We start from the raw sequence: 144179 nt of genomic DNA, 5'->3' as shown, positions 1-144179 counted from the left end.
TAGCTTTACACTAAAATCGTGTGTAGGGTTTGGGCCGGGTCCTTCCCGTGAAACGCGAAAGTATTTTGGGCATTAAGTGATAAAAACGTAAATTATGGTTTATAAATGTAAAACCCTTTTTCTGTATTGCTGTTATGTTTGCTTGGTTGGTGTCTTGTTTTGTTTTCGCAGAAAACCCTAGATATGATTTTGGTTAGTTATGGTGGATTTATATAGTAGATTTTATTTTATTTTTCGATATTTTTGGAGTTTATTTGGGTTTAGATCAGATTGTTTAATGTAGGAATTGAAATTTGTGGATCAGTTCACTATTTTAGGATGAAATTGGCAAAATCCTTATTTCTCTCTACTTTTCTTTTTCCGCTAATTGTAGTTGAAATGAAATGTATTTTTGAGTATTTATTATTTTCATCCAGTTAATGTGGTATGAATTTTAGGAGTTTTGATTCGATTTTAGATTTTGGGTGTATGGGTGTGTTTAATTATTGTCATTCTTTATTTTACAACTGAAAAGAATATGAATTTCTATCATTCGAAAAAAAATATGAATTTCTTGGCAGGACAATTTGTTTGAAATTTTTTGTTCTGAGATTTGTCGTGAATCTGGCTGTAATTTATTATCTTTGTAAAATTTGCATAGCCCTATGTAAAAAAAATGTTGCTCTTATGTTAACCATGGATGTGTTTGAATTGAAAATGTAAGCATGCTATATATCTGTGTTTTTTTTTCTATTTTATTGAAAACACTAGGAATTCGTGCATTTCTTCAGTTGGGTATGGATGGACTTGATTAAGAGCTTTAAGGAGTTCTTTAGAATAATTAAGAACATGATTTTTGATATTTTGCAAATTTTCGTATGGTAATTATCATTGTTCTGTGATCTGCCCGGGCCAACCAGAAATGTACCCGACCCAACCGAACTGGTTTGAGTAAATTGGGTTGGTCAGGTTGAGTTATTTTGACCCGGATCAAGTTCGGGTTGAACCTCGGGTCTGGCTAGGCATCAAGAATTGCTCCCTCAGGCTGGGCTAGGGTTGACCTCAACCGGACCCAAAATGGCCTGAGTTGCACCCCTATGTGCAAAGCGGATAGGGCACGTTGAAAATATTTTGCCACTGCTTAGTCTGAAAGTGGTGTGTTTCTCTTTGATGTTCGTTTTGCCATCTCCGATAAGTATTTTCCTTTTTTTCCTTCGTTTTGCCATCTCCAATTAATGCTTTCTTTTTATCTCGGCCTTTTTCTTCATTTGTTTTGAATGAAGCTTGCTCCAATTTAAAAAATGCTCCCCTTTTACATACAAGGAGGATTTTCTCATTTCTGATAGGGTTAGTTTAGATGGGGCTTTGTGATTTTTTTTGAAGTGTTCTTTTCCCTCAAAGGAAGAGCTCGTTTTTATTTGATAAATTCATCCATCTTTGACATTCGTTAATTTGATTCTGAGGTGATGTGGTGGTGGTTTTTTGTGTGTTTGCTTTTTTTTTTTTTTATTGTTGGTTTGATTCTGATGTGATGTGGGGATGATTTTTGTTTGTTTGCTTCTTCTTTTTTTCTGTTTTGTTTTCGTAGATTATTGTTGAAGGTTTGCATCGCTGACTGAACGAAAATGGTTGGGCTTAAAAATTCACTCTCCTTCTCAGATAAGGTGGAGGACACACTGATGGATAATGATGACTACATGGGGGCCGAGGAATCTGAGGTATCTGAATCTGAAGAAGAAGAAGACGGAGAATTAATGGTGAATGAGCCTTCTAAGAACCCTGTGTACAACAAGGAGGGTATTCTTGAGAAGCTTGAAGACATAAGGTGGCCCGAGAATTTGGATTGGATCCACAAACTGTCTATTGATTATGATGAAGACCAGAAGGTTGACGTTAATGATGACCTGGCTCGTGAGCTGGCATTCTACACTCAGGCATTGGAGGGCACCAGACAGGCCTTTGCGAAGCTGCAATCGATGGGTTTACCCTTTCTTAGGCCACCCGACTACTATGCGGAGATGGTGAAAACAGATGTTCATATGATGAAGGTGAAAGGTAGGCTTTTGGTGGAGAAGAAACGGATCGAAGAGTCTGAAGAGAGGAGGAAGGCGAGGGAATCCAAAAGAATTTCTAAGGAGGTCCAGGCACAGAAACTCAAAGAGAGGGCCAAGCAGAAAAAGGAGGAGATTGAATCTGTAAAGAAATGGAGGAAGCAACGGCAACAAACTGGGTACCCCAGCGGAGGAGGTAAAGGTAAAGGTGATGAGAATGAGATGATGATGGGTTTGAATTTTGATGATGGCAAGGCTTATGAGAGGTCAAAGAAGAGGAGGCCCGGGGTCGCCCCATGGGATAGAACTGGAGGGAAGGGTGGGAGAGGTGGTATTGGCGGAAAGGGGAAGAAAGGTGGTATGGATAAAAAGAGGAAAAGTCGGGAGCACAAAGATTCCAAATTTGGTTTTGGAGGTAGGAAAGGTTTGAAGAAGCAAAACACAGCTGAGACAACTAATGAGTTTAGTACATTTAATAAAGGAGGCGATTCCCGTGGAAATATGAAAAGGAAAAGGTGAGGATCTAATTTTCTCTCGTCTTTATGTTTCTCATAATTTATTCATGAGCATGCTAGAACAAGCCAGCTTTTCATGCATGTAACCAATTCCTTCTTCCTTGTTTTGTTTTAGAATTTGCATTTTGACAACATTATATAGCTATGTTTTTTTTTCATCAATAAAATGTAAGGTGCTGGCAAAAAAAAAAAAAAATTCCATAGGCTTGAAAAAAAAAATTGTATTGGATTCAATAACAGTGTTGTAGCCATTGATTGAGAAATTTCTTCTCCCATCATTGTAAGGAGAGGGAAGTTGTTTACCAATTTACAAATTCCATCTTGGGTTACATCTTACAGAAATACACTTCTTATAGCTATGCAATTAAAAGTGAAACAACGTTGATAGGTTTTGATTGGGAAATTCAGTAAACTTGTTTTCGTCATTGTGTAATCTATCACAGTGTCATATATAACTTTTTAAATCTGGTATAGGAGGTTCTGAATTCTGATAAAAAAATTGTATTGGATTCAACCTGATCAGAATCTCAACTAATGAACCTAAAACTACTCTTAAGGCCGTGTTTCGATTACAAATTCTATCTTACAGAAATACACTTCTTATAGTTATGCAATTAAAAGTGAAACAACGTTGAAAGGTTTTGATTGGGAAATTCAGTAAACTTGTTTTCGTCATTGTGTAATCTATCAGTGTCATATATAACTTTTTAAATCTGGTATAGGAGGTTCTGAATTCTGATAAAAAAATTGTATTGGATTCAACCTGATCAGAATCTCAACTAATGAACCTAAAACTACTCTTAAGGCCGTGTTTCGATTGCAGGAAAAATATTTTTGGGGCGTACAGATTTAGAAGGATGTGTATTTTTGGCAGTTTTTTTTTTTTTTTTTTTTAATTTATGATTATGGCTTATTTAGAGTGATACCATTTGAAAAAAATTGGCAGAAAATTTTTCTTGGAGTTAAATAACATAACTATATATGCCACACGAACAAATTGTGTTATTGAATGTCATGGAGATCCATGAAAGTATATTAGTACAATTAAGGATTCAGTGTGAAATGTAAGGAATCCATTGTAGTGTGAAATATAAGGATCCATTGTGAAAATATGTGCTGCGTCCACTCTAATCATTGTATTGAGATGTCGTAGAACTGACAACAGAGTCAAATCTGGCAAAAAAAAGTGTAGTAGTAATTTGAAAAGTTGAACCTTGTTGATGCCTGTAGTAAATGTAGTATTAGCTTAACTGTTTCTAAAGAAAATGTAGTAGTAACTTTTAATAGAAGCCCACAGAAATTTGCAATGGCTACACGAACCTTTATAAGACAATAAAACAAGTGACTTTATAATATGACCGTGGTTAGGAGGCCTAGAAGGAATGATTAGGTAGTTTGCTTTGTTCCTTTTCTGAGCCTTTCGTTTGGCCCATTGTATTTTTCTAATCTTTATTTAATAAATTTCTGGGCCTGAACTGGGGCGGTCCTCTGCAAAATTTTAGGTTAAAAAAAAATAAAACACCAGATCACCTTTCTCATCTATCATAAATTATTTACTTTAGTTTGACAAAAATCGCCTTAGCTATTAAACAACAAAACCTAAAAATTGAGCAAAAATTGCTCGATCTAGGGATTTAACAGAGAGGGAAGATAAAGGAAGGGTTTAACTTCATGGTAGCTTCTATTCCACCGTTGAAAGTTGAAACTTCCGTAGATCATCTCTCGTTTATTTTTTTGAATGGTTACAATAGATCATCTCTTTCCAAAGTAAAACAATGTCACTGATCACCTCAAGTGAAAAGATTATTCAATCAATGCTCTCTCCTCTCATCATTCCTTTCATATTGATCTATGGATTCACAACCATGAAAACAGAGAGGATTTCTTCCTCTTGACCCCTCTTTCCTATTGATATTGAAGCATAGTAAAAGAAGACAACGACTAAGAGCCCTTCTTACCTTTTAGAGTGTGTATTTGTTGTGTCTATTGGATGCAACAACTCATGTCTTCTTCATCGCTTTGACAGCCGATGAGACTCCCAAATATGTATCCTGGCTAATAATTGCATGTTTGGTGATGTGTCACCCTTGTCGCCTCCCTATAATATATCCAGCCTCGCAAAAACCCACAAAAGGTGGAATGTTGCTTGGATTTCTTGTGAATGACTCTCTCTCTCTCTCTCTCTCTCTCTCTCTCTCTCTCTCTCTTTCTATATATATATATATATATATATATATATATATATATATATATATATTGGTGATGACACCCCTTATCACTACTCTAGGAGGATGAGAACCAAACACTACTTACCACTCTTCTCCAAGGTAAGTTCCAGTCAAATCCAATGCTTGTCTCCTCCCTGTTGACTACTTATTCCACTACTCTTCGAGCCTATTTGTCTCTGCGTTTCAACTTATAGATACTTGGGCAGTGTCTTTGAGAGCACCCACTGTGGTTGTTGTCTTGATTGTGGCTTAGGGGCAAATTCTGGGAAGGAAGCTCAGCCTTTGTGTGTACCGTACAGACAATTTATCCATTATTTGCATGTTTCCTGCAATCCATCATGTTCTTTACAGTAGTATCTTGATACCCAATACAATTTTTTGGTCAGTAATCTGTGATTGAACCCATAGCGAATTGGGAGAACTTGATAACACCTTTGATGATACAAACCAGGTTTGTCCGTAGAATCCAAACTTTAGAGGTAAGAGTAGCTATGAAAAAGATGAAATTAGTTAAGGCTATGGGGCCTGACGGTATTCCGATCGAGACTTGGAGATTCTTGGGTGATGTGGGTTTGGTTTGGTTAACTAGATTATTTAAATAATATTTTGAAGACTAAGAAGATGCCTGATGAATGGAGGAAGAGTATATTAGTACCTATTTATAAGAATAAAGGGGATATCCAAAGTTGCACCAATTATCGAGGAATTAAGCTAATGAGCCACACCATGAAGCTTTGGGAGAGGGTAATTAAGCATGGACTAAGAAAAGAGACTAAGGTGTCAGAGAATCAGTTTGGCTTCATGCCCGGACGATCGACTATGGAAGCTATCTTCTTGATTAGGCGGTTAATTGAGATTTAGAGAAAATAAAAAAGGACCTTCATATGGTTTTCATTGACTTGGAGAAAGCGTATGATAGGGTTCCCAGGAGTGTTATGTGGTGGGTTCTTCAAAGGAAAAAAGTGCCTACTAAATATGTTGGTATGATTAAGGATATGTACGATGGAGCAGTAACTAGTGCCAGAACTACAGATGACAAGTCTAGTGAGTTTCCAATTACAATAGGGACTGCACCAAGGATCAGCTCTAAGCTATTGTCTTTTTACTCTAGTTATGGATGAACTTACGGAGGATATCCAGGACGAGGTGCTGTGGTGTATGTTATTTGCAGATGACATAGTATTAGTTGACGAAACCAAAGCAGGAGTTAATGCTAAGTTAGAGCTATGGAGAACTACTTTGGAATGCAAAGGATTTAGACTGAGCAGGACTAAGACAGAGTATATGGAGTGCACATTTAGTAATGTAAGGAGGCGAGGCGAGGATGTAGTAAATATGACTGGACAGGAGGTACATAAGAGGGATATCTTTCGCTATCGTGGTTCAATCCTACATAAGGAGGGAGAGATTGAAGAGGATGTTAACCACAAAATAAGAGCAGGTTGGTTGAAGTGGAAGCATGCTTCAGGAGTTCTGTGCGATCGTAAAATACCTACCAAGTTAAAGGGAAAGTTTTACAAGACAACTGTGAGGCCAGCCATGTTGTACAGCTCAGAATGTTGGGCCACCAAGAAACAGCGTGTACATAAGATGAGTGTAGCGGAGATGCGAATGTTTAGATGGATGTGCAGCCACACAAGGTTAGATCGAATTAAAAATGAAGACATCTGTAAAAAGATATGGGTGGCACCAATTGGGGAGAAGATGAGAGAGCACCGCTTAAGATGGTTTCGGCATATCCAACTTAGGCCTTTGGATGCTCCAGGGAGATAGAAGTGACTTGTGCCGAGTTGATGGAGTAAAAAGAGGTAGGGGCAGACCGAAAACAACTTGGGTAGGAACAATGAGGAAAGACTTGAGGGCTAGGAATATAACAGAGAACATGACCTTGGATGGGATAGAATGGAAGAAAATGATCCATGTAGACGAACCCAACTAGTGTCAGGATTAGACTTAGTCAATTTGAGCCGGGTAGATCCTTTCACCTTCATGAAAATTTTCTAACGGATTCATTAGCCGACCCCAACTAGTTTGGGACAAAGGCTTAGTTGAGTTGAGTTGAGTAATCTGTGATTGAACATACGACCTCAAGGTTGAGGTACAAAGCCTCCACCAATTGAGCTACATGCCCAACCACATTGCCCAAAACATGTTAAAACTGAGGAATACAAAGAAAATATTACCCTTTGATCAGTAACTGTGGTTTCAGGACTTATTACCATATAATACCAGAGAAATTCATTTCTCAGGTGGGGTGAATTTCTGCAATCCAAACAGGTTAGTGGTTATAAATTTGTTTGATGTACTCAAACATAAGTGCATCGTACATGCATCCTGTCCATATCTATATTGAGTTTGGTTTGTACTTGCTTTTTCATAGCTTGTGACTTTGATTGATACTTTCTTTCATAAACAGGAAATGAAGTGAATGGGAATAAATTGCTCTACAACTGAAGAGGAGGAAGAGCTTGTCTCTGAATTGGAGTGAATGAGAATGGATTGCTGTACCACTTAAGGAGAGGTTCATCCAAGGCCAACTTAAAACTCTCTTTTTTTTCGGTTTTTCTAATTATCTGTGCTTTTACATCTCTCTCAAAAACCCAGTTGAAAGCTTTTGATAACTCTTTGAAGAGTTAAAACCATTAAACATCTTTGTTTGTATGTCTTGCTTTCTGCGGATTTGAATCTGAAGCACTCATGCTCTCTTGGTTCAAGGTTATATGTAGTAGTAATGTTTTGTAGGACTGAATGACAAAAGAAAAAAAATTGGAAATATCTGCACACCCTTGTTTGATAATGGCACAAATCTCCTTATTTAATACTTCTCTAATTAGGCATTTGAATTGTGTTAGGATTCCTAAAAAGCTATTAACGACCAAGCAGGAAATTTTGATATAGTAATAATTTGTTGTGGATCACTTTTAAACGAGTGAAAAATTTACCCAATGGCTTGCTTTTAGATGCCTCAGAAAAGTTATGGGCAGCTGTAGCAAAAGTGTCAGTTCCCTTAGCTTGTGACCTGTGAAGTGGATTATACAGAGTATGTGTTCACTACTTGTTTCTGTGCATGTCTGGGGGAATGTGGGTATGGCTTACGCACGTGTAGTCCTCAGGCCTTGCCTAATCTGATGGTTAGGATCATCTAATCAGAACTCTCTGTTTTTTTAAATTTTTGAGCAACTGAAAATCCTCAATGGGCCCATGTGCAGCTCAAAAATACAGTGGAGCCCATGTTGTTTGGGGGATTTAATAAACCATTCATTTGTTGGGCCCCAACATAGTTACTGTACGGGAAATCTTCTCCATAGGATGATCCTAAAACTTATTCGTTGATGTGGCTGCAAAGGTGGCTAGCAAATCTTCTCCATAGGATGATCCTAAAATTTATTAGCACGTCACACCAGCCATGAATGGAGGCTAAGGGTGTCAATTTTGGCTCGGGCTCGGAAGCTCGCTCGAGCTCGGCTCGAATTCTTAACGAGCTGAGCCGGCTCTCCAGGCTTGTTAAGCTTAACGAGCCGAGCCCGGCTTGTTAATGCTTGTTAAGAATTTAATATATATATTATGAGGAAAAGGATTGTACGCTCGAGCGTACCAAGCTTATGGTACACTCGAGTGCCCAATCACATGGGTCCCACATTTTTTGTGGTGATCCAAAGCATTCATTTGCAAGGCCCTATCATAGATAGGGTGTGTACCAAAAATCAGCTCCATTGAATCATCCTAGCCCCTCCAAAAGTGGAGGGCAAAAATGGGCATATTTGTAGACAAACAGTGTCTGTCCATTTTGACCTCCACAAATGGATGGGTTAGGATGATCCTATGGAGCTGATTTTTGGTACACACCCCATCTATGTAAGGGCCTTTCAAATGAATGCTTTGGATCATCCTAACAAAGTGGGCCCACATGTGATTGGGCACTTGAGCGTACCATAAGCTTGGTACACTCGAGCGTACAATCATTTTCCTCATATATTATATATTAATATATACACTAAAAGGGTTGTCCATGGAGTGAACGGGGGAGGCAAAATATATCACTTCATTTTTGGAACCCCATTTGTTACTTGGACCACCCCCCATAGTGTAAAAAAAGTAGTCAAATTACACTAGATAGGGCTATCCAGGGAAGATGAGGGGTGTGAACTGAATATAACCCGAGCTCGGTAAGGCTCTCGAGCCTGACCGAGCCAAGCCGAGCCCGAGCCTGGTTCGAGCCTGAGCCGAGCTTTTGAGCTTAACGAGCCGAGCCGAGCCGAGCCGAGTCTGGCCAGGCTCGTCTCGGCTCGTTTACACCCCTAATGGAGGCAAAAGTTGTTGTTGTCTTCATTCAATGGGATTTGCTAGGGTCCATCGCAAAAGGCTTTTCGCGATGGACATATCTTATGGGATTAGCGCTGGTCCCACTATGTATCTATTCAGTATTCTAGTCCAATTAAGCCACCTCGTGAATGGAGACTGACATATCTTTATTATTGATTCATACATTTTCGAACATTACATGTATTTTGCAAATATTTTCCCTTTATTGTAGGGAAGTGGTATCAGCTCTTTAAATACTTAAAAGACAAGATGAGTTAGTGAAAATATCAAAACATGCCAAATATTTTCCATTTATTACAGTTCCCAAAAAGCTCTCACAAGCCCATTAAAATAGAAAAGACAAGCTGGGTTTGTGCAATTATTAAAACATAGCTGTGTTGATAGCATTCCCCTTGTTATAATCCTAGATTTGTCTATTCTCTCTTTTGAACTAATGGTTTTTAGAAGATATATTACCTTTAGCTGCACTCATTTTATAGGATTAGCAGATTCAAGAATTTTTTTTTCTTGAATGGCAAGTCCTTTGCTGATTCAAGATTTTATTCCTTCAATTTAATCGTATTAGATTTATTAGTTAGGAATACCCATAAGTATGTTAGATTTATCTTACTAACAATTAAATTTTTTTATTTTTTTGTTATTCTCAATTAGTCTTGAATCTTATTTGTTTTAATTGATTGATGAATTGTATTTTGCTTGATAAATGACAACGGCCCATTAAATGAACGATCTCAATCATCAAGAACACATGCCTCATGTGCGCGGAGTCATGGTCGTTTATTTATCAAAAATGAGCTTGCCAATAGTCATTTATAATATTTTTGGGAAATGTTATCAGCACTACTGTATTTTGATGAGGGCACTCCTCACTTTATTAAAAGTACGTTATGGCCGGCACCATAGGATGATCCAAACCGTCCATTAGATGTGCCACAGCCTACATAGGTTGTGCCCCAAAAATCATTTCCATAGGTTGATGATAACCCTCCGATCTGAATGTTAGAGGGTTGATCCTAACCTCAGTAGATCGGAGGGTTAGGATCAACCTATGGAAATGATTTTTGGGGCACAACCTATTTAGGCTGTGGCCCATCTAATGGACGGTTTGGACCATCCTATGGTAAGGGCCATACCGTACTTTTAATAAAGTGAGGAGTGCCCTCATCAAAATAATAACATTTCCTTTTTTTTTTTTTTCATAAAAATAATATAGTACGTAAATATGCTCAATTAATACAATTTTTGTATGACACATGTGCAAGTGTTTTTAAAAGGGTCTTGCAAGTGCCTTTAATTAAGGTGCCATAAAAGGTAATTTTACACTGTTTTTGACTTTTGAGAATGTTTTTGAGAATTTTACAAGTTTGAAATTACATTTGCTTCTAAAATCAAATGTAAAATTACATTTTATAGCACCTTAACAGGGCACTAGTTATCCCTTTTTAAAAATGATGGGGCCCACATGGTTTTTCGATGATCTAAACCATTCATTTGTTGGATCCCGACTAATATAAGTTGTATCCCAAAAATCATCTCCATAAGATGTTCCCAACTGATTAGTTGATAGGTTGAGAGTGGTCATATTATTCAAAACTCTACAAATCGGACGGTTAGGATCATCCTATGTGGATGGCTTTTGGTTCGCGGCCTATCTAGATCAGAGCCCAACAAGTGAATGGTTTGGATAATGGAAACCAAGTGGGTCCCACTGTTTTCAAAACAAGGGGGGGGGGGATGACATATTGGCCCCCTTTTTATACTTGGGACAGCCCCCTCTATTATATTTATGACTGCTCTTTTACACTAGAGGGGGCTATCCCCAAAAAAAAAAAGAAAAAAAAAGTACCTGCACCTACCTTCAGACACCACACAACAACTTATTAATATTGGGATTAGGGTTGCTTCCAACGGTCAAATTTTGAACTTTTTTATATAATTTTGAATACTTCCCAAAAAAAGAAAAGTACTTGCACCTACCTTGAGACATCATATAAAAACTCATATTAAAATTGGGATTAGGGTTGCTTCCAACGGTCAAATTTTGAACTTTTTTATATAATTTTGAATACTTCCCAAAATAAAGAAAAGTACTTGCACCTACCTTGAGACATCATATAAAAACTCATATTAAAATTGGGATTAGGGTTGCTTCCAACGGTCAAATTTTGAACTCTATTTTATAATTTTGAACCAGGTTCGTCAGATCATCATTGTTTTTTTAACTTGCCCATAGAATCACAACTAGCCAGAACGATCTTTTTTTATTCCATTACTCGTTTACTACCTTATTAAAGCGTAAATCCTTAACTTTTTTCTGCCCTACTTTTTCACTTTAATTCCCACTACAAGTCTACAAATGTCCAAAAACGAACACCAGCTGTTGCCTTTAATTTATGGAAAAATTATCAATGGGGGATATCAAAATACGAGAATTGCCAACAGGGGACAGAATGGGGGTTATCAAGTCTATGAAAGGGGCTTATCAAGTCTGTAAATGGGGTTATCAAACTCTCAAAAGGGGGTTATCAACCCTTCTTAACAATTTTTCAAAAGTGTGTCCCCCGGTTGGACAGAAAGGGGGAAATGACTGTTTTACCCTCGTCTTCCCCCAACTGAAATTAGGGTTTTCATACTTTAAAAGTGAAAATTAAAGTTTAATTCAAACCCTTGTTTATTTATCAACATAAACCCTCGATTTAGGAGTTTTATTTGTCTTTATTCACATCATTATCATGATTTGCACATAAACCCTAATATTTTAGGAATTTTTTTTGTTTTTATCAATGTTTTTTTTTCTTGAAATGTGGGTATGATGTAGCCATGGGGTGGGGTTTCATTGTCTGTGGTGGAGGTGACGGCGGTGGCTGGAGATGGCGACGGCGGCGGTGGGAAATGGCGTAACCCTAATCCCTTTGCAAATAGCTTAAAACCAGTGATGAAGGGTATTTTTGTCCTCAAAATATTAACCATGGTTAGTTTTAGTCATTCCGTCAGGTTAAACTAACGGACCATCAACGGAGGGGGTCTACTTTAAAATGTCAGAAAGTTGAGGGGGTGTCGTTGGTAACTTCCAAACCCAGGATTTTAAGCGGAAAATGGCCAAACCACAGGGGTGTATATGTAATTTTTCCTTTTATAAATGGATACAAGCATTTAATGAAGAAAGGCCCAGGTATGTGAGAGCCTTTTGGCCGATACTTGTTAGTGTAGTGTGCATGTGCACTTATTTTTTTCCCTCTCTGCGGATGTAAAGGAAGTTGTTTGTGTAAATGAACTGCTCGTTCATTTTTACTAGTATTACCTAAAACTAAATGCAAAAAAGGAAGAATAAAGGAAGTCTTTCTATATTAGCTTACACAAGAAGTTCTCTAAAGGGCGCCCTTGCATCTATCATTCCTCAAATTTAATAAACATCCACAAAAATCTCATTCTAAAGAAAATCAAATTTTAAGGAAATCTGTTTCATTATTGGTATAGGATCTTTTACAAATTGAAATAGATTTTGGGAAATGATATCACCACTACAGTATTTTGATGATCTCACTCCTCACTTCATTAAAAAGTACGGTATGGCCCGCACCATAGGATGATCCAAACCGTCCATTGGATGGGCCACAACCTAAACAGGTTGTGCCCCAAAACTGATTTCCATAGGTTGATTATACCCCTCCAATCTATAGAGGGTTAGGATCAACCCTCTAATATTTAGTCTCTCTGTAGATCAGAGGGTTAGGATCAACCTATGGAAATCATTTTTGGGGCACAACCTATTTAGGCTGTGGCCCATCTAATGGACGGTTTGGATCATCCTACGGTGCGGGCCATACTGTACTTTTTAATAAAGTGAGGAGTGAGATGATCAAAATATGGTAGTGGCAATATCATTTCCATAGATTTTTCAGGATATTGGTGATATCATTTCCAATTTTCCATAGATTTTTCATCTTAATGGACACTTACGTCATTTCACAAAAGAACCACCAACTAAAAGGAGTTTTCTTGCCTAAATTAGAATAGAGACAATGCCCAACACACGATTGAGAAGAAAGTTGTTCTAGACGTGGGCCGTGCACACGTTGCGCACCTGCGCAACATACTAAAACACACTAATAGCAGGCGGCAATTCCTTGGTATGATATTTCCACACCCCTTGTTTGATATTTCCACACCCCCTGTTTCCTCTTGATTTGAAAAAAAAGAAAAAGAAAAAGTGTTTTTTGGTTCTGGAGAAAGAATAGTCATAAATAGACTAGAGGGGTACAATTACGTCATTTCACAAAAAAAGGATTTTACTTGCCTAACATTAGGATGAAGACAATGGCCCACGTGCTCACGATGGGGAAGAGAGTTGTTCCACATGTGGGCCCCACATTGGTTGAGGGAAATAATAAATTTACCCCTTTCTTTTATTTTTGTTATTTTCAACCCCTCCCGAATCTCATTTTTTCAATTAATTAATTGTATTTATCAAAGACGAGATTACTATTAGTCCTTTAGGCTCCGTTCCTTTCGAAGTAAAATTTGTTTAATGTTGAACATAAAACAAATTTTATGTGTCGAATGCTCTGTTTGGATGCCGGGTTTTTTTTTGTCTTGGGATTTATGTGGGTAAAGGTAGGAGACAAAAGAGGGGACAAGCATTAATTAGAGAAAGATATTATGATGAGTGGAGAGAGAGGGTAGAGAGAGAAAGAGAGAACACCCTTTTCAAGACAAGATTTTGCTGATGTGAGCAAGAAAAAGCTGATGTGACCACTAAATCTTTACCCACATAAATCCTGGGAACAAAAAACACCCAGCAACCAAACAGAGCAGAAAGGAACGAAAGCCTTATATATTTTTTGGGAGACGATAGTCACCCTACAAAGGGTGTGAATTTATCATCACCCTATTCTTTTTTTTTCTTAAAATTAATATAGTAAATAAATATGCTCAATCAATACAATTTTTTATACGACATGTGTGCAAGTATATTTAAAAATAGTGGGCCCATCTATGGTATATTCACTTTTTGTTTACTTGGGGCAGCCCCCTGTAGAGTAAAAGAGTAGTCATAAATACAGTAGAGGGGGATGTCCCAATTAAAAAAGTGGAACATATCATCACTACCCAAGCACCTACCTTCAGACACAGTATAAAAAAGTCATTAATATTGGGATTAGGGTTGCTTCCAACGGTCAAATTTTGAACTTTATTTTATAACTTTGAACCATATCGTTTGAAAACTTCGCCAATTTTCTCACGACCAGCTAGAACCATCTTTTTTATTCCATAAAAAACAAGTCTGGGACCCACATGATAAGTGTGCATTAGAACTACTAGGGGGGGCGGCGAGCAGGCACCCTTTTGGATCTATGCTAATTATCAATTGTGGGTCCCACACATGGACTTAGATATCTAATCGAGACCGTCGATGTTGTAGACCATCATGAGGTCACCCACGTGATCATGGTCTCACGCCGAAAGCACATCCATGTGTAAAACAAAAATTAAAAAAAAAAGGGGGGAGGGGGGGATTTACTAGATCAAGGGTTAGAATCATCCGATCAAGGTGGGTGATCTCAATCTCAATTGGCTATTTCCACGAAAAATTGATTTGTGGAAATCTATTTCATGAGAAAATTTTTTCTTCATCAATGGTTAAAGGACAATTACGTCATTTCACAAACTACCAACTGAAACAATTCAACAGGTTTTCTTACCCACGTTCCCACGATAGGAGAGAAAGTTTGTTCTACAGGTGGGTCCCACAGTTAATGTGTTAAGGGAAATGATATATTTCTCTCCCCTTCTTTTACCTGGAACAGCCCCCTCTTGTACAAAATACTACTAGTCAGGAGAGGGGGCTGTCCCATATAAAAAACAAGGGGTGAATATATCACTTCCCGTTAAAGCCTTCATCGATCAATGTTTAGAGCCAAAAAAGCCACTCTTCCTCTGCTCTTCTTCCAAGCTCGAAATCCAAAGAGCCATAGATAGAGAGAGAGAGCTAGGGTTTCTTCCTTTCGTAAGATTTCTTCCCTTCTTGTTCTCCTAATTGATTTTTTAGACTTCTTTTTTCTTATCATTCTCTATCTCTAGCTTTGTAGCTTTCTATACATGTTTTTTTTTCGTGATTTAAGCTAGGATGTGATGAATGCTGATGCTTTTTCTAGGTTTTTTTTTATCATTAAGGAGTGACATTCGTGTTTTTTTTTTTTTTTTTTCAAGTTTAATCTGTTGAATGAGTGTTTTTGTTTTGTTTTTAAGAGCATCAATGTTGGATTTTCCTCTGGTTTTCTTTTTAGGTTTATAAAATGTGGATCCTTTGCTTTATTAAGTGTTCTGAGATTTTTTAGCTCTGTAGATCATGAAATGTTCGTTTATTTCTAACTCCCTGTGAGTGATGAAGTTTTGGTTTTAATTTTTCTATAGTTTTTCTTTCCCTTTTGTTGTTGAATTTACTTTTGTAATTTCATTCGACTTTAGCTTTCTAGATATTGGTGTTTTAAATTCGTGTTTAGTTATAACAACTTGCACATGTTGAAAATGTGTGTTTTGGGGGTTCTAGTCCTCTTTTTCACATACTCTATAGCTGTGGGTCTTGCTGATTTCTCGCTGCTTTGAAGGTGTTAAAGGCCTGATTTCTAGCAATGGAGTTAGATGGTTTGGTTAGAGGGAAACCCAGACCACTTAAAAGAAACAATTCTGTTGAAAATATGCCTGCCTTTTTCATTTATTCAAAATGTATCTTTAAATATAAGGAAACAAACACATATCCTATTTATTTTTAAATGCTCTACCATGAAGACTCACACAAAGATAACTCTCACACAAAGATGACTCCTTAAGTGACTCTTTAAACTTACCTACCTCTGGACATTTAACTACTTTATTAGCTAAATATCAAAGATGACTTCCTTCTACTAACGCAAGCAAATAACCATAGGCGTGTTGTATCAGAATCTTTGAGGTTCATGTGCGTATTTGTAGATATTACAGATACGGTATTATTGTAGCCATTTTTAGTTTTTTTTTTTAATTTTATTTCTTACCCAGTATCACCTCTCATTATCTCCATCTGTCTATGCTCTTCAGTTTGTATCTTTCTTTTTTTGGATTTTGAGACTTACATATTGTTTCAGATTTAATGTTGCATTTTCTGTTTCAGATTTAATTGCTTTCTTCTTCTTTTTTTTTTTCTTTTTTTTTTTTTCAATTCAGTTTTTCTTGTGTTTATGCGTCTAGTTATACTCTGTCTCTGAAAGTTCTTTTAGTTCTAGTTCCTAAAGGCCGAGCATGCATATCTGTCTGTCTTTGGTTTTACCTGTTGGCTGTTGCTTCTGATTTTTATCAGTTTTAACTCTACGGGTTTTAGATATGAGGCTTTTAACTGTCACTGTTCTTTCTTTCTTTTTTTATGATATGCTCAAATTTGTCCAACAAATTTTATGTATCAGAAAACGAAAAAATGGTGTTTCATCTTTTGAGCCTTTTGATTCGTCTAACAAATTGCATTCTCATGAATAATTGCTTTTAATTTTTTATCAACTCATAGCCAGGTTATCCGAATTCTTTGAATACCTTGTTATTTAAGATTTGGTAATTCTATTACTTGTGCAATTCTTCCCACGATTTGATTCTTCTTACTCACCTGTTTCTCATATTTTGTCACCTGCCAAATCGTGTATTTAGGCTGGTAATTTTTATCAACTCTTCAAGTATTTAGGCTGAAACCCAAATTGTGTCTTCATTGGGTTTTTTTTTTTTTTTTCTTCATCTTTTGTAATGAAATCTTTCAAAGAACCTTTCTGGTTTTTCCTCACCTGGCTCTGCAAGCTGAGTCCATTTATTTTATTTCTTGGGGTCAGAGACAAATTAGGGGAAGTTGTGACCTGTGAGACAGATTGAAGATGGCAAGACTTAGAGCCCCTTTATTGGCTCTTCTATTCCTGTGTTGCTGGGAGTCACTTGTAGAAGCCAGTTATACGAAGTACAAAGACCCTAAACAGCCACTTCCTGTTCGAATTAAAGATCTTCTTAGCCGGATGACTCTAGAAGAAAAGATTGGTCAAATGACACAAATCGAACGATCAGTTGCATCTGCTGAGATCATGAACAAGTACTTCATTGGTAAACATTTACACTACTCTTGACTTGGACTTCTTTCTTACCAATGCAATTCCTCTACTTAATTTAATAAGATAATTTTCAGGGAGCTTATTGAGTGGTGGAGGGAGTGTGCCTGCTCCAAAGGCTTCCGCAGAGAGTTGGATCAATATGGTGAATGACTTCCAAAAGGGTTGTCTCTCTACACGTCTGGGGATTCCAATGATCTATGGAATTGATGCTGTTCATGGTCATAACAATGTCTACAATGCAACAATATTCCCTCACAATGTGGGACTTGGAGCTACCAGGCAAGTTCTATTTGAGTTCAGAATTTAAATATAATTGCTTGATGCTGCTATGAAAATTTTCAGGAGAATCAGCTTTTTATTGAGTGAATGATATAAGCTGTAACGGAGTAATCGCTGCTCTGGTATTAGTGTAGTCTTTAAACAAAATATATGAGCCAATGATCAAAAACTTAATTATTCTCAATTCCAGTCATTTACAATTCCTATGACGCTTTCGATAGCCAATCAGAGAAGTGATTAATGATGGAATTCCATTATAAAAAAATGTAGTGCTGATATCATTTCCCAAAGGTTCTTATCTTTGTTCTTTAATCTTTTGTTTGTATGTATGATTAAGGCATTGATGACCGCCCCATTGGGAACTGGGTCCTACTTAATGGCCCAATTTTTTTGTCTTTCCTGGCTTTTTTATGAACTTGTCATTGTCTACTAGGGATCCTGAACTTGTGAAGAGGATCGGTTCTGCAACTGCTCTTGAAGTTAGAGCAACAGGCATTCCTTATGCTTTTGCTCCATGTATTGCGGTAAAGAACTAATTCAACCAAAGCTTCCAGCTAATTGCTGTATTTTTTAGATACTTTCACCAAATACTAAGTAGTATGGGTTCAAATTAAAGGCTCACAGCTTTGACTGTTTTTTCTATTTCCAATCTTATCATACAGGTATGTAGAGATCCTAGATGGGGTCGATGCTACGAGAGTTACAGTGAAGATCCCAAGGTTGTCCAAGCAATGACAGAGATCATCCCCGGTTTGCAGGGAGAGATTCCCTCGAATTCTCAAAAGGGCATTCCTTATGTTGCTGGAAAGTAAGAGCATTTGCAAACTATGGTTTCTCCAAATAAAAATTCAATATTTTTAGACTGAGTGTAATAAGTGGTTGTGCAAATTTTTAGTATAGTTTAGCTAATGATCCCTCTAGACCCTCTTATTTGAACATTTTTCATTGTAGTCGATTACTGTAATGTACAAATTCTCATCTGCTGGAGTTAATTCCATGCAAATCAATTTTGCTATTACATGATAGACCTTGGATTTTCTGTCGGCTGATGCCTGAGGGGTTTTGGCTCATGTTCCCCCGATTACAAAGCATAATCACATAAGCATAGTTCCCTTGTAAAAGATCTATCCATTATTTATAGCATCACCTTCTATAATAATGAAAGCACATTCCAATATTTTGACTCGACGATCGAACAAACAAGGAATGGATGATATTTTTTATTTTATTTTTCATTCAGTCTCAATATTTTGACTCGACACTCGAACAAACAAGGACTGGATGATAGTTATTTTTATTTTTTTTTGGGTCTAGGGCTTTATTTTGATGTTTTCATAAAAGAGGCTGCATGAGGGAGATAGCTTTTGCCTCTTGACTTCTGAATGCCAATTATTAACATTGCCTGCATCCATCTGAGTATGAAAATGACCCAAATGACTTAATTTTTTGTGTAGAAACAAAGTTGCTGCATGTGCCAAGCATTTCGTCGGCGATGGTGGCACCCAAAAGGGCATCGACGAGAACAACACCATCATCGATTCCCACGGATTGTTCAGCATCCACATGCCTGCGTACTACAATTCGATCAGTAAAGGTGTCTCAACTATCATGGTTTCTTATTCGAGTTGGAATGGGGATAAGATGCATGCTAACCGCTATCTTGTCACTGATTTCCTCAAGAACAAGCTCCATTTCAGGGTATAATTTTTATGAACATTTCCCTTCTCTTTATTAAGCAATGAGGGTGCCTGTGGGGTTGCTAAAAAATGGTACCAACTGCCTCTGATTGATATATCTTATAAACGGATCTTTTCAGGGTTTTGTCATCTCGGACTGGCAGGGTATCGACAGGATCACATCTCCACCTGATACAAATTACTCGTATTCTATCCATGCTGGAGTTCATGCCGGCATTGACATGGTCAGTGTAAACTTGGGGGTTTTAATGTTCTGTATTATGAATTTTATGAAGAAATAGAAAGCTGTACTTAATCACTGTTTTAAGATTAACTCAAGAATATTTTTAAAAGTTCAGTGCATGTAAGGTAAAGGTAAGACTATTTTTAAAATCTCAGTGTATAGGTGGGAGATAATTTGAGCTTTTGTACCATCTTAATTGCATAAAGAACCAATCTAGTTCTTCAGAGAATTGTTCACCCTTGATTCAATCAGGGCTCAGGCCAAGTTAAGATTGATAATTAATAATATCCAAGAAAACTGGTCGACTAATGTTCGTAACTTGGAAGGAAACTCAATGAGTACTTGATAAGTTTTATGCCAACTCAAGCATGATTGAGTTCCAGTAGAATTTCATCTATGTTTAAGCTGCACAAAATTGTAAAAAAAAAATCTCTATTTATGAATAATATTAACAATATTTCTTTTACCATCTCTTCTTTGGGAGTATTGCAGGTTATGGTTCCTTACAAATATACTGAATTCATCGATGATCTAACCTACCAAGTCAACAACAAGGTCATCCCTATGAGCCGAATTGATGATGCAGTTACAAGGATTTTGAGAGTCAAATTCACAATGGGTCTGTTTGAGAACCCCTTGGCCGATCTTAGCCTCGTAGACCAGCTTGGAAGCCAGGTTAGTAAGTCAGTCCTCTATATTTCAAAAACTCTGCTTTGCTTGAAACAAAATATTGGTGTTCGTGTTCAGTCACGCAGAAAAATTCCAGATGTTGGTACCCTGAATTACTTCCAATCAGAAAGTCTTCGAATTATTTGATAATGGAGCAACGCAAAATCTTCCTAAAATACTCCCTACTTTTTTAGCAATAAATATCCTCTAATTGCAAAACTTTTTGATGCACATATATTAATCTTTTAGGTCTACAAGGCATGTTGTGAAATGTAATATCTAACTTTTCCAATTTTTCCCGGATCCCCTATTCCCCTCAATTCATTTCTCCTTGACCCAAAACTTTTGAAACTGAAATTTATCTTTCAAGAGTTGAAAATGAAGCCTGATTAGTTAGTCTTATGATGGATCTAAGGGTGTATGGAATATCATGTTATCCTGTAACTCCTTTGTTTCTTCAAAACATATTCCCACCTCAAGCAACTGATTTCTGCCTCCCCAAGTTGCACGTTCATTAACATTTTCTATCATCCCATGGTTTGTTTGTTCTTAGGTCATAAATTTTCCATTTTTCTCTAATAGCCCCAGATTCCAAAACCGTTACTTAATTTACTCTCTGTTGAGTCATGATCTTTAAAATTCTGGGTTTTTTCTGTAATCTTTTGAGAATGCCAAAAATGGTCTTTATATTGACAATAATGCTCTTGCTGTTTGGATTAAATCCATTTTGAACAGGAGCATAGAGAATTGGCAAGGGAAGCTGTAAGGAAATCACTTGTGCTGTTGAAAAATGGAAAATCTGCCAATGAGCCATTACTGCCACTGCCCAAGAAGGCACCAAAGATCCTCGTTGCTGGAAGCCATGCGGACAACTTGGGCTACCAATGTGGTGGGTGGACGATTGAGTGGCAAGGTCTTAGCGGAAATGGCCTCACCATTGGTACATCTCTCTCAATGCTCCTTGTTATTTTCTTCTCTTAGATTATGCCTTGTTTTCCATATTCACACACCATCCTATTTATTTCATACTGTTTTCATTGGCTGGTACAATTCCCAACCAGCTATCAACAGCCAGTCCAAGAAGTTGGATAAAACAGAGGGAGTGCCAAAATCAAATCAAGATAGTTAAACACACATGTATTTTATACCATATACCCGACTGTAATGTACTAACATGATCCGCCCTAAACAATTCAACTCGACTAGCAAATTTGTTGTATATACCTAGACTAGTATTCTGGCCCCATGCTTTGCATGGGTGTAAAACGATAAGCCTCACAGCATCAAAACATGAGGTTTGGATAGAATTGGTGGACCCACATCATAAATAACATTAGGGATAAAATGTTGGGCTCCATCCTATGCATAGATTCGGGTAGAGATGGTGGGGCCCACCCGCCAAAACAGGAGGTGTAAAACGTTGGCACCATGTAAAATGGTAGGCCCCACCCCTATGCATGGGTTTGGGTGGAGATAGTGGGCCACCTACCACATCAGCCTACCACATGGTGTAGAATGGTGGGCCACCCATACTAGGCATGGTTTATAAAATGCTGGGCCCCCACCCATTTATAGCATGAGGTGTAAAATAGTGGCCCTCACCCATGCTATGCTTGGGCCTAAGCCCCCCACCCTATTGAAACAAAACATGAGGCTTAAAGAAAGGCTTTCCAGTAAAAAAATTATTGGAAAGAAAGAGAATGACTATGGAAAGAAACATGCTTAGTATATATTATAGATTATAGATAGATGTTAGTCTGAAATGCACCAAACAAAATCCAAATTTCTGATATGAACTACATTAGTTCTCAAACACATGGTTCTTTTATTCTCTTTATTAATTGATTTAGATTACCTTCTCCCAAACAGGAACTACAGTCCTTGACGCTGTCAAAGCTACTGTGGACTCATCCACCAACGTCATCTACAACGAGAACCCCGATCCCAACTTTGTCAAATCCAATGACTTCTCCTATGCCATTGTCGTGGTAGGAGAGCCCCCCTACGCTGAATTTGGCGGTGACAGCCTCAACTTGACACTCCCCGACCCCGGCTCAAGCACAATTGAGAATGTGTGTGATTCTGTTAAGTGTGTAGTCATTGTGATCTCTGGCCGACCCATTGTGATTGAGCCTTATGTTTCTAAAATGGATGCTCTAGTGGCTGCTTGGCTTCCCGGCACCGAAGGCCAAGGCATTACCGACGCCCTATTTGGTGATTATGGATTCTCCGGGAAGCTCCCCCGCACTTGGTTCAAGTCTGTTGACCAGCTCCCGATGAACGTTGGTGACTCACACTATGACCCACTCTTCCCATTCGGTTTCGGGCTCACGACAAACTCGACAAACTCAACATCGGTGAGGTAGTGATCATCATTGCCTGTCAAGTGGTTTCTGAGGTTTCTGATCATTGTCCATCGATTTCCTTTTCCATGAGTTTCGTAGAATTTCCATTAAATTTTACCTGTTTTTTTTTGGCAAAATTTGCCGAAATTTAGGTTGTTTGATGAGAAAATGTCCTTGATTTATTGCTTATTTCTGGGCTTAATGTCATTATTATTTCTAGGTTTACTTCAGCCGGTGTTGTGAGCAAAGGAGGAATTTATAGCATGGGGTCTCTTTTCATGACTTTCTCTTGTACTTGTGTTTTGGCATTTATTTAAGCTCTCTAAACCTTTCTTTTTTGTATGAAGAGGCAAATCTTGGAACGATTTGAGTGTGGCTTTTGCCCCCACATTATTTTTAATATAATATTCAGCTCTACTACTATAATTTTCTTTTGATAAATGATATTTGCACTCATTTTTTTGTTGTTATATTGGCTCTCCTCTCCTTGTTCTAAATCTCTGTTTTAACAAGCATCCTTTTTGTATGGAACAAGTTCATTGGATGATCTTAGACCCTGGATCAAGTGGGATAAAGCAGTCATTGTTTATGGGGTCTTTAAACCATTGATTCTTTGCACGCCTCAATCTTGTGAATGGAAGATCTTCAATCTTATGAATGAGATTGTCTTTGTTTTGGACCTTCTTATTTTAGGGTTAAATATTTTAACAAAGGGATATGATATCACCACAACCATATTTTGATATTTGCACTAACCTGTCTTGTCATTTATCATTTAAAGAGCTGTGAAAGGTTATCACAATTCCCAAAAAACTCACATGCCAATTAAAAAAGGAAAGACAAGCTAGGTTCGTGCAATTATTAAGACATCCGACGAAAAGGCAAGGAGAGTTTAAATGATGAGAAATTCGAGACTGAAGGGAGCCTTTGCAAAAAAGAGGTGAAAGAGCTCTCCTATTGGCACACATCACCCTAATAACGGCTGAAAATTCAAACATGATGGTGTGATGTGCAGCCAATGGGGGAGCCCTTTCACCGCTTTTTTGCAAGGGCTCCCTTCAGTTTAGACTTCCTCTTAAATGATAAAAGGTGGCCGCTATTTTAAGGTTTGATGATCAATTAAATCTAATTCTTGTTTGTCCGGAGGTTGATAAAGAGGCGACTTTGTTATTTAAGGGTGCACCTGAACCCGGGTTAAGGCCAACTATAGCCCAACCCAAGATAGCAATCCTTCAACCCCATCTTATTAGTCTCTGCACCCATTTTTAAATAAAATTTTAGCTATTCAAAAAAGTGAGTCTAATGTAGCTGTTTTCTCATGCAACAGCCATTCCGAAATGCATTATGAGAAAGGGAAATATTGCAGGAAATTTATGAAAAAGTTGGGAAAGGGAAATATTTAGAGCAGTGATGAATTCACCCCTTTAAAAGAAGAATACACCCCCCTTTAACAGCTCGCGTTAACTCCAAAGCATTAAAACTTAATGGTTTCTGTTTAAAGGGGGCGTATTCTTCTTTTAAGGGGGTGAATCTATCACTGCCTAATATTTATAAAGTCTTACCATTTTCCTTAGAAAAAAGATAATTTGAACCAACCGTAATCAATTTTTACTCAGAATGACCTTCAATTTATTATAATATTCCACAAAATTAATCATAATCATAACATTTCCCTCTATACCATAGAAAAAATTCCCAAGAAAAAGTTTTCCATCAGAAATGTTTTTCTTGCAATTCAAACAAGGCCTCCTTCTCTTTCTTTCGGCATAAAACAAAATTTACGCTAGTTTTCCACTTAAAAAACCGGCATAAGACCAATTTTACGTAGAAAGAAACAGAGTCTTGATGAAATCCACAAAGGATAGAGGGAAGTTGAAGTGATTTGGCCAAACTGATGCCACGTCCAATTTTAATGTAATGTATATCAACCATTTCAAACTTAACATACAACCAAAAAAACCCCACCACATTGGGGAGACATTCCTGTCCTTGAATTGAGTGTTAAGGTGAGGTCCTTTTCACTTTATAACTACCAAGAAAGAACTGAAAAACTACCAACTTGAAGCTCAAATTATTCATCCAAAATCTCCAAATATACATAATTTACATTAATCTACAAAGATGGAGGCCGCCACGCCAAAATCAGTCCTTTCATTTCTCAGTGTTCAATCCACTTCTAATGGGAGCATGAGGACTTCAATCTGCCGGAATCCCTTGCTCCGTCCCAAGATCGCTGCTGGTTTTCTCGGCCACATTCCCCTCTTCAGCTTCCTTGATCAACTTCAAGATATCAGCTTTCTTAGCCAGAAGGACCTCTAATTTGGCGTCGATCTTCTCTAAATTCTGTGTCAGCTTTCCAACATTCTTGCTCTTCTTACCATCAAGCTTCCTCTTCTTCCCACCCTTCTTCTTTGTCTTCTTCCCGTCTTCTTCGTCTTCTTTTGATTCTATGCCTTTACCTTCCTTTTCCTTTTCCTTATCTTTGTCCCCCTTTTTACCTTCTTTCCCCTCTTTCTCTTCCTCTTTTTTCTTCTCTCCATCCTTTGAATCCTCTCCACCAACTATAATTTCTCTAGTACCAGTCACTTCTTTATCCTTCTTCTCATTGGCCTTGTGTTATTTCTCCTCTTTTCCCTCATCTTTGTGTTTCTTCTTAGTCTGGTCTCTCACTTTGCTCTTCTTTTCTTTAGTGTGGGTATCTTTCTCCTCATCAACTACATCTGTGTCCTTTTGTTTCTCTTTTTCCTTGGACTCTCCATCTTTATCTTTCTTTCTCTTCTTTTCCTCTTTCTCTTTTTTCTTGTCCTCTCCTGTAGAGTCACCTTCCTTCACTTTTGACTTTCCATCTTTATCCTTGTATTTCTTCTTCTTGTCTTCTCTGTCTTTTTTTATTATCTCATCGCCTCCTAAATCACCACCCTTTCTCTCTGACCCCCCCCCCCCATCTTTGTCTTTCACCTTCTTCTCTTTCTCCTCATCCTTCGATTGTTCATCGTTCTCTCTCTTTTTCTTCCTTGTTTGGTTCTCCGTCTTTGTCCTCATTCTCTTTCTCCACCTTTGATTCTCCATCTCTTTATCATTTTTCATTGGTTCTCCATCTTTGTCCTTCTTCTTCTTCGTTTCCTTCTCCTTTGGTTCTCCATCTTTGTCCTTCTTCTCATCCTCCTTTGATTCTATTTCTTTCTCTTTGCTCTTAATTTTTAGATAAGACTCCTTTTTGTCCACCTTTTCGCCTCCCTCAACAGCCGAGTCAGATTTCCCAACCATCTCTAGATGTCTTGATGGGAGCAGCAATGAAATCTTGTTTATTTGCTTCTTCTCAGATAGCCCTGAAAGCAACAGCACAAGCAACTTTGATATTATATAAAGCGGACCCTAGGTACATAAAAATGCTAATAAGAATGAAATCAATCACATTGCAGGTTAACATACGAATGATTTGATTAGGATATGAACTACCCACAGCTTAGTTTCAGAACACTTGAAGAAGTATCATTATCTGTCGGAATTTTGAGAAACTTGGTCTGTATTGTGAAATAACCAATTAATCCAAAAGCTTAAGGCTCTGTTTGTTTTAGATTATGACAACTGATTTTGGAGTCCCCAACCGATTATTGGACCAGAAATTGCACTAAATTTGAGTCCAATAATCATTTGGGGCTCCACAACCGATTGTCATACCCTAAAACAAACAGGCCCTAAGCCATTAGAGTTGGTGCTATTTTAATCATGTATACTTCCACACTCCCCCTCACGTGTGGTCCCTCTTTTTTGGGTTGACCATACACGAGGCACATGTGACCCCTCTTTTGGGCCGTGCACGTGGATTTTTAATATCGAGGAGTTGTTGGGTTTTGAACCCAGGACCTGCCATGAGGCAATAACTCTGATACCATGTGAAATAATCAATTACTCCAAAAGCTGAAGCCGTTGAGTTGGTGTTATTTAATAATTTATACTTCAACATGTATGTTACAGATGAATTTCCTTCAAATCATAGAGAAAACTTCTTTATATCAAACAATTATTGTCCTGATAAATCAAATCCACCCTCACAAACTCTATTCTATAACTTGACTATCAGTATCACCTCTATTTTTTCTGATCAACCTCGTCAAGATCAGCGTCAGGGTTAGGGTCTCGTACTGGAGTAGGTGAATTTTTTGTTCTCCCTAAGTGAGTCTTGATGCTATCAACCAGGTCAGCTAAACTGACAAGCATATCATGCAACTCCTTATTGGAGTTCACTAGATGTTGGTATGCCTTGGTGCTATGATTAACCATGAGAAAAACCTTGGTTCTAATACAACATTGAACCAGGACCCACAATGGTATAAGAAAATCTCCAATAAATTAGAATAGACTCAAAGGAAGGACTGTTGAAAAATCTGACAAAGGTAAGACTGTTACAAACGACAGGATGGACTATTACAGATATAGAAGTCTTTATTGGATATTTCATAAACAATGAAGGTAAATTCTGGGTAAAGGTAACTAAGGTATGGGTTAATTTATGAAGGGTCTTGGGTAAATTTCCAGGTCTGTAAATAATCAGATTAGAGGTTATTGATTGTTTCTTGATCTCATTATGGTCTAAACTGATATAGATCAGTTTGGAAAATGGGCCTTTACAGGTCTATTCTTGGATCTGGTAAGATCGAAAGGTAGACCTGGTTTTAAATATGTCGACGGGTTATGGTGGGGTTTTAGGTTGATGCAGTGCTAGGAGCTAATAGGAAAGGTGTTTGATAATTGGTATGGGTGAGGAATGGTTGTAGGTGAAGGAAAAAGAAAGGTTTCATGCCTAAAAAGGAGGTCGATGGGTGCAAGTTGCAGGTCTCATTCATCTCTGTTGCAAAAAAGGCCAATGGCCATATATATAGCCTTATACTTCCAATCTCATGAAAATTTGAAATGGGGAATAATGCTATCTAAAAGTAAACTAATCCTAATCCCTGACCCTTCTTTCATTGGTAAAACTAAAAATAAACTAATCTTAATCCTTGTTGCATAGTAAAACCCTGGTAAAACTCTAGAAGTAAACTCATCCTAATCCTTGTTGCAAAGTAAAACCCTTCTTTCATTTGTAAAACTCTAGAAGTAAACTCATCCTAATTCTTGTTGCAAAGTAAAACCCTTCTTTCATTGGTAAAACTCTAGAAGTAAACTCATCCTAATCCTTGTTGCATAGTAAACCCTTCTTTCATTGGTAAAACTCTAAAAGTAAACTAATCCTAAACCTTGTTGCATAGTAATGTTAAAGTATAAAAGATTAAATACTGCCTTTCTCCAACAGCTTGAGCTATTGGAGAAGTTGGAAAGTTAACATGGTAATGCCTGGTTCAAACCTCCTTGATAGCAAAATCCACATGCAATGGCTAAATCCAAAAGTGGGGCCACATGTGCCACGTGTAGGCCAACCCTAGAAAGTGGGGCCACACGTGAGGGGAAGTGTTAAAGTATAAAAGATTAAATACTGCCTTTCTCCAACAGCTTGAGCTATAGGAGAAGTTGGTAAGTTAACAAGTAAAACCCTCCTTTCATTGGTAAAACTCTAAATAACCTTAGGACTCAATTTTCTACCAATAGGAAACCGAAATGTGTCCAGAGAATTAATTAAATTTCCAAATTTAATCCTAACATTACAAGAATTCTTAAATAATCTCACTACAACCAAACTACTACTCTAACTCAACCAGGACTCCTAAGAAAATATGGAAGCTGTTTGTGGGTCGTCCTTTGTCACTTAAGTGACATCACCTCATGTCATAAGTTTTTGATGGGCCCTGGCCATTAATGATAATGGCACTCCCTAGATAATGAGGCTAATAAGTGATACTGGCACCCTCACATGGTAGTGACACTCACTTTGACAATATCTACAAAAATGATAAGGACACCCATGTAGTTCCTCCTCCATCTCCATTCCACTTCATTGTTGGCGCTATGAAGGTAGGTACTTTGAATGTTCTTTGGGGTGTACTGAAGGGGTATCTGATCCCTGTCACATATTCATGGATTACAGAGAACATGGCATATTTCCATGCTTACGAAAATGCAACACAAAATACGAAGAGAGTAATTCCCTTTAGAAATACCAGTTAGCCCATCGAGCAATTTGGTGGAAGGAGGTTAGTGACGAAGTGGCATAGATCATCAATTACATTTCGTAATAATCAATTATCAAGCATCATAGACAATAAATAATTCCAGATAAATTTATGCTAATTGATCATCAATAACATTTCGCAATAATCAATTATCAAACATCATCGACAATAAATAATTCCAGATAAATCTATGCTAATTCGAATAACTTTTAAGGAGATCCTTACTAAAGATCAACTCAACTCAACTAATCCTTTGTCCCAAACTAGTTGGGGTCGGCTAATGAATCCTTTAGAAAATTTTCATGAAGAAGGTGAAAGAATCTACCGGCTCAAATTGACTAAGTCTAATCCTGGCACTAGTTGGGTTCGTCTACATGGATCATTTTCATCCATTCTCTCTTATCAAAGTTTATGTTTTTTTTTTTATGTTCCTAGCCATCAAGTCTTTCCTCACTGTTTCTTCCCAAGTTGTTTTCGGTCTGCCCCTTCGTCTCTTTACTCTATCAACTTGGCACGAGCCACTTCTTCTCACTGGAGGCTAGAGCATCCAAAGGCTTGTTGGATATGCCCAACCCATCTTAAGCGGTGCTGTCTCATCTTTTCCTCAATTGGCGCCACCCTCACCTTTTTACGGATGTCTTCATTTTTCCATTCTATCAGGGGACAAAAGCCGCACCAGAAAATATCTAGGTACACAACACATTGAGATAGTTTTCAGCTATATGTATACTGAACCAAAAGATAAAGGCCTAAACTTTAGTTCAATAACTAAATTTGGAAATAGCTAAAACCCTGATAAGTGGAAAAATTATAGAAGCTCCCTACCCTACCAAAGTATGCGCAACAAATATTGTGAATCTATGCCATGTTCAATTTCCTGATTTTGGAAATTTATATTTGATTCTCAGTCATCCCATCAATGGCTAGGAATCTGATGAAGCAGACAGGAAATTAAACAGCTAATAAAAATGCCAAAGAAACTTAGTTACTGTGGAGACCATTATTAAGTGCACCACACCAACTCTCTCATTCAAGAAAATTGGTACTGTGAAACCTTCAAGAATTCTTCAAAGAGCAAAAAGATTTTCAAGGAACTTTTCCAAAGATTATCATACTTAGCACATCTGTATTTTTCACATAAAAGTTTATACATCATATCAAAATTGAGTCATTGAATACAATAAATCATGATGGGCCCACTTCGGTTGATCTAGACCGTTCATCAATAGTTCCTATGTTGGTTGTCTAACGGTTAGAAATCATACAAATCGAAACCATTTAACATCAAGTGAGATGCATTTTGGCCGTTGAATGTGTAGGTACAATGTGGGTCCCACCTTTAATTCATCACAACCATTCATTTTGATAGCCCCCGCGTTGAATCTCATGTGGCCTAAAAATCACACCATTTATGCATAGATAATTATTGAATATGGGAGTTGCTAGCGACCATCCCAGAAGGCGTTTCACAGATGGGCTGTTGCATGTGATGAATTAAATGAATCAGACAAAATGTGTTGTCTTCTCACATGCAATAGCTCATCCGCCAAATGCCTTTCGTGATGGTCGCTAGCAAATCCCATTTAATATTTTGTACTTTTTGTCATTGAAGGTGAACCGTTGATCATACGTGATTATTGATTTTCCTTAGATGAATGAGTAATGAATTGGATTAAAATTAGCAGATTTGTTCAATAAAACAACCAAAGGGGGGCGTTCATTGTTACAAAAGGGGTGCATTTATCATTGCAAATTAACATTTTAATGACTTTTTAGCATATCTCATAAATGTAACACCCATTTCAATTCAGACATCAGGATCTTGTAGCCTCTTGGAAGAAGATCCTAGCCGTTCATTCATCAATAACAAATGGCTTGAAATGTTTGCCATCCATGAGATAAGTTCCCACAGCCAATCGAACGGCCCATACATCTTTAGGTTTTCTTGCTACAATCCTGCAAAATAATAATGAATAATTGGTATTAATTGATAAAATAATGAAATATATTTTACGCAATCAGATCTGTTGATGGATATCTTGATCGGATGATCCTAGGCCCTTGATCCATCAAGCATTGTTTAGGGTTTGGCTTAGCAAATCTAAACCGTTGATGTTTGTAGCCCTTCATCATATAGATAGGGTATCCGTTCCAGATGGGACCAAGACCAGGCTGATCGCTTAGTGATGCTCTACAAGATCAACGGTCTTGATTTCACTTGCATGCCCCCTTACTGCCCTGTTGACCGTTCGGATTGAATCATAAAGAATAATTTTGGTACTATCAGTAAGATTAAGCATTTAAGCCTACAAAAATCAACACTTTAAGCTTTTGTTTGTATGACCCAAGACAAGGCCTTAAGGATCAAGGGCTAGTATCATCTGATCACTATTAGGGCCGATGGCAGTGAGCTTGACATGTTACACAAACCGAATCAACGTACCTGATCACAGCCCCTCAGCATATGTGGGGCCCAAGGGTGATCATTAGGAAAAAAAACCCTAAACAGTTGTGTTCATAAGAAGAAGTTTCAGTAATGATAGAATGAAGGGCGTCCTTGCAAAAATAAGCTCCACTTTGCAGAAATTAACCAATAGGGGCGCCCTTAAGCTGATTTTTGAAAGGGCGCCCTTCATTCTATCATTCCTCTCATAATTTACAGAGAAGAGTACCTTCCCACATCTCCGGGCTTGACAAGGCCCGTGTTAACCTTGAGGCAAGCAATAGAAACTGCTGTCTTTAAGGTTTTCGGAGCCTCGATAATGATAACGGCAGACCCTATACGAAGACTCTCATTTCCTGACGATTGCGTAGATGATGATGATGATGATGATTCGCATCTGGTAGTAGCAAAACGCAGGTTTCCAATTCCAGGAGCCAAGTAGTTCAATTGCATGGTTGAAGGACGTTGAAGCTACTGAGAGAGAGAGAGAGAGAGAGAGGTGGGTGTGGCTCTAAATTATAGATAAGGCCTGGTTTTTGTAATCCTAGGATTACTGGAATCAACACCGTACATGTGGCATCTATATTGTAATTCAGAGTTTTTTCATGCTGTGTGCGCATGAAGTCCAGTATTTTTTCAAAAAGTTCACTGGGCCCGCTCTATAGGATGATCCAAATCGTTTATTTGTTGGGCCAGAACACAAGTATAAATCATCTACATAGGATGATCCTAACCCTTCGATCTGTAGAGGGACTGCACATTTAACACCTTATACCACTTGGCATCTATATTGTAATTCGGAGTTTTTACATGCTGTGCGCATGAAGTCTCGTATTTTTCAAAAACTTCACTGGGCCCACTTCATAGGATGATCTAAACCATTCATTTGTTGGGCCACAACGGAAATAGAATGTCCTCAGTGGATCATCTCCATAGGCTGATCCTAACCTTCCGATCTGTAGTGATAGAATGTGCAGTCCCTATACAGATGGGAGAGTTAGGATCATCATATGTAGATGATTTATGGGGGCCCAGCCTTTTTGTGTTGTAGTCCAATAATGAACGGATTGGATCATCCTACAAAGTGGGCCCCACATTACTTCTTGAAAATTATTGGATTTTACAACACGCACACTCCATTCATAAGGTGGATTTTATAAGCTAAAACCTGGATTTCATAAGCTAGACTCTGGATTTTACATTTTTAAGATTATAAAATACACATTTTAGCTTATAAAGTCCAGGATTTTATAACTCATCTACGTCATAGGCCCCTAGGGCTGGCAACGGGGCGGGTCGGGGCCGGATGTTGGGGTCCCCTTCCCCTTCCCCTTCCCCTCTGCGGGGAATTTCCCCCCTCCCCTCTGCGGGGATGGTGGGGAATCCCCCTCCCCTCCCCGCGGGGAATATCTAATCCCCTTCTCCTCCCCGCATCCTTTGGGGACAAAATCCCCGCCCCGCCCCGCCCCAACATCACCCCCTCTTTAGTCATTGATACACTGATGATGGGTGTCCCTAATCAACTTGATGCAATTTCAATATATAAAAATGTTAGGACCGATGTTGGCACTACGATTTTTTGATAATTGCATACACTCAGCTTGTCTTTATTATTTCAACATCTGTCAAAAGGTTATTATAGTTCTCAAAATGCTCTCAGAAGCTAATTAAAAGGAAAAGACAAGCTAAGTTTATGTTTGGGGGAATCTTGTAGCCGTTCCACAGAGTTTCTAATAGTTTTCCTAAAAAAAACACTTAAAAATATACAAAAACTGGCATTGATTAACGGGGCAGGGCGGGGCGGGGACAACTCCATCCCCTTTCCCTTCCCCTTCCCCTCCCCGCACCGGGGAATTTTTAAAATCCCCTTCCCCCTCCCCTCTCAAATCGGGGAATCCCAGCCCCAGACGGGGCGGGGGCGGGGCGGATCCCTTCTTTCTTGGATGAAATTGCCAGCCCTATCGGCCCCTGTGATATGGCTGGAGTAGGTGTTGTTGAACACTAGAAAAGGCCTTTGTACCATAGAGGAGAGAGAGAAGGTTTTTTTTTTCCCGGCCCGAGAGCACCTTTTGGGGCCGTTTAAAATTAAAACCTGAATTTTATAAGCTAAAATCAGGATTTACAAGCTAAAACCCTATTTATAAGCCAAAACCTAGATGGAAGCTCAGATCCCTACCACTTCGGTCACGAACTGAGAGCTTGCCTTCGTTGCAGGCTCGTCAAAACCTACGATCAGGTCTTTCTCTTTCCACTCCTCTTTCTTTGTCGATTTTGTTGGAGATATTCGGGTTACCTCTTTCAGCTTCTTGCCATTCCCACAATATTCCCGTTGCTTTGTTACCGTTGCATCCTTGTTACTATTTATGGGTGATTGGCGGATTCTCAGGGATTAGATTGAGATTAAATCTTGGAATGATTCTTGTACTCTTCCCCTTTATATTCCCTTGACAGACATGTAATCTCTACGAATGAAACACAAAAGAAACAATCTCTAGTAGCGTGGAGTAGGCAATTGCCGAACCACGTAAAAGTTGTTAGAGAAATAATTCTGTATCTGTTGGAAAGAAAAAGCAGTAACTAGTTTGCTTCAAGGCGCGAAATCGCTTTCCTTAAGACAGATTTCGCCCCCACTAGAAGTGTGCAAAGGGGATCCGCGAACTGCCTCCAAGATACAATGAAGCCAGTAGGAATGTCCTACTAATTTGACGACGCTCTGCACAAGCGGAGTCAAATCCGAAATGCCCTTAGAATCTTACAAGCCTGAGAGAATCAGTCTAATTTCTGTTACTGCAGTATAACAGTAATTAGATAAACAATAAGAAAATAGTTTAGTAAAACGAATTTTGGTGGGAGCAAGAAAGAGAGTATAATGCACTAGAAGTCTTAAGAATTTATCCAGAAATGGGTAAATTCGATTGTACTTTGAAATGGTTGGGTTCTGCAACTTTTATAGAGCCTCTGGTGTCTTTTCAGTGTGAAAAGCACCCCTGTATAGAGTCTTTCCAGATCGGTTTGAATTCTGGCCGTTAGATCGCGCCCATACGCGATTCAACGAACCAGATCAATCCTAGAGAGTCTGTTGGGATATTTAAATTCCCGTCCTCCCATCTAACCGTTAGATGATCCATCTATGGTACAGATCGCACCCCTTAGATCATTGACCGTTGGGAAGGGACACAACCCAATGGATCGCACCCACTGACCGTTGGAGCACTGGGCCGACCGTTGTGCTCGAATCAAAGCCCAACCCAATCGAACTATTCGACACTGGGCTTGGGCTTGATGGGCCTTTGAACTATTCGGCCCACCCACTAGACCGATCCACAATCGTCTAGATCCAACGGTCCAGATCAGATCTGGAAAAATTAAAGGCTCCAATCGCTCCTCGCTACGATGCGGCGTGCGAAGTGCAAAGTGCGCCTAAAAAAGCACCAATAAAGCGCCACTATGCGCCCTATAGCCCATTGCCCACGCCGCGCGTGCGTGTGCGCGTGCGCGAACGGTGCGTTGCACCGTCCCGCGGGTCCAACCATGGGTTCAACCCAATGTGCAATCAAACAAGTAATAGAAAAGTGTAGTGCTTTATAAGCCCTTCTCTTTCTTTTCTCTCATCCGATTTGGGACTATCTTTTCAACTACATTACACTATTCTCTTTCTCTTGCAAAAAGCAACTATTTCCAAAGAAAAGTTTTTCTTTTTCCAAAACACACTTAAAGAAAATATTTTCCAAAAATTGTTTTGACCAAAAACACTTGATTTTGAAAAAACTTTAACAATCCCCCACCATTTTCAAAATCAAAAAAGATTTTCTCATCAGGCTTGGAATTTTTATGCATAAATAAAGGTATCTTTCGATTTGAACCTTTACTTAGTGAAAACACATCAAAGTTAACCAGAATTGCATAGTAGACATGTCTTTGAACTAGCGATTCTATTTGGTTAACCGGACACATCTCACACATATGAATTTATCTCTTTAGGCAATTTCTAAAAAACCGACACATGAATTGGCCTTGTGTCTATATCTTGGTTTCATGAGTGCTCTAGAAACTAGCCAGGTCTCATAGGAAGCGGCACCACTCCCACACTCACATAGGTAGACTTATCAAGAGTGCCCCTGTAACTATAACACTCCAACACTTTGTTATAAGTCTATTAAGAGCTCAAATGCTCAGCCTTTCCCTTTTATACATTACAGGTACCAAGCACTTTACCTTGGGATGGAAATATAATATATATTATAGTGCTTGCAATCACTCCATATGATGTACTTTGACTCATTGAACTCAAGACTTGATATTTATTCAAGTGTTGAGTCGAGGTTCCATCATTGGTGACTATTTGGTAATGGCTTTAACCCCATCCCTAATGATGTTTTACACACCATATCTCTCGCAAGAGCTTTAGTAAATGGATCAGCCAAATTTTGGCTTGATCTCACAAAATCAATAGTTACTACTCCATTAGTAAGTAACTCTCTCACAGTACTGTGTCTAAGTCCTATATGCCTGGACTTACCATTATAAACATGATTATGCCCTTGATAGTGTGGCCTGACTATCACAGTGGACATAAATCGATGGCATAGGATTAGGCCATAACGGAATTTCCAATAACAAATTCCGAAACCATTCCGCCTCTTTACAACATGCTGCCAGAGCTATAAACTCTGCTTCCATAGTGGATGTTGAAATGCATGTTTGTTTCTTAGAGGCCCAGGAGACTGCTCCCCCACCAAGGGTGAAAATCCACCCACTGGTTGATGTATGATCTATACGCTCAGTTATCCAACTAGCGTCAGTGTATCCTTCTATTACAGTTGGATACCCACCATAACATAAACCATAGTCTATAGTTTTCTTTAAATATTTTAATACTCTATAGACTGCATTCCAATGAGAGAAATTTGGATTACTGGTAAACCTACTAAGCTTACCCACAGCAAATGCTATGTCTGGCCTAGTACAGGTCATAGCATACATAAGGCTACCAATCACACTAGCATACCCTAGTTGAGAAATAGTCCTTCCAGAATTAAGATATAACTTCCCACTAGGATCAAAAGGAGTTGAAGCAGGTGAACAATCAAAATGATTAAACTTTTTAAGAACTTTTTCAATATAATGTGACTGGGTTAGAATCAAACTACTGTTATGTCTTATGATTCTTATACCCAAGATCACATCTGCTTCACCCATATCTTTCATATCAAAGTTTTGAGATAAAAATAATTTAGTACTTTGAATACATTCAAAATCTGTACTAAATATTAACATATCATCAACATATAAACATATAATAACACCACTACCACCTTTAAAGTTACTATATACACATTTATCTGACTCATGAATTCTATAACCATTAGAGACTAACACCTTATCAAATCTTTCATGCCATTGCTTAGGAGCTTGCTTTAGGCCATATAAAGATTTGACTAATTTACAGACTTTATGCTCTTGACCAGGTAAAATGAAACCTTCAGGTTGTTCCATATACACTTCTTCATCAAGTTCACCATTTAAGAATGCTGTTTTAACATCCATTTGGTGAATGTGAAGTTTGTATATGGAAGCAAGAGCAATCAAGACTCTAATGGTAGAAATCCTAGCAACGGGTGCATATGTATCAAAATAATCAATTCCGGGTTTTTGAGTAAACCCTTTGGCAACTAACCTAGCTTTAAACTTTTCTATAGTTCCATCTACTTTGATCTTCTTTTTGAAGATCCACTTACACCCAATAGGTTTAGATCCAGGTGGTAGATCAACTAAATACCAAGTCTTATTACCCATAATAGAATCCATTTCGTCATTAATTGCTTCTTTCCAAAAAGCGACATCCTGTGACTTTATGGCTTCCGTATAGGTTTGAGGGTCACATTCTACATTTAAATCTAACATTATAGAAGATTTGAGTTTTTCTCTTGTCCCTTCTACTAGGTAAGTAACAAAGTCAGGACCAAAACTCTTTTCACTTCTATCTCTTTTACTTCTTCTTATTTCACTAGGTTCACCATCTTTTGTTTGTGGTTCTAAAGAAAGTTCCACAGAATTACTAGGCTGAACTTCTTTTGGAATTGAAGTGAACCTATTCTCATAGAAGAAGGCATCTCTAGATTCAATTATTGTATTAATTTGTAGAAAATCATTAGGTTCTATAACTAGAAACCTATATGCCTTACTATGGCTAGCATATCCTAAAAAAATACACTCTATACCCTTCTCACCTAATTTTCTTAATTTAGGTTTATGAACTTTAACAATGGCTCTACAACCCCAAACTTTAAGATAATTCAAGTTTGGTTTTCTTTTCTTCCAAAGCTCATAAGGGGTTACATTATTCTTTTTACTTGGTACCCTATTCAATATGTAACAAGCAGTAAGTAATGCTTCACCCCAAAAACTTTTATTCAAACCAGAATTAACAAGCATAGCATTAACCATTTCAGTTAAAGTTCTATTTTTTCTTTCTGCTACACCATTTTGCTGTGGTGTATAAGGGGCAGAAGTTTCATGAACTATGCCCACTGATTCACAGAAAAGAGGGAAATGGTATTCACCACCCCTATCAGATCTAAGGCATTTAATGCATGTTTCACATTGGTTTTCTACTTCTGTTTTATAAACCTTAAACTTTTCCAACACTTCATCTTTATGACTAAGTAAATATACATAGCAAAATTTAGTAAAATCATCTATAAAAGTAACAAAATACTTTTTACCTCCCTTGGTAGGAACACTATGTATATCGCATACATCGCTATGTACAAGGTCTAACAGATTAGAAGTTCTATCTACTGAGGGAAATGGTTTAGTTATTAATTTAGTTTGCATACATATTTTGCATTTATCTACTAAATCAATTTCACATTTTGGAATTAAATCTAACTTAACCATATCATGCATTTTCCTAGTATTAACATGTCCTAAACGATTATGCCATAAAGATAAAGAGTCAACAACATAAGCAAAGACATTCACTTTATTGATATTGAGTTTAAACATCCCTTCATACATATATCCCTTTCCAACAAAGGTACCCCCCTTAGAAAGAATGAATTTGTCAGATTCAAATACGAGCTTGAAGCCATTCTTGTTAAGAATGCTTCCAGAAACTAAATTCTTTCGCACTTCAGGTACATGAAAGACATCGGTAAGAGTGAGGCGCTTGCCGGATGTAAATTCCAGTTCTACTTTGCCTCTTCCTTTGACTTCTGCCGTCGACGAATTGCCCATGTAAAGGACACTTCCATCTTCAACCGTTTCATAGGTCGAAAACAGATTCCTGTCTTTGCAGACATGCCTCGTCGCACCCGAGTCAATCCACCAATCATTGCCATCTTCAAGAATATTTGCTTCTGAAATCATGGCCACAAACTTGTTGTTGTCTGTTGGTGTTCCCGACTTCTTATCTTTAAGAAGTCAACATTCACTCTTGTAGTGGCCTGGTTTGCCACAATTGAAACAAGCACCCTTCCTTTTCTTATTCTTATTATTCTTCTTGTCAGGGTGTTTGTTTCTCTTCCGATTGCCTTTCCCTTGTTGGTTTGGTTTATTGACATTTTCCACCAAGTGTATCTTAGAGGAAGAATTCTCATGATCATCTTTATGATCTCTAATCCTTGACTCTTCCTCAATCCTGAGGCATAGAGCCAAGTCATCAAGAGAAATCTCCTCTTTCTTGTGTTTAAGACTTTTTCTAAATTCTTTTCAACTTGGCGGAAGTTTGTCAATAATTGACGGAATTATAAAGGAATCATCAAGTAAAATGCCTTGCAAATGAATTTGACTCACCATGTGTTGGATTTCATGCAGTTGATCAATAACAGGTCTATCATCTACCATGCGATAATTCAGGAAACGACTCACAGAGAATTTTTTGCTGCTAGCATCCTCCGCCATGTACTTCGCTTCGAGTGCGTTCCAAATCTCACTTGCCGATCCCATTCCCTGATATATGTCGAACAAAGTATCCGACATAGCATTGAGGATGTGCCCTTTGCAGATGTAATCATCTTGTTCCCATTTCATTCTTGCACGAGCCTGCGCTAATGTCTCATTTTCAACTGTTGTCGGCCTTGGGGATGTGAGAACTCGAACTACTTTGAGCGACGTAAGGATGAAGTGCAACTTCTTCTGCCATCGCTTGAAATTCCCTTTGTCAAATCGCTCAAGTTTGACAAAGTCTTGGGACATTTGACGGATTGAGTACAACGCCATTGAAGCAAAGATAAATCTGTCTTAAGATTGTTAGAGAAATAATTCTGTATCTGTTGGAAAGAAAAAGCAGTAACTAGTTTGCTTCAAGGCGCGAAATCGCTTTCCTTAAGACAGATTTCGCCCCCACTAGAAGTGTGCAAAGGGGATCCGCGAACTGCCTCCAAGATACAATGAAGCCAGTAGGAATGTCCTACTAATTTGACGACGCTCTGCACAAGCGGAGTCAAATCCGAAATGCCCTTAGAATCTTACAAGCCTGAGAGAATCAGTCTAATTTCTGTTACTGCAGTATAACAGTAATTAGATAAACAATAAGAAAATAGTTTAGTAAAACGAATTTTGGTGGGAGCAAGAAAGAGAGTATAATGCACTAGAAGTCTTAAGAATTTATCCAGAAATGGGTAAATTCGATTGTACTTTGAAATGGTTGGGTTCTGCAACTTTAAGTGCAAAGTGCGCCTAAAAAAGCGCCAATAAAGCGCCACTATGCGCCCTATAGCCCATTGCCCACGCCGCGCACGCGCACGCGCGAACGGTGCGTTGCACCGTCCCGCGGGTCCAACCATGGGTTCAACCCAATGTGCAATCAAACAAGTAATAGAAAAGTGTAGTGCTTTATAAGCCCTTCTCTTTCTTTTCTCTCATCCGATTTGGGACTATCTTTTCAACTACATTACACTATTCTCTTTCTCTTGCAAAAAGCAACTATTTCCAAAGAAAAGTTTTTCTTTTTCCAAAACACACTTAAAGAAAATATTTTCCAAAAATTGTTTTGACCAAAAACACTTGATTTTGAAAAAACTTTAACAAAAGTCTTGTCCCATTTGATCTGCTGTGTATTTTCATGGTATCAAAGCAAGATCCATTGTCCCCTGTTTTGCCCGCTTCCATCCCGCTTGCCGCTGTCTCTATTTACTGGTCTAAGATCATAGTTTCTTCATTGGACGCAACCCTAATCCGTTGTCTCTTGACTTGTTTATTCTCATAAGCCAACAATACAAAACTCTGGTTTTTTTTTTTTTTTTTTCATCACAATCTGTTCGTCTTCCCAAACAAAACTCTAGTTTTGCCTTTTGGGAACATGGTTTGTTGGCTGCCCCTTTCTTGATTGCTTTGTTCAATTGTTCCCCAAACAAAACTGAGTTCATTTCCCTTCTCCAAAAGCATTAAATATTCTATAATTTTTGTTGGTTGTCGTGTTGTCTTTTTGCAGCCATCCTCTTTTTTACCTTCTTTCCTGTGCATTTCTCATCCACCAATTTTTACCTACTTTGCAGCCTTATCTCCTTTGATAGTGGCACTCCCATTCATTCTCTTTCTTTTACCTAATTTACATGCCTCATTTCAATCAACAGACACCTCCTTGCCCTTCATAAACCAGTTGTTCGACACTGTACACGGAGATAGTTTTTTTAAGACTTGGGTTGCTAGCCGAATTGGTGTAATTGCGGGCGATCAACGATGTGATTTGCTATATGCCTTCTTATCCTAGTGGAAGCAGATCACTCATTTGGCGCTCTTGTGGGTTCTTTATCTGCCCCGTGAATATTGGTACCCTAGCTCCTTAATCCTATGGATGATAGTGCTAATTCTAAAGGTAAAACTATTCTTCATGAGTCTGAACATAATACTGGGATAAGGCTTACCTATGTTCCTCTCAATGGGCTAAACTATGTATCATGGTCTAGAACCGCATCTTTAGCCCCTGGAGGGAGATCAAAGGCAGATTATATAAATGGAAAAAAGAAAATGCCTAAAATAACTTATCCAAATTTCGTGGAATGGCAAACTAATGACCAATTAGTTATGTCTTGGATTTTAAATTCAATAGAGCCGGCTATAGCTGAAATATTCACTCACGCTGCAAATACTAAAGAACTTTGGGACTCTATTAGAGAGATTTATTGCACCAAGATAACTTTGCTAGAATATTTCAGCTAAAGCAAGAAATCTCTGAAGTCAATCATGAAAATAAGACTGTAACTTAACTCCTTGCCACATTGAAACCCATGTGGGATGAATTAGCTGTTTATTGTCTTCTTACAACAGATATTGTTGAGTTAAAAAGGATGAATGACCAAGAGAAATTTTTTTAACTCTTGCGTGCGTTAAAACCTGAATATGAACAAGTTCGGAGTCAACTCATTCTTTCTTTAGAATTACCAAGTTTGTCAAATGTGTGTGCCACCTTAATAAGGGAAGAAACTCGAAAAAAGGTTATGAGTGTTGGCACAAAGTTTGAATCTGAAACAAGTGAAAAATCTGCCTTTATTTCGACTAAGACAAACTCTGAGCATAGCAAAAGGGCTAGAAATATTGTGGCTGAAAAAGGAGAATATAATGGAACTAGAATTCATGGAAGGGGTCAAGGCAACCGTCCCCCTCTTTGTTGTACTCATTGTGGAAAGACTAAACACATCATTGATAGATGTTGGGCAAAGTATCCTCATTTAAGACCCAATCAAAATAAAATAGGTGAATCTTTATTTGCTCAGAGTGCTGATACTCAACTTACTATTGAAAAACTTGCCCAACTCCTTCAACAATATATAAAAAGTGGTTCTTATTCCACACAGGTCGCAGCTCATGAAACAGGTAATCCCTATGCTCTCCAATCAACTATCTGTCCTAGTAATGATAGTTGGATTATAGATTCAGGGGCTACAGACCATATGACTGGTAATAAAGATTCCTTAACTTATTATCAAGATGTGTCTCATAAAACCCATGTTTCCATTGCAAGTGGTTCTCTTGTTCCAGTTAAAGGAATAGGAAGAACTAATTTCTTTTCAGAAAATACAAATTCCGATGTCCTTTTTATGCCATCGTTTTCATCGAATCTTTTGTCTGTTTGTAAACTTACTTGTAATCTGAATTGTAATGCAATTTTTTCTCCATCCACTGTCTCTTTTCAGGACCGGATCACGGGGAAGACGATTGGTGAAGGAAGAATGTCTCAAGGACTTTACTATTTTGATAAGAAGAATAAAGCATTGATTGCTGATAATGGTGACCTAAGTAAGACTTGGCATTCAAGACTCAGTCATCCTTCTAATAACGTCTTACAGTGTTTGAAGCCTGAATTACCTTTGGTCTCTTATGATTGTGATGCGTGTCATTTTTCCAAACAACCAAGACTTCATTTTCAATCCTCTGAAAATAAGGCTGAAAAACCTTTTTGAATTAATCTGCTGAGTCCTACAATGGACTACGATACTTTGTGCTTTTCATTGACGATTTCTCTAGGATGACCTGTATATTCCTACTTTAATTTAAAAGTGAGGTTTTTGAAAAATTTAAGGAATTTTCAAATCAAGTTAAAACTCAATATAATGCTAAGATCAAAATTCTACATTCAGATAATGGGACTGAGTATACAAATAATATTTTTCAAGCATATCTTAAAGATCAAGGCATTTTGCATCAGATCTCATGCATATACACACCTCAGCAGAATGGTGTGTCAAAAAGAAAAAATAGACACTTATTAGAGGTTGCTCGATCTATTATGTTTGAAAAGAGTGTCCCTAAAATTTTTTGGTCTGATGCTATCCTAACTGCTTGTTATTTGATTAATAGACTCCCCAGTAAGATTCTTGAAAATAAGTCTCCTCTTGAAATTTTAAAAGGTAGAAAGATTGATTCATCACATTTATGTGTTTTTGGATCTATTTGCTTTGTTTACAATAATTCTCAAAAGCGAGATAAATTAGATCATCGTTCTATTAAATGTGTCTTCTTAGGGTACTCTTCTACAAAAAAATGATATAAGTGTTATGATCCAAAAAATAAAAAAAATTTATATCTTTAGTGACGTAAAATTTAATGAAAACGAGTCCTTCCAAGAATACGATTCTTCTGGAAAAAGGACTCAGGGGAGTATTCTGAAATGCTTCCTACAACAAATGGTGAAAATAGAAAAATTATTGTTCAAATCCAAGAAGATTAAGAAAGACCTATAAATAACGATGAAGAAAGTGAAGCTCAAGGAGAACAAGACGACCATGAACAAGAAGAAGAAGTGCTTGTGACCTGATCCCCTGAAGATATTCACCCGATGGATTCTCCGCCCTTACGCAGGTCTGATCGTACCTCTCATCCTCCTCCTCAGTTGAACGATTTTTTTACATATCATGTGACTTCATATCTTATTCAAAATCATTTGTCTTATTGCAATGTTTCTGCTTCACACTTTGTCTTCCTTTCAAATATTTCTGAAAAAGTTGAGCCCACCTCCTTTCATGATGTCAATTCCCAACCTGTATCGAAGAGGGCCATGCAAGAAGAACTTTCAGAATTGGACAAAAATCATACATGGGATTAGTCCAAATGCCAGTTGGAAAAAACTCTGGTGGGTGTAACTGGGTTTATAAAATCAAGTATAATAGTGATAGCTCAATTGAGCGATACAAAGCGAGGCTAGTGGCAAAAGAGTTCACCCAAACCTATGTGATTGATTATAAGGAGACTTTTGCTCCAGTTGCTAAAATGGGAACCGTTAGAATCTTTATATCCATTGCGGTTAACCATGGATGGAATCTTTATCAAATGTATGCTAAGAATGCATTCCTGCATGGGGATCTAGAAGAAGATGTCTATATGAATCTTCCTTTAGGACATCCCATGGAAGGAATGCCTGAAATTGTGTGCAAATTAAAAAAAGGCTTTATATGGGTTAAAACAATCACCTAGGGCTTGGTAAGCTAAGTTGAGTGATGCCCTATTTAAGATAGGATTTAAAAGAGGCTCCGCCGATTCTTCTATGTTTACAAAAGGAATTTTATCAAAGGCAATGGATTTTCAACACTTGCATGGGGAAGAAGAAGCTAAAAAAGGTGAATAGGGTTTGTGAAATGCATTGGGATTTGTTCCTCAAAAAGGTGGAGGGAAAAGCAACTCAAGGGCATTTTTGTCTTAAAACATGCATTGGGATGCGTTTCACCCTTTTTTGAGAATTTAGCCAACTCAACCATTTTTTAAGATTTTTAGTTAAAAATCACATTATTTTGGGAATTTTCTCTAAAACAAAGTCTTGATATTTTTTCGAATTCAGAGAAAACTCAACTAATCAGAGGAAAAGGAGAAAGAACACAGTTTCAACAAAATCTTTTATGGCCCGTTTTCTTTTAGGGCCCGTTTGGATGCATGGATTTTAGAATCCGGGTTTCAGTTTGACAACAGTGTAAAAGAGGGTTTATGATCAAGCTGTTGTATGCTATCCAGACAACATTTCTTGGATTTCAAGTAAGAAATCCAAGTTTTAGAAATCTCTCCCCCATCATGAGATTTCTATAACTTGGAAACATGGTACAATTGCATGCTCTCTTGCTGTTTAAAAGAAGGGCAAGAAATCAAAAACACGATGACCGGTTTCTTTCTTCTCTTGTCTCCCATTTACAATTTTGAGCAAATCCAAGATTCTAAAATCTGCATATCCAAACACCTTAATTTCTTATTTTACTATGTTTAACTCTGTATTCCTATCTTTTAATTTCTTATTTTGCTATGTTGACTCTATTCCTCTATCCGTATTACACCTTGAATGTTCAGAAATGGCTATAACAGATTTAATGTTATTTGGATTAACAACTACTATATGAGAATAAAAGTTCGTTGGAAAAGAGTTTGGAAACCATTTTCTGGAAATTAGATTTTTGGAAAGTAGATAAAAACATGTAATATTTTACCGGGAAGCATTGGATCTATTTTTACGGATAATCTTCCCGTGATAAAGTGGGAACAATTGAAAATTAGATCTTAAAATTTTGAAGGAAATATTTAGTAAAAGATGGAGGTGGAATCAATATATTAATTTGAACTGGACTCAATGACGATAGACAACAAATGGGAAATGTGAAAACTGGGATTTGAAGAAGGTATTGTGATTAGATGATCCTACGGCCTAGATCAAGGATGATGAAGAAGGCATCCTTTCAGGGTGGATTAACTGGATTTTGAAATTGGCATCCTATTCCGATTCCCCCACTGTTGATTGTTTGTGTTGGGCTTGTACAATGACCCATTGGATTGCTTAGTGGGTGCCCTACACTTGTGATTAGGTCCCACCCATATAGTTTCTGATCTTGACCATTCCTATGGCCTGGTCTACATGATGGGGCCACTGCCTTACATATTCACAAGCAATTTAGGGTTTTGCCCGTGTGTACAATCTGAGTGGGTATTAATCTGAACATTACCAAACAGTGATTTCTACTAGGGCTGCAACTCGGGTCGGGCGGGTCGGGTTTTTTTTTCGGAAAACCCACGATTCCCAAACCCGGCCCTACCCATGATAAATCTCGGGTCGGGTCGGGTTTTTTCACGTTGACGCAATTTTTTAAGGAAAATTCTTGTTTGGCAAGGCAACTCAACTCATAGAAGCAGAAATTACACTCACGTTACACTTGAATCAAACAATGATGTAATTACACTCACATTACACTTGAATCAAACAATGTTGTAATTACAATCAAACAATGCTAATCAAACACTTGAATCAACTCAACTCATAGAAGTAGAAATTACACTCACATACAATAACAGTGGGTGCGTGGGTTTTCACTTTTAACTTTTAACTAACAATAGAAAAAAATGTACATACTATAACTTATGTAACTCGGGTCGGCTCGGGTCAGGTCGGGCCCCTTCAAACCCGGCTCGACCCGAGATTCATGCGGGCTTTTGCATGCTCAACCCGGCTCGACCCGAAACCCATGAAACCTGAACCCAACCCAGGCTATTTTCGGGTCGGGTCGATGCGGGTCGGGTAAAACCCGGCTCGAGTTGCAGCCCTAATTTCTACCCCTGAAATCATCCTCTTATGCAAATATACGATTTGAACAAAATCACACGAGAGCCCTTTCTATGTAGGATAGATAAATTCAATTTTAAGGTTTCCTTAGTGCGGCTAAGGGATGGTTCAGATCATCTGCCTTCATAAAGGTGGGTCCAATCAGAAGTCATTAGGAGCATTCCTAACGATTAACAATGGTTGCCACATGAGGACTTGTATGCATAATCGTGACCGTTGGTCAATTAGGCCATCACGAGGTAGCCCACATAGTTCTGATCCTTAAGACAAGATTTTATATGCCGTGTGCACGTGAACTCAAGTAATTTTTAAAAAAAGTATAGTGGGCCCACTTCATAGGGGATGATCCAAGCAGGTCATTTGTTGGGCCGATCATCTTATGAAGTGGGACCCACTTGGTGGAGCTGTAAAACAAATGAGGCCAGAGTTGTGGTCTTAGTCAGATCAATGGACCCGAGCATGTCCACGTGGCAGAACTGGGTCCTAAAATGCTCTTATTTAAAGAGCTGTCAAAGACTCAAAGGCCCAAAAAGCTCTCAAAAGCTATTAAAAAAAGAAAAGACAAGCAAAATTTTTGCAATTATTAAAACATTGTGCTGATACCATTACCCTTCTTTATGCTGCAAGCCCGTTTAGTCACGTATTTTTCAGAAAGTACCGGGCGGAGCCACATATAGCGTGAGCCCCCGCGCGCCAAAATGACTTGCAAAATCCATTTTATAACTAAAAAACAAAAAAGGCTTTTACCGGCATCATGGATGCCCCCAATGACTTGCAAAATCCATATACCGGTGTTCGTGAACGCCGGTATTAGTAGTGTAAGTTAGTTTGGCCCCAAGTGCAAATTTCTGGCTCCGCTACGGCCACATTTGATGGGCCATAATGTAAACAAGTTATGCCCCGACAAGCATTTCTATAGGATGATCCTAGCCGGAACTGCATAGTATGTAAGCCTCTTTAGATTTCACTTGGTATCATCCTACGGAAATGATTTTTTGGGGCACAACCTATTTATGTTGTGGCCCATCAAATGGACAGTTTGGATCATCGTATGGTGCGGAAAGTGCAGTTTTTTGAACAATATTGGACCATAGGGGCTTCCACCATATAAAATCTCAACATTTTCAAACAGAAAATGTCCATAAAAAATGGAGTATGTAAGCCTCTTCAGATTTCACTTGGTATCATCCTAAGGATATGATTTTTTGGGGCACAACCTATTTATGTTGTGGCCCATCAAATGGACGGTTTGGATCATCGTATGGTGCCGAACGTACAGTTTTTTGAACAATAGGGGCTTCCACCATATAAAATCTCAACATTTTCAAACAGAAAATGTCCATAAAAAATGGAAATTTTACTTGGTTGCAGAGATTTTAGCAGACCTTTTCAAAAGAAAGAAAAAAGAGAAACGGACGGCATTATTCTCTCCTTTATGCAATTTTCGGACATGAAAAGAGAGGATAAGAACTATTTAGAGAAAATTGGGTGCAACGGTTAAATTCTAATTAGCCGTTGGTTCCCTCAACCCCAACTAACTTTCAAATATAAAGGGAGGAGGAGGAGAACCAAGAGTGAAAAATCCTCCTCTTTCCATCCTTACCTCTGCCTTTCCAACATAGTAAGGCAGACAAAAAATAACTCAGTTATATCAAAAGAAGAAGAAGAAGAAAAAAAAAACTAAATCATGTCTTATCAGGGATATGGGCAGAATTCCGGTACCGGAAACAATCCTCAGAAGAAGAAAAAGATGGCCGTAATGGGCATCTCTTCTCTAATTCTGGTAGCCATGGTTGTTGCTATTACTGTTGGTGTGTCTAAGAATCATTCTTCCGGAAAAAATGAGGCGGCCACCGGAAACGATAGTGAGGAAATCCATTCCTCCATGAAAGCAATCAAAGCAATCTGTAAGCCCACAGATTACCGGAAAGCTTGCGAGAAGAGCCTTCAACACGTTGCCGGCGGTAATGTGAAACAACCCAATTACAACTAAAGCTTAATCTGTTAAAGTTGGTGTTATTTAATCATCTATGATTCAATACTCCCCTTCCCGTTTTCTGCCCTTACTTTTTTGGGTTGGTCATATACGTGGCACATGTGGCCCCTCTTTTTGGTTCGTCTTAGGACCTGCCTAGAGTCAATTAGCTCTAATACCAATTGAAATAACCAATTGCTCAAACAGCTTTAGGCTAGGTTCGTTTGTGATTGTGGCAACCGATTGAGTCCGATCATATGTTTGGGGCCCACAATCGGTTGTCACAATCTAAAATGACAGGGGCCTAAGCTGTTAAAGTTGGTGTTATTTAATCATTTATAATTCAACACTCCCCCAGTGTAGTCCCTCTTTTTGGGGTTGACTCTACGTACATTTCTAATATCAAGGAATTGTTGGGTTTTGGACCAAGGACCTGCTTGATGCAATAGCTCTAGTACCATTTGAAACAACCAATTACTCCAAAAGCTTGATCTGTTACAGTTGGTGTTATTTAACCATTTATAATTTGACAGGTAACACTACCGACCCAAAAGAGCTCGTTAATCTCGCTTTCAAAGTTGCAGTGGATAAAGTGAAAGAAGCTTTGGGACAATCCAAGGTTTTGAAAAATGCCGAGAAAGATCCGAGAGCCTCCAAAGCTCTTGAGAACTGTAAGGAATTGATGGGTTACGCCATTGATGATCTAAAGAGCTCTATGGCAAAATTGGGAGAATTTGATCTAACGAAACTTCATGAATTGATGGATGATCTCAAGATCTGGCTCAGTGCCTCTATTACTTACCAGGTATGAAACAACCAATTACTCCAGACTTACGCTGTTAGAGTTGATGTTATTTAATTATTCAAAACACTCTTCCTCACATGTGGTCCCTCGTTTTGGGTTGGCCGTACATGTGACACGTGTGTCCCCTTTTTTGGGTTGACAATACATGTGAATTTTTAATATCAAGGAGTTGTTAGGTTTTGAGCCCAAGACTGAAGCTTAAGCTGTTAGAGTTGGTACTATTTAATTATTTATACTATAAATCTCCCTCACATGTTGCCCTTCTTTTTGGGTTGGTCGTACACGTGGCACATGTGGTCCTTCTATTGGGATATTTATAATATTAAGGAGTTGTTGGGTTTTGATTGCAAGACCTTAAGCCTAAATTGTTACAGTGGGTGTTATTTAATCATTTATACTTCAACACCAGGATACTTGCATTGATGGCTTTGATAGCACCACCGGTCGTGCCGGAGCAGCCATGAAGAAAGCTTTAGTAGGAGCTTCAGAGCTAACTAGTAACTCCCTCGCCATTGTCAGTGAACTTTCCACTATTCTTACCGATTTGAAGCTCCCCTTCTTCAAAAGAAGACTCCTTTCGCAGAGCTGCAGTGATTTGCCGTCATGGGTTTCTGACGGAAGACGCAGACTTCTCACCATCGACAACATTACTCCAGACGTCGTCGTTGCTAAAGATGGTACTGTGAAAAAAAATCAATTACTCCAAAAGCTGTAGTTGTTTAGAGTCAGTGTTATTTAATCATTTATACTTCATCACTCCCCCTCACATGTGGCCTTTTTTTTTCCGAGTTGGCCGTGCATCTATCTATCTATCTATAATATGATGAATGATAGATACAAGGGAGCCCTTGCATAAAGGGCCACAAAAGGGCTCATGATTGGATCCACATCATCAAATGTAACTGATTTTTCTTTTTCAACAGTTTTAAAATGTAACTGAAAATGGGGTGGATCCAATGAAGGGCCCTTTTGCCGCTCTTAATGCAAGGGCTCCCTTGTATCTATCATTGCTCCTATAATATATACTAGGCATGTGTCTTTCCATTGTCTTTTGTTTTCTTTCCAAGAATTTTTTTTATTGGAAAACCTTTTCTTTATCATGTTTTGTTTGATAGGGTGATGCCTAACACATTATACCTAAACAGCATAGCATGGGTGGGGGGCACCATTTTATGCACGATCTGGTGGGCCCACTATTTTACACCTCGGGCTATGATGAGGTGGGGCCAACATTTTATAATCATGCCTAGCATGGGTGGGGCCCACCTTTTTACGTCTCATGTTTTGATGTGGGGGTCCACCATCTCCACCCAAACCCATGCATAAGGTGGAGCTTACCATTTTACATCTCATGTTATTTATGGGGGGAGTCCACCATCTCTACCCAAACATATGCATAGGGTGGAATCACCATTTTACTCATAATGCTATGCATGGGCGGGTGTAAAATAATGGGCCTCACACCATCAAAACATGATGTGTAAAATGGGGTGGGGCCCACCCTAAAGGGCTCACCATCTCTACCCAAACCTATGCATTAGGGTGGGCCCCACCCCATTTTACACATCATGTTTTGATGGTGTGAGGCCCATTATTTTACACCCATGCATAGCATGGGCACATAATACTAGTGGCATATATGGCCCTCTCTTCTGGGTTGGCTGTGGATTTTTATTTTATTTTTTTGTTTTATTAACTTCCAAAGCTTAAGCTGTTAGAGTTGGTGTTATTTAATCTTCGTACTTTAACAGGTTCGGGAAAATTCAAGACCATTAATGAAGCCATTGCCACCATTCCGTTGAAGAGCAATAGCACATACATTATTTACGTTAAGGAGGGAGTCTATAAGGAACAGGTGACGATCCCTAAGAAAATGTGGAATGTTATGATGATCGGTGATGGCCCGAAAAATACCGTTATTTCCGGTAGCGAAAACTTCATCGATGGAACACCTACCTTTAAGACTGCAACTCTCGGTAAGTAACACTGCTACGCCATTTATTTCTTGTTGGACCTTGCATTGGATTTCAAACACTCTCACACCACACTTGGTCTTGGGTTCAAATTCTAAGGCAACAGAAAAGGACATATTTGAATCTTACCTCTAAAATTTTGGGTTCAAAATTCTAACATTTCTTCTTCAATGGCTACTTTTGTGTATGGGTGCAACTTGGGTCAGGCTCAACCTGAGCCCTACATAGCCATTTCGTGGATTTTATAATCTAGGATGGTAAAATCCTCGATTTTAAAAGCTAAAACCTAGATATTACAATCCATACAGGTTTTAGTTTTTAAAATCCAGGATTTTGCAAACCTAAATTATAAAATCTTTGTATCCAAACAGCCTTAAATGGTCAACACGATTTGGTTCAGGTTGAGTTGGGAAAAAACCTATCCGATTTAATTTCAAGTTAGGTTGTTGAGGCCTTGGCAACCCGACCAGACCTGAGCCCAACCTCAGTCCTCTAATTTTTATCACTAATTTCTTAATCTTAGGATTACATTTTTCTTTATATTTTTTCTGTTTTTGCCTAAGCTAAATCGCACCCAACCGACCCAACCTGACTCAATTTGGAAAAAAAACAGGTTAGATGGGTCGGATTCAGGTTGAGAGACTTAGAAATAGGTGGGTTATGGCTGACCATCCTTGATCGGAGGCTTGGGTTGGGCTTGAGTTGAATTCTTTCTTTGATTATTAATTAGATTGGGATCTTTTCGATTATTAAAATATGAAGGAAAAAAAAGAAAAAGATTATTAATTCCCTCCCTAGAACAAAAGCGGTGACTCTTTTGATTGATCTTTTATTAGTATCCTCTTTCCTTGGATTGGGACTGGGAACACAACCTACTTTTATGATTTAGGCAAAATTAAGCTAATTTCTCGCAAAATGATTACACAGCTGTGGTTGGAGAGGGCTTCATTGGAAAGAACTTTGGAGTTGAGAACACGGCCGGGCCAGAAAAACACCAAGCCGTTGCTATCCGAGTGCAATCAGATAAGTCTGTCTTCTATAATTGCCAATTTGATGGCTACCAAGACACGCTCTACGCCCACACACACCGCCAATTCTACCGCGAATGCACAATCTCCGGCACCATAGATTTCATCTTTGGTAATTCCGCTGTTGTCTTTCAAAATTGTAAGATTATCGCAAGGAAGCCATTAGATAATCAGAAGAACATAGTCACCGCTCAAGGAAGGACGGACATAAGAGAACCCACTGGGATTGTTATTCACAATTGCACTTTAGTTGCAGACCCAGCTTACTCCCCAGTGAAGAGCAAGCTCCCCACATTCTTAGGTCGCCCGTGGAAGGAATTTTCAAGAACTATTTACATGCAATCTCAGTTGGACGATTTTATTCATCCTGATGGGTGGTTGCCATGGATGGGAGATTTTGGTTTGAAAACTTGCTTTTATGCAGAATTTGATAATAAAGGACCTGGTGCAACTCTAACAAAGAGGGTGACATGGGGCGGCATTAAGACCACAACCATTGCCGCGGATCAAGCTGAGGAATTTACTGTTAGTGTTTTCATTCAAGGTGATCAATGGATCAATTCTACCGGAGTGCCCTACACACCTGGCTTGTTGGCTAAAAATGCCCATTAGAACAATTTGTTGTATATAGAAGTATTTTTGTTCGCTTAAAACAATAAGTCAAGTCTGAAGGGCTAAGCTTATTCATGATTGCCCTTTCAGTAGCTGTAAGTTCACAGAGTTTTGTAACAGATATCTACCATTCCTCGACAAGGAGTTTCATTACCTCTAGCTTGGTTTGTATTTCATGTTCTATTTTCTTCCTCTTTATCTATCTTGTGATGATGAGCTTTATATCACTGCTTAATTTTTGTGAATACTCCAAAAGCTTAAGCTGTTGGTGTTGGTGTTATTTAATCATTTATACCCTAACACTCGAGGAGTAGTGAGTTTCGAACCGAGAACTTGATGCTCCAATACCATGTGCTCCAAAAGCTTAAGTTTTTTGTTTAAAGCTTGAATTGTTAGAGTTGGTGTTATCTAATCATTTATATTTCAACAATTTTCACCTATTGAGAGAATCTGCGGGGCAAAATTTGATCGGATACAAATAAACGAAAAAGTAGAAATAGACAAGCTAGAAGTGGTTTGGCCACGATGCCTATGTTCACCCGTTCACGGGTGACTATACGATCTTCCACTATGAGAAAACAAAATATAAGCATTACAGCGGATTAACCCTTTAGAGAGTTCCATGCGAAAGCAATGATCCCACATCAGAAAAGTGAAGTGATGTGGAAGGCTTATAAGGACTTCGGGCACCCTCGCCTTATTGGCTAGCCTTTATCGTGAGTTCTACCCGGTCCCAATCCGAACCCATAACCCTTTCCCTTATCCTGTCAACTGTAACCACACATGAGAATTCCGAGAGAAAAACCCCGAGAGGAAACACTCTCTCTCTCTCTCTCTCTCTCTCTCTCTCTCTCTCTCTCTCTCTCCAAGTGAAGACATTCTCTCACGTATTCAGCCACCACAGCCCTTGGTCGTGAGAAAGAAGATCATTTAATGTTACTGTATTCATTCAAGGTGATCAATGGATCAATTCTACTGCAGTGTTCTTCACACCTGGTTTGTTGCCTAAAAATATCCATTAGAACAACTTGTATTATATAGGAGTATTTTTTTTTGTCCCTTGAAACAATAAATAAAGCCTGAACTCTGGAGGTTAGGCTAAGTTTACTTTATCATCCCATCAAAAAAAAGTTTACTTTATCATTGCCTTTTCAGTAGCTGTTAAGTTGATAAGAGTTTTGTAACAAATATCTCCCATTCCTTGAAGAGAATGTAATCTCCTGAAGGATAAAAAATAGCCTCTTTTCATTAGCTTGACTTTGGTATGTACTTTGTAGTTCATGTTCTTTTTTCTACCTTTTTTTTTGAACAATGTGTTCTCTTTTCTTCCTATTTTTTTCTATTGTATGATGATGAGCTTTAGATCACTACTTTCCATGGATGGATTAACATGACAAAAGGGAAAAAGATGATGCGTCTTTAGAGAAGGAAACCAAGTTGGCATATGATAAGAGAAAATCTGACGAAGAGAAATGTAAATAGAAATAAAATAAACGAGAAATGTAAATAGAAATAAAATAAACAGATAAAAAGCATCAGAATTGAAGATTTATGTAGTTCGATCTTATGAAACAATCAATTACTCTCAAAGCTTCAACTGTGAGTTGGTGTTATTTAATCATTTATACTTCAACAGCCTCTCATGTGTGAAGTATAAAAATTGAAAATCAATTACCTCTCAAAGCTTGAGCAATTCTATTGGTATTATTCTTTTAATGAAACTAAATTTTCTTATTACCTTTACTGGTTTAATTCAGTGTTTGCCTGCATTTCTATTGGTATCATTCTTTTAATGAAACTAAATTTTCTTATTACCTTTACTGGTTTAATTCCGTGAGCCTAATCCATGGAGATGTAGTGACATAACAAATACTCCACTTTTTAAAAATATTTCCATGTCAAACACCTTTACACACTTTACAACACAATCTTCAAGCAATGAGAGTTTAAAAGCACAACTTCAATTCAAAGTATTGCTCTAGTGATGTATCAATGTTTTTGCTGTTTATTGATCCAAGATATTTTTCATCAATGAGCCGAAACACATGCAAGTTGTCATTCTTTAGCACTACTAAAGCATCAATATACATATACAGCAACAACATTCCCTTTGTAACATTTCACAAGAAAACATCCCAGTTCTTTCCACCAGTTGAACCACATCATGTCTTTGGTTGAGACTTTTTTTAAACCAATATGAGGTGCAGTATTTTGTGTTGGTGGAAATTTGAGTAATAAGGAAATCTGTAGAGTTACTTCAAGGCGCGTATCGCTTTCCTTAAGACAAATTTCGCCCCACCAATTGTGTGCAAAGGGATCCGCGGATTGCCTCCAAGATACAATGAAGCCTTATAGAAAGATCCTACAAATGTTTGATGGCACTTTGCACAAGTGGAATCAAACCCAAAATACCTTTTTAAGAACTTCAAGCCTTAGAGAAAAACACAAACTGTTTCTAAAGAAAACAGTTTTTAGTGCACTGTTTAATGAACAAAATAACTTGAAAAACAAGGAAGTAGGAGATTGCTAGAGAGAGAAATAAAAGTACAGCAATAACTGATTTTTCAGTGTGTAAAAAAGGCAGTTTTCTACTCTCTTTTTTATAGAGCATTAGATGTCTATTTAGTAAAGGAAACATCCCTTCAAAACATCTCTTGGAATGGTTCGAATAATGACCATTCGATCACAACCTTTTGTGATTTAAGTGGTTTGGATCATCCACAAGGTGTCTCTTGTGTTTGAAAATCATCCATGACTGTTGGGAACCAAAAGACATTAAGAAAAGTTTGAAAACGGAAGTGAAAAGCCATGTTCACTTCTTCCCAACGGATAGTTTTTTGAACAGTGGCGGTCGACTAGGCTACTGAGGTCGCCCGTCGGCATGCTTCTGTCCATTTTAATTTTTACGATCCAAATAACCGCGGTCGACCGGACTTCCTGCGGTCGCCCGCCCACACCTTTCTGGAAATCATTCACGTTTCCATAAACCAATCTGCGGTCGCCCGGGATACCCCGGTCGACCGGCCCTGTCTGAAAATATTTTTCTAATTTAAATAAAACTTGTGAAAATTCAATTAATTTTCTCAATATCATTTTACAAAATCTCTAACATTTTGAGCCCCCACTTGAGAGAGAAACGTATGCATAGCTTGACAGAGAGTGGTTGAAACTGGGATAAAATAATCTGCAAACTTTCATTTGTAAAATGGACTCATATGTTGCATAAATACTAATTCAAATTGTGATAAAAATATATTGCTCCGGAAGAATTGGTATAAAATATAGAAAAATCAAATACTCATATGAAAACCACAAGTACCCTAAAATATATAGATTAGAAAAAACATATGCTGAAATCACAGAAAAAAAAACCCAAATCAACCCAATTGAACTGAAGCCGTGTGCAGTAATCATAGAAAAACCATATGTTGAAAGCATAAAAAAACACCATATTCTGAAATCAATAAATTAATCTGCACCGCCGATTGTATCTGACGGCTACGGATTGAGCGACGAAGCACTTTATGCTTCATCGCGACGAGGTTAAATGGCCTCATCTCTTTGAGATTTTGTATAATGTGTGGCCTTTTTCCAAACTACGGTACAGCCCACAGCATAGGATGATCCAAACCGTCCATCTGATTCATCACAGTGTGTATAAATTGTGCCCAAAAAATCATTTCATAGGATCATCCTAACCCTCCAAGCTATAGTGGGACTGCACGTTATGGAAACTTCAATAGATCCGAAGGATAGGATGATCCGATGTAAATGATTCTTGGGCATGCACAACCTATTTTTGTTGAGGCCCATCAAATGGACGGTTTGGATCATCCTATGGTTAGTGCCATTCTCTACTTTTTGGAAAGTACGGGATCCTACTGTTGGGTTTTTCTCCGAAGAAAACCCACTTTAATTACGAAGCAAATAAATATGTAGATAAAATAAACTAAACAATCAAGAGAGCAATCACACAAGAGAACACAAAGATTTACGTGAAAAACCTTCCAACGAAGAGGGAAAAACCACGGGGCGAATCCGACAAAATATCCACTAATCAAATAAGTAATACAACGCCTATTTCTCTCAAGTTTTCACCCGAAACTTGAGCCAATACAAGAAATAAGAGAGTCAAAAGGGTTACCTCGTTGCGAACAACAAAACCCACTTTTTCACCAAAAATACCCACTTCGATCTTCAAGTCGAAGAAATCCAAATCCTAATGAAGTCTCCGTGCAACGAGAGGATTCAACAGCGCAGTGAAAATCTCCAAGAAGAATACTCCAAAACCTTGGTTTTGATCCCACACAAAACCCTCTATAAAAGAGCCACCAAGAAAACCCTAGTTTTCTTCTTCTTCTTCTCTTTCTCTCTCTCTCTATCTCTTTGTTTCTTCTTTTTTTCCTTTCTATTCTCCTTTTTATTCTTTATTGACGTTTTCACAAAACGTCACACACACACATAATAACCCACTGTTTCTCTCTCTTTCCTTTTTCAACTAGGAAAGTATACTTTCCTATTCCAATAGGATTCGGTGGGTAAGTGTGGGGCCTACATGGGCTGGACCCACATCAATCTCCCCCTCCAGGCCCATGAAGAGGAGACACCAACCTTGAGTCTCACTTGGAGTCCATAGGAGCTATGTCTCAGCATAGCTCGAGCTTTCCGTTCATATCAGACGAATTCCCATCGGCACCAATCTTCTTCAACTGCACCAACTGTGTCTCGATCACATCACGGATCCAACGGTTCTCAAAAAACCATTTCATAATTGCCCGGTATTCTTTGCCTCTATGAGATTGTGACTCCTGCAACCTCTTTGGCTCCCCCTCACTAGTAACCAATGTATAATCTGAGGTAAGATATCTCGTTGATGGTCGATGCTCTCTTGTAAATCTTCTAACCTGAGATTCCACTATCTCTGTCTGTGGGGACTGCTCCCCTGCTCATGATCTATCACAATATCATGACCACTAGCATATGATCCATGATCACTACCATCTTCTTGCACTTCTCCCCCGTGTGTAACATGCTCGAATGGAGAACGAATAGATGTAAGATCAAGAATACCATCAATCACACTTTTACCTTTAGGGTCTTCAAGCCTCTTATGCCACAAGCTAGGAGAACTCTCTTTGGTAACATTTACCACATCCTTGCACACTTTTGCATAAGTCTTATATAATGTGCAACAAACCTTCCCCTTTGCAACAACGAATGAACCTTTGGTAAGCTTCCATGTTCCCTTACCAAAGTAGCTTTCATAACCTTGCCTATCCATGGCTATCACAGAAATCAGATTAAGGCGCAAATCAGGAACATGTCGCACATCTCTCAAAGTCAAGGTGCACTCAACATTAGTTTATATGCACACATCACCAATTCCAACAATCTTTGAGAGACTAGTGTTGCCCATCTTCACCATACCAAAGTCTCCTGCTTTATATGAAGTGAAGAACTCCATGTTGGGAGTAGCTTGATAAGAAGAACATGTATCAACAACCCACTCTATACCCTGATCTGCAACATGTAAACACTCTTCTCCTCCAAAAGAGAGTGTTATCACATCTTCATTAGACACAATAGCCGTAGTGTCTTTATCATCATCATTTTTCTGATTTTTACCTTCTTTTTGTTCTCTTTTGCAAACCCAACAATTCTTCCTTATATGGCCCTCTTTGCCACAGTGGAAGTATTTTTTCTTCTCTCTTAAATTCGACATTTCTTTGGATTTGTCATGATTTTGCGGCCATCTGCTTTTACTTCTATCCCTATTCTCTGTGACAAGAGCCTATGCATGGTCTGTACCCATTGATTTCCTTCTAATCTCTTCATTGAGCAAGCTACTAGTAACTTGGCTCATGGTAAGTACACCATCTGGAGTAGAGTTACTAAGTGAAACCACTAAAGTTTTCCAACTGTCAGGTAACGAGCTTAAAAGTAACAATGCCTGCAACTCATCATCTAGCACCATCTTCATTGAAGACAACTGGTTCACTATGCTCTGAACTCCATTCAAATGCTCTGCAATCGAACCACCTTTTTTGAACTTCAATTTTACAAGCTTTCTAATTAAGAAAGCTTTGTTCCCAGCAGTCTTTCTCTCATAAAGACCTTCCAACTCTGTCCAAAGCGAAAGTGCAGATGTTTCATTAGACACATGATGGAACACACTGTCATCCAACCATTGCCTAATATGTCAAATAGCCTTTCTATTTAATTTTTGCCAATCTTAATTGGACATGCCAGTCGGCTTGGCCTTATCACCTTCAATGGGTTCATACAAATCCTTATAATAAAGAATATCCTCCATCTTTGGTTTCCAAATCATCCAATTTGATCCAGTCAACTTGATCATGGTTATTGAAGAACTCTCCATCTCAATCCACACAAACAACTTTGCTTCCAAACAACCACGGCTTTGATACCACTTGTTAGGTTTTTCTCCGAAGAAAACCCACTTTAATTACAAAGCAAATAAATATGTAGATAAAATAAACCAAACAATCAAGAGAGCAATCACACAAGATAACACAAAGATTTACCTGGAAAACTTTCCAACGAAGAGGGAAAAACCACGGGGCGAATCCGACGAAATATCCACTAATCAAATAAGTAATACAACGTCTATTTCTCTCAAGTTTTCACCCAAAACTTGAGCCAATACAAGAAATAAGAGAGTCAAAAGGGTTACCTCGTTGCGAACAACAAAACCCACTTTCTTACCAAAAATTACCCACTTCGATCTTCAAGTCGAAGAAATCCAAATCCTAACGAAGTCTTCGTGCAACGAGAGGATTCAACGGTGCGGTGAAAATCTCCAAGAAGAATGCTCCAAAACCTTAGTTTTGATCCCACATAAAACCCTCTAAAAAGAGCCACCAAGAAAACCCTAGTTTTCTTCTATTCTCCTTTTTATTCTTTATTGACGTTTTCACAAAACGTCACACACACACAATAACCCACCGTTTCTCTCTCTTTCCTTTTTCAACTAGGAAAGTATACTTTCCCATTCCAATTGGATTCGGTGGGTGAGTGTGGGGCCTACATGGGCTGGACCCACAACACCTACCACCACACATCATCTAATTTCTCCATTTTTAAAGAGAGATGATAAATTCGCACCCCCTATAGTATAATTCGTGCCCCTTTAACGTGAATTATGTGGCAGGTTGAGACCAACCTGCCACGTAATTCCCTTAGGGGTGCAACTCTGGTCAGGTTGAGGCCAACCCTAACCCAACCTGCGATAGCATTCCCTCAGCCCTAACACAACCCAACCCAACCCGGGCCTCGGGTTGAAGATGGTCAACCCTAACTCAACCCGCCTCTAAATATCTCAACCCTAACTGAACCCATCTAACCCTAAATCGGGTCAGGTTGTCGGGTTGGGTTTGGGTTCACCTTCGGCGAATAAAAAAAATGCAATAACTCAAAAAAAAAAATAGAGATAAAATTAGTGGACGGAGGTCGGGTTGCCAACGCATCAACCCTAACCCAACCCGAAATTAAATCGGGTTGGTTTTTCCAAATCCTAACCCAACCCAACCCACAGAAATGCCAACCCAACCTGAGCCAAAATCGACGGGTTCAGGTTGAGTCCGACCCAAGTTGCAGCCCTAGGCAGACTTAACGCTTTTTCACATTAGGGATGGGAATTATCCTACAGGGGTGCGAATTTATGAGCGCTCTTTTTAAAACTGTTCAGTTAAGTAAAGAGTGCCATTACCAAAAAGAAATCAGATATAATTTCCACTTCAATCCACTGTATATTTTCTCGTTTTCCCGCTTTATTTCTTCTCTGTTTGAAAAGGAAACCAGAAAAAAAGAAAAAACCCTAATTCCCACTAATGGACGACTCCATTTCTACCTTCTGCAAAACCCTAGCCTCATTCTGCAAACACGTTCAAACCAGTTGTGATTCTCTCAAAGAATCCGTCGAACGGCGTCCCATTCCTCTCGGTAAATTTCATACTTTTCCCCCTTCCTTTGGTTCTTGATTTTTTTCCCATTTCTCAATACTTTTCTACTTAGGATTTTTATAATTTTGAACCCTAATTATTTTTCTCCGGCATCTTCCTTTGTTTCTTGATTTTTTCCAGCTTTTCTACTTCGGATTTTCATGATTTTGAACCCTAATTATTTTTCTATTCTTTCAAATTTCATTAGATTCGTCATCTTCCTTTGCTTCTTGATTTTTTCCAGCTTTTCTACTTCGGATTTTCATGATTTTGAACCCTAATTACTTTTCCTCTTTCAATTTTCATTTGATTCTTCTAGATTGTTTTCTGCTTCGGATTTTCGTGATTTTGAACCCTAATTATTTTTTCCTCTTTTAATTTTCATCAGATTCGGCTTTTTCCTTTGGTTCTTGATTTTTCCTCTTTTAAATTTCATCAGATTTTCAAGATTTTGAATTCTGATTATTTTTCCTCTTTCGAATTTCATTAGATTCTGCATCTTCCACCTTCATACAGCGCCTAAATCACCGAGTTTCATCCGTAAGTGAAGATCTCAACTTGATCCACTCAATGGCGTTTGAAACGGTCTCATTTGAAGAACTTTTAGGGCACTGTAACGAGGTTTACAAGAAAAGTCAAAATGATCTTACGGATCTTGAAGATCGGCTTAGGAGCTTTGGATATGTGCCTGGTAATGTTTCCAAAACCCTAGATCCGTTGATTTTTTTAGGTTTTCTGTAGTATTTCAACTACAATCATGAAATTTCTCCATAGAAATTGAGGTGGAGGATGAACAAGAGGTTTCAGATTTAATGACGCCTGTTGGTATAGACTCGAAGTTTCAAAGTCTGGAGGATAGATTGGACAAGTTGCCTTTTACTTGCAGATCGGGATCTCTCAGGAATAGGATTGATGAGGATCCTTTGTATCCTTTTGTCCTGTTATATTTGCCTTTAATTGGTTTATTTTGTTTTATTTTTTAGTTGTTTGACCTCTCCTTTGTATTGGTTTCCTTACATGTCTTCATTTTTGTTTTTTTCCTTCAAATGTTTGCATTGCTGTGTATGAATCTCTTTAAGTCGTTCACTGACCCCTTTCGAAGTATTTGAAACTTTTTATCCCGGAGTATTTAGCAGATAAAGTGTGTTACACCCACCATAACGCTCTCAAGGGAGCTTTGCATCAATCCTCTCATTCTTATGACTGTGTTAATACTGATAACATGTTGTCTAAAGCAGTTGCATTTGTAATTAGGTTTAGGCAGTTTTGATTGTTATGGAGTTATTCGATGTGAATTTTTCACATGTACATATACTGCTTATAAAATATCAATGGAAATCACACAAAAGATTAAACGGGTTTTCTTATCTTCTCCTATTCAATCTCTGAACACTTTTCATGTTAATACTAATAATCTATTATATATATTATTTTGTATTGAAAACCGATTTAAAACTGGGTGTCTTTATCAATCTCCTGGCATGTGCATTGGGGAGATTGGGAGAGGATGAGCTTGCCACATTAGTTGGTGAACCAACTTAATGTGGGTGGATCATCAAGTGGTTGACAATGTCCCACCTGGTGAGAGGGTAGTTGTCTTAGGTTGATGTGTGTGATTGGTGGTGATGGGGCCATTGTGAGAATGAGAAATCTCTCCATGTTTGGAGATAAAAGTCTTCCCAGGCTGTTAATCTAGGCAGTTGATCTGATTGTGAATGGCCCTAAACAATAGGCCAAGCTGGAGATGGAAAAGTCTCTCCTTGAAGTGGATGGAAAAGTCTCTTTAGGGAAGTTGCTGGAAAATAAGCAATCACCACCGTAAGGGAGTATAAATATCTCCCAGCAAATCAAGAAAAGTCATTGGAGCAATTGAAGAGTCCACGCCCTCTTGAGAAAACATCAGCATTTTCTCCGGACTTCCATACCCTAGCTCTCTTTCTCATTCTTCCCTTCTGTGCATCCATCTACATTAATCTAGGCACCCGAAGTTTTTGTAGGTACCCATGTTTCCTCCCAGGATCTTCAGTTGACACACCTCTGACTCACTTCCATCTCATCCCACTAGTATACTCAGTCCCCTTCCATCTACTCACTCTTAACTCCTCTCCATATTCATTGCAAATTTGTGGCAAGCGTGGTCTTGGAGCCCTGTGATGCTACAATCACTTCAACCAATCTTTCCACGTGGATGATTTGTCCTCTGGTTTTGCGGCTATGTCACTTCCCTCGCCTGATGAACAATGGTACCCAGACACTAGTGCTACAAATCATGTGGCCTCGTCACAACCACAATCGGCTTCCGAGGGCCCCTGTCATGGTTTTGATTCCATTCTTGTTGGGAATGGCTCACTCTTGCCTAGTTCTCATGTTGGTAGTTTTAATCTCTCCTCTTCATCTTCCGCTCTTCCTTTAAAAAATGTTCTTGAAGTACCCACTCTTGAGAAAATTTTCCTTTCTGTTGCTCAATTAACTTGTGAGTTGTGATTCAAATTATATTTTTATTTTTTTCTCCGAGGGTTTAATCAATAAGGACCGTTCAACTAGGAAGTTTCTTCATCACGGAAAGAGTGATGGTGGCCTCTATCCACTTTGGGTTTCTCTTCCTGCATGATGCGAACCCCCTGATTCCTCTTCTCAACTTGCTATATCTTCTACTCACCCCACGGTAACCTACCTTTGCACCGGCATTCAAAAACCCAAAGCACTACTCTCTATGAAATACCCACTACCTTCGTGCCTCACCTTCATTCTCGCCTCCTCAATCCCACCGGACCCGACCACCCATACATAAGCTTCCATAGTCTCCAGTAGCGTGAAACAATGGTTGAGGACTTTAGTGCACTCTTACGGAATGGGACATGGTCACTTGTTCCTCAACCCCATATGAACATTATTGGGTGCAAATTTGTTTTCTGCACCAAACATTATTCAGATGGTTCCATTGACAGGTACAAAGCATGTTTTCATCAAGTACCTGGTCCTGACTTTGATGAAACATATAGTCCGGTTGTCATGTCCCCAACACTAGCTATCACATACAATTGGTCACTTCGACAATAGGGTATTCAAAATGCTTTCCTGCATGGCACTCCGGCAGGAGAAGTATACATGCTACAACCGGTTGGTTTTGTAGGCCTAGCACATCCTCAGTTTGTTTGCAAGTTGCATAAATCACTTTAGGGGTCCGAGTAGGATCCACGAGCCTGGTATACCCGGTCTAAAAATGTTCTCCTAGAATTAGATTATCAGAACAGTGCTTCAGGCAACATGATTGTATGCCTTATGCAACACATTATTGGATACTTGATTGATAGTTTGCTACTAGAAATCTCGAGTCTTGTTACTAGTTTCAGAAAAATCAATATAACTCAGACCCTAAGGGGCCGTTTGTACGCGGATTTTAGAATCTTGGATTTCCTAAAAATTGTAATGGGAGACGAGAGAAGAAAGAGACCAGCCGTCGTTTTCTGATTTCTCACCGTTCTTTCTGGCAATAAGAGAGCAGGAGATCATCCCATGTTTCTAGGTTTTAAAATTCTCAGGATGGGGGAGAGATTTCTAAAACCTGGATTTCTTACTTAAAATCCAAGAAACGATGTCAGGACAGCATACATCAGCCTGATCATGAACCCTCTTTTACACTGTTTTCAAACTAAAACTTGGATTCTAAAATCCGCGTATCCAAATGGCCCCTAAGAGAATTTGAAAATCAATTTCATTACTGAGTAGTGAAGTATAAAAATCCATTTGTAAGCACGGAAGTCCGAAATGACGAGTTAAACTCAGATGAATTTCAACGTAAGGATTTTGAGCCAAACAATCTTTGATGTATCGGGGGATATGACCATGAACTCAGATTTTGCATTAGTTCTTGAATTAGTGAGATTCTGTTCTAGCTCCCTTAGGAGTTAGGACTTAGGACATATTGGAGTAATCGTGACTCTAAAAGAAAAGCATGTGGACTTTCTTTATCATTGACTGACAAGTTTACATGGGGAAAGGAGGTAGAACCTTTGGATGTCGATAAGTGCATGGTGTGTTTTTAGATGTGGTAGGTCTCATCTGTTGTACCTATCGAACTAGCTAGGCCTGTATATGAATTAAGTCTGACCAGACAATCACCATTGGAATCAATCCCAAATGATCAATTTTTGGATCCCATGCAAGGACATGCATGAGTAATTGAGACCATTGATCTTGTAAACTATCATGAGACGAACCATCAAATGGGCATCCCATCCATAAGATAAAGGAGTACAAAATCAACATTTTAGATTTTCTTGGAAGACCCTAAAGGAGGGTTGGTGGATCAATGGGCTAGGATCATCTAATGGGGTCAACGACAACAGGTCGAACTTGTGGTTGCCGGTCAGAAGAACGAATCCAATCACTTCCACATGTCACATGTGGGGCCCAAAAATTGTGTGTTGGGAAAGAGCCTAAAGACCGCAGTCCTTTTGGCATATAATATATGAATATATTCTTTTGCAAGAGCTCGTCTATTATGTTATACAATTTTTTATATTAAGTAATGTCAACTTATCTTTCACAATGGAACTATGGAAGTTAGACCGATTGTGGCTGTATTTCAGTAACCAAGTCTCAATAATTGGTCCTGGAACCTGGTTCAAGTGCCTTTGGAGCTCGTATCTTGTTTGTTCTTTGAATAATTCAAGCTGTTCAGAGATAAAAGAAGAGGAAAAAAGAGGAAGCTGTGAAATGTTTGTCTGGTAGCATGTCAACAGGTGCTAAGAAGCTCAAGGATAGCAACTACAAGCACTAGAAGCTGCACATAAACTCATCCGGAAGGCTAAAAATCTTTGGGACATAGACTTGTAATTGACTACGGCAATTGTTAAGAGAGAATTCTAAAAGACATCGAGTTTTACGCAGATAAGATGCAAAGTTGGGAATGGAAGGACATTGTTTGCACCAACGTTGGTCAAACATAGTTTTTGGAGCAAGCAATGATGTGAGAGTTTTGAAGGAGACCTGGAACACACTGAAAACAATTCCTCTTGTCAAACTTTTAGAAGTCACAATTCAGAACTATAGTTACAGGAATCTTCTACTTTGGTCGATCCTGATCGAGCTCGGTTGTTAACCTTTGCTCTCAGTTCTTGATTGGCCTTTTCTTCACTGGCAACTTTCCTTCGTAAGAACTCAATTTCAGCTCTCAGCTGTGCATCATTGATTCTTAGGTGCTTGAGACATAAAATAGTTCACTTGGATATATTAGTGTTTAAAAACTCATATTTGGACAAGAACTCGTCAAGGGAAAACCAAGTTTACTCTTGCGAGACAATGATGATCCAACAAGTATTTTATTAACTCCATCAAGTCAAAGTTTTTTTTTACTGACTTGGTTGGGCCAAAACCTAGTCAACTTGGTTTACTCCATATTTGACTCCTGGAGTTTTTATAGTGTATATATGATGAACCCCTCATATTGGTCAATATGTTCTTCCATCCAGCAGTGATTGCTTGTAAATATGGATTGGAAGTCAGATCTTCTAGGTTTCAGTGAGTATAAAGGAGTATTGAAGGTCTCTGGAGAAGCTAATCAGCTACCGGAAAAGGTTCTTTTGCCCTTTGTTGAACATGAGTTGGGGAACACAATTTTGATGCATATACACAAGCATATGGGGTTTGAACCCAGTTTTTTTTTTTTTTTTTTTTCTGTATCTCATACATAGTGTAGTAGCAAGGGGAAGGAATCAATGAGTGTAAAAAATGTGGCAGAGTATGACAAAATCATATAATATAAACTATAATTTGAAGTGGCCTTCTCAATTTTTTACTGGTTTGTAAACGGCTAACAGCAAGGACCTTTAGAATGTTGGGCATAAGGGACCAATCCATGCATTTGGATGGTCTGTCAAACTCAAAAGCATTTGAACATTGTAAAAGTAAATTGGGGGCTTTATGCCACACTATCTATTTTCTTTTCATTGTGTGAAGATAGTTAGAATGTTTCTCCCATGCATTTTGCTCATATTTTTATAATGTTTAAATTCAAGGTACTGAATACTCTTGTCTCAATTGATACACAGAGATACAATAAAATGTTTATGCTAGTTCTCTGTATAATAACCATGGTACCATTCAAAAAAAAAAAAAAAAAAACCTTCCATGGAAATATTTCTTCTTTTATTTCTTGACATTCTTAAGATTGGAGGACTCCGTGTCATTAAAAGATTTTGGCCTTTCAGATGTCTGTCTCGCCACTTTAGCCTCTGAAGGTTTGTAAAGATTGTTCTTCTTCTTCTTCTTTTAATTTATTTCATTCCTCTTTTTTCCATGGCTAGACTCATTAACATCTAGCAATTGTTTTAAATAATTGTAGTATGCACAAGATAAGCATCCTTGACCAATTTGTTTATTATTTGGCTTCGTGCTAATAAATCAACCCCTGTAAGTACATTTGGTTGTTGCACTATATATGATGGTCTTTGCCTGCACCTTAACTTAGGAAAGGCATAAATTAAAACCCATGTAACCATTTGACTACCTACATATGTACGTAAGTAAATACTTGGTGCAAGCTATGATGTGATAGGCAGTTTGTCACAAAGTGATTTTGCGAGATTCCATTGTCTAGTGGGTCATTTTTTTTTGGGTAGGAGAGTATGGAACATGGTCAGAGCAGTTGTGATTTCAGGGTAGTACCCTGTTTAAGATTTCATACTATAGAGTTAGACGGTTTACTAGTTTGGGAAGTGTCACAGTTTATGATTTTTAAATTTGGACATGTTTTTCTTATATAGTAGCCTCTTGGATCATGATTCAGATGAGTTTAATTAAGAAGTTAAGCTTAGTGCTTTGAGTCAGTAATTTTTAAATTATATTCGTGTTTTTTTACAATTGTCCTTTTCGATGTCTCTCCTGTATCGTCTGATGTTAATGAAAACTCAAATAGAGCTGTAATGATTCTTAGGAGTGGTGCTTGTGGAGCATACACTTTGCTTATTCAATTCATCTAGGAGTAATTCGGTAGATTGAGCCCAATTCCTTCACAGCCTCTCGCTCAGCTCTTGACGAGTAAGGACGGGGCCAAATCGTATGTGTGTCGAAGAGAATAATTATGCATTGGAGAGCTCTGATTCAAAATTATATGGATTCATCCCCCCACGAGGAGTTGGCAAAACTTTATTTTCCTTTTCTCATTTTAGAGGGATATAATTGAAATTTATGTGAATTGTCACTAGTAAAACATATATCAGATGATAATAATCTCATATGAATTAGCTCCAAAATTTATCTTGTTCTTCCACTTTTTTTCTTAGTATCTAGAGTTAAAAACTCTACCTAAGCTTTTCCTTTGCTTCTTACCACTATCAGATCCTCCCATCATCCTCTACACTTGAAGGGCTTTCTTTTGAGGTTTTGGTCAGGGAACACCATTAGCTAGGACCATATCGTTGTACGGTTGACATTTGCAACCATACAAATGATGGTGTTTTCAATCAATGAAAAGTATCCAATCTGAAAGATATCTATTTTTAAGTAATTGTGATGATTTCTTTCTTCTTTTTTATCACCAGTTGAAGTTAGTTTTATGGAATTTTTGATGAAAAATCAGTTTGAAAGATTTTTGAGTGGTGGTTTTAAATTAGCTATTTTTGTTTGATTTACTTAAATTGATGCAACAATTTAACAATTAGAATTTGTTGAGTACTGCAATCAAATCACCCGCTTTTTTTCTGTATTTGGGGTTACATGGTTCTATTCATCTATTTAATGGAGATAAACATGTTCCATCTAGACTGTTTTTGACCTTCTATGAGTGGCTTAGAGCACAAGATACACAAACTTACTAGTTACTATTTTAAACAAGTGAAACTTCTGTTTATAATTTTTATGATGAGTTGCACACAGATTTGCCATCCATTATTATTGGGGTTCATAATTGCTAGTTTAGCAGCAAAATACGACTACCAATTCTCATAATTGTTAGACATTGGCAACCATACAAAAGATGGTGTTTGGACTCAACAAAAGTACCCAATCTGAAAGTTTTTGATTTGTAAGTAATTATGGCGATTTTATGCCTCTTCTTTATCACCATTTGAAGGTAGTTTGATGGAATTCTGGGTGAAAAATTCAGTTTGAAAATTTTTGAGTGGTGAATTAAATCAGCTACTTTTTGTTTATTACTTGAAAGGATTGATCAATTTAACAAATAAGTTTTTGAGTGGTGCATTCACGTAAGTTACTTTTTTAAGAATGCAGGGATTTCATGAGTGAAAGCACAATTTACATTAAACACACTACTTAATACAAGTGAAACTTCAATCTTGTGTAATCCATTTCCTCATATTTTTATGATGAGTTGAATGCAAATTTATTTTCCATTATTATTATTATCATAATTGGTAGTCGTATATGAAAAATAAATAATTTGGATTAGGGAATTTAATCTTAAAAGTTTTAATTGCCTACTAAATTACATGACTTCTTCTTCCTTTGAAGCTAATGATGAACTCGCTAGCCCGAAGATGTCTCCACAACATCTAATGAGGTAGGTTTTCAATAGCTTTATGCTCCCCTCTCGCTCCCTCTCTCTCATTTCTTTGTAAGTTGCAAATCTGTTCCATTTTGCAGATATAATGACAGGAAAGCACTTGACAAGACAGTTTTGGACCAACCTTCCAAAAAGGGCTTGGGCATTGAAGAAACTGCAAATCTCTGCCCTATTAGTTCTTCAGGTAAAGGATTGGATCCCTCTAAAAACATTTTAGTCCAGTGTTACTTACAAAGATCTACTACACCACCTATGCTATTGAGAGATGATCCTAAATGACTGTAGGGATATTTAGAGATGATTCTAAATCATTTGAAGATGCTGCTAAGACTTTGATAAAGATATCAAAGGATGACTATGATAAGCTTCCTTCCTTATTGAAAAGTCTAGCATCGTGGGAGGTATGTATTTTTTCCCACTAATTATTTATAGTGGTTTCTGCTATTTTAAAGATGGACAAATAACTCATCTCGTCATAAGACAAACATCTTACGAATTTATGTCTAATGTGTGAAGAGGCCCACTGATAGGTGTTTCATTCTTTCTCACTGATGTGGGTGCAGTCAAATTCTCTACCTAAAACCTATAGATTAATTTGAACATGCTTAATTATGGATTTTCCCATCCATATCCCATTGTTTGCGCTGTCACTGCTATAGTTTTCAATAATCAAGTTAATGGAATGGACTTCTCAGTCTTTGTAAGTTGTAACAACTGTATTGTCATCCTTATATTCAGACACACACTAACAGAAACGTATTAGCTGCAAGAACCATTTTAGTTTGTACTTCATAGAGAAATTATATGGTGCCCGACCGGGCATGCTCGTGTAAGGGGGAGTCGCCCTTGATATTTGATCCAACAGCAAACCCTTAAAAAGTTGAAAAAAGGGGGCTGCTGTTGGATCAAATATCAAGGCACGGGCATGCCCGATCGGGCACCGTATAGATGATGAGGGTTATGTGTCGTGTGTATTTTAGTCCTCACTGAAATTACATCTTAAAAGAAAGTGTATTTTTAAGTTGGTCTATGAACCCTGTCTTCGCAAAACAGACTTGAGAAAAATTTTAAGGTGGTCTATGAACCCTGTCTTAGCCCTACTTCCTTTTCACTCCTTTCTCACAAGATAGGTCACTAATTGGATGTCTAAGATAGTTCAGCTCACCAGCTCAAGACCATCCCACCATACATACATATTTATCGCTTGTGCAGTGGAGATTGTTGAATTAGCCTGTGCCTTTTTTTCATTTAATCAACTTTACAACTACTTGATTGTAGTATGCTGAAATCTATCCAATGGCTTCAAGATCTATTTGGATGTGCAACCCTATTTCTCCCTAAAATGCTATCAGCTCTACACCCGACATATCCGAATTATTACATTTCCTAGCATGTGTATTTTAGGTTCTGTTTATTTATATCGATGACCATATATTCATCAAAAACACTAAAATGTCAAGTTCAGAATGAATTGATGTAAGCTTTTCTTTGACTATTTAATTATTTACACGCGAATTTCCAAACCCGACCATACAGGATCTGCAGGAAGCTACTGAGAAAATGAATTCAACCCTCATCAAGAAACAGAAATCAAAGGGAGACAACTTATTCAACCAAGATGAAATCACTTCATTGGGACTGGGTATTTTTCCACCAAATCTTCTCTTTGCTTTATTTTATTCCCTCCCCCCCCCCCCCCCCCCCCTCATTCATGGACTTGAAACCTGTTAGTTACTTAGTTTGACCAGGTTCTGAGTATTGATTCCAAACTGACATTATAGAAAGGCTCAAGTTGACATTTCCCTCCTCAACTTAAAAACTTTTCTACAGAAAGAATTAAAATGTTTCTCTAACAATGAAGTTTGTTTAGCAGAGTTCCAAGTCTGAACTCCGATTTTAGGAAAATAATGGGTGAGTCTAAATTGGAAATTTCTGGTTCAGATACTGAAGTCTTTTCCTTCTTAATTTTGTTTATTTTTCTTTGCTGAAATAGGAAAGAGTGCATTGGCATTACTGCCCAAAAATTGAAACGTTTGCATTTGATCTTTAGGTGCAGACCAATGCATCCTGCCCAAAACATGTGTTTTCTGTTCTGAGTAGAATCACAAGTAGTAGCATTTTGGAACAGAAGCATGGTTTCAAATTTCAGTTTCTGAATGGAAACTGAAATTTCGGCCGAAATCTAACGAAATAAAAAAAAATATTATTTTATCTTGAAATTTCGGGAAAATATTAAATAATGAATAAATTCCAGATTTTTTTTTATTTTTTTTGTGAAATTCCTTAAATTTTTGTGATCGTGGTTCCCCTAAGAAAGTCATTAAAGCCTGAATTCTGTATGAAGGTGCTATAATTTTGCCCTGAATTGTACTTCTCTCTTATATTTTCTTTTTGCAGGGCCAAAGGGGAGGTCTTATTTACTGCTCCTAATACGCATGAAACAATTGGGCGTGGAGACCATTGGTGGCTCTATTGTCTATCGAGTTACAGATAGTCCCTGTATGTGAAATTTACTTTCTCTTGGTAAAATGAATGAATTTACATAGTTCATGGCATATATTCATCCATATTAAAGGACTATTTTGACCCTGGTTTCTTACTTCCAGAATTTCCTAAACCATAAACTCTGTGTGTATCTATAATAATAGGGATTTGCTAGCGACCATCACAGACAATATGTTGCATGAGAGAGCAGCGACATAGGCTTGGATTTTGTCTTATTCATTTAATTCATCTGTGGTCGATGCTTTCTCATGCAACACCCGATCCGTGAAATGGTTTATGTGATGGGCCCTAGCAAATCCCATAATAATATATACTAAGCATGTTTCTTTCCAAGAAAAGTTATTATTGGAAAACCTTTTCTTCAGACCCCATGTTATGTTTCCATAGGGTGGAGCCCAACATTTTATGCTGAAGCGTAGCGTGGATGGGGGCCGCTATTTTCCCTTAATTTGGTGGGCCCACCACCTCTACCCAAACCTATGCATATTATAGGGCTCACTATTTTACGCCCAATGATTTGATGTGATGGGCCCACAGATCCACCCAAACCCATGCATAGGGTGGGGCACATCATTTTACACCTTTTGATGGGATGGGGTCACCGTTTTACAAATTTTATGGAAGTGGAGCCCACCATTTTACACCATGCAGAGCATTGAGTAGGAAATACCATATAATTTCTCTAGTTACAAAATCTCATAGTGGTGTTCAGACTTTACTGCTATGAATACGGATCCCTCCACGTGGTCACCACAATCAATAGTGAAGTGGAGAAGATGTAAACCAAAGGATTATCCTAACCATTATATCCATGGGAAAAGGGCTAGCATGAGTTATAACCTACTAAAGTGAGATTTAAATTAGGTAAGAGAGGTGCACGTGTAAACCTGGCAAAATGGGACCCGTACCCATGGGTACACCCGGCCCACAGGGGTACGGGTACCAATTTCATTACCCGCGAAAAAAAATACCCGTACCCGTGACCCGCGGGTGGGTTTGGATTGGGCGTTGGTGCCCGCGGGTTACCCGCCATTCGGTTTTCAACTTTTTATTCTTAAGGCCTAAACACTAACCAGTAAAAAATAGACTATGTAGGTGGGCCAACAAAACAAGTATGTGGCTGGTATCTTTGGTTGTACTAAAACAAACACTTGTTAAAGTAAATGAAAAATTGTAAGATGAATGGGCATGTACTCATCATCCCATCCTTGATATTTGATCCAACAACAGCTGACTTGTTAAGAAGCTGCTGTTGGATTTTGTACATCCATCGTACCACCTTTATGTGTTCATACACCCATTCATTATATAATTTCTTTTGGTATATATATATATATATATATAATTTCTTCTTTAAATTTGCCGGGTTACCTGCGGGTATGCCCGTATCCGCCCGGGTGGGTTCCGGGTTCATGCAAGGCTACCCGTACCCGCGCCGGTATTTTGTACCTGTACCCGCACGGGTTGTACCCGTACCCGCGTGGGTTACCCATTTGCCTGGTCTATGCACGTGAATGACCCCATGGACTAATTTTCATTGGATCAAATGTTAATGGATAGGATTTGGGAACAGGTGGATGCAAACCATGTTCATTGGATTTATATCATAAGATTCAAAATTATTTTGGATTGAGACCCAAATGCAGCCGCAAAATCCAATTGAGCATTCAAATCCGAATTGAGGGTGCCAGTGTATGAAAAATACCCTTTGGGCCCGTTTGGATACCTCATATTTTGTATTTGGATTTGGAATTGAGTTTTACCTCATATTTTGTATTTGGATTTGAAATTGAGTTTTGAATGCAAAATGAATAGATCCGCCAGCTCATGTTGAGCGAGACAGACAGGGAAGGGGGTGCTTCCTACTGGAGGGGAGAGGTTGAGGAGCAAAGAGGGTGAAGGAAACTACCACATCTGTGGATTTCCAATTACTTATTTTCACAGCATATTTGGAAATCTAATTTTTTTCACTGTCAGTCGCTGATTTGAAAATTCAAGGATTTGATCCGGATCCAAATCACTCGGGGTGCAACTCGGGTCAATTTTTTGAAATTCGGGTTGAGCTTTTACCTTAAAATCAGGTCGGATTCAGTTTGATTCCTATTCATTTTTTAGCAAAAGCTCAACCCGACCTGGCCCAAGTTGCACCCCTACAAATCACAACGCAGAAAGGGCTGCATCAAAATCTTCTCGGCATCCAAACAGGCCCTTCATTTATTTTTCATGTCTATTCATGAGGAGTATCTTCATGATATTTAAATTTTCGCCCCCTCTAAGGATTAGGATTACGCGCCCCACTTTTCACCTGAATTGTTGCAGACTTTAAACGCTTTTTGACGTCAAATCACCTGAAGAGGCGGCATAATCCTACAGGGGGGTGAAAAAATCATCGCCCTAAAAAAACCCGTTTCTACCTTTTTTTTTTCTTTTTCCTCTTCAGAATGGGAAAAAAAAAGCACTCAAATGAAGGGTAAAAAAAACCCTAACCAAAATGTTTGTTGTTTTAAGTAGAGGTGTTTGAAAGTTACCAAAAAATAGACCTCCTAAATAGACATAAATGAATGAAAATACGAAGGGAATATTTATACATTAGCAACCTCCAATTGGATCTAAGAGCTCCATCAGACCTAGATTCAGATGGGTTATGGTCTGAAACAATTTCAGACCTTAAGATACAGATCCAACGGGCATAAAATAAATTTTACGCCCATTTTTGCACTGCGAAATCGTAAAACAGATTATACTCTCATTTCTCCACTAAAAAATGTGGGTAAAATTTGTCTCACACCCATTTTAAGAAACAGAGCCTATAAATAAATAAGAAGCTTATGATTTTCAAATAGCCAGAGAACCTTAGTCACTAGGCGAGTGCCATTATTAAAACAATGGAGCTCTTATATCATTTTCCAAACTTAGTAGATTCAACTTGTTTCTTTTCCTTTTCAAACTTGGGAGATCAAAGCTGCAGGTTTATCAAAGCAAGGTGGTAGAAAGTGAACAGAGAAAGGCTACTGCATAAATAAGAAAAGCAGTGGAGGAAAAGGAAAAGGCATTGTGAGGCCTTCATCTTAGAACTGCAAGTTAACAGTATTAGGCAATAGATCTAAATACCTCAGAATCAGTGTCACCGGCCATTATGCAACCCCAATCCCTTAAAGACAAAGCCAAAACTAAATAGGGAAGGGAGACTGAAGAAAAAAATAGGGAAAAAAACGAATATGAAAAATGTCAGACACCCAACTATCTATACCCTGTATACATCCCCTAGTCCAAAATCTTTCTTATGTACTAAATTACACTGGAAATGAATGTAAGGTGAGACAGCACACCCAAGGAGTGCCTCATAGAAAGACCAGAAGAGGAAAAGTTGATAAGGGGGGAAGTTATCCACGATCAGAGAAACATGCACACGGATCGAAAAGGGGCTCCCCCAACCCATCACTAGAAAGAATATAGCAACAAAATCAATAAACAGCAACTACCTCAAAAGCTACTATTCATCTTTGAGAGTGTTTTGACTCTTCCAATTTGACATTGCCGGAAGGGCAATGACCAAAGGCAGCGGGTACAAACAATGCCCTTGTAGAGGTTTGTTGCCACTTTCTAGTTGTAGATCTTCACTGGCTTCTCCAATGTGTGGCGGTTCTGCAAAGTAAAGAGACATGGTCATGAAAGTTATGGAAATGGTTGGGTTTCTGATACTTGTGATTTTACAGAACCAGTTGTCCGTCGTGATCAAAAACTTGGGGGAAAAAGAGACGATCCCAGCGACAGGCAAAGGAACTCAGGTGTGCGAAAAAAATAAAAAGTAAATCATATGTAGATGTTATATATAGACACACACGGCTGCATAGGAAAGTGTTTCTAGTCGTCTCTGAAGCTGTACACACACACACACACACACACACAGATATATATAGACAAACACACACATATACATCTCTGAAGTTGTATGTATATGTGTATGTAGATAAGTATGTATGTGTGTATGTAGATAACTTGTCTACACTAGTGTGTAGCAACTTTTTTCTCATATATATATATATATATATATATATATATATATATATATATATAAAGAAAAAAAAAATGTGTGTGTGTCTGTTGAATGGCATCATATGTAGATGTTATTTTACCTGACTTATAGCGTAAGTCCTTTTTGGAGCAGTGTCGGAGTGCTCCAACCCAAGATACTGCTCCCAAGCCCCATATACATCTCTTCTCTGAAGTTGGGTAGATAAAAAAGAGGTCAGAAGCAAAGAATCTCTAAAATGAAAAAAAAAAAAAAAAAAAAAAAGGAATATATCAAATGTGAACTCTGATAGACTTATTACCTGGAAACGACTAGATACAATGTCAGAGTCCTCAAGGTACTCAGGGCGACCCAATGATAGAAATGCGAACTTCCACTGAGCAAACATATGAGCAACAGACGTGGCAATTTCAGTATGAAAAGAATCAATATGTTTGGTTTGTGAATGATTAGTAAACATGTTATAAAAGGGTTAACTACTTGGTTGTTTCTGCATATACATGGGCAGTGTGTGATTCCATCTTCTGCAAGTGGGAAAATGTGACTATACTATATCATGATTTGTTCTATAAATGGCCTCATGATCGTTCCCTTTTTAGTTTTGCAGGACTCATCCTGCACGTCGCAAATGATAATGGGGTTGTCACTCAGGTGGACCACTACAAACCGATCATTCTTTCTTTTCTGAATGGTAACTGGTCTTGCCCACAGACCCAATAACAACAAAAGATCCTAGCCCTACGATCATGGATGGCAGGCAAATGGCAAGGAGTCATCATCCACTGGGCTCAGATGTGTGTTATGCATATGATGGGGCCCGCGAGGCTCCAAATTCAATAAGGCCACAAAACTACCATGCATTTTATTAAGTTATATGCAATGACTATTGAGCTATGTAACTGACACATGCACCAGCACCAAAGTAATCATCACATACAGTACTGAGTACACACATACTGGTGTAGGACAAATACACAAAGTTAAAATCAGAAGATAGATCTTTCAAAAAAAAAAAATAGATCTAGCAAATTCCAGCCAATTGTTCGTTCTTAATGGGGATGCACTTGAACGAAATGAAGTAAATCAAATCATATATGAGCAAATTAGATCTTGAAATTCTTTTAAGGCTGCAAATAGGAACAGATCTGGATTTCAACAACTACAGTGATGAGAACAGACTGCACATATGCTGATCTTGAATGGGAAAAAAAACTACAGATCTATTGTGAGAGCATTGATGACAGCATCATGAATGAACTTTGAGATCACCTCAAAGGGGTAACATCACACCATGGAGAGACATCTCATCACAAGAGCAAGCTCCATTTCTCATCTATTTCAAATCTCCTTTTTTACAATGAGGTCCCCCCCATTTGTGCAGAGGGGCCGGCCAGATCAACTCAACTCAACTCAACTAAGCCTTTGTCAAAAACTAGTTGGGGTCAGCAAGGGGCCGGCCAGATCTGAGGGCATAATTACAAGTTTACCCCCACTTCAATGTTTTCCCCTACATATATGAGGGAAAAATACAATTTTACCCCTCAAGTATTTCTGAAAACTTTCAGGTATGTCCTATATAGGCTGTTACAGGAATATCAAACAAGTGAGACAATTACAAGTATGCCACTAAAGAAACGCTAACTAGGAAAGCATGTTCTAACATAGCTCATACATTGGTCCTTTTTGTGAATCATAGAACTACACGAAAGCATTAATCTAGCCTCATTCTTTTATAGTCCTCATTCTTTTATAGACTTTCGTAAGTTGATTTGCTTGATTCCCATCACATACGAGGTGTCAGATATGTGATTCAAGAAAACCCATCAAACTCATGCATCAGTAACATGGTTATTATATTAGGGGATTTTGTATGGTATACAAGTATTAGATGAAAAAATCATGATACAAAGGAACCCATTAAAAAAAATCAAAATATATAGGAAAAGCTTCCAATGAATAGAGTGCATTAAATCTATAAAAAAAATAGTAAATAAAAGATTAAAAAAATATAAGACGTCTTTTCATAATTACAGCTAAATGCATGTTTGCTAATTACATAACCATTGGGTTGGGAACAAGTGGAGCATGTTCACTATGGGAGCTAAAAATGAGAGAGCATTTACCTTCGAGAATTCATCATCTGGAACCTGCAATTTCTTCTGGATACGTTCTTTAACCTCAGCTAAAGTCTCACCTTCATGGATAACTAAGAAGAAGGGTTCCCCGAAATTCTGAACTTGCTGTTGAAACCGAACACAATGGAAAGTTTTAGGTAGAGTTTATATATATATATATATATATATATATATAGAGAGAGAGAGAGAGAGAGAAGAGTTTTTACACAATAGTGTATATAAGTTATCTACACACTAGCTTAAAATACAGTGGGGGCCACATTGTTTGGGTGATCTAAAGCATTCATTTGATTGGCCCTCACATAGATAGGGTGTGCCCAAAAAATCAGCTCCATAGGATCATCCCAACCCTACGATTTGTGGAGGTAAAATGGACGTGTATAAACCTCCACAAATCTGTCCATGTTTTGCCTCCACGGTTCAAATGGTTAGAATGATCCTATGGAGCTGATTTTTTGGGCACACCCTATCTATGTGAGGGCCAATCAAATGAATGCTTTGGATCACCCAAACAATGTGGCCCCCACTGTATTTTAAGCTAGTGTGTAGATAACTTATATACACTATTGTGTAAAAACTCTTCTCTCTCTCTCTCTCTCTCTCTCTCTCTCTCTCTCTATATATATATATATATATATATATATATATATATATACACACACACACACACACACACACATATATAGACACACACACACACACACACACACACAGAGAGAGAGAGAGAGAGAGAGAGAGAGAGAATGGTTCCTACAAACGTGTGCAGGTAAAGCTTACCTGCACACGTTTGCAAAACAGGGTGGGGGGGCCACATTTTTTGGGTGTCCAAAGCATTCATTTGGAAGGCCCTTCTAGGGATAGGGTGTGGCCCAAAAATCAGCCCCATTGGATCATCCTTAACCTGCCATTTGTGGAGGGAAAAAATGGGCAGAAACATGTACACACAGTGTCTATCCATCCCCCTCCCCCCCCCCCCCGTCCCAAACACACACACCTTTGATTGGGTTAGGACAATCCAATGGGGCTGATTTTTGGGCCACACCTTATCCATGGAAGGGCCTTCCAAATGAATGGGTTTGATCCCCCAAAAAAAGTGGCCCCAACACTGTTTTTGCAAACGTGTGCAGGTAACTTACCTGCACATGTTTGCAGGAACCATTTCCTCATATATATATATATATATATATATATATATATGGGAAAATGGTTTATGAGCTCGAGCCCAATAGTATATATATGGGAAAAAGGTTTATGAGCTCGAGCCCAATAGTAACTATTGTAGATCAAATGGGGAAAAAGTAGATAATAACTTTCAATCATATTTACCATCTGATTTTGGGCTGCATCTTTTGTGAAGTGGTAAACATGAATGAGGCGATCATGAGGACCAAGATTTTTTTCTTCTTCTGGGATCTGTATTCATTAAATGAGTCTGAGAACCACCATAACACTTAGCAATCACTAACCCCAACTTTTCTATTCATCTTCCTTAAAGGTAATATTGTTGCTGTTATAATCATACAATTTACAATTCAAACCCAATTGTTCGATGTGAATACCACAGAAAACAATTTATAACATAACTTAAATCCCATTTGACGAAAACCTTACATGACACAGGTGTCTCATGCGGACAAATGGAGAAAGGCTTTATGATTGTCAACGGTTTTACAATGAATCAAATTTGATTGAAGGGAGATAAAATGGGAATGCATTGCAAGTCAACAAAATACGAATGACTTCTTTCTAATGTCTGATTATTCAGAAGCTATATATAATTATTTGCTTGATCAAAACTTCATGTGAAGTGTTTTTAAATTCTTTGGTAGGTAATCTGGGATCAAACATGCAAACTTTATAGACGTGATAGACGACCATTCAATTGTGCAACGACCTCAACCTTGATGTGCTAGGCAGACTATGAAAAGTGCATATAGGGCACTATCCAATTGTGCAACGGCCTCAACCCTTATGTGATAGTTAGAATATGCTTGTCAATTGTGATATCTAGTTTTTTTTCCCATAATCTTAATTCTTTTAATTTTCAAAAAATAAAAAGATCTTATTATTTGAATTTTCAATTTGAATAGAAATCTTTGAACCATAGAATTATATAGTGGGTGCCAGAGATATCTAATTCTACATCTATGCAAGACAGCATACATTAAACATCAGGTCTATGCCACAAAAATACAGCAATCGAGATAAATAAACAGAGATTCAATATTATTCATAGAACCATAAAATTATATATCGGGTTTCAAAGATCAAACATCAAGCCTATGGTACAAAAATACAGCAATCAAAACCAATAAACAAATACAAACTGAAATAGATTCAATATCATTCATAGCACCATAGAATTACACATCGGTTATGATTTGTGGACACGGACACGAGTGTCGCATGTCGACAAGGACACAGAGTGTTGGACACATGAAATACCCAAAATTTAGAAACATGGACACGTCTAAAGTACAAATTATATATAATCATGATTAGTAGACACAGATTCGTGTGTTGAGTTTCGACACGGACACAAGTTGTCTAACATTAAAACATCTAAAAATCTAGAAATGGTGACACATACACATACATCTAGCCCTCCCCAGACCTCGCTGGGCCGCCCTTCTTTTTTTTTGAAAGATGACAGTCTTCATAAATATTGAAATAGCATTCAGGACCAGTAGTCCCAGCCTCCTTTTACAAATATTTGTTGGAAACCGGGCATACCCGGGCTATTACAAAAAAAGTAAGAAGGCGGTATTGTCCTTCCAGAAATCAGAAGAACACTACCCTTCCCTGAGAATCGAGTCTAATTACAAATATGATGCTACTTCCAAATCCTCCCTGATAGCTCCCGCCTTAGCTAGAGTGTCAGCCATCTCATTTGTCGATCACCAGCGGTGTTCGAGATTCGGGTTTACTACCCGCATCAGATCCAGTATTTTCCGCAACAGACTCCTGCAATCTCGAAGGGCCCTTTGATGTTTCAGAAGCCCAGGCTACCACATTTGAGGAATCGCCTTCTACTATGAAAGGGCGTTGATCATGTTCAAAGGCCCACCGTAGGCCAAAAAGTAAAGCGTTAGCCTCCACCTCGTTAGCATCACATATATCACATGGTCCCGAGTAAGTGATCATAATCGTCCCATAGGAATTTCTGATAACTCCTCCAATCCCTGCCTTACCAGGATTTCCCAAGGAACATCCGTCAAAGTTAAGCTTCAACCACCCCGTTGGAGGGCTCATCCATCTAGCTTTAGGCTTGAACATGATGGTTGTCCCATATTATCGACCACTAGTTCCTTATCAGGTCTCCCATCTCGTAAGGGGTTTGTTTCTTTGCCTTTGTCCAGGAGACCAATTCCACCTTGATATCGGAGATAATATGGGCAGCAATTCTACTCTTTTCCTGAAAGATACGTCTATTGCGCTCCTTCCAGATGTTCCATACTATGGCGCAGGGAGTTGTTGCCCAGAGGAATCTACCCATATCTCCAAAAGACCTTGAACGCCAACCAAGGAGAAGGGAGCTAATAGATTCAGGGCAAACCCAAGAAATCCCAAAAGCTCCAATTGCTCTTATCCATTAGTAAGCGAATGGACAATGCAGCATTAGATGATCCAGAGTTTCTTCATCTTGATGGCAGAGAACACAAATACTCGCCAGACTAAAACGTCTTTTCTGTAGACGATCACAGGTGTTAATTTCCCTGTGTTTCAAGGTCCATCCAAAAGCCACCACCCTCGGTGGGCTAGGGATTTCCAAATACGCCTCATCGGAGATTGAAACTAGGCATTTAACAGCGTAAAGAAAGATTTGGCAGTTAAGTCCCCATTAGAAGCCGGGGACCAAACTCGTTCATCCTCCTTATATTGCGAACAATATGTCAATTCTATAAGCAGGAGAAGTCTCTGAAGGTCTTGAATTTCGTCATCCTTACGGTTTCGACGCAAACGGATGTCCCAGAATCCTCTACCACCCTGTCCTTCTCTGACTAGATAGTCTGCAACTGTAGTTTCAGGAGACAAGGCAATTCTGAACAACCTATGAACAACCTAGGGAACTCCAAGCATAGTTTTGATTAATCACACCATAGATCCAGCCAAAATCTAACATTGGTACCTTTTCCAACTTTGTAGCGAATTGCTTGGTCGAATTCTTCTTTAACAGAGCAGATAGATTTCCAAGCACCTGACCCCTTTCCTCCCGATGGCTTTTTAATGTTCCAATCCTCCCATTCAGAGCCGTATTTCAGCCCTGTGACCCGATGCCATAGAGCGGATTCCTCATTACCATACCTCCAAAGCCATTTACCAATTAACGATTTATTCCGCAATCTAATCTTACCAATACCCAGGCCCCCATTCGCCTTAGATTGTGCGACTTTGTCCCAACTAATTAGATGCCTTACCTTCTTTAAAGTGCCATCCCCGTCCCATAAGAAGTTTCTTTGGAGTCTTTCAATTGTCAATGCAACCTTGACCGGGATTTCGTATAAGGACATGAAGTATACAGGCATATTAGATAAAGCGGCTTTGATTAATGTTATTCGCCCCCCCAAAAGAGATGTATTTCTTCTTCCAAGTAGCTAGCTTCCTTTCAATTCTTTCGACTACCGGGTCCCATTGGGATGGCCTTGGAATACTGAAGCCTAAGGGCAGACCCAGATAGGATACAAGAAAAGTCCCAGTGGAACACCCAATTGATGTTGCCAATCTTTGTATCTCTGTCTGATCCAGATTGATACCCAAGAGCATGCTTTTGCTGAAATTAATTTGAGGCCCGAGGTAACCTCAAACCACTTGAAGATTTTCATAATATTTGGAATGGCTTGAGGGGAATTTTGGAGGAAAACAAGTGTATCATCTGCAAATTGAAGATGGGTTATCTCTTCAACTGAAGGTCTGACTTGCAACCCCCCAATCAAACCCATGCTGTTTGTTTTTGTCAACATCAGACCAAGGGCCTCAACCACCATGATGAATAGATACGGGGCCAATGGATCCCCTCGACGGGTCCCCCTGACGGATCCCCCTTGATGCTTTAAAGAATCCTTCCGCTGAGCCATGGATAATAATTGAGAAAGAGTTAGATGTTATAAGCGCTCTGACCCATTTCCTCCAATTTGGACCGAAGCCCATCTTTTCTTGTATGAAGTCAAGAACATCCCAATCAACATGATGCCTTTTCTATGTTAATTTTCAATACAAGTCCCGAGCGCCCACTTCTTTTTACCGAGTCGATGAGTTCATTAGCTATTAAGACACCATCCAGGATTTGCCTTGATTCAACAAAGGCCCCTTGAAACTGTGATATAATCTCCTCCATGTAGTTTTTCACCCTTCGTGCAAGTAACTTAGCTACAATTTTGGGGATACTATGCATAAGGCTGATTGGGCGGAAGTCCTTAATGCCAATCACCCCTTCCTTTTAATCTAAAACAAATATGAGATAATCGAGTAATAATGCATTCATCGATTTAATCTAGTTCTCTTCCGTCCCTAATATATAACGCGAAAGGGAGACCAATATGACACAATGTATATAGTATTGAGATAAGAGTTTGTTTAGGGTCTTAGGTTTACGTGTATGTGGGTGGGGTGGGGTGGGGTGGGATATAGCAACAAATATTAGTTAAAGAAGAGCTAAATGAAGAGTCTATAATAAAAGAAGACTTAATAATAAAAGAAATAAACACAATATTCAATAATAAAACTGAATATCACACTTGACACGGTACAAAAACATGTCCACACGCCCACATCAAGTGTAACACTTCTAGCAATACCTTTAAAAGTGTCCAAAGGAGTGTCGACATGTGTGGACATGCGTGTCGGACACGGCAGGACACATTTCGGTAATAAATTCAAAATGTTGGCTAAATCATAGCATATCGGGTGCCAAAGATATCCTATTGGACATCTATAGAGCACCATACATTAAACGTAGTACCAAAAACACAGCAACCAAAACAAATAAGCGGATGTAAAATGCAAAACGTGCACGAAATCCCTATATCAAAAACAATCTACGCAAGAGCGGACTCAAAAAAAAAAAGACTAACCTCCTCTGCACGCAACGTCCAGTACTGATCGTTTATGTTCTCAATCTTCTCACTATGAGGAAAAATCTGCCAAGAAGTGATAGATTTAACAGCTTAATAATAATAAAGGAAAAATATGAAAAGTTTCAAAACAGCCACAAAAACTTCTAAATACAGTTTGCATCTCACCCGCAGGACAAATAGGTAAGAAGAGTCAGTTAATACTGCATGTGTTCATTCTTCCAACTTGACAGCTTAACAGTTTCCCTTTTTTAAAGTTAAACTGTGAACACCAAGAGAAGTCACAACCAAGCTGGAATCGAGATGTCACATTGCAGTAGTTTAACAAGACCCACCAAGTCCTACTGATTTGGGGAAATTTGAAGCCAAGTTCTTAATTACTGGTCATAAAGACCCAATTCCTCATTGAACACTATTTTAACCGACACAGTAAATAAGAAACTACAGAAGACTAAACCATACCTTATAGATCTTGTGATAGAAAACCTCAAGCAATCGAAGCTCAGCATTAGGATGAGACAATTCGACCTATTCCAAAATGCAGATGTTTTAGGTGTAATTATATTTTAGTCAAGGAATACTAGAACCAAATGCAAGCACGAATGAGAAGCACGCTGCATGCAATATCAAGTGGTTTTTATGAAATGTAAGCCTTCTTTTTCTGAAATGATAACCACATTTGCTTAAAATATAAGAATTATGGAAAGTACAAAGATTAAGCTATGTGGTGTTAGCCTGGATATGATCTTCCTCTTGTCAAAAAAATAAAAAAGGGGGAGCACAGTTGAGCGTGACATCACCCACATTTTCCCTTGATGAAACAAGTACTACATCAATTAGAAGTGTGAACAGTCAAAAATTACCTTGGTTTTCAAGTCATTGATAACATCACCAACAGTACTTTGTTTGGGCAGCCTAATACTGTGAATAACCACCTGTAAACAAACACACATAGGTTTAATAAAGCACATGATGAGTTACATAATGCAAAATAAGATGATGGTTGTGGACTTCATACTCACTTCATCCTTTGTGGAGTAATAAAAAGCAACTTTCAGAGTTTTCAAACCTTGCAACTCCGGCAAAGGAATGTCCAATACCTCATAGTACAAGATATCCGAAGTCTGCAGAGTCAAAATATTATTGAAATTATTAGCCGAATGTCTAAATATTAACCGGGTCAATCACTGATTCGTGAGTCAACTCAGTTTTCCCCTGGAGAGTCAAAAAATTGTTCGACTCCGAGTCAATTAAAACCCCATCAAGTCAACCACTGAATCACCCAAATTGACCCTGTTTTTCCATGGAAAGTTTTCCAAATAAAATAAAAAGACAAACCAAAGACTGTGGGAGATACAAGATGGAGAACCTGGTTGTAGTGGACCAGCATGTCCAACAGATGTTCTACACCCCGGTACTTAATGGGTTGGGGTTTAGGCTGCTGAGAGTAACAGTTGTGAGATGTAAGCCTAATTTTAGTTTGATCATCCAAACCAAGTTGCCGAGCAACTCTTTCCACGACCTCATCATAAGTGAACGTCTTTGACCTTAAAATTCAGATGGAAAAAATCAGAAAAAATCAATCAGAAAAATAATAAGATATATCCTCAGAACACTAACATAAAACAAAAAATAATTACAACAAACTTACAACTCTAAACAGAAATCATCCTCCTTAGGTTTCTCCAAAGATCTGAAATGAACAACCTGCAGCATCACGTTACATGAATACATAGAATCTTAGACAGTGAGTACCGTTGAGAATGATGAATATAGAAGTATATGTGCTCATTGAGAAGTATATGTGCTCGTTGAAAGGAGAACGGTTGGCATCTCCCCTGAAAGGGACGGGAACAGCCTTCGGGCTTCCCTGTTACCTCACATGGTTAAGGCTACCCACTTTGGTGGATCTTACCCAATTTTTTCCTTTCTAAAAAATGAAAATAAAGTACTTCATTAAATTAAAGTTATAGCTGCTTCTCATTTTCAGAGCACTGGAAGAAGAATGAAAGCACATGCTTCCCAAGAGGAAAATCACAAATGCCTCCCTAATTTAAGCAAGTGAAAGGAGCACCCTGACATAAAGAAATCCCATTCAACCAGGAAATTCCCAATAACCTACCTTTAACTTATAGTACATATAGCATCGATATGCACACTTAAGCATCTTCTTGGATTGGTATATATTGTAGGATAAAGAACTTCACAATCCACTAGCAACATGTTCAACTTCCAATCTAAAGTATATGTATATATAGCCATGATTTAAATTTCGGTTTCAGTTTCCGTTTTGGTCACCACGGAAAGGGAAACAGAAACATTTCGGTTGAAAATTTCACTGGAATCCTGTAATATCACAAAAACATATGAAAACATATGCAAATGATAGATGCTAGAATAAGTACAAATACATAGTTAGAAACCAGCACATCAGCAAGACAAGCATTCAAGATGGTTTAATAACATCAAACACCTAGTGACATGTGCCGAAGCACGTGTCTGATAATCCAGTACATACCACATTTCACATTAATTCATGTACATATTCTACATAATACATGCATCACATTTCACATGCAATTCATGATAAAATAATTGTGTAACACATACTGATATAGTATACCACTAATGCACTTATAATTTAGGTTTCAGTATGCATTTCGATTTAGGTATCGACTCGATGGGGATGGAAACGAAAGATTTCGGTCATTTTGCATCAGCTTCGGTGGAAATTTAAAATCATGCATATAACGAGGCTCCTAGAGCACCATTGTAGACTAATGTTAAGCATTGTTTAACTCTATTAGGCTTCTGAGAATAGCAGCTAGTTTCATATGTATATATCGGGCACTGTGAGTTAATATGAAGTCCCTTGCCGAGCCAAGAACCTACCCATGCAACCACGCCTAAGAGGTTATTTATAGTACGTCAAGAGAATAAGAAACGATTACCTGTCGATTAAGCACATATTCCAAAAACTGAGGTACATTTGGATAGCGACATTTGTTTTCATTTTCGCTTGGACGAGTTCTCTGAAAACAGATGATGTCTCCATCTTCAAGCTGCACATAAGAAATCAGAAATTCAAGCATTGTACCCAACTTGATGTACTATCTAAAGGCAGTAAGAATTGTATGATATATACACCTGGCTAGCTCGAAAAGTGAGTTTCTTATCAATTTGTTCGCACATTACATTTGGCTCAAACTTTATTTCCTGGCCATCACATGAGAATTAAAAGTTTCAGAAAATTTTGTTACCAACCATTTCTGCATAAGGAAAAAGAGTTTCTTTTTACTAAGATAAGTTTCAGGGAAAATAATATCACATTGCAATAGACCGAGAGAATAAAATTCAGACAGAGCTACCTCATAAAGTTCAATTTCTTCATTTGGAGGGAAACCTGCCATTTCATTTAATTTGGAAAGGATTTCGGCTGGTTTACCTGTACTTTTAACAAAAAGCCTCCCCATATACCTGCGATCGTAAAATAAAAATTTCACTACAATCACATGAAACGCTAACCTGAGCAAACCATTGACAAGGCATGAAACCAACGAATACCGGAGCTCTTCTTTCTCAGGGTCATAAAGCTTGAAGAAAAGCAGTATATCTTCTTTGGTCTTGTCAAGTGGGTGGAGAAGACGTAAATCCTGCATGACCAAACAGAAGAAGTTTGTCAGGCCCATCAAATAAATTGTTTGCATCACCTAAACACTGCCCCCTCCCCCCCCCCCCCCCCCCCTCCCCTGTATTTTTGGCCGACTGAGCAGATAGTGTATCTACTTCACCGAGCAGCAGAAACAGGGGTGGGCCCACATTGTTGCGGGGATCCAGAGCATTCATTTGGAAACCCCTTTCATGGATAGGGTGTCCACCAAAAATCAGCTCCATTGGATCATCTTAGGGTGTCCATTTGTGGGGTGAAAAAATGGGCAGATTAGTGGACAAACAGTATTTGTCCATTTTCACCCCCACAAATGGGCACCCTATGATGATCCAATGAAGCTAATTTTTTGTGCACAACCCATCCATGATGGGGCCTTTCAAATGAATGCTTAGGATCACCCAATCAATGTGGCCCCACCCTTGTTTCCTGCACTCGAGCGCAGATAAGCTATCTGCGCTCGAGCGCAGGAACCCTTCTCTCTCTCTCTCTCTCTCTCTCTCTCTCTCTCTCTCTCTCTCTATATATATATATATATATATATATATATATATATATATAGACACACACACACTATATATATATATATAATATATATAAAGCGGGCATGGCACATGCCCAACACGTGTTTCACGTCTACAGGAACTTGAAATCCAGGAAACCATAATGCGCAACCAAGTTGCATTAAATGAGTAAAGCAACAGTACCGGTCCAAGTTCTACTTCCAAAAACAACTTTAGTTCTGCATTGTGAGCCTTGTTTGATCCGTCCCTCAATTGACCAACCTACAATGCAACAGAAGGTGGTTATGAACTTGACAGTCCAGCTGGCTGTAGCATGCCCAATGGAAACCTAGCATATCAGGTAGTAAATCACCATGTCTCCAAAGTACTCAAAATGGAAGAAACACTAAAAATGCAAGTAAAAAAGATTGGTGATCTACAATTATGGTTTTAAATTTCGGCCAAAATTCAAAATTTCGGGCCGACCGGATTTCGGTCAAGACCGAAACCGAAATCAGCCGAAACTGAAATTTCGTTATAAACTGCTGTTTTTTTAATTTGTGTTAACTTACCGACTCCTCCAAAAGCTTAAGCTGTTGGAGAAAGGTGTTATTTATCTTTTATACTTTAACACTACCCCGCACATGTGGCCCACTTGGCAAACACGTGGCACATGTGGTCCCACTTTGGGCCGACCATCACATGTGAATTTGTGCTATCTGGGAGGTTTGAACTCGAGACCTTTGGCTCTAATACCTGTTAACTTACCGACTTCTCCAAAAGCTTAAGCTGTTGGAGAAAGGTGTTATTTATCTTTTATACTTTAACAATTTGTTTACAGAATTTCGGCTGAAATTTCAGCCGAAACCGAAATTTAAAATCATGGCTACAATATAGTCAAAAGACTGGAATCAATGAAGAAAAGGAATCATACTTGGCAACATCCACAGCATAATGATAAATTGTGAACTGAATGAAGTCCACATAATCAAAATGGTGACAATAGCATACAAGATTGCAAGCGACAACAAATTGACTTGTGTCAAATTTTCCTTCATGGTTTGAGTTGCCAAAAATACATTTACCAAGAGAATAATATTAGGTTATCATTTGCTTTACAGTTTTCACTCTTTCAGGTATTAGGACATAATGCTATTGAGATGAACATCCATATGCAATTGAAACATGTTTTTTGTAGCAGTAACAAAGAAGTACAATAACTAAAACAAATACAACGAAACAGGATGAGACAGCCCGGAAATAAATAGACGCACATCAGAAAACCCCGAGAAGAGTAGAGTATCAATAAAAGTTTAATTGCGACGAGACCAAATTGTTGATAATCAAAAATATCAATTTCTATATCTCTACTCATTACCTGATCTTGGAATATTTTTTAACAGTCACCAGAAATGCCTCATTGGGTGGGAAATGTGTTTCAAAAAAGAAACGAAACATGTAAAAAAGTTAGGTGAAACATCTCAGGAATGCATGGAAAACATTCCTTACAGCGGACCATCTGAGAAATCAGAGGATGCTCATTGTTGATTACTATGCTCTCCGCCTATACGGGAGAGTCTGCCAATCATTTTTTATTCACAGCAGGTACACCAAGGCAATTTGGGGCTCCTCGAAGTGAAGTTCCCAGATCTATTTCTATTGATCACACTGAGGATCTCTTTGGAAGTTGATCCTTGCACCATGGCCTAAAAGGGGCCAAATGTTGAGGTCTTTGGTCCTGCTGTCGGTTCTTTTGAGTTTATTAAAAGAGAGAAACAGTCGTGTCTCCAAAGGAGTCTGAAGCTGTCCACAACGAATCTTTTCTTTGATGGTGCAGTGTAATATAATCCTGCCGGAGTTTAGGGGGATCCCGGAAAACTCGCTAAGAAGATCATGGGATGAGGTTCGGATTAAGCACTGTCCCTCAAACCAGGGTGACCCTAGATGATTGTCTCGCCAACCTGGTTTCACTAGCTAAACTTGGCTCCGGCTTGGAGAGAACATGGGTCAGCATCTGTAGGGGGCCTCCTACATGAGCAAGGTGAGATCAAGAGATGCGGATGCAACAAATGTTGAAGTGCAAGCCCTTTTAGTTTGGATTCGCTCAGCAAATGAAAGTGATTTGGATCACATCATTGTTGAAGGAAACATCCAAGAACGTAATTAATTAGATGACTGATAGATCAGAATACCCCTGGAGATGGGCAGATGCACGATTGAAGAGATTCTTGACAGAGTGAGGATCATGCAGTCGAATTTCGGCACACTAGGAGATCCGCCAATAACGATGCCGACCAATGAGCTTGCTATGGAGTTAACAGACTTGCCTTGGAAGTATTCGACTTTCTCCCCCATTGATTTGGCCCAACTAGTATTTTTGCCTTCCTATGTATGATGTTTAGTACAAGTGTTTCAAAACACGGATGCGGGTCAAAACGCGGCCGAGAAAATCCTAATCAACTAGGCTCGACGTTGTCAGATGCTCGGTTGACGCAGCTGAGTACTCGGTTGATGCGGTCATAACTCAGGAGAGTTAAAGGAGTTTTTATTGACAAAGTAGAACAAAATGCGGAACGCAGCAAAGGTAAAAGGGAGCCAACACAGGGGAGTCCACGATGACACAGAGGAGTTTTGAAACTATGGTTTGTACTGACCATCTCGGTCCCCGGTTCTTGGCCTTCTCCATTGAATATATTTATCGTTACCATTCAAAAAAATAAATAAATAATGCATGCAAACATATATTTCCAATGTACAATGAAATATAATCAAACATACTGTTCATAACTCAATACCAATGTGGTAGGCAATCAAAATTTTCTGATGAAGTGTCATAATTAATGTGGTCATACACATGATCATAACGGTCCTTCTTGTTTGGCTTGTATTGGTCATCTAATGGACGGTTTGGATCATCCTATTGTGTGGGCCATATGGTACTTTTTAATAAAGTGAGGAGTGCGATCATCAAAATATGGTAGTGCTGATAACATTTCCCTTTTTTTAATGTTGACTCCAGCAGACCAACACACAATACCCACAATGGCTCCATCCAGACCACGTTCTTCAAGCACCCCACCAAAAGTTGATTTTTCCCAGACAACAACGGATTAGCTCCCCAGCTGAAAATACAAACAAACCATTCATCTGAAAAACAATGCTGCTGAAAAACACAGGTCTGCCAACCAATCGGATGCTTATGCTTGAAGAAACCCCATGAAAGATGGGTAGTTAGTCAGAGACCAAAGTTGAATAGCCAATATCTTCTTTCTTCTTTTTTGGAATAATTGAATAGCCAATATCTTCTAACAAGTGACGACAACGATAGACCGTTAGGGATAATTGACTAAACTAGAATGAACATTGAAGGGGGTTATATGAGAGAACCCTACACTAAGAAACAGCAGAGCACGGCGACTGAAATATACTTGCCACAGAGAGAGAGAGAGAGAGAGAGAGAGAGATGGCTAGTATTTCCATTGTAATATTTAACAACATAGAAAACAATATTAAATCATACTATGAGGGCAGCTGGACACTAGAAATTAAAGGACTTGAAACTTTTTTTCATTGATCATGTGAAAACATTGCAAATATTATGGATGTTAGGGGTTTAGTTGGTTCATGACAAGGCTTGTTTCAATCCATATGGACAGTAACCTAGTTTCCTAACAGAAGACTCCTTCAACATAAAGGGAAATGCCAGCCAGAGACTGCCATGGATAAGTAAAAGCAACAACAATGAGTAGTTCTACGAGACTTTGAAGGTGATATGAGAAGGAATTGGAAGTCTACATGGGGATGATGACTGTGCAGCTCTGTAATACAGCATACTAAGCAATTTATGGTGAAAGAATTGCTCTACATTTTTATTTGCTGGAGCTTTATTTGTTTGAAAAGAAGAAAAAGTAGGGGACAAGTAAGATTTTGAATTATAATAGAAGTTGGGGTATGTGGGTCTATATAAGATGGGTGTTGCAGGATTTCTGCAACGTTTATTCAGTCAAGTATTGATAGTTGATGTGGAAATTCATGTGGTACTTCTATAGGTAATTCATAATCATCAGCCTACTGGATTTTATTTTCTTCAATATTTATCCAAATCACAAACTGTTGTGTAATGAACGACCAGTACCCCAAATTTCCAGTACATATCCTCTGGGATAAAATTCGCCTGAGATCACGCTGTGTCTGATTCAGGGACTGATTGATTTCTACAATCAGAAAACCGCATTAATATAGAATATAGATACCAATCTAGGCATCAAGTGCAACTAGGCAACTAAAGACAAAAACAGAATTTAGCATTATACAAATCCGAAAGGGAAATCAGAAAGTAATAATGAAAGCATGAGAAAAAGAAACTCCCGAAATATCTTTGTTAGGTCATTTTCTCTCCCTTTTCTCTTTAATCAATGTTTTTTTCTAGTTTCAAAAAAAAATGATGTTCATTTTTTTTTCTGTTTCTTTTTTTTTTTTTTAAGTGGTCGCCAATTTTATTAAAAATAACAACAAAGACCGAGGTGGTGCGTACAAACATAGCCAGAACAAACAAAAACAAATACAGACAAGGGATAATCAGGGAGGAAGAGAGTCATAAAGAACCAAAGACTCCAAGGAAACCCCAGCTTTAGCAAGGCAATCCGCCACCTCATTGGCGGAGCGACGCACATGCATGAAGGTGGCTGAGGAGGCTTTCAACAAATCAAACATTTCATCAAACAAATTATCAAATCTCCAAGGCGGTTTTTGAGGACCGTTGAGCCATCGAGTCACATTCAATAAGTCCCCTTCCACCACGACATTAACAATGCAGTCTCTTGCCGAGAGTCTCAAGCCTTGATGAACCCCTCGCACCTCCACTTCTGTAGCATCCCCTTCTTTTGCCAACATCAAACAAATGATGTTGATTCTTGGCAATGCGCAAACATATTATACTCTACCTAAGTTACCAGATCGAAAGATTGCACTGTATGAAGACTCACATATGTATAATTTGCAGTGTAAACTAAAGCAATAACCAACCCTTTAAGACAAACAAAAGGCAGGACAAACATACAACGAATGCAAGAGTAAGATGCATATTTTTAAAGAAACTAATATGTAAATAGTATTTATCTTCAAAAAGTAACAGCCAAGAAGGCGAACATTCGCTGTCTTCTATTCAAATAAACACAAGACAGGAAACTGCAGCCTGGCACCACATCAAGTGGAATGCCCACAACATCATATATCTACCACACATCTCAATTTTGCACTAAACAGAACATGTTGAATTCCCTAATATTCCTTTCCAATTTCACTATCAGAAAATATTATCCGTTATGGGTGCCTGTTGCCCTTATTTGGAGCATTTACCAAACATAGCACTCGTTTTGTTTGTTGATGGTTTATTAGTTAATTAAGAACATCGATCAAATCCATCAGTGCATTAGAATCTAGCACATTGAGGCTTTACAGAATGGCTCATTTGCATAAACATCAGTGACTTGCACAGTGACACGTGATCAACAAAATGGTGCAGCATAAAAATACTGAACTTATGTTCTAAAGTGTCTAATTTTGCATGCAATGATTCCACTAATGAGATAACTTTGAGCAAGCCCAGTTTGCATAACATGTGAAAAATAAGTGGCAGGAAGAATTTACAGATTGCATTTCCTCTTGCAGTGTCAACGGCCTATTGGGACGATATGTATGGTTTTGGCGCTTTGCCCAGAGCCAAAAACGCTGAAATTGCACCGGAATACCGAATTCCTTGGCCACTTCTTCCTGTGAACCATTTCAAAATAAGGTAACCAACAAAATAATAAGAAATGGTAATGACAAAATTTGATGATGTAGTACTGAGAAACTGAGCATCCACATCAAAAGCTTTGTATCCAACAAGATGTATCATGTCTATATCTTTCAAAAAAATCCATTCAAAAAAATATGAATCTTTCAAAAAAAAAAAGTATCATGTATATGGTATGCATTAAAAGAGAGTCAATCTAAAAATGCAACAAATCTTTCCAGATTTCATTTCATGACCAAGGTTTTAAATTTCGGTTTCGGGTGTGATTTCGGTCCTCACCGAAACCGAAATTTTAGGCCGAAAATTCAAAATTTCAGGCGAAATCCACGAAATCAAATAAAATAATATTTTATTACATAGAAAATTTCGACCGAAATTTCGGTAATTTCGGCTGAAATTTCGGGAAAGTACTATTTAACAGAAAAAATCTATTTTTTTGGGTGAAATTGTTTAAATTTCAGCCAAAATTTGGGAGAAAACAAAATTTCGGTCGAAATTTTATACCATTTCGGGTTACCCGATTTTGGTTTCGTCCTCTACCAAAACCTGAAATTTCGGATTTTGGTCGAAATTTAAAACCTTGTTCCTGACACAAAACTAAAGGTTTAATGGATTTGATACATAAAATACAGAAAACCATAATACAAGAAAAAATAAGACCGGGAATGTATATATGCATAAGCCAGTTAGTAAGGCATTATAATTCTTTATTGAAAATAGAATGTATTGGGACGAAAATAAGGACCAGCAACCAATAAAGAAAGAGAATTACAACAGAGGAATCTGATACTCAACTGCTAACCGTTGGATTAATGCATCACCTATAGCACGTGAATCGGCCTAACAAAGTATAGAAAGAGAGCAACAACTCACACACACACGCACACACCCAAAAAAAAAACACAGATTGGACCCTTAAATTTACCCCTAAAACCCCTATTATTCATCTCCTTCCATTTCCACAACACAATAGTAACTAAACACACACACCCCAAAACACACCAGTGATAGTCACAGATGCACTAAGCAGATTACACCTCACCAAGGAACATGGTTTTAAATTTCCAACAAAACCGACACGAAATGAATGAAATTGAAATGTTTGTGTTTTCATCCTCACCGAAACCAAAACAACCGAAATGCACAGCCAAAATCGTAAGTACAATAGTCGTACGACTATTATTGTATTAGTATCTATTATACAAGGGACTTGCTAGGCAATTTCTTGGGAAGCCATTTCACGGCTCGATTTTGCATGTGAGAACAGCCACACATGTTGACTTTTTGGAAGCTTGTCTTATTCATTTAAGGTTGACTTTTTGGCAGATTTTGTCTTATTCATTTAATTCATCTGAGGTTGACATTTTGGCAGATTTTGTCTTATTCATTTAATTCATCTGAGGTGGCTGTTCTCGCATGCAAAAGTCAGCCGCAAAATGGCTTTCAGCGACATTGACTAGCAAATCCCATTATATAATTATATTTATACAAATTGCAAACAAAAATGTGGCGCATGAATTTTTTATAAATATTTAAATGAATTACATGTGAAATTTCGTTGGTACTAAATTATCAGAGATGCGCAACAATGCATGTCATTAGGTGTTAGATGTTTTTAAAACATTATGGATGGTTGACTTATGCAATGGTTTCCAAGTGTGTATTTGTGCTTATTCTACCATTTCCTGAAGTTTCATCTTTAAAGTCTAGTATTTACATATGTTTCAATATGTTTCCTTGATTTTATATGTTTTTACTTTTCTTTTCCCTTTGTATCTTTCGGTTGATCATCTTGGTCTTCTCTTTTCAATGAATGATATTCACCATTCAAAAAAAAAAATGATTTCCATCGAAATTTCCAACCGAAACCGAAACATTTCTTTTTACGTGGTGACCGAAATAGAAACCTAAACCGAAATTTAAAACCTTGCCAAGGAAGAAACTCAAGCAGGCATTATCCACTTCACTCTGAACAGCCCAAGGAACAACTTCAAATCAACGTTTTTTTTTTAATGGTACTCCAAATCAACTTATGCAAAGAAACAATGGTTGGGAAGATCTCTCTCCAAAGCATGAAAGACATCTACTCAGATACCTAAATTATAATGTCTAATAATTGTCCATGATGCTATATTTCCACCGAAAACGACATGAAACGACCGAAATGTTTCCATTCCCATCCCTACCGAAATGCATACCGAATTGAAAAGCATAATGAAACCAAAACCATGTATTGGTGGTATACATGGTGTTAACCGAGAGTTTAGAGAGAGAGGAATGAATGAGTTAGGGTAATCTCCCCCTGACTCATATCTTTATACTAAAACATAAAGGAATGTACAAAGTCCTAAATGCCCTTAGGCAAGTTACATATTCCAACACTCCCCCTCAAGCTGGAATGTAGATATCATACATTCCTAGCTTGTTACATATATCACTCAATTTTGACTTATTTAAGGACTTTGTAAACATATCAGCTAATTGGTCCCCTGACAGAGTAAACACAGTGCAAATCTCTCTTTTTTGGATTCTTTGACGGATAAAATGACAATCCACTTCAATATGTTTGGTGCGCTCATGGAAGACTGGATTGTTGGCAATGTATATTGCAGCTTTGTTGTCACAATAAAGCTGCGAAAGAGAAGATGACATGAAGCCAATTTCAGAAAGAAGTGAACGTAGCCAAATAAGTTTCGTGCTTGTCTGTGCCATTGCCCTGTATTCAGCCTCTGCACTGGACTTAGCTATAACATCCTGCTTCTTACTCTTCCATGAAACAAGATTGCCACCTACAAATGTACAATACCCAGTGGTGGACCGTCTATCTGCTGGGGATCCAGCCCAATCTGCATCAGAGAAGCCTTCAACTTTCATATGGCCATATCTTTTGAACATCAATCTCTTCCCTGGAGCCCCTTTCAAATACTTGAGAATCTGTGTCACCGTAGCCCAGTGAGAAGTGCGTGGAGAGCTCATATACTGACTGACAACTCCAACAGCATATGAAATATCTGGCTGAGTAACAGTGAGATATATAAGTTTACCGACAAGCATGCGATACCTGCCAGGATCCTCCAACAACTCTCCTTCTTCTGAAACGAGTTTCACATTAGGATCCATGGGTGCAGAAGCTGATTTAACTCCAAGATTGTCTGTTTCTTTTAGCAAGTCCAAGACATACTTTCTCTGTGATAGGAACAAGCCTCTAGAAGAACGAGCAACCTCTATCCTCAAGAAATACCTGAGCTGACCCAAATCCTTAGTAGAGAATTCCTTTTGCAAGAAGGTTTTCAAACGCTGTATACCTTGTGAATTGCTCCCTGTGATGATTATGTCATCCACATAAACTATCAACAAAATACACCCAGCTGTAGAGTGATAACTGAAGACTGAGTGATCCACTGCGCATCGTTTCATGCCAAAGCGCATGGCTGCCTCACTGAATCTCCCAAACCACGCACGCGGAGATTGTTTGAGGCCATAGAGTGACTTGCGTAGGCGACACATGTAGGAGGAAGTCTCCCCCTGAGCAAGAAACCCTGGTGGTTGCTCCATATACACCTCCTCAGTCAGGTCGCCATGGAGGAAGGCATTCTTCACATCCAGCTGATGAAGGGGCCAGCTATGATTAACAGCAAGAGACAGGAGCACACGGCAAGAGACAGGAGCACACGGACAGAGGAACTTTTCGCAACTGGACTGAATGTAATGACTGCGATTAACTTTTCTTTAATAACCCTAAGATTTAGGCTTTGGATCGATGGATCTAAATTTCAAGACTGAATTGTTAGAATTTTTAAACAAAATAATAAAAAGATTTGAAAAGATTTTGGAGGGAAGATTCAAATTATGTTTCCCTCTCTTGTTTTAAAGCAAAAGACTTGCATATGTGGGGACTTGAACACAAGACCTTGGTGAATGTGCTTGTGGTGTGTTTTCAAAACCAAAAACGTTTTTGTCTTTTAATGGTAATTAAGAGAGAAACGTTTTTGTCTTTTAATGGTAATTAAGAGAAAAACGTTTTTGTCTTTTAATGGTAATTAAGAGAGAAACGTTTATGTCTTTTAATGGTAATTAAGAGAGAAACGTTTTTGTCTTTTAATGGTAATTAAGAGAGAAACGTTTTTGTCTTTTAATGGTAATTAAGAGAAAAACGTTTTTGTCTTTTAATGGTAATTAAGAGAGAAACGTTTTTGTCTTTTAATGGTAATTAAGAGAGAAACGTTTTTGTCTTTTAATGGTAATTAAGAGAGAAACGTTTTTGTCTTTTAATGATAATTAAGAGAGAAACGTTTTTGTCTTTTAATGGTAATTAAGAGAGAAACGTTTATGTCTTTTAATGGTAATTAAGAGAGAAACGTTTTTGTCTTTTAATGGTAATTAAGAGAGAAACGTTTTTGTCTTTTAATGGTGATTAACAGAGAAACGTTTTTGTCTTTTAATGGTAATTAAGAGAGAAACGTTTTTTTTCTTTTAATGGTGATTAATTATCCTCCAACAGTCAAATTCTCATCTATAAAAAGAAGAGAACAGCACCATTGGAGATATAGTTTTTACAGAAAACATCAAAGTTTCTGCTTGTCTTCTTCCTTTCCTCCGTTCTGATCTGAGCACAGTTCTACGGTGATTCTGGGTGGACCAGTCAGCGAGTGCACGTGGACTGGAGCCAACTTTGGCTGTTTTATCTTGGAGCGTCACACAAAGTTAAATTATTTCATCAATTCAAAACCCTTGTGTGCGTTGACACTTTTCAACCCCTTATCAATTCTTTACATCGACTTAAAAGAACATGGATATGATTTTATCTTCAGGCTGATTCCCCTCACACTTTCACTTAGAGGCCGTCCCAATATATACATCCGAGGTCTTTACAAGGCAGGTGATACCTAACTTTGCTCGTATGGCTTTCAATTTATCCAACAAGAATGGTGAAGTATTTCATTTACATTGTTTCTAAGTTATTCTATATTATATGTTGAAATGGATTCAGTTTAAATTGTATTTATTTATTTGATTCTGAAAAGCTCTAAGAAAGGTAGGAAAGGTTGCTGAGCTGTATATGGAAAATTTCTCCTCACTATGTAGACGTGTTTTAAAACTGGGGAGGGCATGGACCCAAAAGGGCAGTGACCCAAAAGGGCATGACCCAGAACCGGACAATAGCGGACAATATCTACATGGGTAGGATCGGGATTTCACATCATGGTATCAGGGCTGGACCTTCTATCATATTGGAAAAGTATTTGTTCAGTGTATTTGAATTGAATTTTGGTTTAGAAAATCTCTATAAATTATCATATTGGAAAAATATTTGTTCAGTGTATTTGAATTGAATTCTGGTTTAGAAAATCTCTATGAATTATTATATTGGAAAAGTATTTGAATGTTATTTGAATAAATATGGATCTTGATCGGCTGTTTAGATTGAACTATCATACCTGCCAGGTTACTATCACTCTGCTTGACGTTGTTTTCTCCCCAGGATTAGAGGATGCCCACGAGGGTGCGTTTGCGCACAAGGACGTTTAGGAGCATAGAGCGATGGGAGAAATAATTGAAATGACGATACTTTCGTCGACGTCTCGGTTTTATTTAAGAAATTTCTAGTTTGGATTTTATTTAGTAGAACATGTTATTGAAATGTCGATGTTATTGTAAGGAACATTTTAGTTATAGAATAAGAATGGCAGTTGTTTAAGTTTCATAGATGTTTGTTTAAAAAAAAAAATTTATTGCGAGTATTTTGACAGGTGTTTGCTTGTAGCGATCCGGTCACGGGAATCGGGTCGTTACACTGAAGGTCTCAGTGTAGTCAACACCAAAAGTCTGAGTGTATCCTTTCGCGACTAACCGTGCTTTTAAGCGCTTGACAGTACCATCAGGGAGGTATTTGATGGAGAAAACCCACCGACAACCAACAGGACGGGCACCAGCGGGTAGGGAAACCAGATCTTATGTATCATTTCTATGAAGAGCGCTCATTTCTAGGTTCATAGCATCACGCCAGCCAGGATGATCAAGAGCCTCAGCCACTGACTGTGGTAAAGACATAGAAGACAAGGAGGAAACAAAGCTCTGAAAGGTACTGGTGAGCTTATCATAAGAAACAAAATTCGAAATAGGATGTATAGTAGAACGGGATGTCGTACGAGATGCAATAGGAGAATCAGAGACAATTGATGAAGGCGGAAGAGAAGATACCTGAGAGCGGGAGAGAGGGATCATCGGCTCAGAAGATGATTGTGCGAGAGGAGGTATAAGAGACCTATCTGTAACTTGGCGCCGCTGATACTGCTGTGTAATTTTAGGTGGAGCTGGCTTCTCCAACGTGGCAGAAGAAGTAGAAGCTGCAGAAGCTGGCCGCACGAAAATAGGAGATGACGGAAGAGAAGCAGGTAGATCTGGTAAGGGAAGTGGGACCTCGGACTCAAGAGAAGGGGTGAAAGATGCCGCGCCATGTTGGAAGAATGCCTCAAACTCAAAGAACGCAACATCGGCTGAGACAAACCAGCGACGCAGACGAGGGCTATAGCAACAATAACCTTTCTGCGTACGAGAATACCCCAGAAAGACACAACGCTCAGACCGGGGATCGAGTTTGTCAAGGCAAGGTCCAAGGTGATGAACAAAACAAACGCATCCAAATACAGGAGGTGTAAGAGGAAACTGTTCCTTACCAGGAGATAAAATCTCAAAAGAAGAGGCACCCTCTAAGACAGAGGTAGGAAGGCGATTTGCAAAAAAACACGCCGTGAGAAGGGCATCACTCCAGTATGCCTTGGGAACACTCATCTGAAAAAGAAGACTGCGACCTACTTCAAGCAAATAACGAAGTTTCCTCTCAGCAACACCATTCTGTTGAGAGGTGTACGCACATGAAGACTGATGTAAAATCCCATGTTGGGAGAGATAAGATTGAAAGCCATTAGTATCAGAAAAGTATTCTCTAGCATTGTCAGTACGAAGACATTTAATATTGCAATTATATTGATTCTTAATTTCAGAATGAAATGTGCGAAAAGCAAAGAACACGTCAGATCGACTCTTCAGTAAATATAATCAGGTCATGCGTGAGAAGTCATCAATAAACACAATAAAATACCGAAAGCCAGTACTAGACGCGACCCTAGAGGGTCCCCATACATCAAAATTGACTAATTCAAATGGACTAGACACTCGACTAATGATCCGGGACGGAAACGACACACGACGGTGCTTCCCGAGTTCACAGGACTCGCACTGAAAACTAGAAAAAGGTCCGGGAACCAGAGAAGTCTGCTGCAGCCGCTGAAGTGAAGGATGCCCCAGGCGACAATACCACTGAAATGTATCCACAGAGCTATGTAAGACAGTAGGCGACCAGCGGTCAAGACGATAGAGTCCATCTACCTCACGACCCGTTCCAATCGTCTTCCCAGTCGAGAGATCCTGAAACAAACAGTAAGATGGGAAAAATGAGACAGAACAGTGAAGAGATTTAGTAATTTGGCTAACTGAAAGTAAACTAAATGGTGATTTTGGTTCACATAAAACAGAAGATAAGGTAAGAGCAGGATGAGGGGAGATATGACCAACACCAGTGATAGGTGTAGTGGACCCATCAGCAAGGATGATAGACTGAGAGGGAGACGAGAAAGAGCGAAAAGAATGAAGCTGAGAAGAGTTACCAGTCAGGTGATTGGATGCGCCAAAGTCAATGATCAATGACCCTGAGCTAGATAGAAGGGTAGTGGGTGAACTACCTGGCTGGGCGAAACCTGCAGAGGGAGGACGAGAACTGAGCCGCAGACGCTGGAACTCCTCATAATCGGCACGGGATAATGTATAGGTGGAATCAGCTGGTGCAGGAACAGAAGCAGAGGGAGCGCAATCTAAAGCAGAAGCAGTAGTAGCACCCATATGAGTAGAGCGTGCCTGACGAAGCTCGAGATGCAGGGTATTGAGTGCAAAAAGAACGGCCACGGCCACCACCAGAACGACCACCACCACGGCCGGCACGGCCACGGCCACCACCAGAGGAGGCTCCACCAGGAGGCGGGCGAGTACTGTTATCATAGGTCGCGAGAGCAGAACCATCAATAGGACAGATATCACTGGATCACCAGGAGAGCACTGCTGGACGCGGGAGTAAACCTCAGTAAGGGAAGGAATAGCGCCAGAAGCGATAATCTGCTGACGAAGATGCATATACTCTGGACCCAAACTCTCAAGGTACTGCACAACACGGATTTGATCCCTCTGACGAGCAGCCTCTGTGAGATCCGTGGTAAGCGGCATGTAAACATCAAGCTGCTGACAGAGGCCAACGAATTGGCTGTAACGGGTGGCAAGAGGAAGATCACCACGGCGGAAACGCACCCACTCAGAATAGGTAGAGCAGATCCGACTAATGTTTGCCACGCTAGAGTAAAGAAGAGTAACATGATCCCAAATCCGTTTCGCAGTAGGCAGAAGCATCAAGGGCCCAGAGACGTGAGGGGTCATACTCTGCCACAGAAGGGTACAAACAAGAGCATCCTCCTGTTCCCATCGATCAAAGGTGGGATCCGTCGTAGGGGGAGGATCATGGCGAATGACGTGGGCTTTCCCACGGGCAATAAGATACTTCTCGACGGCTGCTTTCCAAGTAACGTAGTTTGCCCCATCCAACTTAACAGTAGTGATCAGTGGGAACGATCCATCCACAGAGAGAGATGATGACGAAGAAGACGCCAAAGAGGGTGTCGGACGAACACTAGGAGCCACTCCTGTGGAAGGATTGTCAAGCACCTCCTCCATAACAACAAGCAAGAAAGAAACAGACAATCCAAACCAAGACGAATAACAGAAAATAACGGAATAGGTGGGCAAACTAGGATACGCCAAGAAAGCTAGACGCGGCTCCAAGAATGACGGGCATCGACGGAGCTTGACAAGAGGGAAGCCATGGGGCACAGAGAGGAGCCGCAAAGACAAACAAGAATCAAAGTAGCATAGGAGATGAAGATCTAACACATAATAACAGGGAGAAAAGAGTGGTACAGTTTACCAAGGGATGAAAGGAAGAGGAGGAAAAATGATGTGGGTTGAAAAACTTGGGGTGTGGGGCTTACCAGCAAACCTAGGAATTGGGGGCTGGAAAAAAAAAATTTGGAGGCGAGGCGAAACGCAGCCTTGGAAACTTATTTCCAGGAGAGTGATTGTGGGGTGGGCTCAGAAAATATTTTCCCGAAAAATTTTGGGGGGGGGTGCAAATCCTCGGAAAAAGTTTTCCAAGTTGGGAAGAAAATATTTTCTTCCTGGAAAATTTTGAGGGGGTGCAGATCCTCGTTGCTGGAAAAACAAATCCCGCCGTGAGTGGAAAATGGGGGTGAGGTTGCTGCAAGGGGAGGGGACCAGGAGTTACGCGCAGGGAAGAAGAAGATGGTGGGAGGGAGGGCCTGCTACCTTCGACTCAGAGGGAACGACTCCTCACGAGGAAAAAAACAGCATGTCGGTGTGCCTCGGATGAAACTTCGGCCGAAGTTGGGTTTAGGGTTTCGCAGCAGGAGGGGAGGGGGTGGCGGAGAAGATGGAGGCTGATAGAGAACCCTACGGATCAGAAAATCCTAAGGCTTTGATACCATGTTAACCGAGAGTTTAGAGAGAGAGGAATGAATGAGTTAGGGTAATCTCCCCTGACTCATATCTTTATACTAAAACATAAAGGAATGTACAAAGTCCTAAATGCCCTTAGGCAAGTTACATATTCCAACACATGGTTTAAATCATAAGTGTAATAGTGGTGCACGATAGCTTATGTATTACATAATTATATTTAGGGAAAATTGTTTGTGAGCTTGAGCTCATATAGCTTATATGAGCTAGACTGCCACAAAAACATGGGTCCCACATTTTTTGGGTGATCCAAAGCATTCATTTTGAAGAACTTTACATAGATAGGGTGTGTACAAAAAATCAGGTCCATAGGATCATCCTAACCCATTCAAAAGTGGAGGGGAAAATGGACAGACACTATTTGTCAACAAATCTGCCCATTTTTTCCTCCACTTTTGGAGGGGTTAGGATGATCCGATGGACTTGATTTTTGGTACACACCCTATCTATGATGGGGCCTTGCAAATGAATGGTTTGGATCACCATAAAAAATGTGGGACCCACGTGCTTGGGCACTCGAGCTCATATAAAATTATATGGGCTCAAGCTCACGAACAACATCCCCTTATAAATTGACAAACTGAGTGCATGTATTATGCGTAAATATTTATATGAATTGCACGTAACATTTTTTAAAAAAAAATTTGACAAATATATTCATACAACAAAAAACAATTGGTACGTACTAAATTATTAGACATACACGACAGTACATGTCACTACGTGTTCGATGTTTTTACACTACTATGGATGGTTGCCTTGCCTATGTGATGGTTTCTAAGTGTGTAGATATGCTTATTCTAGCATTTCCTGAAGTTTCATCTATAAATTCTATCGTGTGTATTTGTTTCCATATGTTTCTGTGATTTTACACGATTTTAACCGAAATTTCCAATTGAGACCGAAACGTTTCCGTTTTCGTGGCGACCAAAACAGATATTTTAAACCATAGTGGTATATTGTATCAACATGTGCTACATAGTTATATTTATATTAATTGCATGCAAAATAAGGTGTATAAATTATGTATAGATATTTATATGAATTACATGTAAAAAGCTATATGTGCTGAATTATTAGACATGGGCAACATCTCATGTTACACGGTACTTGATGTTGTTAAACCATTATGAATGGTTGTCTTGCTTATGTGATAGTTTAAGTGTATTTGTGCCTCTTAGCATTTCTTTTCATCTTAATATTCTATTGTCTCCGTGTATTTCAAATGGATGAAAGGCCTATTGGCCCGAAAAACTATTGAATACAAATTAAAATAGATGCTTTCTAATAATATTTGAGTGTGATGCCTTTTCTTAAGTGTGATGCTTCATACTAGGTCAGTTCTCTATCCCTAAACTTTTATTTCAATTCCTTTCTTTACTCTTCTATTCTCCCTTTCTTTTAGTCCCTCTTTCTCTTTTCCCTTTGTTTTCCCTTTCCTTATTCACCATTCCATTCATAACCACCACCACCATCCCAATTGAGTTCGTAAACCGCTCACTTTTTCTACTCCTATCACCCCTCTTTCTGGATCTTCACCTTTTTTTTATCTTGATCTTGATATATATCCTTACTCTCTCTTTCTCTTGGTTGTCATGGATTCACATCATTTTGATATCAAAGCTGGATTCACATCAATTTACATCAGATATTCATTCAATCAAAAGTCCAAGAAAGACATAGGAAAATGCCATAGAGTTTAGAATTTAAATGAAAAAGAGGAAAGAAAAAGGAGGACAAACAAGAAGAGCACTATGACTTGAAAGGACCAAAAAAGAAGGAGAAAAGGAAGAGGTGCATGTATGTTAGAAAAAATGTAACCAAGTTAGCTCGCCACCCCAAATTTTGAGTAAAAAAATATTCATTTTACAGAGAGAGAGAGAGAGAGAGAGATTCTTTACAACCATGATTTCTTTGAAGAGAGTAACTTCTTTCTATTAACACCATGAAACTCCAACAATGGATGATTTATGAAGCAGAGACGTATAAAAAGCAACACAATGCGTGTATCTTTCAACCCAAACGACGTAAGATAACTTGACAAGTCAAATATGGCCAGTGAGAGAATCTGGGCATAGATCTTTCTACACAAACTATGTAAGATAACTTGACAAGTCAAATATGGCCAGTGTCTGGGTACGCAATCTATATTTCCCATCAATTCAGCTGCACCAACACTGCACAAAAAAGCATGATTTTTCCTACAACAATCCGTAAGTCAACTCGAATACCCTTGTTGTGTTTTCTGATGTATTTCCCGGCTTTGTCTGGGTGTGGTCCTTCACCATCTTGACCAAAAGGATTTTGCCATATTATTAATAAAGATCCATCATTCATACAAAAAGGTAGAGTAGACACACAGATTCAAGGGTAATAAATTCATCAAAAGTTGACAAAAGAGAAAAACTGTATGATAAACAATATTGAAGGGGCAATGGAAAGCTAAAAGGCAAACAGCAACTTATAATCAAGAAAAAAACGTTACCATAATCTTGCATCCATAATGTCAATTGTAAGATTTGATTCTTGCGCAAAAGAGAAATCAAAAGTCCAAAACTACAATTCACATATGTACTTGCCCAAACAAAAAACACGGTACCTTGAAAAGGTTAAAAGGTGTCTGCTTCTGAATACGAAAACTTCGAACTTTGTCATGATCGACAAGATCAAAATAAATATCCCGTCCGATCTGTTCTGCAAGATCCTCATTCCGAGCAACCTAAAGTATTGATTCAATTCAGTGAATAACATTGGAAGATGAACGTGCGATAATACACTAACATGTAGTCAGGCAAAAAGAAGAATGGTTAAAAACTAAAACCTTTATAATGGTATATAGGTGTGCCTCAGCTTTTTCCTTCTTCTTGTGCTCCTTTTCTTCTTGTTCTTTCTTCAACCTTTCCTGGAATAAGATACAGCATACCCTCAATTCATTCGAGTGTTCCCACAGGCATCTGAAAAAGTTAAATTAACAGAGGTACTCTAAGAGAAAAAACGAAAAAATAAAAAATACCCTAAGGTGTTCAGCGATGTCCTTCTCATCCACATTACAAATTATTTTCTCCTTGTCACTGTCACGGATATAGACAAGCATGTATGCATTTGAATATTTTGTAAACTTCAATGGAGTGGTGTGGAAGCCTGGATTTGTCTGGGGAAACTGTTGGATATAAGCAAAAGATAAGAAACAGCATAAATTAAAGCAATAGCCAAAAGCAAGAAGATACGAAAATACGAAGAAGTATTTTTTTATTTTTTGGTTGGAAATACCCGCCTCTTCCTCACCACCATACTGCTCCTCTAATGCCCTTTTCATATCTTCTTTTGTTACTCGTTCGTCGTCGAACTTCAACCTGAAAGCAGAATACACTCCATCAACCAATAGTCAATGAATAAGGTGTACAAGATTCCCCATTATGTTACAATGTACCTTATATAGCTTTATAAGACATAAGTTTTATGAAGATGAAATGCTATAGCTTATGATAGATCAGAAGTTATTTTTATGGAAAAAAACGAAAGGTAAATGACACTTGGACAAACTCATGGGCCACACAGACTTGCATGACATTGTGCACAAGCAATTTATGCCAGCACGTGTATCATTGTTACATCAACATGCTGATGGGTACCATCTGAGTGAAGAAAAGACCTGAGAGTTCATTTATCAACATATGCTCAAGTAAGGCCCACGTGGAGCACCCACACATTACTAGGCCACGAATTGAAGCAGCAAGGAGGAGATGGGACCCCCTGTCATTTTTTATATTTTGACTTTGGTCGAACTGTATAAAGGGAAAAATTACCCTTTGACCGGGTTAATGTAAGCCCATATGGACAACATGAGGTGATCGCATGGTTTGGGTTTAGTTTTATTTTCGAAAAGAGTCTCATAGGTTATTTTTAGAATAAACATTAACGTTAAGTTAGTTGCCCTTTGGGTTAATATTGTTTTAGTTAATTAAGTCGTTTCGATTTTTACAACTCGATTAGAAAGTCCCCTATTTCAGTTTTGTGAGGAGTCATAAGGTTAGAAGTTTATGTAGAGGGTTAGCAACTCAAGATTGAGTTGAGTTTTGGTTTCAAATTTGGGGAGGAGACTCCCCACGCAAGTCAAGATCTAGAATTCGTGTAGCTCTGTGGAGAGTCTACATATAGTAGGCCTACAACCAATTTTAGATATGGATGAATGAAATAATATTTTATTGCTTGCTTGCTTAGACTTGGATGTGATTTCCTTCAACATCACGGTGTGACTCCATGAAAACCCTAGGGGTATTGATGCCCTAAGTAGACGCCGGAGCGATGCCTTGGTGTTTCTATCCACTTTCCCTCTCCTATTCAAAGTCAAAGGTATTTATACATCTCGTTAATTTTCATTCATCTTCTTCTTGTTTCCAACCCTTGCATCTTCCCGAAAAAATAAGTTTTACTTCTTATTTGATAGGGACTATTTCCTTATGTTTTTTTGAAAAATGACGTATTTCATTAATATTCAAATAGCATTCAGGACCAGGAGTCTCGGCCTACAATACAAAATATTAAGATGAATTGGCACTGGCATACCCAAGACCAAGACAAGTTGTACCCTCCATATTACAAAAGTGGATCCAAGTCCAAATACAATCCTTGAAAGGATTACAAATATGTAAGAATTATAGTTTCCTCCCTTAAGAGTCCTGCTTTAGCTAACACGTCCGCCTCCTCATTTTCTCCGGTGCTCAATTTTAGGGTTCATCCTGAAGACGCCAGGGCCCTTTTGAAGTACCCGAAGCCCAGCCCACTGCATATGTCGAGTCCCCCTCTATGATTAAGGAACCCAGATTGTTCTCATATGCCCATCGTAGTCCAAAAAGAAGGGCCTTGACTTCCGCCACATTCGCATCGCAAATTCCTGCCGGACTCGAGAAAGACATAATGGTAGATTGTTTATCATCCCTGATTAGACTGCCAATCCCTGCCCTTCCTGGATTTCCTATCGAGCTTCCATCAAAATTAAGTTTGAGCCACCCAGTTGGTGGAGCCATCCACTTAGGTTTAGGTTTGATTCGTATCGCTCCATCCCAGATGATAGCCCACCAATTCCTTATCAAGTCCCCCACACCATAAGGTAATTTCCTTTTGTTCTTACCCCATGTAATAAGTTCTACCTTGATATCCATCGCCAAACGCCCCAAGGTTCCACAACGATCTTCAAAGATACGCCTCGCTCCTTCCATATGTTCCAGATAATAGCAAAGGGAAAAGTGGTCCACAGAAGTTTGCCTATTTCCCCAAATGGTCCTCCTCGCAAGTAGATGAGGAGCGAACTAATTGAACTTGGGCAAACCCAGCACATTCCAAAGGTGCCAATTGCTCTCATCCCTAATTGATAGGAGAAAGGGCAGTGCAACATCAGGTGGTCTAAAGTTTCTTCATGCTCATGCAGAGGACACAAATGCTTGCAAGGCTGAAGTGCCTTTTTTCAGGCGGTCGCAAGTGTTTATCTTCCTATGAATCAAAGTCCACCCGAAAGCCACTCCTCTTGGTGGAGCCAGCGATTTTCAAATATGCCTCTTATCCGATTTCTGACTCACATTCAGTTCTGCGAAAAAGGATTTGGCCGTAAACACATCGTTCGACTCCGGTGACCATAATATTTCATCATCTGTTGATTTAGAGCATTACACCGATTGTAGCTATAAAAGAAGCCGTTCGAGGTCCTGTATTTCCTCATCTTTAAGATTTCTTCATAAACGAATGTCCCAAAAACCTTTTCCAAACTTTCCTTCTCGGTTGAAGTATTCCGCCATCGTAGCCTCTTGGTTAGCCGCAATCAGATATAGCCTTGGGTAGTCGACAGAGACCTGCACTTTACCACATCAAAGATCTTTCCAGAATCTTACCTCAGTACCCTTTCCCACTTTGTATCTCATTCTCTGGTCAAAATCATCCTTGACTGAGCAGATAGACTTCCAAGAACTCGATCCCTTCCCAGTAATAGGTTTTTTTATAGTCCAATCCCCCTTTTTCATCCCATATTTTGAGTCAACCACCTCGTGCCATAGAGCCATCTTTTTCATTACCATATCGCCAGATCCATTTTCCTAGCAATGATTTGTTGCGCAATCTTAATCTTAATTTCATCTTGGTTGGATTTGGTTACTGTATCCCAATTCATTAGATGCCTTAATTTCTTGGATTCCCCACTGCCATCCCAAAGGAAGTCCCTTTGTAATTTTTCTATTCGTGAGGCCACCTTCACCGGGATTTTGAAGAGCGACATGAAGTACACCGGCATATTGGCTAGGGCTGCTTTTATCAACGTTATTCTTCCCCCTAATGATATGTATTTTTTCTTCCAGGTGGCAAGTTTCCGTTCCACCCTCTCAACCACCGGGTCCAATTGCAATGCCGATGGGATACCAAAGTCCAGTGGCAGGCCTAGGTAAGACACCGGGAAAATCCCAGCAATACAGCCAACTGATGCTGCCAGATTCTGAACCTTTTGGTGCTCCATTTTAATTCCCAAGAGCATGCTTTTGGAAAAGTTAATTTTGAGACTCGAAATAGCCTCAAACCACTTGAATATTCTTAGAACATTAGGGATAGCGTGAGGGGTATTTTGCAGGAAGACGAGTGTATCATCTGCAAACTGTAGCTGTGTTATCGTGTCAGCACTTGGCCCTGCAGACAAACCCTGGATCAACCCAGATTCCCAAGCTTTGGTCAGCATTAGGCTAAGTGCCTCCACCACTATGACGAAGACATAAGGAGCTAGAGGGTCACCCAGACGAAGCCCTCTGGAACTCTTAAAGTAACCTTCTGCCGGGCCATTAATAAGTACTGAGAAGCTATTGTTCGATATTACCGATTTCGTCCACATTTGCCATTTACTCCTAAAGCCCATACGATCTTGAATGGAATCGACAACTTCCCAATCAATGTGATCATAGGCCTTTTCAATATCAATCTTGAAAATCAGACCTGAGCTGCCACTTCTCTTGATCGAGTCTATAATCTCGTTAGCTATTACTCAAGAATTTGCCTAGAGTCCACAAAGGCTCCCTGAAAGGGGAAACTATGTTCCCCATACACCTTTTCACTCTACGAGCCAGCAATTTGGAAACAAGCTTTGGAACGCTATGGATTAGGCTGATTGGTCTGAATCTTTTATCCCTATCACCCCTTATTTTCGGTATCAATGCTATGAAAGTTGCTCTGGCTGCTTCGCTAATTATGCCTTTCTCCTGAAACTCTAGAAGGAACGCCATAATATCCTTCTTCATGATACCCCAAAAACTTTGGAAGAAAGCCATTGGGAAACCATCCGAGCCCGGAGCTTTGTCTTTTGCCATGGAGAAAATAGCCCGTTCCACTTCTTCCTCTGTAAAATCTTGGTCCAAGGAAATTCGTTGTCCACGACTGATAGATCTGAATTGAATTCCCTCCAATTTCGGCCGCCATTCCACCGATTTTGTAAATAAAGAACAGTAGCATTCAATAATCCTCCGTTTGATTGAGCCTAGATCTTCGATTAGCAAGCCCCCCTCCTTCAGACTCGAAATAGTATTGGTGCGCTGCCTTGAATTCGCCATTTTGTGGAATAATTTTGTATTCCGGTCACCTTCTTTAAGCCAAGTGACCCTTGATTTTTTACGCCACCTTATCTCTTCTCTTCGCAGAATTTCCTCGTACTGTTCTAGAAGTTCCAATCTTTTCACTTTCTCAGCATTCGAGAGGGAATGAGCTCTTTCTCTTTCTTCCAAAAACTCCAAAGCACTCAGAATCTCCGCCTTGTTGCAATTGCTTTCCTCATCCATAGATTTTTGCCATTCTTTTATTTTCAACTTTATAGCCTTGAGTTTCTTGCATAGAATGTAACCCTTCCAGCCTTGTCCGAGATCTCTTCCCACCATTGTTTAATTTTTCCATCTAATTCCGAAATTTCAATGAGGTCTAGATTAAATCTAAATGGTCGTGGGCCTCCAGAGAAATCCGAGATTTCCAGTACAATAGAATTATGATCAGATAGAAGTTTAGGAAAAGCCCTCTGACTGATAAGTGGGAACCGATCTTCCCATTCTGAGGTTAAAAGAACTCGATCCAGCCGACACATTACTAATCGATCACGATTGTTTAAACAAGTAAAATGTGCTCCTTTTAGAATGGCAGATCGATCAAATCCATTTCTTGTATAAAATTTGAGAACTTCCTCATGCTTGTAGTTATCCTGGCTGGAGAATTCTTTTCTGAGGGAAACCGAATTGTGTTGAAGTCTCCTCCTATAATCCATGCACCCTGACATGCATTTCGAATCGAAGACAATTCACTCCACAATTCATTCCTCTCCCTGCCTCTTACAGGACCATATCCACCGTTAATGTCCACCTCTCATCCCATTCCGATGAAGTGAAGGAAACTGAAATCGAGAACCTGCCAATCCTGGTTCCTTCTCTAACAAATGTACCCTCCTTCCATATTACAATAATACCCCCAGCCGTCCCCACCGATTGCATAGCAGCCCATTCCCAATGATTTCTACCCCATAGTTTATTAATGAGTTGGACTCCCATTATTTTATTCAGTAATCGCCACCAGATCCAGCTTCCGCTGAAAGACAAAATCTTTGATTAATTGTATCTTCTTATCTTCCCCGAATCCCCTTATATTCCAGAAACCCATCCTATTGGGATCGAGGATTCAACTCCCGAGTCAAAATCTTGTTAAGAGAAAACCACCACCCTCTTAGAAGGATTCCGAGAAACAACCCTTCTAGAGGACTAGCCAGAAACTTTTGCGATCAGAAGTGGAGAATGGAGAACCCCTGTCCTGTGATCCTTGTTAACCTGCTTTACATTTTTTTTTATAGTGGTGTTCTCCTTAGTCTGAGCTTCAGAAGGAATGGACTCGCCTAAGGAATGGACTCGCCTTTTCTCTTCCATTCTCGATTTTGATTTTTTCTTGCCTTCGAAAACCCTTTTTTGAACTTGGGTCCACCCGCACTGCTTTTAAGAATTCCCAGGGCCCGTTTTACTTTTGCTTCCAATCCGGGCGAGATCACAATATCCGTACTATTTCTTCCACGCCATCTTTTTCTCTCTCCAGCTGTCACTTGTTATGTATTCTTATCTGAGCTAGCATTTTGAGTTTGAAATTTGAAATTTGAAATTTGAAATTCGAAAGAGCTTCGCAATGACCTGTTTGAACTCCCGTGCCCATGACGATTTGTCGTATTCTACTATCACCCATCCCAATATGGACACCCTTCCTTATATCTGTAGGAATACGATTGACAGTTGGGCCCTCCATATAACACGCCAGAACATCTTGCCAGTGGGAAACTGTCATTGCCGGCGGTAAAGGCATTTCTCCCCCTTGAGGCCCTTCCATTGGCGATGGAATCGGATCTTGAACTTCCAATCCTATCATAAAATAAGAATTTTGAACTCGGAGTCGTAAAAATGGTAGTGAGAATGTCCGTTTCAGTGTGTAAATTTTCGCCGATGCATAGCTCATGCACTGGCCGTTGTTTTCCCCCATTCTTATCTCCAGCACAGATCCGAGACATCTCCCTAGAGCTTCAACTGTGGATGTCGCCCAAACATGAAAAGGAATTCCATAAAAGCTTACCCAAAATTCCTCCGCTCCTTGTTGATAATCGGGATCCCACATTTTAAGGGATAAAAGATGCATGTCACAAGCTTTACCACCCATATTTAGGACCTCTAGAGCTAGATCCTCACAGTCAAACATGAACAAGACTTCGTTTTTAGCAAGAAGTAGGGTCCAGCAGGGACGGAATGCCGCAGTGCTTCCTTGCCCAGCTCCAAAGCCCCCGATGTTCCATTCCATCTCCATTGCCCTTCCTACTAAACAGGTGTTTAAAAGATTTCGCCTTTCATCTATTTCTTTCTCCGAGATTGATAAAAGCGGAATTCCACCCTCTGTGCTAGTTAAAATTTCACCTGAATAGCCACCCTCTACTGTTCTCCCATCGTCATTGATTGTTGCTTGCTTCACACCTGGTTTCACCGCCGCTGTAGGTTTCATCTTCTGACAATCGTTTGCACACCAACGGCATTTTCCCCTCCAATTGAAATTATAGTAACCATAGTCAAGACAGCCCCAATCCTTTCGTCCATTCCACCCCTGGCTCCATCTCCTGCTCTCTGTCGCCAAGCTTCCCATCGCTTTTTCGTCCAGCATACTAACAGTTTGGCTTACTATTCCTAATGTTTAAATTCATCTACGAGTGCCTATTCTTGATTCCAATCATAAGGTTAAAGCTAGGTGGATTTCTGTTCACTTTGACTATCACTTCATTCTCAAGGGTTAAGATTACCATTTTGAAAATAGTTAGCAGATATGGTCCATTGATTTTGCTGGAAATATATGGGTGTTTCGAATTCTTTTCTAAAGTTACTAATCATCCCGCGACAGTAAAAATTCCAATCTGATTTCAGGTTTTCCACAAACTGTGGATTCCATCTAGTTCACTTTTCCCCGTGTGGTTTTTCCTACAAAAGTAAAAATTCCAATCTGATTTCAGATTTGCCACAAAATGTTTGGATTCCATCTAGTGCAGTTTTCCCCGTGTGGTTTTTCCACCAAATTTTTTTTTTTTTTTTGAATGGTTTTTTCCTACAAATTTTCTGTCTACAGTTTCGAAAACTCCTTCCAGTAGCTCCATCCTATATCACATGCACAAGCGACGCAGAATAAACTTCTGAAATCAGACAGTAATTCAACCAGTCAATAATGTCAGGGTGAAAAGAACACAATTTGCAATAACAAGAACTCAAAAGTAAATGGCATCTGTGAGAACACATGAAATTACTAGCTAAGTACAACAGTAATGGTTGTTGACATAGCATGCATACCAAAAACAAAAGGGGGCGGGGGGGAAAGAAAAAAAAATGTGAGAACAATTCAGTAATCAGATGGATTGTCCATGCAGCTTCTCATGAGATGAATTTAGAGATTACAATTAGTTACGATAGCCTGCATAAATGCTCCGAGAAGCCTTAAGGACCAATTGATAGCAGCAGAATAAGTTCTTTAAAGGAAGCCCACGAGCATTTGTACTCGATATAAAAATCACATACCACAGATCAGACATGGTCGGCCTGATAAAAGCATAATAATGCCCACCATGCACCCCACCACTGTGAACAAGAACACTGCATACAAAGTAGAACAAACGGCTAGAAATCATTATGTCTATCCAAGAGTCAATTTATATAATTGAAAAAAAATCGTGTAGCAACCCTATAAAGCGCAATGTGGTGCATGTATTACGTATAAATATTTATATAAATTACATGTGAAATTTTATATTGGCTAAATTATCATACATGTGCGACTATGCACGTCACTAGATGTGCGATGCTTTTAAACCACGCACGACTGTGCTTGTCACTAGATGTTCGAAGTTTTAAACCATTATGAATGGTTGTCTTGCTTATGCAATGATTTCTAATTGAGTATTTGTGTGTATTCTAGCATTTCCTGAAGTTTCATCTTTAAATTCTATAATTTGCATAAACTTTCAAAAAAAATTATATCATTTGCATAATAATATATTGTGTTGACTGTTTGAATAATTAACAACATTATTTATAGTTTTATCATCCTCGAACAAAAACACAAACATCAGAGAGAGAGAGAGAGAGAGAGAGAGAGAGAGAGAGAGAGAGCGATCTCCCTCACAAGGTGTTTCCTTGCAGTCCTTTGCCTTCTCCATTGTAATCAATCAACCATAAAGCACAAAACGTTTGATTGATCAATCCTCCAAAGATTTTTATTTTTTATTTTTATTTTTTTGAATGGCATCAATCCTCCAAAGCTTATATTGTTGGAAACTCAAATCCATGAGATTTCATTGTCCACATCCTCAGCCTCCACATCCAAGGTCGTTGCTTCCTCCTCCGCCATCATTGCAACCAGCTCCGCCGCTTGTCACTAGATGTTAGAAGTTTTAAACCATTATGAATGGTTGTCTTGCTTATGCGATGGTTTCTAAGTGAGTATTTGTGTGTATTCTAGCATTTCCTGAAGTTTCATCTTTAAATTCTATAATTTGCATAAAATTTCAAAAAACAAAAAAAAAAATTATATAATTTGCATAATAATATAAATAGTATTGTGTTGACTGTTTGAATAATTAACAACATTATTTATAGTTTTATCATCCTCGAACAAAAACACAAACATCAGAGAGAGAGAGAGAGAGAGAGAGAGCGCGATCTCCCTCAGAACAAGGTGTTTCCTTGCAGTCCTTTGGCTTCTCCAGTGTAATCAATCAACCATAAAGCACAAAACGTTTGATTGATCAATCCTGCAAAGATTTTTATTTTTATGAATGGCATCTATCCTCCAAAGCTTATATTGTTGAAAACTCAAATCCATGAGATTTCATTGTCCACATCCTCTGTCTCCACATCCAAGGTTGTTGCTTCCTCCTCCGTCATCATTGCAACCAGCTCCGCCAGCCGCCGCAGTCGCCGCCAACCAGCCCACCTCACCTTCTCCGACAAGCAGCGGCACTAGAACCGTACCTCTATCCCTTACCATGGCCTTGATGCCTTCATAGTCAGATCCTTATGTGTCTGTATCTTATCCACAGAACCAAACCAAGACGTGCTCATTTGTCGTTTGCTTGTGAGGTTTGAGGAGAACGAGAAGGGATGTTTCCTTCCAATATACAACCACGATCATCCATATTGATTGTATCAAAATGGGGTTCCAATTCCACTCTAACTACCGAATCTAAAGGGCCACCATGAATCGAAAATCCCATTGACCCTTGATTCCATATCCAATCAAAATCAATGTTTCGAATGAACGAGTGGCAGGATCTAAAGTGACAACGCGTATCAGGTTCTGCTCATTAGGTTGGCATGCCAAAGAAACTTGGGGTCTTCTTCCAAGAAGAAGTTGTTTCGTTTGTTGGGATGGGCATGTGACGTAGTTGAGAAGCAAAATTCTGACAAGAAAAACTCGAAATGTTTCCATTTCCATCTCGACTGAAACGCATATCAAAATCAAAATTGAAAGTATATTAGTACTATATATACCAGTAGGTGCTACATAATTATGTTTATATGAATTGTATGTGAAATGTAGCGTATGTATTATGTATAAATATTTATATTAATTACTGTTTGTTTTTCTTCTTCTTTTTGGTTTTTTGTTTATTCTGTTCCATGTAGAGACCATCTCGGTCGCCGGGTTCTCCCTTCTTCACCTAATAATATTCTTAACATTAGCATTCAAAAAAAATATTTATATTAATTAAATGCGAAATGTGATAAAAAAATGAATTATCAGGCATATGCGACAGCGCATGTCACTTTGTGTTTGATGTTTTTAAATCATTCTAGGTGATTTTTTGCTGATACGAGGGTTTTTTTAGTGTGAATGTGTGCTTATTCTAGCACTTCCTGAAGTTTCATCTTAAATGTTCGTCATTTGCATATAAGTTTTCATATGTTTCAGGGCTTTTATAGGACTTTCATCCAAAATTAACATGTTTCCGTTTCCATCTCCATCATGATCAAAACACATACTGAAACTGAAATTGAAAACCTTGACTAGCATGCCCTGTCTAGAGATACAATGCATCTATAAGGGAAGCATATATATATATATATATGAGGAAACTGTTGGTGCGCTTAAGCTCACCAAACTTATGGTGAGCTTAAGCGCCCAATCACATGTCTCTGTCCATTTTTGTCCTCCACAAATGGAGGGGTTAGGATGATCCTATGGAGCTGATTTTTGGTAAACCCCCTATCTATGATAAGGCCTTGCAAATGAATGGTTTGGATCACCACAAAACATGTGGGACCCATGTGATTGGGGAGCTTAAGCACACCATAAGTTTGGTGCGCTTAAGCTCACCAACAGTTTCCTCTATATATATATATATATATATATATATATATATATATATATATATATATATATATATATATGAGAAAAGTGTTTCTAAGCACGTGCTTAGGGAGCTCCCTATGCACAAGTGGCTTAAAAAGCCACCGATTGGTCGCTTTTTGTGGACCCGCCATACGAACAAATTGGTGGCTTTTTAAGCCACTTGTGCTTAGGGAGCTCCCTAAGCATGTGCTTAAAAACACTTCTCTCTCTCTCTCTCTCTCTCTCTCTCTCTCTCTCTCTCTCTCTCTCTCTCTCTATATATATATATATATATATATATATATACACACACACTAGTAAAAAACCCCGTGCGATGCACGGGCCGACAAAGAACTGTACAAACCACATCATAGGTTGATCGAAACCGTCCATGTGATTGAACACAACATCAATAGGTTTGTGCCCTTAAAATCATTTCCATAGGCTGATCCTAGCCCTCCAATCTATAGAGGTTTCCATAATATGTTGTTCCTCCTAAGGTGCCCGGAATTCGTAAATATTTTTAAAGGTGTCCAGAATTCGTAATATCCTCAAAAAATTTATTAGTAAAAGTAGTTTTTTCTGTAATTGTCATATAATACAGGTACCCATTTCGGTACTTTTTCCCGTAATTGTGCGATTTTCAAGCACTCTGTCAGTAATGTTCCTCCAAAACTTTAGTACCTAATGATTATTATTGGTAGCTTCTTTCGGTACTTATTATTGCTAGCGACATTTCAAGAAATAGTATTTCCGTGCAGTTTTCACTACGTCTAATAAGACAAATCTCTGTACACATACAATTGCAAAGGATGGGGGAGACGTAGCCTTTGGAGAAGGTGGCTAGCAAATAATGATTCAAAATTACAGTTGACGTGTTAATACCACCGCTTTTTCAAATAATTCCAAAAATTCAAACCTTTTCTCTTCTGCTATATACCCAATCCGTAATTTTACAAAGAAAAAACGTCACTATGTTGGCTTTGACCACTTTTTTTTATTAAAAAAGCATAAAGGAGGGGGGTAGGATTGAAATTATGTGGCTTTAATGGGTGCCTTTGTTAAAAAGCATAAAGGAGGGGGTAGGATTGAAAATATATGGGTTGAATTGGTACCTTTATTAAAAAAAGTCAAAAAAAGTGATGCGTAATCCTATTAGAATTCTGGGAGAAATTCAAATAATTCTCTCCTTTTCTCTTCTGCTATATATATATATATATATATATATATATATATATGAGGAAAGTGAAGCTACACCACCGGTGTAGCTAACTTAGCTACACCGCCGGCTTAAAATACAATGGGCCCACATTGTTTTGGTGATCCAAAGAATTCATTTGATTGGCCCTCACATAGATAGGGTGTCCACAAAAAATCAGCTCCATAGGATCATCCCAACCCTACGATTTGTGGAGGCAAAAATGAACGTGTAAAAACCTTCACAAATTTGTCCATTTTTGCCTCAACAGTTTGAAGGGTTGGGATGATCCTATGGAGCTGATTTTTGGTAGACACCCTATCTGTGTGAGGGCCAATCAAATGAATTCTTTGGATCACCAAAACAATGTGGGCCCATTGTATTTTAAGCCGGCGGTGTAGCTAAGTTAGCTACACCGGTTGTGTAGCTTCACTTTCCTCTATATATATTTATATATATATATATATATATATATATGAGAGAGAACGGTTCCTACACACATGTGTAGACAAGTTATCCACACACTAGCTTAAAATACAGTGGGGGCCACATTATTTGGGTGATCCAAACCATTCATTTTTAAGGCCCTCTCATAGATAGGGTGCCCCTACACATTTTCTATATATATATATATATATATGAGAAAACGGTTCCTAAACATATGTGTAGAGAGTTCTCTACACACTAGCTTAAAATATAGTGGGGGCCCACATTGTTTGGGTGATCCAAGCCATCCATTTTAAAGGCCCTCACATAGATAGGGTGTCTACAAAAAATCAGATCCATAGGATCATCCCAACCCTACAATTTGTGGAGGTAAAATGGATGTCTTTAAACCTTTACAAATTAGTCCATTTTTTGCCTCCACAGTTCGAATGGTTAGGATGATCCTATGGATCTGATTTTTTGTGGACACCCTATCTATGTGAAGGCCTTCAAAATGAATGGTTTGGATCACCCAAATAATGTGGCCCCCACTGTATTTTAAGCTAGTGTGTAGATAAGTTATCTACACATATGTGTAGGAACCGTTTTCTCTATATATATATATATATACTTACTAAAAATGTAGTTATATTCATTCCAGGTGAACGTGTAGGGGCAGGCGTTGAGCCTTATCATGACCCGTGCATGCACATCCAATGTGACATGTGTCTAGTTGCAGCCTAGGACACACTTTACATCTCCTTCACATCCGAGCGCAAAAGGCCCTAGCATCACCCATGAAGAAGAGGAGAGTCGTTGCTCAGAGAACCTCACGTCTTAGGTAATTTGGTGATACAACTCATTGGGTCGACAGACATTATTAGAACCCACTTCAGGAGCTCTAATAGACTTAATCACTTTCTTTCAGAAATATTACTCTTTCATTTCATTCTCCACATGAATCCTAAGGGTCATCAAGGGGGACTTCAAAATAGTAATTTTATTTCAACTAACTGTTTTGACCATGGAATATTATAATCGGCTAAGTCTTTAAGACACTGCTTGAACTTAAGTATTCTCTGAATATTTTAAATGTTTTTTTTAAATGAAAAAGTTTAAAACGATTAAAGAGAAAAAGTTTCCTAGCCAACCCATCTAACACCAATCAAAAGAAAAGTTTGTTTGTTGAGTAAAATCTCAGCAACCAATTCGACTGCTAATGTAATCAATGACCAATTGTAACGGGAAGTAACAGTGCTCCTACCTGTGAAGTGTATAAAGGTTGCGAACCCTTGTGTCTGCTTCTGGAGAAAGATATTTGTGATCATCTCTATCAAGGTCAAGTTGCAATGGGAACTCATAACGGTCATTTATCTGCACAAAGAAAAACACATAGTAATCAACGCATAATTTTCAATGGCCAAAAAGTAAATTACATATGAGAAGGCATGCTTCAAGACCCAATTTCCACAGTGTTTCCCTGTAAAGCAAGTAATATGTGAAGTAGCGCAGCTAATACTAACTCCATCAAACTACAACTAGAGATCACAACATTTACAGAAAGAACAATGGTAAATCTTTTGCAATATTGCAATAGTAATGAAGAAGACTCACTTACATAGTTTTACCTTTCAATGGCATTGGGCCCTACAATTCTATATAGAATTAAGCAAATTAACATCATAAAAGCAAGATACATCCTTTGATATAAAGCAATCTGCAAAATCAATATTCCGCTAAGCAGTAATCACAACCGTAAAAAAAAAAAGTAGGAGCCCTTTCACATATTAATGCTTTCGCTATTTGGTTCGCATGTTTAGACATCCATTAATGCAGCAAAGTTCTATGACAAGTTCTGAAAACCAATCACTAGTTGCGGCATAAGAAGCGGTCACTTAGCATCTTAGTTACAGATTCCATAACGGAAACCCTCCATACCGTTTCGCCCCGTTTGTCCGAAACAGAGCATTTTGCCCTGTTTCGGCCGAAACACATCCTTTTTACCTTTTTTCTCCTCTTCATCTTGCCTCTTATTAGTTCTATTCTTCTTGCCTTTTCTTAAAATTTGGTATTTACATGCAAAGTCATTTTTTTTTTGAATGATTCCAATTTCATTCAATGAGAAAGGGAGGACTGAGATAGTCCCCCGGGAGATACAACAAGAAACAACCAAAACAAGTGGAGAAATACAATAAGAGAGAAATCGGTATCAAAGTCAAACATCTCCAGCCCAGAACTTCCCACGCCATCTCTCTCAAGCCTATCTGCTACACTATTAGTAGATCTTCTAATATGCTTAAGATAATAGACGACCTAAGCACCCAATCTAAAATCTCATCAAAAAGGTGTGCAAATCTCCATGGGGGGGACGACCGAACCACAAAGCCACCGAATGACATTCTTAGAGTCTCTCTGCAGAACAACCTTATCCAAAACTAATTTGATCAAGCATTTTAAGCCCTGGAAGACTGCTCTAGCCTCCGTCTCACGAGCGTCAGCAGTCCCAATAGGACCAAAAAAGGCCCAAATGACGAAACCCTCTGAATCTCTAAGAACGCCTCCTCCTGCAAGGCCAGGATTACCCAAGCTTGAGCCATCAAAATTAAGCTTAAGAAACCCACACGGAGGAGCCTCCCAGTCTTGAACTATCAGAGAATGCCTTTCCACGCTGAAGCATATCTCCTTCCACCCTCCCAAAAGGTCAAAAGCCGAAACAAATCGCAAGGAAGGGAGAATTCTCACCCAGGCTATAGACAAGGCAATTAATTTAATAAATAAGAAATACGGGGATTTAGCCCTAACATCAAACGCTCTAGAATTTCTCCCCTTACAAATTCCATAGTGGCTGGAAAGCAAATGTTCCAAAGCAGCTTTCCTTATTACTTCCAAGGAACCACCTCCCAGCTAATTAGGAGATCAGAAAGATTGGATGGGAACACCCAAGCAATGCCAAACCTAAATAAAATCCTGCTCAATACCTCCGAGGCTACTTTGCAGGGAAGCAAAAGATGGTCAATCGATTCCCCAACTTCCAAGCATAACAAGCAATGATCCACAAGCCACATCCCTCATTTTTGGAGGAAATCAATTGTTTGTATCCTACCTTGGCAAGCAGCCCAGCTGAAAATTTGAACACGGGGAAACTTGAATCCTCCACACTTTCGCTGCAAACTACAATATAAGGCCCAGAAACAGACACAAGGTGGAAATATAATGACTTGATGGATAACACCCCAGAGGAGTCCAAATCCATATCCTTTTGACGACCCCAGATAGTTTAATATAGTAGCTCTCTAGTATCTCCAAAAGGCCGGACACCATCTCTAGTTCCCAATTAAAGAAATTTCTCCATAAGGCTGGATTCCAAACCACTCTTAACCCCAATCCTCTCAAAACAGTCTTTAACTAAGGCCTCTTTATGTGCCACTACTTCAAACAAGCCAGGGAAGATGATTTTAACGGTAAAGAGGAACATCAGGCATCGCTCCAAAAAACTGATTTGATCACCTGAATAAACCCTGAATCTAGTGCCTTGGTTAAGCCGATGGCTAATGCACATCACATCACGATAGACCATAACCCCTTGCTTCCTGAAACAGTCCACAAATTCCCAATGCCCTACTTTAGATCCATATTTGCTCTCTATCCCCTTGACCCAGAGTTGGGTTTGCTCCTACGCAAATCTCCACGGCCATTTGCCACAAGCGCATAATTAACCTCTCTTACATGCAAAGTCATTTAAGTAAATGTTTTTAACCGGGGAATACCCTTGTTAAAGACATTTACTTAATGTCCATTTACTTAATATTTACATGTAAATAGGGGAATACCCCCCATTTGGATTTATTAAATATAATTTTAAGACCCAATTCTAAAAGGAATAAAAAGTCAACTTTCTAGCTCTAATACAAAATTTGACCTTTTGAACATTTCGGGCCGGGTCAGAATAATAACTTCCAAACAATGGGGTATTTTTCCAATTTTAAAATTCATAAATTCTATCATGTCCAAACATTATTAAATCCCAAAAGTTTGGTAAAAAATCTCATAAATTCATTTCTAAAAAAATTTCATCTAAGCAGGTTAACACAGGCATTTCAGGTGCCATTGATTTTCCTTTAAGTAAATGTTGGATTGTTACAACCTTGATGTTATGATGGATTAGATTGCATAGGATAACCCTATTTTTTTATTTTTTTTTGAATAGTACATAGGAGGAGGGTTGGCGTCAGGTTGGCAGCCGGCCGTAAACCTTGTCACTCTTCTATGAAATGAATCCTATAGAAAATCACCTTCCTCATGAAATGTTTCTAAAGGATTCATTTAGCCGACCCCAACTAGTTTGGGACAAAGGCTTTGTTGAGTTGAGTTGAGTTGAGTTGAGTTGACATAACAATTTTAGCAATTTTAGCAATTTTTAGCACTTTTGCAATTTTTTATTTTAGCAAAACGAAACGCCAACCATGTTCCAATTTTAGCAAATTTTTTTTTTTTTGGAATTTAAAACAAAAAAAAAAATTAACTATTAAAAAAATTATCCGGTTGTAGCATCTTTTCAAAACGAAACGCCGAAACAATCCGTTTCACTAATCAAAACGAAACGGCGAACGAAGCGGAATCGATAACTATGCTTACCATACGAATCTTGCTAACTATACAAGACTTGCAATATAAAAAAAAGGCAGCCCAGTGCGCGAGGCTCCCGCCATTGCGGGGTCTGGCGAGGGCTACCTGACTTGCAATATTCTCCACTAATTTCACAGCACTCGCAAAATTGTGTGGTTTCAAGAAACTAACAAATCATGCCTCAAGTGAGGCATTTGTAACCAGAAACTTTCAATTTCATCTAGTTCATGGAAAAAAATGGAAAAACATACTTTCCCAAGAGAGATAAAAGATATCGGGAAGATACAATAAATGGAGAAAATGTATTAGTAAATAAGCACAACAAAAACCGAATGTCAGAAGAACAATAAAGCTGAGCTTGGCAAAAGCTGTTGTTTATGCCTAACCGCCAACAGATCACCCAGGACATAGGCTTCACAATGAATATATATGATTTGTAACTTGTAAGAAGCCAACAAACTCAAAAATATCAAAACACTTATCAAAAATCTAGAGCTGCACACCAAGGACGATGCTCTCATATTGGACAAGCTCCTCCGCAAAATAGCATATGCAATTTATCGCGCAAGGGATAACCGTATTTGGTGTTTATCTATATCCGGATTAACGTCACGAGAAATCAAACAAGACATATTTCCTGCTGCAATGTGTGGATGTATTCCATAATAATCATGAAGGAAAAAGTGCCAATTCAATTTGAATGAATGAAAATGGTGTAACTGCATGGATAAGGATTATAAATTGCCCCACTTTCATCCGTTAAAAACATTTAATTACTTGGAAAGTCTGTTTTAAATGGTCAAGAATCAAGAAGCAAATAGTTAATGAACAAGGTTTGCATATTGCAAGTGTTCATTTCAGAACTAAGGTGTGATATCATTGAATTGAATTTAAAAAGACTAACAATCATACACGTATGTCTGCTCTCCCAAAAGTTACAAAGTCAAGTAATCTAAATAATCACGAAGTTGTGCCACCACACACATAAGGCGAAGCAACATAGAAAGATTTAGGATAACAACATAATATTTTTTTCAACCATGTCAGATTATTTCATCCTTTAGAAATATATTCACATCTGGATACATTTATACAACACTTCCACTCCCAATGGAGCAATAGAGAATCAAATGGATTCCAATTTACTAGGTCGGTTGATTCGTAATCATACATTAGCACCAAATGAGAATTAAAAATGCATCCCTCATGTTGTCTTCCCATACTTCTTGGGTGATTCTGCATCTATACTATTCTATCTATCCTAATAATCAAGAACCAAGGCAAAGATGATTATATGCACAAGCAGCATAATATATGCTCTAAACATAATAAGCAAATACAAAGTTTAGGGCAAGAGATGCATCAATTACAGATAAGATGCAGAGACTACTTAAATACCAAAATATCTAAGTAAAAATTAAAAAATGTACTCTCCATGTGGTTTCCCCCTTCCTTCTTGGACAGTTCTGCATCTATCTACTCTATATATACTAATGTGTAAGTCTAATAGATGATTAGCATTAATCAGCAAAACAAAGCAAGAGAAGGGCAATGCTCATATACTACTCACTCAGCCCATCAACATTAATACATGAGTAACACACGATTACCATTCATCAAAGAGAAGCACGAATAGGATGGCCAATGTGCAAACAGCATAATAGGTGCTCTAATCATGGATTTAAATTTCGGCAGAAATACTGAAATTTCGGATTCGATTGGGACCGAAATCACCCAAACCCGAAATTTCGGCCAGAGTACCAAATTTCAGCCGAAATTTCGGAAAGATGTGATTTTTTTTAAGTTTGTTTACAAAATTTAGGTACAATAATTTATTTTTTACGGAATTTCGGCTGAAATTTTGGTTTCGGCTACGTTCGAGACCGAAACCGAAATTTAAATCAATAGATCCAATTGATAAAGCATATCAAAGTGTAAAAGAGAAGATGCATCAATTACACATAAAATGCAAGAGCTGTTTAAATACCAACCTTTACCATTGTGTCCCGCATGAAATCATACTCAAATCTCTTTAGCTGAAGTTGCAGGACTGGGGGGAAGTCGATGAACAAGACACCCTTCTTCGCATCCTGAAATGGTCACAAATTACAGTGTTATCTTCAAGGAAGGACTTCAAACAATATCCATTACGAAAAATAGAAAACATCCAATCACTGAATTCCAGCATAGCATGGGGGAAAAACAACAGCATTCAGGCTTTATAAATTCTCTTAGAAAATTAAGATAAATATTAAATAAATGTATGCTCAGTTACTCAGATTGCCGCTCAACCTAATAGACTCCACTAAAAATTCTTACGAAAGTCAAAACACGTTAAAAGACTCCTGCCAAAACCCAAAAACTCCCCAAGCCAATATGAACCTTGATGCCTGAATTCGACAGGTTCAGCCTATAGGTGATCCTCACCTATGTTCTCCTGATTTTGCATAATATATCCTCGAATCATCTGGAACAGGAAGCAACTCACCTGTAACCCATGTTGTTCTGCATGATACTTGTTATCACCTTCAAGACGTTCGACTTCCACATACTTGTCAAAAGAAGCATAAACATCTCGACAGCCTTTAACATCAAGTTGAAGGTCTGTAAAGCACATAAATATAGCAAAATACTTCTCTCAGAGGAGCTTAATTTTATAATGCACTCCTCACTTGGAGAAATAAATCTTGAAGCAAAAATAAATACCATAAAATGACTCCTTTCTTGTGGATTTGTAGTCTACATTGATGCACTCGATGTAGTTCATATGGTGCCCTTCAAATAATTGCTGAATTGTACCTTCCACAACAGTCCCCTGAACAAATATAATCAGATATTAGAATTATTATAATCTAAAGGCAAGACAGACCAGTAGAATTCTCACTCTGTAACACCCTACCTTCATTTTGTCTTCCAACTTTTCACAAAGAACCCTATTCAGTTCTTGCACGTCATGTTGCATGAAAGAATCATATGTGTCCCATCCAAATGACTTTGTCAACTCTTTTGTAGCAACACTATTGTCGCTATACTGAAGCTTATAGAACAAGCTCTGCAGAGCTAGAGGAATACTTCCAGATGGCAAATCATTCTCAGTGGTGGGCATATGATACACAGCCTGCAATACATGAATCATTGCACTTCAAAGTGTGATCAGATAAAATTACAATTAACTACAATAAGAATTTTTAGCTGGACGCAAACCTTTCTAAAGTAAGGGATATGGTACAAAGTCTGAAGAAGAGAGTTCATGTAACAGGTAGCTCCTTGGTTCTTAAGACCGACACAACCTGTTTCTTTTTTCGAGTCGTATGTCCAGTAGTCGACGATTCTACGGACAGCAACATCGGCTTCAATTATACATGTATCATTCACAAGATAGCCTTTAGCAGGGTCGTAGAGTTCGCTGAGAGGCATGAACGATGTGAAACCCCAATCACTTTCCCGCACATTGAACTGGTGCTGAGTGTCTGCATAATGGAAAGAGTTAGAACCACAACCATATTAATGAGTGCGTCCAATATTCAATCTCCAACGATTTGAGTGTCATTAAAAAAATGATTTGGGTAAGCAATGTTTATTGTAAATAAAGATCAATTCCTGCCACCCGCATAAACAAAAACAATAGGATAAACAACCCCCCACCCCCCCCCACATGCAAATAGAATTACAAGCTATGATTTGGCCGACACTTGAAATTATTGCTGACTGACGTGTCCGACACGACACATGTTGACACTCCTTTGGACACTTTTACTTGTATTGCTGGAAGTGTTAGACTTAATGTGGTGTGTGGACATGTTTTTGTACCATGTCAAGTGTGACATTCTGTTTTTTATTGAATATTGTGTTTACCTCATTTAGAGAACTCATATCCATGTCAAAACTGGACACACGAATCCATATCCACAAATCATTATTACATATAGTTTCTATTTTAGCCGTGTCCCCGTTTCTAAAGTTTGGGGGTTTGCCGTGTCCGTGTCGACACGCGACACCCGTGCCCATGCCCGTGTCCACAAGTATCTAATGATAGATCATGTAAAGAAGTTGAATTTTGACGGTTCAAGTATAGGGAATCCTGGGCCGTCTGGCATAGGAGGCCTTTTGAGAAATGTCGCGCCGGGGGGGAAGTGATTTGGGCATTTAGAGGACCGATTGGGGTGGCAGACGCAAACGAAGCGGAAGTAAGAGCTGTGTACCATGGAATAAAGCTTCTTGAGAATGTGGATCTCAATAACGTGGTTGTAGAAGGGGATTCCCTTAATGTCATTAGATGGCTAAGAGGCTCCAAAAAGGTACCGTAGAGGTTTGCCTCCTTATTTGACGAAATTCAGGATAGAATGAGTGTTGCATCCATGTCTTGCTGCCATGTGAGGCGCGCTCAGCAAACAGTGAGGCGGAGAGATTAGCTAGAGAGGGGGTGATGAAAGGAAGTCTTGAGTTATTCGATCCCCATCCCCCCCCCCCCCCCCCCCCCCCCCCCAGCCATTGGATTGATGTATTTTTATTTTATTTATTTTCTTTCGTTTTGCTCTGTATTGTCAGGGTCCTTCTCGGCCCCTGTTCTCCTTTAATGAAATTTATTTTCCATTCAAAAAAAAATCATGTAAAGAAGTTGTAATTCAATAAATGATATTTCATCATAAAACTAAAGGTCGCTCAAAGTAGAAGAAGATTTTGCAACTGAAATTCTCCCCAACTAACAGATGAGGAAAATTTTATACTGATATAACATCATAAAACTATACGTCGCTCGAAGTAGAACGAGATTTTTCAACTGAAATTCTCCCCAAGTATCTGATGAAGAAAGAGAAAGAAGACATGGAGAGAGGGTTACAAGAAGAATCAACGGAGAGGGCATATAGAAAAGTTATAATTAAATAAATAAAATAAGGATTTGATAGGGACCACCGCAGAAGGCATTTCACGCCTTGGCTGTTGCATGTGAGAGCAGCCACCTCAGATGAAATATGAGCCTGTGTGGCTGCTCTCACATGCAACATCCCAAGCACGAAATGCCTTCTGCGATGGTCCCTAGCAAATCCCAATGATATAACATCATAAAACTACAGGTCACTGAAAGTAGAACTAGATTTTGCAACTGAAATTCTCCCCAATTATCTTATTAATAAACAAAAGAAAGAGATCATGGGGAGAGGGCTGAGAATATACCTTTTCTAACGGTATATTTATTGTGGATTTGATTCACCACAGCTAAGCTGAACTGTGCGTATCTACTCCACCCGTATGGTAAACTCGATGAGTCAGCAACATCTAAGTACATCGACAAATGGTCCACATTGTTTCCCTTTGGAAAAATCAGCACCCGCCTGCCCCAAGCAATGCAAGGATTAGTAATTAAGTGAATCTAGCAAATCAAACCTAATTAATCATGAAAACAAAAATCAGCACCCGCCTGCCCCAATCAATGCTAATATTAGTGAAGTAATTAAGCAAATCTAGCAAATCAAACCTAACTAGTCACGAAAACAAAAATCAGCACCAGCCGACCCCAATCAATGCTAAGATTAGTAAAGTAATTAAGCAAATCTAGCAAATCAAACCTAATTTAGTCACGAAAACAAAAATAGCACCTGCCGGCCCCAATCAATGCTAAGATTAGTAGAGTAATTAAGCAAATCTAGCAAATCAAACCTAATTTAGTCACAAAAACAAAAATCAGGCGCAGCACCCCCCTGCCCCAAGCAATGCGAAGATTAATAATTAAGCAAATCTAGAAAATCAAACCTAACTAGTCACGAAAACAAAAATCAGCACCCGCTTGCCCCAAGAAATGCAAGGATTAATAATTAAGCAAATCTAGCAAATCAAACCAAATTAGTCACAGAGACAAAAATCAGGCACAGCACCCGCCTGCCCCGAGCAATGTAAAGATTAGTAATTAAGCAAATCAAACCTAATTAGACAGAAAAAACAAAAGGAAGAACACGCCTGCCCCAACAATGCAAGGATTAGTAATTAAGCGAATCTAGCAAATCAAACCTAATTAATCATGAAAATAAAAATCAGCATCTGCCTGCCCAAAGCAATGCTAAGATTAGTAAAGTAATTAAGCAAATCTTGCAAATCAAACCTAATTAGTCACGAAAACAAAAATCAGCACCAACAGGCCCCAATCAATGCCAAGATTAGTAAAGTAATTAAGCAAATCTGGCAAATCAAACCTAATTAGCTATGATTTGGCCGACACTTTGAATTTATTGCCGACACACGTGTCAGGGTTATGTACATTCTCATTATGAGAAGGGGTCATTCGTGTCATGTCCGACACGACACCCGTGTCCACATGTGTTGACGCTCCTTTAGACACTTTTAAGTGTACTGCTAGAAGTGTCGGTGAGTTTATATGTATGTATGTGTATGAGTGTGACACTATTTCTAGATTTTTTTTTGAGGTTACCATGTTAGATACCTCATATCCATGTCATAACTCGGCGCACGAATCCATGTCCACAAATCATGATTATATCTACTTCTATGTTGCAGGGATTCTTTGCCACCCTATGCCGAATCCGTGTCGACACATCTCCACATGCGAATAGGACATGGATTCACATGGGACACACCTTGATTCTTGTCTTAGCCATGTCCCGCACGAATCCTGTTTTTTCAGGCGAATCCGATTCATCGTTGTCTCTTTTTTGCACGAATCTTGTTTTTTTTCAGGCGAATTTGATTCATCATTCTCTCCTTTTAAAATGCAAATCCTGTATATTTTCCCTTTAAATGTGTTTGCTTAACTTTTTTGTGTATGAAAGCACCACCCGTACTCTTTTAATAAAAAACCCTAGTGCCTCAACCCTCGAACATCAACCCTCTTCCTCCTTCGACTCTCTTAATACAAATCTCGCAACAAACCTCTACCCTCAATTTTTTCATGAATATATATCCCTATGCATATACATATTTAAATTTTATTTTATTTAAAAATTACTGAATCTGAATCGTACTTTTGGGGGCTTGCCGAATCCAAGACCTCGAATCCGTGTCGGATCCTGACACGTGAATCCGAATCCGTGCAACATAGATGTACTTTCTATTTTAGGTGTGTCCTGTTTCTAAATTTTTGGACTTTGGCATGTCCGACACGGCGACACTCCGTGTCTGTGTCAACACGAGACACTCGTGTCCATGTCCACAAATCATAGCTAATTAGTCACGGAAACAAAAATAGCACCCACCGGCCCCAATCAATGCTAAGATTAGTAAAGTAATTAAGCAAATCTAGCAAATCAAACCTAATTACTCACAAATACAAAAATCAGGCGCAGCACCCGCATGCCCCAAGCAATGCAAAGATTTAGTAATTAATCAAATCTAGCAAATCAAACCTAACTAGTCACGAAAACAAAAATCAGCACCCGCCGGCCCCAAGCAATGATAATTAAGCAAATCTAGCAAATCAAACCAAATTAGTCACAAAGACAAAAATCAGGAACAGCACCCGCCTTCCCCAAGCAATTTAAAGATTAGTAATTAAGCAAATCAAACCTAATTAGACACACCAAAAAACAAAAATCAGCACCTGCCTGCCCCAAGCAATGCAAAGATTAGTAATTAAGCAAATCTAGCAAACCAAACCTAATTAGTCACAGAAAACAAATGCCGCAAAAAGTAAAGAGCAGTGAATCTTCATTCAAAACAAGTAGATATACTTAAAGGGGAAAGAGATCTATATACCATTTAAAACCACCAACCACGAAAACGTCAGAATATTGCTTCTTGGCATTTAACCTGGAAAAGTTCTCGATCGACCATGTGAATCTTGACGATGTAGGATCCTCCACCGGCTGATTCTCCACCGTACTTACAGCTTCTGTCTGAGTCACCACTGAAAAAACAAAATAGAAAGTTCAAAACCCTACGAACGCATTCCATCCAAAGTCAGTACCTCTCTCAGGAAAAACTTCCTTTGGATCAACTTATCCTGCTCTGCATGATATAAGGCTGTCCTAAGATATCATCCTATTTTAAGATCTCTATACGTGCTAACGTTTATATCTATGGTTCCGTTTCTTCTATAACTATTTCTTCCTTCAAATCTATCTAAGGATTGGAGGAAATATTGGTTGTCTATTTGTAAAGAACAAAGTCGCACGATGGTATCAATTATAAGTCATGCGAGTCTCAGTTCAAAACCCTAAGAATGCATTCCAACCCAAAATCAGTACCTATCTCAAAAAAACTTGATTACGATCCAAAACAAGCTCGATTCTCACCACAAAAGGAAATACAAAAGCCCTAGAAATTCAGATTGTAGTAACAGATTCAAGAATACCTTCCATGGGCTGTGGCCCTTCAACTAAATCAGAATGTGGGATGAGCATCTCTTCCTCTTCCTGCTGAAAAACAAAGCATGAAACATAGCTCAGATCCAGCAAAAAGTGTCATGCAATTGAATTGAAACCCTTAAAAAACAAAAAAGGAAAAGGAAAAGAATAAACACTCGCTCTGGATAATGGAATTGGATTTGTTGTGGATTCGGAAAGGTTCGAATCAAAATCCAAAACCGAAACCCTAGAAACTAAAACAGCAAAAGATAGAACAACAAAACCGATTGAATATGAGAGAGAGAGAGAGAGAGAGAGAGAGATGAATAGAAAATTCAGTTTTTAGGTTTAAATAGAGAAATCGAGAAGGAGAATTTATACATCTAATAGAGGAGGAGTCATCAGAGTCATGGATAGATGAACAAATCGAGAGAGAGAGAGAGAGAGAGAGAGAGAGAGAGGCTTTCAATGGGAAATAAAGAAGATTTTTGGAGAGGCGTACGCCTCGTCCCCGCAATGGACCGAGACGCACCCCCGGGGAAAAATAAGACTAAGAAAATGTAAAAACACGAAACCCCTTTTTATTACTTGGGACAGCCACCTCTAGTTCAAATGAGTGGTCATAAATACACTAAACGGGGCAGTCCCAAGTTAAAAACTCAGTAGGGCCTGCATTTTTGGAAAATCCAAACCGTTCATTTTTTTTCGGCCCCAGTTTAATTAGGGAGCGATGATAGATTCGCACCCCAAGCAGGGTAATTCGCACCACTGGAAGGAGGGACGTAGCAGACTTTAACGCTTTTTAAACTGAATTCACGTTACAGGGGCGCGAATTATCCTACGGAGGATGCGAATTTATAATTGCAGGCCTTGCTTCCTAGTTCTCTAATCCTTTGAGATTTAAAATGGATGGTACAGTATAAAAATTTCTACAGATTGGAGGGTTAGGATCAACCTATAGAGATAATTTTGAGGCACAACTGCATATTTACGTCAGTACCCATCAAATGAACGGTTTAGATCATCCAGTAATCTAGGGTGACAGTAAAATTTTCTACAGTTTGGAGGGTTAGGATCAACCTATACAGATAATATTGAGGCACTACATTTTAAGTTAGGACCCAACAAATCAACGGTTTAGATCATCCAGTAATCTAGGGTGACAGGCTCCATTGAGTTTTTTCAGCATGCTTGGATTGGCATGCGGTGCCCCCAAATACGAAACAGTGGGTCCCACCTTTGATTGATCCAAACCGTCCAGTTGATGGGCCTTGTTTTAGATCTCAGACAAAAATCAGACCAATAATCCAATCCTAGTATCTACAGATATACACTTTCTATCAATATTCAAGGACAGAGAAGACATTACACATTACTGGATGTTATTAGGCCTATCAACTGGACGGTTTGGATCCTTTTTATCCATTGATGATCAAATCGAAGATCCGATTGCAAGGCTATCAGATGGATGGTTCGGATCAATCAAAGGTGGGACCACTAAGAGCTGCTTTGGGATATATCAGAGAGCTAGGCATTAGACTCAGATATATCTCTTTGCACTGTATCCTAAGTATGTTGGATTAGGTCCAATTTGGATTCTTCAATTCTCGCTCCTACTGGGTGGAGTACTCGAAATATCTTCCATCCAAACAAAGGTGTTTGGATCACTCAAAGGTGGGACCCACAGTCATAGTGTGGGCGACACTATATTACGTTAAGGTTGGGCCCCACCGAAGCATTCTTGAAACGATACCTTGTCTCCTCTTTCTCAAGCATTAGATTTCTTTTCTATGACTTTGGAATTTCAGGTTCTTAAGGCAATTATATCAATCCTATAAGATTAGATTCTTCACAAATGGTGCACCCTCTTAAAGTACACTGGGGCCCATCTGTTTAAATCGTCTAAACCATTTGTTTATCTGTCCCCACTGCCAATAGGCCATGCCCCAGAAATCTTATCATGGGATGATCCCAACCCTTCGATATATTTGATGTAAAATGGATGACTCGTAAAGTTCAAACAATATAGAAACTCCAAATTGTTCTAAATATGAACTCCTTTACATGGAATTTGATCATAGATATTTACTCGTTTTAACCATCTTTAATAATTTTTCAAAAGTGTGACCCCCGTTCAAATTCTTGTATTTTGGTGTCCCCCATTGGCAATTTTTCCTAATTTTTATGATAACAATAGAAGAATAAAAGAATTTTGGGGTTTAAAGAGGGAAAACATGTATAAGAAATCAAGACCATTGATCTTGTAAAAACATCATCCGCTGGCCCACACGGTCTTGGTACCCTCCTAAATGGATACCCAACAAATTTTAAAATTTGATATGAGTCTAACGGATTATTGGCCTCAGTTTTGGAATTTTTCCTGTTGTGGAATATTTTTACACCTTATGCATAGCTTGGATGAGGCCCATCATTTCATACCATGTGTTTCATGGTGTGTGGCCCACCATCTCCACCCAAACCCATGTATGTAGTGGGGCCCACTATTTAGTTACAATTTATTCAGAAAAATAAGTACATTGTACTAAGAATATATACATGTTAAATGGAGAAATACGCGCAATATTCTTAATCCTCTTCAAACAACTTCATAAATATGTTCTAGAAGCATTCGTCTCACCTAATAATTCGCAAATCCAATCTTCATAACTATAATACATCAAAACATGAAAACTCACAGAAAAAAAATTGAGCAAATTTCCTGTAGGCAGAATAATATAAATGTTTTTTTTAATTGGAAGTAATTTGAATTGATATTTGTGTGAATTTATTTTTTTTACTTTATAATAACTTTTTTATTATTTTATAAAAACTATTTTTTGCCCCCCCTTGGAGAAAATTCCTGGGTCCGCCCCTGGCTGCCAATGTAGTGTTGACATCATATGAGACTACCGAGAATGTCTCTTGGTTAATCATTACATGGTTTTTGATGTGTCACCTTCTTCCCTATGTATGAAATCTATGCAATATTCCATAAAGGGTTGAATTCTGCATGAAACTCTCACGAATGGGGTTTTTTTCACTCTATCTCTCTTCCCTCTCTCTTCCCTCACTCTCTTCTCTCTCTATATTGGTAATGACATCACATACCACTGCTCTATGAGGTTGACAACCAAACACTACTTACCACTAGTGCATGAGGTACTTTAGCTTATATACCTTGTTTGAGCAAAACCCTATCAAACCAATTTTTTAAAGCCCCAAATTTCACCCTAAGCTAGGTTAGGGTCCCTGGAAAATTTCGTCGAGATCCGAGCACATTTGCCTAGCTAACGAGCCGAGATAAGTGTCGCAGTGCAAATACAGAAGGGGTGAATTATTGTGGCAGGTGCAGACCTAGATTCCGAATAGGACACGATTAAAATGTGCGCCTATCAATTTTCGCGCGCCTCATCAAAATGGGTGCCAATATCATTTCCTAATAATGGCTATAAATACAAAATTAAGCTTTGTTTATGGGGGAATCAAGTTTTTTTTCCTAATCAAGAGAGAGTGAAAGAGAGGGGAAAATTGCCGAAACCCTAACCTCGTGTCTTCTTCTCCAATCACTCCTACGGTAAGATCGCCGGAGTTCTGGCCGGAATCTTCTACCTCCTTGTTTGATCCGAAATGTTTTACCTTGAAAAAGTTTTTAAATCTGCGGTGGAGCAAATCGAAGCAGAGAGAACATCTTAGTCGACATCAAATCAGGGTTTAAGCTCTCACTGATTAAGATGATTTATGTGATATAGTCTTTTTTTTTTAATTCCATATTTGAATACGTTCTTCCTTGCATTTCATTTAACATGTTTTTTACAAAAATATGAAGCTAGGTTTCGTGTATATTTTTATAACTGAAAGATAAGCCTTTTAAGAAAAGAACCTGGAATAGTTGAACAATACAAAAAGATTTTGATCAATTCTGATATGAATGTGTAGTTTGTCTTGTTCACATTGAAGTGTTATCAAAATTTAGCTACAGAAAAAAATAAAGAATAATGCCTTAGATATAAGTGAATTATATGGAAATGGGTGATATGTTGTGCTAAAGTAGGTCATTTTAGAAAATTAGTGGATGCCATCACAGATTCAGAGTTTGTGCTATGATCTATAAATCCTTTGTGATTTCATGATGCTGTTAGGTAAATTTTGAGTTTATCAAATGTTTTCCATAAAAAAAAGATCTAAATTAGTTCATCCAAAAACTTGCATTGGGTTTGCTCATTGAATGGAATGCATCATAGTTTTAATGTGCTGTTGAATGATTTTGAATTTACCGATTGATCTTATTTAGAACTTTGAGTTTATCCATTTGGATGTTTATGTTCAGCTCATCTGTTGAAGGTTTTGTATCATAATTCTTGTTGAGCAGTTTAAGCCTGCTTTATTTTATTTTGGTCTTATCATATCATAGTTAATGCTTTGGATGAAATGATGCGATTGCCTTATGGTGGTGTACCTACCATTTTACATTATTGATTCTTATAAGATGAGACACACTCAAATTCTATCTCTTGTACGCTTTTAGCTTGATTCCACTAACTTTGCTTGTGGTAGTTATGGTCAAGATGCTCTTGTAATTCATTACCAGACTATATAAGTTTTAGTTTCCAGTTTGACTCATATATTATTTGTTTACAGAGCAGTAAGCCTAAAATAAAATAATTTATCCTAATTTTGTTTGGAAAGGAACAACTGCTTTGAAATTATTATCTCAAAATAGCATAATTGAATGTCTATTCTGTATATTAGCGCTTTGGTTAGCTTTAGATGCCAAAGTTTCATGGTTCTCCTTTGAATCCACTTTCCAAAGCGTTGGTATGCTTAGTTGCAGGTCATAGCTCTTATTGCTCCTATGGATTATGCCTCTAGAAAACCCACAAAAGTTGAGCCCTTTTCATCTTGAGTGAACTGTTGTTGGTATGAGCATGTGATTAGCTGTGTCACTTTGGTTAATCGTTGACTCGTTTAATGAATTATGACAGAATTGGAAATTATCATTACTATAGTTAAATTTAAACCCTTTGGTGGCCATCAGTTCCTATACATTTGAATTCCCTTCTTGGTTATAGGTAGTTTAATCTCGTGTGTCTGAATCATAATTCATCTTTAAGTGTGAATTGCTATTTGTTAGTGGATGTTTAAAATCAACCTTATACATGTATGTCGGTATTGTTGCATGCCAAATATTTTCATATGTTTCTTATTCTTTAAGAAGGGCTGTCTCTTTGTTTTCCTGCATTCTCTTGGGCTACTTAGAATTTTATAATAAACTGAACATGAATGGCGTCTTTATGATGTAATTATTTTTAGGAGGTTTGTCTGTATATGCAAATAGCACCATGTATTGGTCTTTAAAGTTTTTGGCATATTCAAATAGTTCAGGCAAGGGGAAAATCTTCAACATTTCTTTTGTACTAGCATGCAATCTTTGGTTCCCTGTTTAGATTTCTCTGAAATTCAGCTTCTAGTGAGTCATTATGATGAGTCTTACCACATGATTTTCTATAATTTTCAAGATAACAAATTGATTAAGAGGTAAACGAGTATATTTTTAGCATTTAAATCTAAATTATAAGACTCCCTCGTGTAATTTGCACTGAACTAGATATTATATCTGAAACTAGTTGTCACATTACTTTGAGGCATTTTGTCCAGTCCTTCATGCTTGTTCCTGTAAAATACCATTGTAAATTGATGTTTTGTCTTTTATGTTGTCTACCAACAGTAATTCTCATCCTAGCATAAGGATAAATCTGTAATGACAATTCTTTTTTAAGGCACTACATCTCACTCCAATGTTCAGCTCCCTGTTTTTAAAATCTGTTTGAATTCTTGATCTCGTAACATTCATGAATAAAATTAAATACCGAAGCCTAGACAAGAACACTATTTTTTTTCTATACTAGAGTTATGTGTGCATTAGTTTTCATAAAGAATGAGAGGAAAAGATACAGGGCATTTCAAATTGTTAAAGGGTACATTTGTTCCAGGTTTGTGTTTTCCTTGATAAAGTAACTTGTCATTAGGGTCTGTCAAAATCCCTTGACAAATACTTGCCTCAATTGCCTGGCCTTAGATGCACATAGTGCCTAATATGTTCAGCATAGTAAAAAAAGTGGTTGGATCTGTTTACTTTACCTGAGGATTTCATTATTATCATGCTTGGTTTAGTCCAGTAAAGGTTTAGATGGAGCCGTGATAGTGTGTCACTCTTAATATTAATTATGATATGGATTATTTATATTTTAGCTGGGGTATTTAGATAATGTGAATTATATGTTGGGATTAGGATTATGCATAGAAGCACAATATGAGCATTCTTCTTTATTAACCTCCTGTGGTTCTAGCTTTTCGATTAGCCGTAGAAATATTCAGCCCTTTATTGTTTAAATAGATTGTTATTTGTTATATAGAGTCTTGTAGCAAAGAGACGGGTTGGACTTTTGATATAGTTCTTAAGAGCGATGAAGGCGTTAGCCCAAGCCCATCCTTTATGAGATTTCTATTTTATGGTTATTTTAGTCAAAGTCTTTAGCTTTTATTTAAGTTATTTTAGATGGACATATGAGATTTGTTGCTTATGTCAAGTTGGCTTTTATGGTCTCTTTTCTTATAAATTGATCTTATCAAGTAATGAGACTTCCTTGAATTATTGAATGAAAATTAACATTTAGGCTTTTGAGTTGTCCAACAACTTTTGGGTTGCTAAGATTGGGGTGAACAAAAGCAAAAGATGACGAAAGAGATTCACTAATCTTATGGATGAAATAAAAGATACGTGTTTGGTTGGTTTTTGCTCTTTTTCTCAAAGTACTAACAATTTGGTTAACTTACCAGGTCATGGTAGTACCCTCTTCTTTCTCTTTCATTAGGAAAAGCCTAGTTCAGCCTCTAGACACCTTTTAGACATTAGAAGCTCATTCCATTGCGAGGGCGATGAAAGAGTTATTTAGAGCCCTCTTTTAGGAGACAAGCTATGTCTCACGCAGAAAAGTCAAACCCTTTTGGGAGACAGGCTATGTCTCAGTAAAGTAGTTTATCCATAAGGGACTACTCAAGTCTCACAAGTAGTTGTACCCCTTTCTAGTTGAAGACCAACTTGGTTTGATAGTTGCTTTATTCCTATTTTTATCATTGCAAGGGCAATGATAAGGATACTTGGAGTATTCAATAGGAGGCATTCAGTGTCTCATTAGACGATCATTCTCATTTAGGGAGATTCGCCCAGTCTCATTCTCTTGTCGATTCTTCTCTTTTAGGAGACAGGCTTTGTCTCATTGATCCTAATGGCCATTTTCATATGAGAGACAAGCCTTGTCTCATCTGCACTCTCTTTAAGAAAAGAACAGTACAAGACTTCATTTCTGTTTTAGTTCTTCTCCTTTCTCTTAAGATTTAACTCAGTCTTCTTAGGTTTTTACACCTTCTCTGGATTCATCCATTCTATGATCTATTTGAGACATTGATTTGCTTGCTTAGGACAACCCTTAAGCTAAAAGGGTTACGTCTTTTCATCTAAAACTTCTCCAGGCTATGGCTCACAGAAGTGTTCTTCTCCTTCTGATTGTATCTTTGTTTCCCCTTTGGCTAGAGTGGAGAATCTTGTAAAAATCATCAAAAACACTTGAAAGACTTGAAAATAAAAAAAACATCACAAAAGTCTTGAGTCATTAGTAGTTAGGAGAATCAGTTTTCGAACTACGTTGGCTTGATCCCTTTCCACAGGGTACGTAGGCAGCTTGGGATTCTTATCCCAAGTTCAGTCAAATCTTTCAAAATAAACATTTCAAACCTTCCAAAAGTACAAAAATTCTTCAAAACCTTTTCACAAATATCTTCTTCTAAAGTTAGGAGTCTGTCCTGGATGTGTTTGTTCTAGAGTTAGGAGTTTGTCCTAGCTAGGAGTATGTTACGCCTCTGTCCGGTCAGTTGGCGTTCCACATCGCTGATTGATGACTATACTAGGATGCGCTAGCGAACCCATTATTTTCCCTATGGACACAGCCTAGTTATACATATGATATAGGAACCACCTGCATTAGACTATGTTAATTTGCATTTAGTTAGGGCATATATGGAGTCCTAAAAATCCACAATTCACTTGAATCTAAATAATCGCAAAAGAAGCTTTAAGAACAGGTGAAGTCTTATAGGTCGAGTCTAAGATAGTAGTCTTAGATGTGTTAGGCATCATAGTTTAGACGTGCGAAGAGCTACGTTACCTTGATTCTTGTAAGAGGCAGGGATACGTAGGCTTATTTGGATGAGCATCGGATCATCTAAAGACTCGGGCTTAAGCATTAGAGTCTTAGGGTTTGTTGTTAGTACTTTAGGACTTGTGTTTGTAGATTGCTTATAACTTCTTGCATATGATCATGATAGTGTGTAATCATTTCTTTACTTATTCACATGTTTAGCTGTAGCATTTACTTGCTTACTTGTCTTGATCACATGATTAGCTGTAGCATTTACCTGCTTGCTTATTTTGATCATATGCTTAGTTGTAGCTCATTCATCTTTCTAGCTTATCATATTGCTATATCTTGTGCATACCTTATACCTTTAGCTGTAGCATGCATGTGTTTGCCCATCAGAACTTAGACACCAATTAGGCATGACACTCAAAACCTAGCTACTCTTAGATGATATTTATTTCATTTCTTTTATGTGTGCTTATTATTCATCTCCGAGACATGCATGATTAGATAGGCGTCTTCTCGAAGATATATGTTCCCAATTCACATGATTTTTGCCAAAAACTCTTCAAAATCAATAAATAAATGGCATAAAAGACCAGGTACTTGCACTTGGGTGGATGAGGTTCTCTTCGGACCTTCCAAATTCGTAATCAGGCACGAACCTTTTATATCTCTGGTTATCCATTGCAACAGAGCATAGTATGGGTTCTAGGGCCAACTTTCCTAGATGGTGACTCTTCTTTGTTTAAGGTACGTCTCGAATCCGGGCTAGTCCCCGAATCGAGAGGTATCTCGCTTTACACCGCCACTCATGCTGTGAGGGGCACTCTTTCGAGAGTTCCTTGGTAGATCTCTCCTTCACGTGGATGATCTAGAGACTTTCGGGGGCTCGTCTCCCGCTTCTCTCGGATCGGGGTTCACAGGTATTGCTTATTCCACTAGTCTACATGGTAAATTGTTAGAAATTTTAAAGTCGAAAGTTACTTTCTGAAATTAAAATTTGGAGGAAATATTCAAAATTGAAATCTCCCTTTGTTTTTAAAGGCCCTTGTCTTTTTGGTGATGCTAGGCTTGAACCCAAGACCTAGGGGTGTGTGGAGTGAGTTTCAACTCCAATGCAAGAATGTTAGTCCCACATTAGAACTTTCAAGAAAGTTTCACCTCCTTACAAGAGGTGGAGTGAGGGAAAGGCTTGGGCCCTTTGTAAGCCCAAGGGTCTACTCTCAAATCTTGTTTTGATGATTCTAAACATAATTGATTGTGTTTTTGAATACTAATCAATTTGCTTTGAAGTGTTGTGTTAAAGATAGGATTGATCATTGAAGAAACCAACACACAACATGGTCATGCTTGAAGATGTACCCAACCAGAGTCATCACTCAAGCAAGCATACAAAGATGGAAGATCAATTGAAGACCAAAGCTAAAGAGGAATTGAAGGTTGCATAGGTATCATTGTACATCCCTTCTCTTTAGAATTTCAAGTCAAGGCAAAGTGTTTTCAAAATGTTTTTCAAAGAACACTTAAAGAACTTTAAAGGTTTAGTGAATGATTATGTGGTGGACCAACATGTTGGGACCCTCATAAACATTCCATAATTATCATAAGAGTTGAGTTCCAAAAGCTAAAAAATCAAATAAGCAAAAAATACATAAACTGCTGATTTTTTAGGCTTCTCGGAGCTCCGAGATTTTTCTCGGAACTCCGAGAGTTCTCTCGGAACTCCGAGAAATGGTCCAGTAGCTTCTGGCCATTTTCTCGGAACTTCGAGAAATTTTCTCGGAACTCCGAGAAATGGTCCAGTAGAATATTTTGTTCTTCTGGCCGTTCTCTCGGAACTCCGAGAATATTTCTCGGAACTCCGAGAATTTCTCGGAGCTCCGAAAATGGTTCTCGGAACTCCGAGAACCTCGCGACAGACCAAAAACTAGCCGTTGGGATTTAAATTAACTTGTGATTTTTGATATCCACACCCCCAAACGGTCATATTCTTTGGTGATGCTATATATACAACATCTAGAGGATTCATTTCCTCTCTCTTGATGATTTGAAAACCTCCTTAAGCATTGAAGAAAACTTGCAACCCATTTTGTGCTTAAGATTTGATTTTTCCCAAACTTGCCTTGCACTTGCAAATTTATTGAGTTGGGATTCTTAGAGCTTTCACTTGCAACTACCATCATTGAAGAGCAATCAAGGATCTACAAAGAGCATCAAGCTTTCAAGAAGAAGCCAAGCTATTCAATCTTCAATTCTTGTATAGGTGGCTAGGGCATTCCTTATTTTAATTCCCTAGAGAGCAACCGCTTAGAACTCAGCGGAGAAGGAGAGTCTTTGTAAAGGTGTAAGGGCATCCTCATTTAATATCCCTTGGAAGTGTAACCGCCTCGGAGCCGGGCATCGTGGAGGTCTCCAATAGTGGAAATCCTTAAGGACGATCTTAAGAAGAGTGGAGTAGGGCTTTGCCCGAACCACTATACATCGGTGTGTTCTTTCTTGTCTTGCATTTCCATTATTAATTTTTGGTTTGGCATTTCATTTTGTTTCTAATTATTTGCACTAACCAAATATTTAATTAAGTGAAGAAAATTCCAATTAGGTTCACAAGTAATTTTCAAAAGGGATAATTTAGTGTTAAAATTCAATTCACCCCCCTCTTGTTTATTTCAATTGGTATCAGAGCCTCGTCTCTAATTTTTAGAAAACCCTAACCGGTCTAGAGTAAAGATTCTAAAATGGCAAAGTATCCTAAACACCATGAAGGTTATTCAAACACTAGGCCACCCTATTTTGATGGAACAAACTATGGTTTTTGAAAAACTAAAATGAAAATCTTTTTAACCCAAGATTATAAAATGTGGAGAGCCATTAATAATGAATACATATTACCCACAAGAAACTTAAATGATTGGACCGAAGCCGAACAACAAGCTTCGAATTATAATGCCAAAGCCATGAATTCCCTTATTTGTGCTCTATCTCCCGGATAATTCAATAGAGTATCAAATTTGAATTCGGCGAAGGAAATTTGGGACACTTTGGAAGTCACCCATGAGGGAACCAATCAAGTCAAAGAATCTAAAATGAACCATCTCTTTCGGCAATATGAACTCTTTCAAATGACACCCGATGAAACAATTGTCGACATGTACACTAGGTTCACCAATCTTGTAAATGGACTAAGGGGACTTGGAAAACAATTTTCAAATAGAGACTTAGTGACCAAGATTCTTAGGTCCCTACCTTTGTCATGGGAATCCAAAACCTCCGCAATCACCGAAGCCAATTACATGAACACATTGAACCTAGATGAACTAATAGGGTCCTTGATCACTCATGAGATGATTTTCAAAACAAAAGCACCCGAAATTGAAACTAAAAGTGAAAAAGGAAAAGGTGTTGCTTTTGCTTGTAATGTAGGTGAAAATGAAGATACAAAGGAAGACATGGAAGATGAAGTTGCCCTCCTAACAAGAAGGATCAAATTCTTACAAAGGAACATGGGAGGCATGAGAAATAGAAGCACTAATCCCCCATTCAAGAAGAAAGAAGAACTTGGTGATGGGTCTTCTCAACCCTGATGCTACGGTTGCAAGAAGCTTGGACACATTCGCCCGGATTGTCCACTCAACAATGAACCTACTTCAAACAACCGCTTCAAGAGAAGAGAAGGCAAGAAATGAATGACCGCCACGTGGGATGAAGAAATTGAAAGCGAAGGCGAACAAAATGATGACGAAGATTGCTTGATAGCAAAGAACGTGTGCTTCATGGCCTCAACAAACGACAATAACGAGGTAAACACTTTAAATGATGTCGTTGTTTTGAAAGAAGTTCTCGATTCCTTACAAAGTGCAAATGATGAACTTGAAATTCAATTTGATAAAATTGCTTCACTTGAAAACTCTCTTCCTAACATGACAAAAGAATTTGGTTGGTTAAAGAAAGATCATGAATTTTTAGATGATAAAAATGAAAAATACAAAGTAAAAATTCATGAGTTAAATGCTTCTATCACCATTTTGAATGAAAATCGACAAGAGCTTTCGATTGAAAACAACAAGCTAAAGCATGAAAATGGTAAAATATCTTTTGAATATGATGAATTAAAGAAACTATTTGAAAAATTTGAACATAGTTCATTAAAATTGGATAGGCTTGTTAACATTCAAAGAATGCCACATGATAAAAGTGGACTTGGTCTTAAATGGAATACTACAACATCCAACTATAAAAACAAACTTTTAAAGGCTTCTTCTAATATTACCAAAACTTGCTTTTATTGTGGTTTAAAAGG

General features: G+C 38.4%; 6 protein-coding genes and 1 non-coding gene across 15 annotated transcripts in view; 5 read left to right on the top strand and 2 right to left on the bottom strand.

Annotated features, from left to right (window-relative positions):
* Positions 1-7554, top strand: part of LOC143885115 (putative rRNA-processing protein EBP2 homolog) — an 8059-nt gene extending 505 nt beyond the window's left edge. The window contains exons 2-3 of one of the 3 annotated variants that reach the window (XM_077389114.1): positions 1639-2545; positions 7190-7554. In XM_077389114.1, coding sequence (XP_077245229.1) covers positions 1659-2545; positions 7190-7196 — 894 coding nt within the window. In that variant the 5' untranslated portion in view covers positions 1639-1658 and the 3' untranslated portion in view covers positions 7197-7554. Of the gene's footprint in view, positions 1-1567; positions 2550-7189 lie in introns of those variants that run through there. The other 2 variants (XM_077389112.1, XM_077389113.1) reach the window with 2 other exon arrangements.
* Positions 7555-14959: 7405 nt separating this feature from the next.
* On the top strand, positions 14960-22855 carry LOC143885112 (uncharacterized). 3 transcript variants are annotated; one of them, XM_077389108.1, is made up of 11 exons: positions 14960-15103; positions 16947-17208; positions 17291-17495; positions 17929-18019; positions 18158-18303; positions 18950-19193; positions 19312-19416; positions 19908-20090; positions 20820-21024; positions 21954-22446; positions 22650-22855. In XM_077389108.1, the coding sequence occupies exons 2-11, from the start codon at positions 16989-16991 to the stop codon at positions 22744-22746; spliced, it is 1989 nt and encodes a 662-aa protein (XP_077245223.1). In that variant the 5' UTR covers positions 14960-15103; positions 16947-16988; the 3' UTR covers positions 22747-22855. The 3 variants fall into 3 exon arrangements, with proteins under 3 accessions (XP_077245223.1, XP_077245224.1, XP_077245225.1); XM_077389109.1 differs by lacking the exon at positions 14960-15103 and adding an exon at positions 15932-16054; XM_077389110.1 differs by lacking the exon at positions 14960-15103 and adding an exon at positions 15991-16082.
* A 7338-nt stretch (positions 22856-30193) lies between these two features.
* CRR42 (DUF3148 family protein) lies at positions 30194-31494 on the bottom strand. Its single transcript, XM_077389111.1, has 2 exons — positions 31212-31494; positions 30194-30495 (listed from the first exon to the last, which is right to left on the bottom strand). Exons 1-2 carry the CDS (start codon positions 31433-31435, stop codon positions 30393-30395), a joined length of 327 nt encoding a protein of 108 aa, XP_077245226.1. The 5' UTR covers positions 31436-31494; the 3' UTR covers positions 30194-30392.
* A 16091-nt stretch (positions 31495-47585) lies between these two features.
* LOC143883549 (putative pectinesterase/pectinesterase inhibitor 21) lies at positions 47586-52568 on the top strand. Its single transcript, XM_077386890.1, has 5 exons — positions 47586-47980; positions 48525-48796; positions 49206-49473; positions 50548-50772; positions 51697-52568. The coding sequence occupies exons 1-5, from the start codon at positions 47704-47706 to the stop codon at positions 52407-52409; spliced, it is 1755 nt and encodes a 584-aa protein (XP_077243005.1). The 5' UTR covers positions 47586-47703; the 3' UTR covers positions 52410-52568.
* Positions 52569-60186: 7618 nt separating this feature from the next.
* LOC143883548 (uncharacterized) lies at positions 60187-71498 on the top strand. 3 transcript variants are annotated; one of them, XM_077386888.1, is made up of 9 exons: positions 60187-60371; positions 60861-61061; positions 61202-61295; positions 66542-66612; positions 68843-68891; positions 68975-69078; positions 69180-69295; positions 70431-70536; positions 71292-71497. In XM_077386888.1, the coding sequence occupies exons 1-9, from the start codon at positions 60260-60262 to the stop codon at positions 71399-71401; spliced, it is 963 nt and encodes a 320-aa protein (XP_077243003.1). In that variant the 5' UTR covers positions 60187-60259; the 3' UTR covers positions 71402-71497. The 3 variants fall into 3 exon arrangements, with proteins under 3 accessions (XP_077243003.1, XP_077243002.1, XP_077243004.1); XM_077386887.1 differs by having other exon boundaries at positions 61145-61295; positions 71292-71494; XM_077386889.1 differs by having other exon boundaries at positions 60231-60371; positions 60887-61061; positions 61145-61295; positions 71292-71498.
* Positions 71499-74436: 2938 nt separating this feature from the next.
* Positions 74437-132218, bottom strand: LOC143885111 (ubiquitin C-terminal hydrolase 12-like). Of its 3 annotated transcripts, XM_077389107.1 has the most exons (32): positions 132066-132218; positions 131693-131756; positions 131095-131245; positions 128566-128723; positions 126595-126860; positions 126290-126508; positions 126097-126205; positions 125879-125994; positions 125382-125480; positions 120029-120138; positions 114329-114403; positions 106516-106594; positions 106255-106401; positions 106063-106143; positions 105841-105960; positions 93458-93580; positions 88013-88090; positions 87203-87291; positions 87007-87115; positions 86786-86854; positions 86590-86700; positions 85290-85345; positions 85008-85185; positions 84661-84762; positions 84502-84573; positions 84101-84166; positions 83639-83704; positions 78894-78980; positions 77556-77672; positions 75734-75808; positions 75536-75622; positions 74437-75044 (listed from the first exon to the last, which is right to left on the bottom strand). In XM_077389107.1, the coding sequence occupies exons 1-32, from the start codon at positions 132093-132095 to the stop codon at positions 75003-75005; spliced, it is 3351 nt and encodes a 1116-aa protein (XP_077245222.1). In that variant the 5' UTR covers positions 132096-132218; the 3' UTR covers positions 74437-75002. The 3 variants fall into 3 exon arrangements, with proteins under 3 accessions (XP_077245222.1, XP_077245220.1, XP_077245221.1); XM_077389105.1 differs by having other exon boundaries at positions 106255-106594; XM_077389106.1 differs by having other exon boundaries at positions 106255-106594; positions 131693-131753; positions 132066-132204.
* Positions 85443-85564, top strand: LOC143885696 (U6atac minor spliceosomal RNA). Its single transcript, XR_013253560.1, has one exon. It is a non-coding gene; the product is annotated as a U6atac minor spliceosomal RNA (small nuclear RNA).
* Positions 132219-144179: the final 11961 nt, after the last annotated feature.

Source organism: Tasmannia lanceolata, unplaced genomic scaffold (assembly GCF_043159265.1).
Source record: "Tasmannia lanceolata isolate RefF3 unplaced genomic scaffold, GAP_Taslan_0.1 ptg000008l, whole genome shotgun sequence".
Lineage (NCBI taxonomy): Eukaryota > Viridiplantae > Streptophyta > Magnoliopsida > Canellales > Winteraceae > Tasmannia > Tasmannia lanceolata.
Note: the sequence above shows the minus strand (reverse complement) of the source record. Positions and strands in the feature narration are given on the sequence as shown.

Bases quoted from the DNA above. Each gene is read 5' to 3' on its own strand.
- LOC143885112 (XM_077389108.1), top strand. From the start codon at position 16,989: ATGGCAAGACTTAGAGCCCCTTTATTGGCTCTTCTATTCCTGTGTTGC. The intron at 17,496-17,928 runs GCAAGTTCTATT...ATTGTCTACTAG, and splicing joins GTGGGACTTGGAGCTACCAG to GGATCCTGAACTTGTGAAGA. The intron at 19,417-19,907 runs GTCAGTGTAAAC...GGAGTATTGCAG, and splicing joins TTCATGCCGGCATTGACATG to GTTATGGTTCCTTACAAATA.
- CRR42 (XM_077389111.1), bottom strand. From the start codon at position 31,435: ATGCAATTGAACTACTTGGCTCCTGGAATTGGAAACCTGCGTTTTGCT. The intron at 30,496-31,211 runs GTACTCTTCTCT...ATTATTTTGCAG, and splicing joins AAGCCCGGAGATGTGGGAAG to GATTGTAGCAAGAAAACCTA.
- LOC143883549 (XM_077386890.1), top strand. From the start codon at position 47,704: ATGTCTTATCAGGGATATGGGCAGAATTCCGGTACCGGAAACAATCCT. The intron at 47,981-48,524 runs GTAATGTGAAAC...ATAATTTGACAG, and splicing joins CCTTCAACACGTTGCCGGCG to GTAACACTACCGACCCAAAA. The intron at 48,797-49,205 runs GTATGAAACAAC...CTTCAACACCAG, and splicing joins GTGCCTCTATTACTTACCAG to GATACTTGCATTGATGGCTT.
- LOC143883548 (XM_077386887.1), top strand. From the start codon at position 60,260: ATGGACGACTCCATTTCTACCTTCTGCAAAACCCTAGCCTCATTCTGC. The intron at 66,613-68,842 runs GTTTGTAAAGAT...CTTCCTTTGAAG, and splicing joins CGCCACTTTAGCCTCTGAAG to CTAATGATGAACTCGCTAGC. The intron at 68,892-68,974 runs GTAGGTTTTCAA...TCCATTTTGCAG, and splicing joins TCTCCACAACATCTAATGAG to ATATAATGACAGGAAAGCAC.
- LOC143885111 (XM_077389105.1), bottom strand. From the start codon at position 132,095: ATGACTCTGATGACTCCTCCTCTATTAGAT. The intron at 128,724-131,094 runs GTATATAGATCT...TGCTTGGGGCAG, and splicing joins GTGGTTGGTGGTTTTAAATG to GCGGGTGCTGATTTTTCCAA. The intron at 93,581-105,840 runs GTACCGTGTTTT...AATGGTTCACAG, and splicing joins CACCTTTTAACCTTTTCAAG to GAAGAAGTGGCCAAGGAATT.